Raw genomic sequence first — 144,179 nt, 5'->3', positions numbered from 1 at the left:
TTGTACAGGAATTTTAAACAAAAGATATTTTACCTACTGAGATTTCAACTCCATCTAGAACTTTAGGAGTCTTGATGAATGCTTATTTCCAGTGATAACAATTAGGGTGGCTTATTTACAATTGTAAGTTACCCTTTTCCCTATTTTCAGTCTGTTTAAACACAACTGTATCTTGATCTATATATTTTTCAAGCAAGCTATTTTAAGTTTTTAAAATAATTATGGTTCCACAGTGTTTAGAGGGTCTACAACCCTGAAGTTTTGTGGTGCTCCCAGACACAATCTATTTGTCATATACAAGAATGGTAGGGTATCTGTTAGAGCTGCATATATTTCAGCATTACCTCATATGTTACCTTAAGAATAATGACAATACAATTTCAGAATAAATGTGGGTGAAAGTACAGGGATTTTTTTAAGAAGTATTAGGGTTATATTTAATTAAAAACAAAAAACAAAACAAAACAAAGCAAAAAAAAAACCCCACACCTTCTCAGAGTTAAAAATGTGCAAAACTATTTTTAAGAGTTAAAGTTATTGCAGACTCAGCCTCAAGAGCACAAACCAAGAAAGAAACCATCAAGTGAATATTTACCAAGATTATCTCACTATGTCTTATTGTATTTAAAGTAAATGAAGCTCAAGCTTTAACTTACCACAGAACTAAAGTTCCTGTACTCTTGCAGAGCCGTTTTGCAGTCTGGTGTTGCTCCCTCACCTACCACAGTTTGTATGGTGCCCATACTGATGCCTTTGCTCTGTGAGAGATCATAAAAAAATAAGAAGTCAAAGTAAAACTGAACATGAATCTGGGGTGCACTACATATGAGTTAGTATTTATGCAGCATTTGTTAGGATGTGGGATTAGGACTGGACACGACAGCAATAACTAAGAAGAGCAATCTACCCATTGCTTTTTGCTGTCTCTCCTGAAACATGCTCTCCCTCCTGTATCATGCATTGCGTTGCCAGCAAAAATGAGGATTGCATTTATTTTTTTTGGCCCGCAGTTACTTCTTGGACACCTTCTTTGCTATAAGAAGGTCACCTCCTTTTCTTTTTCCCATTCCTTTTCTTAATCTCAAACTCCTTTCTTTACCATTTCCCACTTCTTTTTGTACACCCTGTACTAGTTCTCCTCCTTCCAAAAGGCCTAACAAATTGTGAGGTTTTCAAAACCACAAAACGTCAGCTGTTAGATGGAATTGGAAAGGAAGTTGTGCTGTGCACAAAGAAAGCATTAAAGATGTGATGGTGTACATGTATTGGATCTGTCAGTGGGAAGGCAGCAGGGCAGTTATCAGAACAGCGAGGAAAGGGGTTTGCTGGTGAGTTACGGCTTTTAATTCGAAACAGTCACATCTTTTTGGAAAGGTTAGAAAAACTAATATTGGGAAACCAGGTTTCCAAAAAGCCTTCACTTTGCATGGTTAAAAACTGCCTCCATTTCACAGCAAGAATGCTCTTCAGTGCCAAAGATGAAGATTTGAATGTTCCAACACCACAATGTTGTGGGACAGACCTAATTTGATTTTTCAAACATTTCTGAAGAAGGCAAGAAATAGCATTTTTAAGCAGTAATTTTTAGAAAGTAAATCTCAAAATCTGTCTTGCTTTTTTTTGCAAATAATTTTTAACTTTTATAAGAAAGTATTCTTGGTCAAAGTATTCACTAGCACAAGTGTCACATTTATTAAATTAATTGTAACAGCTGTTGGTTTTTTTTTTTTTTTTGCTTCCTAGGCTGACTCCAATTGCATCTGTTCTTAGATGCAAATCTTCTGAGCAGAGAAAATGTTGTTTTATTCAAATGAAAAATTGACAGGATATGTGTAGATTTAAATATGCTTTCTAGAGACTAGATTTTTCTGTCATCATGTTGTGAAAAACTGAGCAATTGTCTCCACTTCCTTACGCTTATGTTTTCTCTGATCTGCTTGCAAGTTTTACTGCATTTCTTATTCTGTGTTTTCACCTGTTAATATGTCTGAAACAAGGACATCTAATGGTAGCTGTAGTGTTGTCAGCATTAATGTAATGCAAATAATGATGGTATGTTGTCAGAATAACATGTGAAAGTGAGCTGCCATGCTTACCCGTAGTCTTTTGTAGCCACTGCGCCTTTTGTAAAACCAGCATCCAAAGATAAGCAACATAGCCAGCACCAAAATGAAGATCCCAATTCCCAGGGCTCTGTGAAAAGAAAAAAAGATAAGAAAAAATAAGTGACAGTAGAACTGGGTGCATTCTTTTGGGAGCAAGAATGGTTAGATCAGGAACTTGTATCTCTGTTCCTTTGCCAGAGGGAGGGATGAAACAGGATATACCTCAGATAATAAAGCATCGGTAGGTTAATCCAGTCTCTGTAGATTAAGCTGCTAGATAAATTCTCTGCCCAGATCTAAAATATTCTAAAAATGAGAAATATTCGTATCTTTGAAGATAATAATCTACCAACAATCCATGCTTCTAAAATATCCTTATGTGTAAATTCAGCAAACTGCTGAATTATGAATTATGAATTATGATTTTGGAAGGGAACAAGAAGTAAAATAGGTGCCAAGCCTGCTGAAGTGTCTCATGTTTGTTAAGTTTTTCCAGGCAATAAGAATTGAGAGATGTATCCCAACTTGCATCATCATGCAATAAATTCTGGCGACATAATTTTTTAAATTATTTGTAAAACACAGCACAGTTTCAAAAACCTAGTAAGAAACTTCAGTATTTATTTTTTTCATGAACAGCTCTGTAGCTCTGTATTTATTTAGTTCTTGTTCTATGACACAGCAGGTACAGTGTTGCTGTCACTGGGTCATTTTGGGGAATATAGGTTCTGCACACTGTGCTGTAGGACATCTTTCCCACTGTTTAGGATATTAAAGAAGCAAAATGACAAAGTTACTGTAGATTCTTAGTCTCAAAAAACTTCCTGTGCTAACGTGCTTTCTGTTAAGGCACTGAGCATTCACTCCTCATTTCTGTGATCTTCGAACATTGAGGAACAGAAAAGTCTGGGAAAGCCCAGAGGGATAAGTTGGCAGGAAAAAAAGAACAAAAGATGATATGAGTGAGGATAAATCTATCCCAGCACGCAGCCGTGTGTCGGGTACCCAGCTTCTCCAAAGTAAACCCTCGGGTTTTCCCACTGGGACCGAGGAGTGGGGAACGTCACGCATCAGAGACCTTTAACATTTACCTGCTCTCTTTTTCTATGGTTCGGTGTTCCATGGAACATTCTTTCTTATGACCTGAGGACTCTGAATATGTGGTTCTTAATGGAGTTTCACTCAGAAATGATTTAGTGAGAGTCACATCGTGTGCACTGTTGTCTCCATCTGCTTTTAGGAGATTTACCTGGGGTTTCCACTGATATTATTCTTTAGGGTATTCCTTAGAGCAAAGCGTTGTTTCTTTGAGGTTCTATAGGGACATAAATCTTACCGAAAGATTGCACTGTTACAACCTCCAATACGTAATTCCAAATGAGCCTCAACAACCCTGGTAATGTTATCATAAAGGTTAATATGAATTGTGAGCATCGGACCAAGCTCTAGATTCTTGAATTCTGCAGTTCTGATTATTCTTAACCATCGACTGCTCTTTTGGATAATTCCATGACAAACATTTCAAAGAACCACGAAACAACCAAAATACATTTTTTCTTTGTACAGCCCTGATTTGTATTTATGTACTATCCTGGAAATTTCTTTTCAGTATAATTTTTCTTTCCACACACATGCTAAAATAGGTTTTGCTTTATGCTTACTCTTCTGCTGTGAAATAGGTCCGTCCTTTTCCTCTAAAGAAGTTTCCATCTTCACGGTGGCTTCCTCTGGGCATTTTGAGATCCTACCTCTGTACAAAACCACGTATTAGAGCACAATAGAAATATCTGTATATGCTGATAAGTACTATCAAATTTTTGTTTCAGTGGGGGCATTTTAGAGAGGTAGAACAATATGCTATTCTCAGAATTAAGCAGACTGTTCCGATTTAAAAACTCAGAAACGCGAAACTCAAAACTATGAGCAGTTCCACGTGAGTGCAGCAGGCTCTGATTTAAGACGATCCTTTCAGGCACTAAGCAGTGACTGATTTATGAAGCAAAATCTCACAGGAATATAGAAAAAAAAATAAAGACAATTTGCCTGGACAAGGAAAAATATTTGAAATCAAGAAAAATAATATTATGCACATACACATGTTTCTGTAGTTCTCTTACACCCTGTAAGAGTTCAAAGAGTCAGCACAAACTGTCACAGACCTGTTGGTTTTCAGATGATTACTATTGTATGTTGGCCAACAAGCACAGAGAATTTATAATCCTAATTCTCAGTTTTAAGAGAACAATCATCCAACTAACAATAGTCCGAACATTACAGAGGAAGAATCCACAAGTAATCATGTCTCTGTCATGTAAGCAGATCAAGAGATTCTACTTGATCGCATCCAATTCATCTACTATCTCATACTGGGGTAAAGTGAGTGTAAAAAGCAGTGAATTTGCCAAAGAAACTTCTATCCAAGGAATCAAAGCATTTTCAGACTTTCACTAAGAGTCTGTTAAGTCTCCACTAAAGCATAATTTTTAAGCAACATAGAACAGTTTGGGTTTAGGTAGAATAAAAAATGCAAGCCTTACCTTCTTCGGACCTGTACTCTGTTAACTAAAGGCATGTACAGCTTTCCTTTCCTTGACTTACTCTGTTTTTTTCCTTCTTTGATCTGTTCTCTTATGACTATCACGAGTTTAAATTCCTTTTAGTACAGCTTCTGAATGCATTAATTAGCATGAAAGGGGCCAGGAGACAACTTTCTTCTCACAGCCTGCATCTTTCCCTCCTAATAAGCACCTCAGAAATCAGTTATTTCTTCATGAGATTACCTACCTTGCTAGAAGGGGCTCAGCACCACTCTGCCTGCATGAACTCCTCAAGTGGGCAGCCTGATACTCAATAAAAGCATGTTTTGATTTGGGGCTGGTTGTTCTGTGGCTCCTGTCTGACAGAGTTAAGGGACTCATTTAACTAAAGCTTTGCTTATCCACATTTTATGTCATTGTAACACTGTGTAGAGGCCAAGACCGTTGGAGCAAAACTTAAAGATGACACTGGTACACCATGGTGGAAGCCTCTTAGTTTATAGCAAGTAGTTCGATTCTGTACTGGCTAGGAAATGCTGCAACAGACTGTTCTGTGTGCTGCAGAACTAATGGAGCCCGGTTCCCAGTGGATTCGTGTGAATTGTCGTCGTGCTCACACACACACAAGCTGTAATAACTGCATTTCAGAACATCAGGCAAGAAACAGCAGCCTGTAATGAATCCAGAACTCTGGGTTCTGTGGTGGGTCAGAAGTGTTAGTTACTGACAAAGGCAAAAAAGATACAAGGACCATGAAGGACCACGTTCTGTTTGATATTTCTCTCAGTGAATCATTTGGGCCTCTCTATCCTGCAAAACTTCCTGTTTTAGTTTGGAATACTCTGGTTACCTTTGAGGCTGCGACACTGGCTCCAGACTTGGTTGAGAAATGGCTGTTTTCAGAAATGAGCAGAAAAAAAGTGATAGTGTGAGAGGTCAACGCCTATTTCTTCAGGAAATCGGTTGAAAAGTCTTAACATCAATATTTCTAGTGAGCTCAGGGCTGGGAAGAGCTGGACCGTTTCATCTGTTCACAAATTACGCAGCTTTTTTCCAGCAATGTTAAAAATCTTACCTTGCCTCAATGCAATCTTTGTTTGGGCAGCTCTCCCCAGTGGTGCCCAGTGCCAGGGCAAGAGGCGGTGGGCACCAACTGGAGTGCAGGAGCCTCGCTCTGAATGCCAGGCAGTGCTCCTGTGTTGTGCAGGTGCTGCAGATGGCTCAGGCTGCCCGGGGGCTGTGGCTCTCCTCCTGGGAGATCTTCAAATGCTGCCCGGGCATGGCTCTGGGCACCCTGCTCTGGGCGTCCCTGCTTGAGCAGGGTTTGGACCAGATGGACCCAGATGTCGCTGCCACCCTCAGCCATTCTGTTACTCTGATTTTTTACTTGACAACTTAAGACCAAAATCTGAAATGACCTTTTTTCTAGAGTAAAGAAAGTCAAGGGAAGAAGAGAAACAACTGTGAAAAGCATAAATCTTCCTATTTAGGTAAATTATTCAGTGTTTCTTTTACATAATCCCAGATGAATCTAGTGGGAGTTTCAAAGGTGAATGAGATATAGAGAAACTTGCTGTAGATAGTCATGAGTGTAAAACAGTAAGCATACACAATCACAGTCCAGTAAATTCCTGAAGAAGCATGCCAGCTCTTGTGTAATGCGTTGAAAATGTCACAGAATACCTTACTGAGCCATGTGTTTTCCTGAAAAAAAGGTTTAAGTTCTGTGAGGGGATGCTCACTGAAGACTACTGTTTGTTCTTTCAGAGTTGAAGCTGATGCATACAGAAAATCCATGTGATACCAAAACCAGTGCATCTCTGCCCCTTCCTTGCCTCAAGCAGTGCAGAGGAGAAAATGTCAATTGATGGAATAGTTTGTGTTCTGAAAGAATTTCTTGTTAATAGTATAACAAAGGGATGTGGGAGAAAACTTTGTCATAGATCAGTGGTGCCATCTGTTATCTAAATACACAGTGCTGCTATTGAGAAACTGGGTGGGTGGGAAGGTGAAACACCATGTCCTGGTTCTGACCTCAGTTCTTTTACTAAACCTTGTTTCTCTGAAGTGGCATTGCTAACTCTGTGAGTGCAAAGTCAAAGGAATTTATATGTGAATTCTACAAGTATTACCTTTTTAAATACTATATTTCAGGAGAAGATGATGTAAGACCCATACCAGCCTGGCCATTTCTTTTAGCCAGCAGCCTGTGGAAACCTAGGACACTCTGATAAATCTCTATGATAGGTATGAAATGAATGCTCTAGTCTAACTGAAAATAACATGCCTGACCTTCTAAAACTAATGACTTCTTTTTTTATTCTGTTGATAAATGTGATTCCATCATTCCAGGATGACTTCATTTTTCCCTTCACAGTATCACAGAGCCCTGCTGCTCCTGCTGAGCCCACATGAAGGTCTCCAGTCCTGCCCTGCCTGGAGCATGACTCTTCATGGTCAGGCTGGGCTGCTCAGGGCCTCACACTGGAGCAACAGGGTCCTCAGGCCAAAACCAGCCCAAACTGCCTGGGCCCTGGCTCCATGGCCCAGCCATCCTGGTGGGAAGAATCTTCTTCTCACCTCCAGCTTGATCATTTCACTCGTTTTTTTCCGTTCTTCTCACCCTCCCACCATGTACCCAGTGCAGAACCCAGCTGTGTCTCCTCTGTCCCCTGTTGCTGGTGCTGGGATTTCTGCTGGGTCCCCAGAGCCACCCCACTCCACACCTGAAGTATCCCACAGCCCCCCTGTAGCCCCAGGCTGAACTCAGCCATGCTTGTCCATTTCTTTACAGTACCGGGTGCCTCCAAAATGGATGCAAGCAGTGCTGAGTGGTGCATCTTCATCTGATGGGCTCTGTACCCAGAGCCCAGGAAGCTACCAGCCTTCTGCACTGCCACGGGCAGATCTCAGGATGCACCCAAAGATGGAAATCAGTGACAGGGACTGTAATTAAAATACACGAGTTTAATAGAGAATACTGAATTGCAATAGAAAGGTAATGTCCTATATTAAGTGTCTCCCCATTATTTTTCCTCTCCCACAGTTCCCCCGTGTTTCGAATGACAAGAAATAGAAATAAAAATGAAGGGTTCTTTTGAATATCAGGATACTGAAGTAACAAAAGAAAAAAAACTCTTTCAATAGAAATCTAAGTTTTAAATTGGCACAATTGACACGTTATTTTTCTGGAAATCCCTAATCCTTGCTACAGACCTTACACTGCAGATTGTGCCCCTTCCACTGTGTGCTCTGTAATCAAGCCCTTGCAGATAGTTGGTATATGAATAGCTGAGTTAATTTCCTGCAAATTAAATTAAAATTTTGAGTTAATTTTCATGGGACGGGAAATAAATACTTCAGATGAGCAACTGATGTTAAACTCGGCTACACAGATAAAATGCTTGACTGAAAAAATATTCTGAAGTTCATAAATGAGGCAGCTATAAATGCAGAGTAGCTTGGAAGTTTCTAAGTCCTATATTTTTTCCTCTCTCACTGTTTTTTTGTTTGTTTGTTTATTTTTGTTTTCTTCTTAATGTGATCCAGTCCTAACTCTCTTTTCTTCTCTTTCCCAGGTAAAATAAAACTACAGAAAATGTGATTTGGGTATAGATTCTTCTTAATCTAACAAATCAATTGTTTTCTTTCTTCAAGAGCATTAGGATAACTGAAAGATACTACTGAACAATTCAGTATATTTAAATTCTCAAGTCTCATCTATTCTCTGATATCTCTCTGTTTCTGTAGCCTCCTATGGTCTATTTCTATGATTAGTGTCTAAAATTAGAAAGTCTTTTTCCCATGAGATATCTCTGCCTTGCTGTGAGTTATAGAATCATATCATAGAATCATAGAATGGCCTGGGTTGAAAAGAACCACCATGATCATGTTGTTTCAACCCCCTGCTCTGTGCAGGGTCTCCAACCAGCAGACCAGGCTGCCCAGAGCCACATCCAGCCTGGCCTTGAATGCCTCCAGGAATGGAGCATCCACAGCCTCCTTGGGCAACCTGTTCCAGTGCGTCACCACCCTGTGTGAAAAACTTCCTCCTAATATCTAACCTAAACCTCCCCGTATATCAATTTCTAATTGTCTATACAAGAAAATGAAATAATTGTGCCTACCATATCTCAACCTATTACAGATTTGAAGACTGTTTTCATTTTCAGTATAAGATTTTGTTTTTTAAATTGGACAGACTTTTTCTTCTGGCACTTTATTTTTAACACTTATCATTCTTGTTACACTTCAACCTCTGCATTTTATGCACCCCTTCTAGTTAAAGCCTTGCAAGCATTGTTCTCTCAGTTATCATACTATTGCACAAAGAAATATTTATTAGTTTTAATATACTGTTACATCTGAGAGTCTTGTTTTGTTTGAAGTCCACCATAATTTCAGGTGTTCTACTGTTAATTGTCAGTCCTTCTCCATTTTATGTAAGTGCACTTTTCTTACTGCTTCAGATACTTAGGACTACATTTCTCTTTGCTGAATTATATAATTGATGTCATTTTCTCCATTTACAATGTTTGTTTAGATTCCAGGCCTGCTCTGTAGGATAAGTGTAAGCTATTATCTCAAAGCTAAATTCATGTACTCCTGGTTTTATATCCAGTCTGTTCAATGATCACTCTGAACACTGCTTCTCCAGGCTAAACATCTGTGAGCTGGTGTCTTTTTCTATTTGAAAGTGATGGCTGTGGCCTGTATTTCGAGGGGAAGGTTTCTGCCTGCTGCAAAAAGCTTCGTGGTAATTTTGTTTAGATCATAGCCTCTCTATCACAGCCTTGTGGGGCTGCGTTGAAGACTTGTAAAGTCAAAACGCAGCTGCAACATCAAAATAACATTGTGGCAGTGGTTATAGGTGTTGTTTGCTTGTGAACTAGCGACTTTCTTCCTCTGTTTTACATACTCCTACTCAAAACACCCACTATTAAAAAGAATCCTAATATCCTAATATTGATTTTCAAGAAGTTGCATGATGTCCAGTGTAATCACACCACTACATCATGGTCTTGGTACCTTCTTTTCTGAAGTTTCAGAAAATGGAAGGAAGTGTAAGGTAATGATAATTTTTCTGATTTAGTACTAGCATGGTTTCCTTTTTCACTTCTTTGTTGAAATTGATCTAAAACAACTAAAAATACAGCTGCTAGGATGAGAGTGGCTCCTGCCATGTAGAAGCCTGCTCTGTAGTCTCCAGCCATGTCCACAATCAGACCTGGATAGGAAAAAAAAGAGACAGTAATGTGGCTGACAGAAAACAGGCCAATGCGAATTAGCTCATCAGTGTGAACACGTCCTCTCATAAAGGGAGCACCCTGACTACATACCTTTCTTGCAACTTTCTGCACCATGAAAGCATAAAGCGTCGCCACATTATTGCACTTGAAAATTTCACAGAAAATTCTCTGTTCATCTACCTTGCAGACACAGATTGTGAAACAAAGTGCTACTTCGTTTGAAATGCTTTCCAACTCAAAATTTATCGGGCGATAAAAACAATGGCAGAAAAATAAATTAATCATGTGGCTTTGTATCTTAGGATCTTCGCATTTAACAGCTACTGTAAGTTGGACAACAACTGTAGAGCATGGGAGTTTAAAAAAGGAAAGAAGAGGCCCCCTGGTGGCGACAGACTCTGGTGAGTCACCTACGGCGTTAATGGCTTCCCCATTCATCGTTTTTCAAAAAATCGTCGACGTTAACAAAAGAAAAGACCTCCGTTTTTACACAGCTTTTATGCACACAACACACCTGAGACATCGTGCGCTGTACTGAAGAAACAGCAGTACAGTAGTAGTGCTGTAGCAGTGCACGTGTAGCACTGGCTGCTCAGTGCTCACAGCTACAGGTTCACCTGGGGCCGGCAAAGGCTTCTTCTTTGTTCAGCCTCTATCCAGTAGCAGGACCATTGCATATACTGCCTATTCTCCAGCCCTCACTCCAATCTAACATCAGTCCTACTAGGCAAAACATCTTTGAAATAAAATCTTTTAGCTATTACTCTGAAAGTAAGAGAGAAGAGCTAGGTAAGCACCATGGTTTCTCTCCTCTTCTGCACTTTCTTTTCAGCTTGCTACGCATACACAAAGCATCACACTGATACCCAAATAATCAGTGCTGATGAGCAGGCATTATTTCTGCAAGTCTCGTTACTGTGGTACTTTATTCAGATCTTCCCTGACTAAATCTGATACCACTCTCTTTCAAATCCTCTATAAAACTTCCTAGTCCTTGTGCTTTAAAGTTGAATTAAAATATTACAGTATTCAGTTTGACCCACTTGTCTCCTATTACACACTGTCACTGCCACAGAAATCACAGTAGTCTGTGAAGTCTCTGATTTTATTCAGTGCACTTTGGATGAAGACTCAGATTCACATGTTACGTCAGTCATTTTTCTACCATACCGCTTAGTAAATTTCCTACAGCCAGCAGCTAATTTCTCTTGCATTTTCCAAGATGAACAGTGTATTGCTGCTAACAAATAAAAACCATATGCAATCTCACTGTCTGCTTTCTCTTCCCACTGCTTTTTTATACTGATTCCCCATACATTATTACACTGTTCAGCTGAAATGCTGTCTGAAAACAGCAGCATCTTTGTGAATATTTCCTTCAGGTACACATAGCTCAACATTTCAAGCCATTAAGTGTGACCTTCTGTGGAAACCTTCCCAGCAATTAGCAACATCTATGCAGAATGATTATTCTCAAATTCCAAAAACTCAGCTGCTTTTTCTATGAAAGTATGGATCTGTTGTTTGTCCCAGATATGTATTTTCAGTATTTACTTGTTTGTCCAGGCATTCCTGAGCTAATGGAGAAAGAAATCTGGCTCCAGCTCTAAATATTTCAGTTTGGGTAACCATTCCTCATTATTCTAGTAAACTGTATTTAGCAGAGTATACACTTACCAGCAAGAGGAGGCCCCAAAAATCCTCCAGTGCTTCGAATAAGCATGAAAAGCCCTAAAGCACTGTCAAAATCTGACATGCCCACAACTTCTGCTAGCACTGTAATGTGAACAGCAACTGTTGTGCCAAAGAAGAATCCATAGAAGCCAGTGAATATTGCCAAGGACAGGTAGTTGTTAGCCAGTGGCAGAAGCATCAAGGAAGTACTGATCAAGGTGATTGTCATTGTCAGTAAGTGAATAGTTTTCGTAAGGTGGAGATTGGCATACCAGCCACATAGCAGTCTGCCTGCAAAATCCACCATAGCCAGAATGGATAGGAGAGATGCAGTCCAAGATTCGTCTATTCCCAGGCTGTAGCTTAGTGGAACTAAAAATAACGGAGGAACAAAGAAACTCATTGCAGCTAGTATGCCAAACATGGCATAAAGCACAAATTCTGCTCTCCTCAGAAGCATCCAGTTGAAGGTTCTGTGTGTGATGATAGACTTCCCTTCTTTGTCTGTCTTAGATGCACCACTGCCAGGTGTTGGTTCAGGATGGCTCACCTCAGGGTGGAAGCTGCTTGTCAGGGGTCGCATCAGTATTCCACAGACACAGATGTTGAGTTGGGTGCCACCTATGATCAAGAGGGCACCTTTCCATCCATACTGACTAATCAGCCACTGGAAAAATGGCCCAAATGTAAATGCAAACACACATTCTCCAGCACTGGCAATAGCATTGGCCAGAGCTCTTTTCTTGGAAAAATAATGGCTAACAATGCTGATGGCTGGTGTCCATGAAAAGGAAATCCCAAGTCCTGAAAAACACCAATATGAATACCATCAGTTAGATAGTGCTGAAGTATTCTGTTGAGCTGGAAATTAAAATGGTCAGTGCTCCTATGTTTGTGAAGACAGTAACTGGGAAAATAAAAATATTTTCTTGCCTAGTGAAAGAATCAGCTCATTTGTATTATGTGCTACAGTGTATATTTGTGGCACTTCTTCTGTAAGAATAGGTTGTAAGATAAGAAAAGAAAAAAATAAAGAGGAGAATGATGTATACACAATTATATTCTTACCATGAAAAAAATAGCAACAGTTGTTCAGACAAATTTGAAGATGTTCCTAGATCAGATCTCTGGGTTAAGCTCAGCTGTGCTCAGTGCCAGAAAGTGAGATGAAGGAAGCTGGTAGCACACCAGCTATGGGTACTGCTCACTGTCTTGCCAGGCTGCTTGGTTTCAAACCTGCTCTCATTTACTTTAATTTTAATGGCTCTCTATAATCATTTAGCAGGCCAAAGAACTCTAATTCCACACATTTTCAAGTATCCAGCATAGAACTGGGAATGTTACTTTGTTAAAAATGCTCAAAATGCTCAACATGTAAGATCATGTAATAGAAAGTACAGTGTCTGGGAACTCTAGGCCCATGTACTTCAGTATGCTTTAGATTCCTCAGGCCTTCACAGAACTATCAGCCTCTGATAAAACAGTATTCTTTTCATTTTCTGGTTGCATATAATTTGCAGATACAAATTACTAGTATTGGTTTTCTACTTTGTCATGCAATTTTCTAGCACAGATTCTTACATCCAGAGTGGGAGAAGAGGGAAACAACCTTCAAATATGGACACTGGTTTTAGATGTTTATAAAATCAAAACAGATATCAGATTTTAAAACTCCTGCAATTAGCGTCCTTGAGTAAGGGCTCTGAGTTGCTAGTGCAAGAAACCTGTAAAGCCACAAAGATATACCTTGTAGGAAGCCAGTTGTTGCATACATCCAGATCATGTTGAGCCCAAGACATCCCAGGGCCATTCCTGAAAATGCAAGGAGTCCTCCAGTGATCACAACAGCACGGTGGGTGTATTTTACACATAGTGAGCTGGCAACAGGGGCTAAATCAACAGCAAACAGGAGCAAGAGACACGTTAGAAAGCACAATGACATATCAGAGCAATCAAGTAAAGCATGTGAAGAAGTAAGATCTTTACTGTGCATGTCTGTCACACACATATGAGGGAGAGATGGCCTACTTCTGTTGCATTCTGCTGTACAGGAGGGTAGGTCGATATCTGGGCTGATAGAGAAAAGGCAGCACAAATTTAAATAACAAAACTCCCAAATTCATTCCAACTATCACCCGTCCTTTGGCGGTGTTTCCTGCCAGCAGGATATATGCCTTTTGTGAAGCAAGAATGACCACTAGATGGAGCCCAAGTAACACAAGCACCTCTCGTTCCGTTCGCCTTCCTGGAGGATACACTTACTCTGCTTCACATAAACCACCCGTATTTTGGAAACGAGTTCCGAGATATAAAGAAATTCACTTAATGAGAGTTTTGTTCACAAAATGAAAGAAGGTGGGAGACAAAGAATAGATGGCACTCAGAAAAGGAGGTTTTATGGTAACTTGTAGGGGCAGGCTATTGTACTTTCACCTGTGTTAAGAAGTAGTGACTTTGATAAATAAAACAAGTAAAATAAACCTGGCTGAGAAGTATTAACAGCCACAGAAGCTGCAGGACATATGCTGTCTGATAGAAGAAATGCAAATAAACATTATTTCAGCATTTGCATCAAAATTACAAGGATTTGGTAAGCATGTAGAGATGTTAAGATAATTCAGTAATGTTCTGTCAGAAATAGTGGAAGGGATGAAGCAAGAAAATGTGTATACAGCTGGAGACTCATACAATGAGTAAAACTGGGAAAAGTAGTCTGAGGACAACAAGAGGTATCCGTGAAAGTTCTTAATGATGGAAGTAAAATCTGCAGCTGGAGAAGAGTCAACACACAGGGCAATTTTTTTTTTTTTTTTTTTTTTTTTTTCTTTTTAGAGAATGAGAAAAAACAGGCAGAAATTGAATGTGGGGTAGCAGGAGGAAGAAAGGAGCTAGCCACAGAACTGGAAACGAAGAAGATAACAAGGGAACAGAGTCTGGAAGGCAATACTCAGAAAACTTGTAATCACAGTGCCAGAGAGAGAGGAGATGGAAGAGGCACCTAATACCAAAAGGAGGCCTATGTGATGGGCAAAATCCTTGCACTTGGTAAATCAAACAGCTTGTTGCAGATGCAGATCCTCAGACAGAAACAAGGTCTCCTCCTATGCAAGATGCAGAGATGCTGTTGAAAATATCCAAATGGGAAAAATTAATAATTCACTGATCATCCTTTATACTGAGCCAAATGGCATTGAAGGTTTCACAGTGGAACATGTTAGGAAGAGCTAAGCAAGGCCAGGAAAGATGCTTAAGGAACTGGAGGCTCAGGTGATCTTCATCAGTAAGTCTTCTGGTCCCTATAAATGAAGCAAAGGCAGAAGGAAAATTACTGAATGATGCAATAATTCATAAACTGCTGTATGGAAGAGTTTTAGAATGTTTGATCATCAAGCTCAACTCACTGGAAGAGGATTATTTTCAAATGATTTCAAAGAATGAGGAGCAGTTTCTGCTGAAAACCATAACCATTTTCTTTGAAGTACACTAGACTAAGACCTATTCAGGCTACTGCAATTTTGCTGGTATATAAAAAACAAAAGTAAAAATAATAATTTATGAAACTATAAGATCTGGAGTTCTTTCATCCTCCTACATTGCCTTTTTTTTTCTTGCTGCTCTAAGTTCTTATGTCTGAATGACATAATAGTATCACAATTAGGTCAGCGGTAAGTCTGATTTGTAAGCCAAATAGATTTTCGTAGAAATGGATGAAAAAGCAAGGACTTTTCAAATAATTATTTCTGTCAGAATGAAAGAACACTGCAAATCAAGCTTCAATTGTAACACCTAATGGAACTAATAAAAACTTGGCAGTGCATGATTTGCTTTATCTTTTGACTCTAAATTTGAATGATAGTTTTGTTCTTAATATATTTTTTCCAAGAAAGATCAGCTCTTCAAAGTCTTTGTAAGCACTAGGCGTGGACTGAGTAGGATGTACATAATTACACAGTATCTATGCAATGAAGTGTCTCCACAAACAAAATTGTAATAAAATTTATTATGTAAGGATACCTACTTATTGCAATTACATTTCTACATGAGAATATCTGGACAGGATTTCTCAAATTCTGTGCAGTTCTTGCCTGCACATGTCTGAAAGCTTTACCACTATGGTAAAGCATGATCCAGATCACAATGGCACAAAAGGCTCTGATTAGTAAGTGAAGAGCCAAATGCAGCATATTTTATTTTCTTCACTTCTTGCTTTGGCAAATGGAGTATTTAACCTGATCCAATTGCTCACGGTATTTGGCTGATTTATAGTTCTCTCTTTCTTCCCTTATTGTCTGCTTACACTCTGTAAGGTCTTATCTTTTTCTTCTCTACAGATGAATTGATTTTTTTTTTCCTTTTAATCTCATGAGATTTTTGTTAGATAGAGAACAAGGAATTACTTTAAGGGAGGAAGGAGAGCCTGAACTGGGATTAGGCACAAGGAGAGGGAAGTTTTGTGGAGTAAAAAAGGAGAAGGAATGGGGGAATTGATGTCACCATTGTGGTAGCATACAGCTTATCTAGTAGGCAGGATCACCGTCCTTAGGTCTTAAAGCACTTGGAAAAATGGTAGTCACTGTAAAAATCAGTGAACTAGCACAAACTGGTTTAGAATTTGATCCAACAATCTCTGAAGTTCTTAGCATTATCATCCCTGAGTTTGATACAAAGTCTGTAGGAAAACTGAATTATGAGACTAGGTACATAGAGTTCTCTAAGATAACCAAATTTCAGTGCATACACACAGAGTACTCACTTTATCACTTGATGTCTGAGGCATGGATACATTTTTGTAAGAGGAAGCAAATGCCAATTTTTTGAAGAGAAGAAAGAAGCATTGTCCCTGCATGTCTTTATTTTGTAGTTAGAATTTAAAACCAAAATGCTAAAGGGAAACTTTCACCTACCTCCTAAATGAAAGGTGGCAATAGTTATCGATGTGATCCAAGAAATGGTGCTTGCAAGCTCATCAAAGTGCTCCTGGATTTCAACAAAGAAGAGACCAAAAGTCTTGAGGACAGCAGCAGTAAGGCCCATCACTATGAAGGCTGACACTACCACAACCCATCCATAGCCACCATCTGGTGGACTGATGTCTTTGGTCTGCATTTTTCTGCTTCTCAAATCTTCTCTCAGTTGTGATTTGGTTTTGTTTTGTTTTGTTTTAGTAGCAGTTGTGACAAGGATCTTTAAAAGATCTGCAAATTAGTAGAAGGCCAATAATTAAACAAGTGAATTTGAATAGTCTTGGAATTTTTTATACAAATAATTATCAAGTGAAAATAAATTATGCATTGCAGTAGTTAGATTGAAAATACTAACTGGCAAACAGGTGTCATAGGACACAGAAAGAGGAGTAGAAAGTACAAGGAAGAAAGTTTAGAAGTTACAAAAAATATTCAGGCTAGAAATGTTACAAAGATAGAATCATGACAAAATTGAAGTGGGTCAGAAGACCATGACAGGCTGTGCTGAATGGCACATTGGTTGGCACTATGGCACTATGACTGAGCAATGTGGTCCCGCAGAAAGCATTCCTGCACATAGCAGGTGGGTTAGAACTGGATGATCTTATGGTCCTCTCCAGCCCAAACTACTCTGTGACTCTGTGATGACAGATGTAAGTTCCAGGAATATAGCAAATCCTTTTCCTTTTTTTTTTTAAAAGTTGTGCTTTGGTTCTAAAATTCCATGTGATGTGGCAACTTTGACTGAGGATTGTAAACGTATAAACCTAACACAAACTCATTAAGATTATTTAGAATTATGCTTTTGAATTTTTATATTACTCTCTGTGTTTCAAATTCAAAGCCATTGCACAATTTCTCAGTAATTCCAGGGGCAGTACATCTTCTGTCTACATAAACAAGACGTATGCAATCTCAAAAAATTGTATGAACATGAAACTGCATGTTATTCAGGTCTCTAAGCCACACCTTAAAGAACCAGGACTAGATGTGGCAGTGGAACTCTAAATGCTAACTGTACGTCTTCAGATTTTAGAGAACCTCTTCACAGCATGCAAAGGGTACTAAAATTTTTCCTGGATACCACAGATAAAACTGTGTGGCAGAAACCTTTGGAGGAATATTTTAAAAAGGTCTTTGTCTCAGGAAATCTCTAAGCTGCAAGTTGTCAGAAACTTTATGCTTATGCTGTTCTTTTACAAAAACACCTTATTTAGACCTGAACCAGACATTTTCATAGTGCGTGTAAAATTGCAAGGAGTAATGCGTAAGAATTTTGGAGTGATCTTTGTAATACTTGCACATTTATAAATATGGATGGTTCCAGAACTGCTAAGATTTTGAATAAAAATATGGGGCATTTGTCTACTTGAGAAAACTTCCTAATTGGCAGGTACATCTTAATTAATACAAAACTGAAAAAAGCACTGTTAAATTTTTGTTACATACTTGGAGAAACCATGCAGTACACAGAAGATGTAGGATCTGTCTGTGAGGATTCTTTGTGGATATTAAAAACAACCACAAGTGTGTATCTTATACTAAATGCATGAAACCAAAAAAAAAACAAAGGGACACTGCACAAGAAACAGCTTTATTCTAAGAGGGAGAATGAGAGTTAAAAACGTTCGTTAAGTACTTACCTTTATCTTTGTTGTGTGCAGCAAGAGTTTAGGGAATCCATCCCACTAAAAGCCATCCAGCACAAAGCAAAAGCCACCATTCCAGGAGAACCTAAATAACGGCAAAAAGGTTGGGGTGAACAGGCTGTCAGATCTTTGTAGGAATCAGGAGCAAAAACATCCTGCTGCCTGGTGTCTGGCTCAAGCTTCTGGCTAACACATGGCACTGGCTGCATGACAGACATAGCCAGACACATTCATCAGTTGTGGAAGGCCTCAGAAACATCCTGAAAAATCTTAAAACTCAGACACAAGAGAGGAAAGAATGTCTTGTGCTTGGGCCCACGTGAAGGAATCTGGTTTTAATTCCCAGTTTCTGGGTGACCTTGAGCAAAACATTTGCTCTTGCTATATTCTCTCAGTTGTCAAATGCAGATGATACTCTCTACGGTCATGGATTTTGCAACACTAAAAACGTTAACACTTGTATTAATGCTCAGGTGCTCCAAGAAAATACAGGAACTTTATCAAGCTGTAGCCACGTCCTATACGGCTGTGCTGAAGTGTCCAGGTCATGATTTGTTCTAAGGTACTGGAAAAACACACACAAAAATGCTGCAGCAACACTCGGGCGAAAGAAGCTTCTTGTGCAGAGTAGTCACGATACTGCTGCACTCCGCATGGACATTCCAGGGAAAGGATTATGACTTGTGCCTCAAGACAGATATAAGAAATCCTGCTATTTACCTGGCAGCACCTTGAACTAAAACAAGCATAATAAATCTACTACTTCCTGACACCACCCAAAGCTCTTCACCTTCATTAGGCAAACTCTGCCCTAGGAGGAGTATAAATCAGGCTTTGCTGCTCATAAGACTTAAAAGAAAAGCTTTTTTTCGTATTACAAACATATCTTCTATGTCACTGTTCAGAATTCAGTCTCCAGTCTGTTTCAATGATCACGGTCTTACATGTAACTCCAAAATGAAATTGCTATTCTGGTCACTTGATTAATTGACATTTTTGTCTCCTAGGTGCCCTACATATTTGGAAGTAGTGCAGGTACATAAGTAGGGAATTGCTGAAGTGCCTGAGCTGAGTAAAAGAAGGCTTAGATGTTGCAACGGGTGGACACATTCCTGAGCACCATATTCTGCTTTCTTCATTCTTTCAGTTGAAAGTTGGCCAGAAGCATGTAAGAAAAACACCCTGGATTTCTTTTTACTCTAGACTATTCAGCAATGTTAAGCAGTAAGTTTTTAATATTTTCACTTTTTCCCCTTGCCCCTGAAAAAGACTTATGCAGGAAAGACCTGGAGGTAAAACTGCACTTGTTCATACAGGATATCACTCATGACTGTAAAGCTCTGTGTGGAAGAACTAGTACACTCCCTAGCATCTCATTGCCTCTGACCTCCAAGCTTTCTCATGGCTGTTAGAATGCTTGCCCTGTGAGACAGGAGCTACGGCTGTTTTGATGACAGTGGAGTGTACATGCCAGAAGTAGCAGCCACCTGATGGTGAAATTTGTCAGCAAGGATGCACTGGCAAAACGTAACCTATTTGCAGTCAAATGTCTACAAAAGTGCTCACAGTGCATGAGTAGAGGAGTTATCTATTCACATTCTTTCAGTTCTCTGAGATGCTTCTGCTTTTATTTGTGTTTGCTTGATAATAATATTGATAATAGAAGATTGATAATAATAAATATGAATATTGTTTGTTTGCATTTTAGTGCCATATAACGTTGTGAAGACTGATTATTGATTATTTAGTTGAGTTCTGTGGTCTAATTTGCATACTACAGAATAACACAACAGTTCGATGTCAGAGAACACGTATATCGCAGAACAACCTGATAGTGGAACCACAGAAAGACTATTGTTGCCAGGAACTTCTGGTCTTCTTGTTTAAGCAATGCGTAAACCCCCAAAATAATTGTACAATTTCAGTCTTTCTTAGAGGCTGGATGGACTCCCTAAGAGAACAGCACTTTGCAGAAGAGCACTAGTAAGGCAAGTATTACCTTTTTGCATGCTCAGATGAAGAAACATCACTTGCAACTTGTTTTTTTGGCTTTATCTTTCAGTACAAATGTGGTACTTTACAATGGATTTGGACTTAAAAATTAAAAATAAGAGAAAAGAAAAAGGAAAAATAAAATAAAAATGATACTAAGCTATGTAAACAAAGGCTAAACTATTTCCACTAAAGGCTAGCACTGAGATACAGCTACTACTAGAATGAATTAGATGTTGCCCTTCCTAATACTATTTAGTACATTTTAGCTTTAGGAGAAAAACAATATTGATAATATACCAATGTTTTAGTGCTGTGCAGAGCCAAGGATATTTCAGTTTTGATCTTCTCATATTGTCCTGACAGCAAAAGGAGCTAGGGAGCACACGGAGGAGACAGAACTGAGACAAATGACCCAAGCTGTCAAAAGGGATATTCCATGCCATACGGCATCATGTGAACTGGCTGGGCATCAGCTCGCAGGTGATGAGCAATTGCATTGTGCATCACTTGTTTTGTAAATATATACATATATATCATGATCATTACTATTATTTCTATATATATATATTTATTTTTTTTTTGGTTTATTAATAGTTTTCATCTCAACCCACAAGCTCTACTTCTTTATTTCTGACTTTCTTCCTCATCCCATTGGGCAGGGGTGTGAGGGAAAGGTTGTGTGGTGCTTTCTGGGTTAAACTCCAGCAGATCTTCAAAATATGTTAAGAACAGACTAAAATCATAATTTTTAAAAATATTATATTAAAAGAAAGATTGAAAGAATTAAGGAGATAAATGGTAATTTATACTGAAACTTGATGTATGTGCCTTCGTACAGAATGATGAAACAGGTACTTATTATGTTTGCCAAAATCAGATACCTTCTGTTCTTCATCTAAAGCTCATACTGATCTGCTGATGCACACACACCACTGCAATTCCAAATACATCAGAGCTGTGCTAGTTACTGCTCTTCAAATAGAAAATCAAGAGAACCTCTCCACAAAAATATCCTCTCTAGCGTCATTAGCATCATCTTGGTAAGAGCATAATGAATATGATCTGTAACACAATTTACTGTCATATCACATCAGGATGGAACGAATGCTCTAGCAGCCAGTTTGAAGTAACAAAAATTAAGTACTGCATAAAGAAATTACCTTACTCAGATAACCCAGAATTGTGCAGGAAAAGTTCTTCTTTTATCTTGTAGTTGCATGTGTGCTCTTGGGTGGTGCTGCAAACCACCGGGTCATCTTATGCACTGTTCCTTGTGTGCAGAATCTAGATGAACAAGCCAATCCATCTCAGTCAGGATGGGTAAGTTGTTTGACTTTTTAAGAGGAGCCCATGACCACTCCCCAGAATACATTTGGCTCCACCTACACTCAGAAAAGCCAAGTTCTGTCACGAACCGGAGATTAGAGAAATTAAAATCAGGAAGGGGTGAAGGGAATGGTGTGAAAAGCCAAACTTCATTGTATATCTATACTGTATTGTTACTAGACTTGAACTGCTGTCCTAAGTTTTTATCAAACTCAGTTATGCAGCCAATCAAACCATTCAGATTTGTCATCCAGCTCACTCTCCCTAGTATTTTGGGGCAGTTACTGCTAGTATTTGTTCAAATATGAAATTAATTTGTCATTTCTCTCCTGTTGTGCTCTTGGGCAGATCTCGGTTACAGTCGAGCATCATACAGCCTGCATCAGCTACAGATTCCAAGCCTGCAACATGCATGATCAGAACATTCTGCTGCATTCTTCAGGCATATTTGCCTTTGTTGTCTGATATTTCAGTGATCTTCTTTTTTTTTTTTTTCGTATGAATCCCAGTTCCTGAAATACTGTACTGCTCTTATGGATTTCAGAAAGCTTTTAGATCTCAGCTATTTTATGGAGATTACTTTTGTATTTTCTAACAATCTGCCTTGTACTGTACTCCTGCCTGTATTATAGGCTACTACTGTAATAGTTTGGGGGTGGGAGTGAAGAGAGGTTTGTTGCAGTAGTTGGTCACTTTGTGTCATCCTTTTGTTTATGTGTTATTCCGTTTATCTTATGACTTGACAAGTTATCTCTGTGCTTTGTGTGAAGTAAGGAGGAGGGTGAATGTACAAATTGGCCAGTTGAATTACATACTTAAAACAGATAAATATTCTTAGATTCATGTTTTTTTATCCTGTGATGTACAGCATGAGAGACAAAGAGCTCCATAACTTCGGGGCTTACATTTGAGATGCTAAACAGGAAAGGAAAGGCATTTGTAGTTTTCAGTCTGAGGACTGATAAAACGTACCAGCTGCCATCAGACTGAATGTTTCGTAAGGCTGGAGAAGTCAAAGAAGGAGCAAAGAAAGATTGCATAATTTTATAGTTTTTAAGTTTGTTAAAATGTCCAGTGCTGACAGAATATTTGCTGCCATCCCACTCTCACCTTGCTGCTGCCATGTGGACTTTTAAACAGTGAACCAGATGAGTGAACAGATCTATCTGGGGAAAACACACATAGGAGTAGTTCTTCAATTTGGAGAAATTCATTCTGTGCCTTCACAAGGCAGAAGGCAGAGAATAGTGGCCATGAAGTAAACCTAGTGGATAAGGTTGTTTAATCCAGCGCAGAGAATCACTTGGGAAATGTAGGACTGTTGGTGTATTAATGCATTCTGTGAATCTATGAAACTGTTAGTCTAAGAAAGTAGTCGACTCTGGAGGTACAGATTTAGATTATTAACTGAACTGTGAACATACTTTAAGACAAAGTTTCAAAGTAATCTGTCAGCACCAACACTTCACATGCCTCCTCTCACCTTCCTTACTCCTCGTGTTAGAGAAAAATAGGTGTAATGCTGCAACACTTCTATCTGCAAGCCTGAGAGGCCTTCAGTTGAAGATATCTCTATGCTAGATAGCCATATATATATGTGCATATATATATGCATACATGTATCTACTGGATTGGTAGGTCTTTCTTTTGCAGAGAAGATTCTTTCCCTCCTAACCATGTTGACCAGCATTACCTTTTGGAGTCCCACTGTGATAAAATTTATCATCCAGCAACTGTATGCACATAGGTGTGTGAAGCCATAGACCATTATGCATGTGAGGACTGTGATAAACAAAGCTGCATCTCACTTAGAGCTAGAAGCCAGATGGAAACAAACAACAATACAACTGTTTATTATTCTTCATAGCAGAGATGGACATTCTATAGTCTCCCTGGACAGTCTGTGCTAGTGTTCTACCACTTTCATAGTGATTTTACTTTTCCCAACATCTGGTTCGAATTTTTCTTGTTGCAGCTCATGACTTAAGCTTGTAGACCTTTTGCTGTGCCACCAAATGGAAAGCAAAAAACAATTCTTTATATAACCACTGCAGGACAACTGGGGTTTTGAGGGACTATTTTACCCTAATCATCTGTTTTCTTCACATTTTAAATTTCAAAATTAAATCTGGATGGTCTACCAAATGAAGATCTCAATTAAAAAAAAATATATATATATGTGGTAAAATATTTGGAACAAGAACAGGATTCTTTGTGGCAAAGTGTTGGAAAGACATGCATGCTGAGTTTTTTATTCATGCAGATCTATTCATAACTCCACCACTTTTACACACTTTAATCATGGAATTTCAAGTCTATACACAAAACTGTAATCACAGGAATGGTGCACCAGTCAGTCCATGTGGTTACTTCCAATGTTCTGTTCATTGAAATTATAGGAGGTTCTGTGTGTGAGGGAAAATTCCCGTGATTGTGGCTTAAAACCAGAATATTCCTATTGATAATGCATTGAATACTCACTTGCTATGGTCCATCTTATTACATACATTTCATTTTTAGTTATAGCACATAATATGAGTAATCCAGAACTACTTTCATATCACTATCATGTTACTATTACTATCAGAACAGATTTTTGCTCAGTTTATCAAAAAATAAACTAAACTATCATTTACACAATTTTCTGTCAGTATAGTTTATATTATGTGTGCAGCTCTGTATGATACTTCTCCCTAATCATCTGTTTTCTTCACATTTTGAATTTCAAAATTAAACCTAAGACTCCTTCATTACACCCCAAGAAATAAGAAAAAAAATCACTTCTATAAATGCAGCTTACGTTTTTTCTGTTTAGAAAATGGTTGTCTGAGGGCTTTCAGTTTTCAGTTCATACGCTGAAGAAAGCAGTTTATTCCAGGTGGCAAGAAGTTTATTTTCTATTTAGATTTAGTTTGTCAGTTTAGCTCACACTAAGCCAGAGTGTTAGTTTCCACTTTAAGTGCTTGAGTAAGCACAAAATGTGTTCATAGGTGGACTGCTACGTTGAATACGTATTTGGTGTGAATTGAAATGAGAAACTGCCTGGAACACCTGCACTTCAGAGAACAGTGATGATTCAGAGGTGATTATACTTAAACTTTGCCCAGTGATGTCACAAAAAATTATTTAACCATTCAGGAGTCATCCGGCACCTTGGATTTTACCAGCAGGTTTGTAGAAAACAAACAAACAAACTGTAAAGAGTTTAAACATAAGCTGGCTTAGATGTTCTTTTTGAGATGCTTTCTATTGCTAGTCTGAAAACTGCAATTGATGAATCAGTTATCTGTTGCCATAATTGGTTGCATTTCCACCAGTTTCAAAGGTGCTTCACCATTTTCACCCCCCAGAAATTGTCTTCATTGATTTCTCTATGGGAACAGGGATGCCTTCATGGAAGATACAATCTATCTATTTATTGGCTTTTTGCTATTTTCATAGAATATGAGAGATGTAGTATACAAGTCTGTAAAGTACAGTTTTTATTTAAATTAACTTCACTAACACAAAAGGCCAGCCTGCTATAAATACTCACACAATCTAGAAAAGTCAGCTTTACTCAGGTGAAAGAACAGAGATCTAAGGAAACGTGACTCCTATGTTCAGCAGTCATTGATAGTGATCGTTCTCATCTCTCCATATGGAACTATTGGCTCTGATTGTCCTTTTTTTTTTTTTTACTAAAACCCTACAGAGAGTATTGTACAAACAGATAGTAAGCCAAGATAAAAGGTAGTGATGCCACATGATTTCTTAATTAAAGAGCATATTTATCAAAACAACTGAATCAAAATGACTTTACCTTTGGTATGCGATGAATTGTCTGTGGAAAGATACTAGCATGCAGAAGAATTAGAAGAATACACAGAAGAGATCAACAGGCTGACAAAAGAGCTAGCAGAATGCAAATCCAAATTGGGTAAAAAACATGAGTGCGGTGTGGCTTGCAGCCTTGAAGGAAAACAAAAGAAAGAGTTTAATCTTGATGTGAATGAAGAAGGCACCAGGGAGGTGATTCGGTTGCATAAAGTCACAAAGTTGATGGATGAAGGTGGTAATTTCCATGCTTGTTTATTTTTTAATGTATTTATTATTTTTTGGGGTAGATAGGACAGCTGGCAGTTAAAATACTGAAGCAGAAAGGTAGCAATCCATTTATTGAGTGATTAAGGTTTGGCAGAAGCTGTCAGATTGCACAAGAAAGTGAGATATTTAATAGATAATAGAAGAAAATATTGTTTGCATTTGGGCTGGGTTCAGATTATCATATTTGCTTCACAGAATCACAGAAAGGTTGATGTTGGAAGGGACCTTCAAATCATCTAGACCAACCTTCTTGCTCAAGCAGATACTTAGAGGAGGTTACTCAGCTTAACCAACTATCATTACTTTAAAATTGACTGAACATTTCCAGGCTGAGGTCAAACAAAAAAGCCTTCTGTCATGGGATCACAGCAGATATGCTACCTCTACTTCTCTGCCCCTTCCTCTTCTTCACTGACCATTCTCCAGCAAGACCTTGCCTCCCATTAATATCAAAAGGAATGGTGAGACTGAATGAAAGTGTATCCTATCCACAGAGAGATGAGTGACATAAAGGTTGAGATGAAAGGATATATCTACCTGAAGAAAAGTGGTTTGGGTTTCTGACAAGCAACAGTGATTTTTTCTGATTATAGGCTATGATTACAGCTCCCATTACACAATGAGCAAGTAAGGGACAGAGTACAGAAAATATGTATCATTAAACAAGAGTGAAAAGCACTGTTTAAGCTTAATGGCTAAGCACAGTGTCAAAGCAAACTACCACCTACCTGTGCCCTATCAGTCTAAAAGCTGTGACTTTTTCCCCCCACTTCCAGTTCCTGAACGAGTGATCATGATATTACCATTCTGCTTTAATTACAGGATGAAGATAGTAATGTCCAATTCTTGGGGATGTGCGGAAGGCTGATGAGACATTTGCTGCTGTTGCATCTTGAGAAAGAGCTGAACTTGTTTAGCTAAATGGACTCTAAATGTCCTCTGGTTGATGCTTGGGTAAGATTTTACAAGGATTCAGTTGAAAGTACAGACATCAAGGGAAACCAGCTTGTTAAATTCCCTGTGCTGTCTTCTTAAACGACACTGTCATACTCAGTGCCATCCATGGGCTTGATGCTGTACTGTAGGGTTGTGTAATATAGTGAGGCAGCAAAGACAAGAAGAAATGTAAACTTTCTTGGTAACATGAAGTGTGCCTGTGTAGAATAGTTTTCAAAGAGAACACCTGGTTATACTTGAACTGAATAAATTACCAGCAGTCCCAGATAAGTGGAGAGGTCCCTAGAGGCTGGTTCATGCAGCTCCAATTTACAAGAAGGGTAGGAAGAATGGTCCAGGAATTAAAGGCCTGTCAGCACGTAGAGGACAGTTGAGTGATTAGAAGCAGCTAGCATGCGTTTATGAAGTGCAAGATCTGCCTTACTAACATGACCTCCTTCTATGACAAGATGACCTGCTTAATAGCTGAGGGAAAAGCTTTGGATGTCATTTATCTGGATTTCTATAAAATATTTCACACTGTTTCTGACTGCATTCAGCTAGAGAAACTAGCTTCTCGTGCTTTGGACAACTGTACAGTTCACAAAGTGAAGAACTGCCTGGATGGCCAGGCTGAAAGAGTTGTTGTGAATGGAGTTGAAGTTTAGATTGATGGCCTGAGTCCAATCACCTAACATTCAACAAGGGTTAATGGTTGCAACTTGGGACACAACAGCCCTGTGCAGCCGTGTAGCTTTGGGAAGGAAGAACTGGAATGTTTCTGGCAGAAAAGGAGCTGGGGATGCCAGCTGACAGTTGAACATGAACCAGTAGTGTGCCCAGGTGGCCAAGAAGGCCAACAGCATCCTGGCCTGCATCAGCAGCAGTGTGGCCAGCAGAAATAGGGAAGCTATTTTTTCCTTGTATGCAACACTGGTGAGAATAGTACCTTAATATTTCATCCCCTTACCATAGGGATTTGCTCTGTACTGTGCGGAGAAGAGCAGTGAAGCTGGTGTAGGGACTAGAAAACAAGACACATGAGAAGCGGCTGAGAGAACTGGGGTTGTTTAGTCTGGAGAAGAGGAGGCTGAGGGGAGACTTTATCACTCCCTACAGCTACCTGAAAGGAAGCTGCAGTGAGCAGGTGTTGATCTCTCTTCTCAGGTGACAATAATATGCAAAGAAATGGTTTCAAGTTGCACTACAGGGAGCTTATAGTGGACATCAGAAAGAATTTTTTCATGAAGAGGATGGCCAAGTGTAGGAACTATCTGCCCAGGCGAGTGGTGGAGTTGCCTCTCCTGGACGTATTTAAGATGCATGTGGGTGTGGTGCTGCTCAGGGACGTGGTTTAGTGATAAGACTTGTTAGATTGGGTTGACTGTTGGATTGGGTGATCTTGAAGGCCTTTTCCAACCTAGATAACTCTACAACTTAGGATTCAATACAGGTTATACAGGACTGCCCTGTACTATTGGTAAGGTAGATATTAGTAATGAGTTCTTACAGTGTACTTTCTGCTTCTAAGACCAGGATAGATACAGAATATGATCAGCTGTTGATTCAGAGCAATGTTGAATGTTTACAGTTTGCAAGAAGAATACTATAAAGATTACAGCATGTATAATCAGAGGCAGATTACAGTTAATGCAAGGAAATTAAACCTTGGGAAGTAATGACCAAAAAAACTTGAAGAAATGATGGATGCTGAACTTCTATTTATTTCCATGGGAATTACAACAGATACAAAGTACACAATAATGCTATTTTATAGAGCACATTTGCAGCTACAAAAATACTATTGCCATGCAAATAGTATTTTCACCAGTGATTAATAACAGCCTGAATGTCGTGCTCATAAAAATTTGCACCAGCAGAGGTGACTCACTGTCACTGTTGCCACTGCTAAAATGCAACACCCACTGCCTAACTATGCTTCACATCCACTCTTCTGTCTTCAGAAATGTTCAGCAAGTGTCAGTGAATATCAGTGGGCACCATTTTTTCCACATGGAGGAATTCAATGACATAACTTTGCTTTGTTTGCACTTCCATGTCAGACACCATTTTGCCAGACCGCCCCTTTGCTGCCATCTGTCACACAGCAACAAATGACAGAATATTGGTGGGAATGCTCAACCCCCACTGCCATTTGTTCATTTCTTAAGCAAGAAGAAAGTGTCCTACTGTCCAGCTTGGTTTTGCAAGTAAATCAGAAAGCAAAGCTTGAGTCCCTCTAGATGAGATGAGGTGCTGGATTTTTAATTCTTCTTCTTTTAAGGAGAAAGAAAACTGTTTCTTAGCTTGCCCAGTGACCAGGGGATTTTCCCATTTTGACATAAGATTTAAGAACTAGGTCAAGTATCAGTCTTCTAAACACAAAATCAAACAGAATATATGCTGAATCGTTTGCTTGGAAATTGGATCCAATTATCTTAAATTGGTCATTCCAGACTAACAGAGCAATAGAGGACACTATATTTGTTAAGAAGTTTGACGTATCATTCATGTCAAAACCTGTACACACTATACTTCCAGCTGAATTCACAGGGCACAGTGCCCTACCAAATGCTGTGCTCAGAACAGATCAAACAAGGGCTGTCAGTACTCCATATCAGAAGACTTTCTGACCTAAATAAGAAAATTACTTCTGCATTTTGGATTGACAGAACATTAAAAGACGTTTTCACCTGTACATCATCATTTTCACCAAAGTTGGTAGAATCAGATCTCTCTCTTAACCAAGGGTTCTTAATATCCAAATGTTGTCCAAAGAATGAAGGGAAAATGACCACTAGAGAAAGGATGAATGTCTTTTACTTACTTGAGTTCTAATCAGCAAGTAAGCATAGAAGCAAAGTAAATGAATAATGTGTAGCTCTTGTTTTCTCATATTGTGCATCACCTCTGAGACCAATAATGTAGAGCCTGTTCTAATGTAGTCAAATTTGAGACTTGTAGTCAAATTTCAGCAGCATGTATTACTGGAGAGGTGCAGTCCCTGCGTAGAAGTGCATAATTGAGTGTTTCAGGAGTGGTGGCCCCCAGTGCTTTAGCACTGATGGTATTACACATGAAATGGAAATAGAAAATGAGAAAAATCCATACCTAGTTCCTTGTTTGATTTCTCCACACAGATGTAGGACCTACTTAAGAATTTCAAATGTGAAATGCAAATCTATTCTGAATACCTGGCCACATATTTTTAAAACCACAACTTCTTTGCCTTATTACCAGTATGCAGATTATTAAGATGACATTTTCAAAGAGAGGCTTGAATATTTGTATTACAAGCATTACATCAGACTGATTATGCACTTATATGCTTAAGAAAACATTTGCATTGGAACATTTTAGAGTAGAGCTATTTCTAGTGTAAAATCTTCTGTTAAGCACCAAGCCTGGGTGTCTGTTTGTCCTGATAACACCGAGTCATTAAGACAGAGGTAACAACGTAAGTGAAAGAAATGAAGCAGGAATTAAAAGTAAACGAAGGAGAAATGGAACCTCTCAGCCTACAAGGGCTGCCTGAAAGTAATCCTCCTATGTGTTACGTTGTCCCACAACGTCAAAGGTGGATGTTGGTAGTATGGCAGCAGAGGCTGAACCTTCCCACCAATGTTCTGTTAGCTGTGCAACACAATGCATCAGAGGGGCAGTCTGACAGCATGGTGTCTGACATGCAAGTGCGTATGAAGCAAAGATGTGGAAACGAATTCCGCCACATGGAAAAATAAAGGCACCCATTGGCATTCACTGATGCTTGCTGGGCGCTACTGGAAAACAGGGAGGTGGGTGCTGCGTTTCAGCAGCGATGACAGCGGGTCACCTCCACTTGTGCAGAGCAAGGCATGCAGGCTCTTGTCCGTTGCCAGCAAAAATGCACAGCGAACGCGCATCTCAACGTACCGCGTTTCGGCGGCGACAACGCCGAGCAGCCCTGAGGGAGGGCGGGGTGAGCAGACCTGGGCGAGAAGAGACGCCCCGCCCTCTCTGACGTGAGCGAAGGCAGGGGAAGGCGGGGCGCCTCCTCCCGCCCCCTCGCCCCCGCCCACTCCGGGGCGCTTTTCCTTTCTCTTTTCTGCCTTTTGACTCTTGGCCCTTTCCGTATCGCGTGTCAGCGCGGCGCAGCGAGGGCGCCGGCGATGGAGCGTGGCGCGGCGGCGGCCGTGAGGCGCCTACGCGCGCCCGGCGGCGGCGAGCGGGATGGCGACCGCCGCTCCCCGCCCTCTCGGCGAGAGGACGGAGAGGCCGACCTGCAGAGGAAGAAGCGGGGCGGGCCGCGGCGACGGCTGCTGGGCGAGGCGCGGGGGGCGCCGCTGGTGTTGCTCTACCTGTTGGTGCTGCGGGTGCTGGTGCAGGTCTCGCACCGGCAGCTGCTCAGTCCGCCCGCCGGACGCGGGGAGCGCGAGTTCAGCGCGCAGCGCGCCAGGTAGACCGGGGTGGGGGGGGGCCGGGAGGCACTGCCCGCGCTCCTGTGGCTCCCGCTTGCAGTGGCACGCCGTGTTGGTTTTGGGGTTGGCGTTGTGGAGAGCTGTGTGTCGGTTGAGTGTCGTGGTTGGCGGGGCGAGGAGTCCTGGAGAGAGAGCGGTGCTACATGGCCTCGTAGGTGGGAGGCCACAGAGGTGATCGGAGGGCTGCAGCTCTTCTCCTGTGAGGGAGCTGGGCTGGTGCAGCTTGGAGAAAGAAGGATTCCAGAGACCTCGTTGTGGCCTTCCAGTACTTAAAGGGTGCTAACAAGCAGGAGGATGCAGCTTTTCACGCAGGTAGATAGTGAGGGGGCATTTAAGTTAGATGTTAGGAAGAAATTCTTTACTGAGCGGGCACTGATGCCTTGGCACAGCTGCCCAGAGAAGCTGTGGTGCCCCATTCCTAAAGGATGGGCCCTGAGCAGCCTGAATTGGTGGGGGACGGCCCTGTCCACAGCAGGGCATTGGAACTGGATGAGCTTTCAGTTCCCTTCCAACCTAAGCCATCCTGTGATTCTCTGGTTCTGTTATGATCTTTACTGTTACCATCTTGGATGTCTTGAGTAAAGTTACCAGTGTTATTCTCTTACTGCGAACTTTGAATTTAAAAGATGTACAAAAATGTTAAAGCTAATCTTAAAAATGCTAAAACTTATCTGAAATTAAGGTGTATACAAATACTGAATGTGTCGATGTTGACTGTACAATTTGTCTTTCAGGGGATACCTTGACAACATAACAGCAATCGGGCCCAGAACAGTTGGAAGTCCAGAAAATGAAGTTCTTACAGTTAACTACCTCTTACAACAAATTAAGGCAATAGAAACTGAAAGCACAGATGCTCATAAGATATTTGTAGACATACAGAGACCCACAGGCTCCTTCAGCATTGACTTTTTAGGAGGCTTTACTAGCTACTACGCAAACATAACCAATGTTGTAGTGAAACTGGAACCTCGAGGTGGAGCTGAGCATGCTGTCTTATCCAACTGTCACTTTGACTCTGTACCGAATACCCCAGGTAGGCCCACTTGTTGCTCCTGTATTTCTCTGTAGTTCACAATCTACAGAGCTTGTCTCACTGTCTTCTCCTAGCTAAAACCCTTATAGCCATGTGCTAAAACACTGCATGTGTCAACTAACTTGTTTGATTTCAGTGAAATTCACTATGTATAGAGTGACAGGTTAGTCCTGTTTTAGTCATCGTGTTTTAGGATATAACTTGTTTTCTGGCAGGCAGCAAATTATGGATGTCAGATTTGGATTTCTGAGTTTTGTTATGTCTGCCTTTCTTTTAATTCATTCCTCAGGCATGTCACTTGTGCTGCTTTTACCTGTAATTCAGCTCTTTCCATACTTCTGTACTGATTTTAACTTGGTTTTCCTGTAATGGAAAATGCTTTGTGCTGGAGTCTGTTCCCAACTCCCACTAAGCAGTTTTTCTTCCCATGCCATCTGGTATGTTTTATCTCAAATTTTTAGTACTGTGTCCTTATGCTATACCTTTTTTTTTTTTTTTTTTTTTTTTTCCTTCCCCCCACTGTTAAAGTTTCTCACTCAAAAGACTATGGTGATCAGAGATTTAAGGTACTGTTGCTTTGGCGGTATGTATGTCTCTCACTGCTACTTTCACCTCTGTGTGTTTCCTAGTTCTTGACCTTCAGTGTTTTTATAAATCTAATCGTCTTAAACAATTATTGCAACATGTTTGTAATCACCTTTGCCAGTTTGTGGTATGTCATTGCCAGGAAGGTATGGAACTAGAACTCATTCAAATACATTTGTTGTAACACATAGCCACAGGTGTATGCCACTTATTACAGCTGGACAGTACTACACATTTCAGTCACTAACAGTAGTTTTACTTAGAATTTTTCATTTACAGCCTGCACTACATTTTATTTTGGGGAGTAAACTTTCTGCTCTTTAGCACACACAAATAATCCTCATTACTGAGGAAACAGTTGAGTCTTAGCTAGAGAAACAAGACATTTGCTATACTCTTTGTGCTTCTGTCAACAAAGAGAATACAGGACTTCACTTTAACCTCTGGTCATATTTAGGCAAGATGGATTTCCAATTATATTTAATAACTGTGATTATTGTACAATATCTGATTTAGGAACTGCAGAGGTTATTATTACTGCATTTATAGTCCGACTAGTCCTTGACCTAAAGAATGCTTCACAAGTATAATGTAATGATGACTGTTTTTAGATGTGTAAGTGGTGTGCCTGTTTCTGTGGGTTGTTGCACAGGGTTATGTATCCATCAGTTACTTTCTTTACAGTTATTCAGTCAGTAGACTGAATCAGAAGTATTTCACCAATCTTGCACAGAGGTGGGAGTATCATAGAATGGCTTAGGTCAGAAGGGACCGTAAGGAATATTTGGTCCCACTATCTGTTTTATGGGCAGTATTGCCACCCCCCAGATCAGGCTGCCTGTGTGAAAAGCTCTTCCTTCTTTTTATAAGCTCTCTTTACGTACTGGAAAATCACAGTGAGGTCAGTGTGGAGAAGAGGGGGCTCCAGAAGAGCATGTGCAGCTCCTCAGCCTGTTCTCGTAGGAGATGTGTTCCAACCCTCTGATAGTCTTTGTGGCCCTTCTTTGGGCCCACTCTGGCAGCTCCACATCCTTGTGCTGGGGGCCCAAGGCCTGACCTCAGTTCTCCAAATGAGGCTTCATGAATTATTAGTGAGAATCATGAAGAAGTTTATAATGGAACTAGAAATTAACCTATATGCTTGCCATTAATCACAGTGCATCCTTTTATCACAGCAGTGAGGAACTGCTCTTTCATTTTCCTGCTGTGAAATTTGCACGTAACCTAAGCAAGAGCCTTTTGTTTTCTATTCTTCTGTCTTTCTATAACTAAGCTGATTTGAGAAAAATGTTTTGTTTAAGCAGAATCAGCATGACTTCATGTTTCAATGAATGGTATATTTGCAAATTAAAATAATAGTATGTGATGTGCTGTTAATGCTCATAGAGTTTTCCTGGCACAATTAATGATCAATGCATCTATTTGCATGCTGTTGGAATAGGTGTCGGCTTGGTATGAAGTTTTTAATTTGTTTCCTTTAGATGTTGGTATTACTCAAACATTGTAAAGCAGTTCTGATATTGAAATATTTAAAGTTTTCTTTAAGTTGCCACTTATACTGCTGTGTACTCTTTTCTTGAAGTGCTTTTCACTGTTGCTAATGGTGTAGCACAGTGCTCTGTTGGAGTAAAGAAAAACTCAACAAACCATTCAAGCTTCAGTGTTAGAAAGCTTTAGCACCTTTTTAGCTAGAGAAGAGTGTACAAAAAAGGCTAATGAAGGAAATGCATAAGCTTTAAACTCTTAACCTATTTCTATTGTTTTAGTGGTACTAATTTTCAGTTTACACATCCTATTGGTTATTTTCTAATAAACTTGAAGGTGGAAATATTCTCGAAATTATTTCTATAGGTGTAGCTGACAGCAGGGTTTCTTTGTGTAACTGATGTTTGTCTTAAGATCTGCTTTAACTTGCTTAGTGTTTTGTTGTATACAAAGTGTTTGGGAATATTTTTCCTCTGAGCTTGTGCATGTGTTTTGAACCTTTGTTTTTCCTTGATTCACATAGAGACCATAAGTCTTTAGTTTTCAGCAAGATTTGTTGCTTCCTTGTCCAGTTCTCAGCACAGTATCACACAAAAAGAACTCAGCAAACTCAGCATGACTAAGAGTAGACTACTGGTAAATTCAGGCAGCAGTATAATCAGAGTTTTAAATCACATATTTGTTGGAAAGCATTTTGCAAAATGAAGTATTGTTGAGAATTAGATTAAAGAACAATGTATGGGAAAGGTTCTCCTTGTATATGCATTTATATTTATTAGTTTATTTTAAAGTGCCTGCATACAATAGACTAAAGTTTTCAGTGAGATGCACCCTTTTTGTGGAAGGGGGAGATGTGTCTAAATTCTGCCAAGTTGCAAGCTTTGGAAAAGCTACATTTTATATATGAACTAAGAAGTTTCAGCAGCTAATGACTCTGCCTTAGTATCATTCTGATGCGGCTTGTGGCAAGTAATGCTTTACAAACTGCTGTCATCATCTCAGTGCAAGTAGGCATCATTGGAGTGATACGACATTTCTCCCTTCAGTTCCAAAGTTCTGTTGATTAGAGTGGATAGAAAGGTGCTACAGCTGTACCAAAGTGAGAGAAGTGGGGCAAGGGACACCTAGAATATGGTTACTTAATCAAGATGAAGAATTGATAGGGCGTGGGAGGAAGTTTGAAGAAGTGGATGTAAGTCTGGAATAGTATTGGATCAGAATTGTAAACAGATCATTGAGGCCAAAATGAAAAAGGATTTCTCCTCTAATGAAACTGGAAGGGTGTTAGAAAGCATTCTGCCACAAAACCAGTACATTGCAACATATACTATTTTAGGGTGCTTTAAAGGAGTTCTGGTATTTGTTTATTTTGCCATATTGTCCTTAATGTTACTTTCAGAATGTGTTCAGTTACTTACTTGTAAGAGGGTGGAATTCCTTATGGTCTCTTGTATGGGAAAGTTTAGTTTTGTTAATTGTAGTAGGCTGTGAGCACTTCGCTTGTTTAGCACCTAGTTTGTCTAGTTCTCTTGAAGAATATTATTGGATCTGGTATTCTGTACATCACTTGTTTGACTTTTGAACATTAGTTTTCTTTCTGCTATTGCTTATAACTAATGGATTTGGGGTACAATCTATAGCAGAAAATATACTAAAGCTTGGCATAACCATGGCTAGATTAAATGATTGAGAGGATGTAAAACTTTTTTTGTCTCAGCTCTTTGTTGCAATTTTGTGCATTTCTTATAAGTCATGCTGGTCTGCTTTTATTATTTTAAGGTGCCAGTGATGATGCTGTTAGCTGCTCAGTGATGCTTGAAATACTTTATACTCTCTCAAAATCATCAGAGCCCCTTCAGCATGCTGTCATATTCCTATTTAATGGAGCAGAAGAAAATATTTTGCAGGTAAGAGTGTGCCAGGATGATAAAATGTACATCAAAGTTGTGAATTAAAAGCCTGGTATAAGAGTGACTGCAGCTGTCACTTTTGTTTCATCTGTTGAAATATTAAATGCTAGTCTTAACATTCTGAGGAAAACGTATTTGCTGTCGAAAAATATACTTAAATTAAGGCTATTGTTCATATTAACTTAATTGGAAGACTTTGATCTTCTGTTCTGTTTGTGTTACGAATGATCTGAATGCCTTGTCAGAGTTTGATCTGTGATCATACGTGATGGAAAATAACTCTTAGGCTGGTATGGAAGAGTATGGTATGACCTGTATTTTCTTTGTTTCTCACCAAGGCTAGTCACGGCTTCATTACACAACATGAGTGGGCCAAGTCAATTAGAGCTTTTATTAACCTGGAGGCAGCAGGTGTAGGAGGGAAAGAACTTGTTTTTCAAACAGGTAGGAGCACGTATTGTGTCCGGGGGTAGTTCTGGTAATAAGCAGTGTAGACTTGAAAGAGTATTGAAAGTGTCTCGTAACTAGAAGACGGGAGAACTACCGTGCCTCTTTCTCAACCCTTTGTCGTAAGTGAATTGCTCTGCATCTTCAAGAACACACAGGCTGAAGCAGTGTGGCAGAAGTTCCCTCATAGATTGGAAACCTGTGTAGAGCAGTGCTATAGTTGTGTTTCTCTTATACATCAAGGTAGTAAGGAGACAAACAGATCAGTGTCTTACTTGTATGTATACTCATAAATCATGTGCTTTATTTAATCTCCAGTCCACCCTTTCAAAATCTTTGCAGAGAGATTTAGGCATTAGAACTCAAGCTGCTGCTCAGAAAGCAGCAAAACTTCTCTGTTAAGCTTCAGCTCCATTGTAATTGAACTGCGTACTTCTAGTATTTTTGTTCTTCATCTAAATCATACTTCCTGCTACTGTGGCTGCCTCATTGTTTACTTGCATTGAATGCTTTAGCAGAGAGACTTTTCAGCAAATAATTTTGATATGTGATAATAAATTGGAGATTCTAGTAAAGGCTGTGGTTTATGCATTAGTCCTGTGTCTTCTTTAGGAGAATGGCGTATCTATCTTGCCACTGAACATCAAGACATTTATGTATTTTTCCACCTGTGACTAATTCTCTAAATTGTATGAGACATTCAGCTTAAATAAATGAACTTAGTATACTTTGTGGGGCGACACAGTTTCTTTGTGTGTTGTTGTTTGTTACAATATAGGTACCTGTCTTAACTGAGATTCAGAAAGTAGTTGTGAGCTTTCTGTTCATCTTCTGTTAGGGCCTGAAAATCCTTGGTTGGTACAGGCGTATGTATTTGCAGCCAAACATCCCTTTGCATCTGTGGTGGCACAGGAAATATTTCAGAGTGGTATTATCCCAGCCGATACAGACTTCCGGATCTATAGGGACTTTGGAAATGTTCCAGGTATGTTATCAGAAAACATCAGTGGACACTATGCAACCATTCCTTTGTCTAAGCTTACAACAAGCAGGCTGTTCTGTTGCTCAGAATGAAGGGGGATGTGCTGAGTGTTTCATTCATCCTGTAGAAAGATTCTCTTCGATAATTTTTTGTTTGCTTACATTGCAAATTATTTGGACATTGGAAGCGTTTTCAGACAGGCCTTTTGCAAAGTTTTTTTTTTTTTTAATCAGTAATAAAAAGGATACACTTGACATTTCGAAAAAGCGTTCCTGTGGTTCCACTGACACTGACAGTATTGCTGTCAGAATGGATCTGTTTCTATTGATGTATTTTTACTAAATATTTGGAAAGCAGTAAGTATACTTTTTTTTTCTGATGCTGATATGATTAACAATTTTCATGTTTTTCTCCATTAGACATCTGTAGAGATTTGTCTGCAGGTGTCGTGTAATCAATATGTTAGTAACAACAAGTATCTTAAAATACATCAACTTGTCCTTTTTAAATACAGGTGGAATCTTAGTCTTCCTTATATAAAGCAAACTTGTTCGTTTTGGCAGAAAGTAACCAGGCTGCAAAGTAGAGCAGTGTTTTCTGTGAAAGTTATTTGAGGCTTTCATATTTATTTTGATATATTTTTAGATTTACACAACTTATCATGTTTTTTTCTCTCTGTAGGAATAGACCTGGCATTTATTGAAAATGGCTACATTTATCATACAAAATATGACACATCAGACAGAATTTTAACAGACTCCATTCAGAGAGCAGGTTAGTTTCAAGAATTAAATAACAGCTATGAAATCCTCAAGTGTGACTACATAGCTGGTTCTTCATTTTGATGTAAGACTACTAACCCAAGAAATGCACTATGTGAAAAACTGCTTGTTGATGAGAAAAGAGTTAACTGAAAATATGCCTTTAAAATACAGAGGGAACGTGTTGGAGCAACTTGGGAAAATAAACTATCACCATAACTAATGTTGGTTTGAAATTTTGGCATCTAATTGAAGTTACAAGCCAGCCATTTGAATGGTTCCATTAATTTATAGTTGATTGTTCAACATTTGGCTTTCTTTTTTTTCTCAGTAAGGCCTGTTATTGATTAACATTGAACTTAGGTATTATGTGAGATGAAAAAGTGGTTGGCACACGTAGGCTATGAAGGAAAAGAGCCTCTATGTCTCTACCTAATAGTCCCTGAGGGAAGGGAAAGCAGGTAATTCATAGCTGGTGAAACATGGAGCTGGGTGCTAGAGGCAGAGAAAGAGGAAGAAGTTTAACAGAAAGTTTAACTCCTCTGTTGACGCTTGGGATATACTGCTTTAATATGAGACTTGAAAGGCTTTTAGGCTGAAAGATAGATTAGTTCATTGACTGAAAAAGTACTGAAGTGTAGAAAGCTTTTGAAGCTTATTTAAAGAATAACTATAGATTATCTGATGAAAATACATAGTCTATACCTTCAAGTAGGAATTCAAAATAATCAGCTGTGTATTAGCTTCTTTTGTTATGGATATTTCAATGCAGTTTTAAATGCACAAAATAATGCAGTGTATTAATTCATTAATTCTGATACAGTTTTGTTGTGTATTTGCTCTTTTTAATAGGTGACAATATTCTAGCGATGCTAAAATACCTAGCTACATCAGATATGCTGGCAAAATCTTTTGAGTATAGACATGGAAATGTTGTGTTCTTTGATGTACTTGGTTTATTTGTCCTGGCTTATCCTGCTCGTGTTGGCACCATCATGAACTACGTAATAGCAGCAATTGCTTTTCTTTACTTAGGCAAAAAAGTATTACAGCCCAAAAACAGAGGTAAATCTATTTTTTTTTTCTTAATCTGCTATAATGTTACGAAGAGTAAGAAGTACTCAGGAGATAAAGAAAAACTGTTTCCTTATATCCCTTTGAATCATAACCATTCTGAAACGCTTCTCTGATTTGATAAACTTAAGAAGAAAATTTCAGGTGTGCAGGAATTGCTTTGTGTTTAAGTTACTCAACTACGAATATTTATGATGGGCTGTGATTGCCCAGATGTCTACCATTCATGAACTGCTATTATAGCTTTTATCCTTTCACGAAGATTTAGTTTAAACATTTCAAAAATCTTAAAAAAAGAAAAAAAAAAAAACCCGACTGCCTACTATTTGTATGAACTCTGTTTATAATGTGGGTGGAGCTTCAGAAACATGTTTCTTGAAGAGCTGGCCATAGGAAGGAGGAGATTGCAAAACAGAAAACAGGGGAAAAGATTGCTATCACCCGTAATGAAGAGCATAAAGTCAAACTCTCTAATCAGACACTTTCATTTGAGGCATGGAACTGTATCTATTAAAAAAACAACACAAAACAAAAAAAACCCCACATAGTATCAAGAAAACTTTTTTTTTCCGGAGTAAGAAAAAAATTATAAGTAAAGCAACTCTGATGTTTTCTGAGATTTTTCAGGTGGTTGGCTTCACCAGTTCCCTAGAAAAGCCGCTGTCGTCAGTAGTGTGGTGACCAAGGAGGTAGACTTTCCTCTGGGGACTAATCCTCCAGTGAGAAGTGCTGCAGAATGATTTGCAAGAAAATAAATAGGCTAAGTGATTTAGACCGTACAGTTAAGAACTCTTCAGAGTGAACTCCTTATTTGGTCATTACCACAATTATACTGTGATTTTAATGTTGATGATAGTCTGCAGTAGAATTTATGACTGTTGGGTGAAACGTTTTTTCTTCTTTGTAGCAATTAATAACCTGAAGAAATTCTTTACTGCGTTTGGATTAATACTGTTAAGTTGGATCTCCACGCTTGTAACTGTCCTTATTGTGGCGGTGTTCATCTCTCTCGTTGGACGGTCTCTTTCCTGGTATACCCATTTCTATGTTTCTGTGTTTCTGTATGGCACTGCAGCTGTAGTTAAGCTCATTCTCGTTCACTCACTAGCCAAGAAGTTCTACTACAAGGTAAGACTGACTTCGCTGCCATTGTTAAAGAGCGTGAGTGTAGTGTTTAATCTCATTTGAGCATTGGGTTGTTGTGTTAAATGAGAGTTAGCAGCCCCTTGATTTAGGGCTTCGTCCTCACTAATGATTGGTAGCAGTTGATTCAGGGGAAAAAAATCAAAAGCCTTTTAGTAGACAATGTATTGTTTCTTCCCTGTGGCACGCTCTTGTTCTCCCATCACTTGTTGATAAGAGATCAAAGCAACAGCTGGAGAATTGAGTATCTTGATCTTATCGTATCTTTAAATGTTCTTGAAGCTCAGAAAATCTGCATCTATACTCAAATGGTCTTTTGAGTCTTTCCAAACTCTTTCTTATGAACATACTTATAAGACTTCCCTCAATGTAACCATATGTTGGTACTTTTAATGCATCTTTTAGTATTTCTATTCTTTAATTCATCTAAATCATAACATAAACTTTGTCATGGAACTTGGTATTCCTCGTCTTTCTTTCCCATTCTGTCCTGTTACAAAACAGAAGGGAAGTTTCTGTTTTCTAGTGGCTCTCACAGACAGGAGATAATTATTTGGTTTCAGGTGCTGGATCTAGTTCTTACCTGATGATTGTCTGAAGAACAGATCACTTGACTAGATATTATTCATCTCTCAGTTTTCTTGGCATGCTTTAGGTTATAGTATACCTCTGTAACTTATCTTATACCTAAGAAGATCTGCATAAAAATTTTGGAAGCTGATCTCTCATTTGGCTACGACAGGCAATGCTTAAGTGTTGATGAAGTAATGTGTTTGCTGTTAACAGTCCAGGAACAAGTGGATCAATAAAGTTTTTGTTTCGAGAAGAAACGTTTGGGTTACCAAATGTATTTCCTCACTGCCCCCATTTTTTCACATCCTGAAATGGAATTAGGTACCTCCTTAAAACCATCCAGGAAGGTGGTCCTTCTTGCTACTAGCAAAAAAAAACAACAAAACAAAGAACAAAATCCATCATGAGTAAGTGTGAATGTCAGAGCAGATGCCTTTTAAATTTGAGTTGTCCAAGACAAACAATTCCATATGAGAAATTAGAGTTTGTTTATGAATTCTTACGACATTTGATACATGAAATGTTTTTTTGCTCAGTGGTGATTGATTCCCTTTTTGTTGCAGAACATGAATGACCAGTACTTGGGAGATGTGTTTTTTGATGCCTCATTGATGATTTGGTCTGTATTATTGGCAGTGATTACTCAAATTGGTCTTTGTTCAGCATTCATTTGTACGTTGTGGGTAGCATTTCCTTTAATCACAAAGCTGATGATCCATGAAGAATTCAGACAAAAAGGTATGAGTTTTTGGTGGGGAAGGCTACATTCAAAAACCTCTGCCCTCTGCTAGTATGTATTAAGGTGTTTTCTTCCAGTCTGTATTGTTTAAGCAAAGTAACTCAATTCAGGAGCAGAGAATTTTTGAAGTACATACGATGTTTTTGTCACAAGAATGTGTTCTTCAACCAAAGGCAGTCTGAAACTGTGGAGAATCTTTTTAGAAAAGCATATTGAGAAGCATACTATATTTCAAGCTAAAAAGAACAGTATTATTTGGGATTACTAACTGATCAAATATTTTTTATGGTAAACATTGTTATAAAAATGGAACATTTAGAAAGTCTTTGGAACAAAACGTCTGGTATACATTTTTTGGTAACATGAGAGTTGTTTTGCAGTATTCCTAGAAGAGTCATATTGACATTGGCTGGGTAAAATGAAGTCTCTGCCAAGGTCTTCATATTGTACGTGGACTTGCACATTGGCCTTGCAGCAGTGGATGGATATATTAGTAATGTTCTGCATTTTGTGTCCTGCAGGTGCCACAATGAAATTTGTTGTGATGTACATGCTAGGAATGTTTGTTCCCTATCTATATATGATGTATCTCAACTGGACTGTATTTGAAATGTTTACTCCTATTATGGGACGAAGTGGTTCAGAAATTCCACCAGACGTAGTGTTGGCAGGATTTATTGTGGCCAGCACTATGATTCTGTCATCCTATTTTGTAAGTAGAATTTTAGAGGGTTTAAAACTTTTTAAGCTTTCTCTAGACTTGAAAATCAGTGTTTTTTTCTGAGCTACTGTTTGAAGTTAGTGATATTATTCAATATCTCAAATGGTAATACAAGAAAATTCTAGGAAATGGGGAAGATCCTGTTTTTCAGAAAGAGAAAATTGAGAAATTGAAAAGGATTTCAAAATTCTTTTGCTCTATATTGATATAATAAAATGAGTAATTTAATACTGGAGTTTGAGCAGACATTCATGTTAGATGAAGTACAGTATGTACTAAACGAAATCTATGCAACACTTCAAAAACATTTTAGACTTTTTTGTGGCACCGTTGCTGCATAAAGTCTAGGTTTTTCTTGACATATGTCTTACAAAAATGAGAAGTTTTTTTTTAAACCTCTAGAATGTACTTTTTTTGTTTTCAAATATTGAGATTGCAAGAAAGTTTACTGTGTTAAATAGTATTCTTTCTAATGTACTTGCAGTTCCATAATTGGATTTTAGAGTTATGCAGTGTATTTTATTTCTTAGCCTTGTAGTTTTATAACTGAGCTGTCTTTTTGTTCTCTAGATTAACTTCATTTACCTTGTCAAAAGTACAAAAACGACGCTAATAACTTTAACTGCTGTGTTTCTAGTCACTCTGATTCTCGTTTGTAGTGGAATCTTCTTTCCTTACAGTTCTGATGCAGCTAATCCAAAGCCTAAGCGAGTCTTTCTTCAGGTAAGAAGAGTCTTGCATATAATACTGCCTTTATGCTACGTGCAGGAGAGTTTTTGTTGTTATTTTTAAATGCTTAAACCTTTATGAAGTAGCTTTTCTGGTGCTTGCTTGATTTAAGGTGTAACAATTATTCTTGGATTTGAAAGAGCTGGTACTGTTTCTTATGTTCAGCTCCTGTGTTTGGTTCGTTTTTGTCAGGAGAAGAGGTTGTTTTGTGATCTATGTAATTGTATTCAGAAATATTTAAGTATATGTTGCATACTGAAAATACAGTAGACATTAAGGGTTGATGTAGAGGATATTTGGGAATTACTTGTAAGTCTTGCAAGTTTCACAAACTGCCAGCATCTAACTGTTTTTTGTTTGTTTGTTTTTGCTTTTTAAAATCTTCCAGCATATGAACAGAAGATTTCATGATCTAGATGGAAACCTGTTTAAAAGTGACTCTGGTATATGGATTAATGGATTTGATTATAATGGAATATCTCACATAACTCCTCATGTACCTGAAATCAATGACACCATTAGAACTCCGTGTGAGGAGTGGGCTCCATTTTGTGGCCTTCCTTGGATTCTGCCTGTGCATTTCATGTTCCGGTTGGTGTGAACACAGCTTAATTTGAGCCACTTGGTTTGTGCAGTGTCCCTTTTGGAAGGGAAGAAAGATAAGGGTAAACTTGGCCAAAAAGTAAATTATCCTTCCGCGTGAAAGGTGCTTTAACTTCTGTCTGGATACACTGCCTGCTGCCACAAACTGTGCTAGAGATCACTGGGTCTGCTGGAGGAGATTTGGAAGTTGATGTGTGGGAAAATTGATGTCAGCACCAGTGGAGAGGAAAGTGAGGGGCCTTCTGAAGGGCACTTCAAAGCAGCAGTATGTGTGCTTCTTCCTTTCTTTCCTCTCCTCTACTCAGGTGAAGAAGGTTAAAGTAGATAGTTTCACCAGATGAATAGTAGCTGCTGTAACTGTTCTTTTACACCTGAGAAGTCTTGTGACCAAAAATAAACAATTTTGGAGATCCCAGTATTTTTACTTACTTTATTGGTTTGTAAATTCAGACAGGTCCAGATAACAAATAAGAACAGTGATCTTGACTGCTGTTCTGTTATTGTGTCTTTTAAGTGTTTCTCTGTAAGCTGTTAATTTTAAACCATCTTCTTCTAGCTTTAATAGCTTCTGAATATTTTATGTGTTGACAGAGCAGTCAGCTAAGTTGTACAAAAACTTACTCTTTTCATGTTTTAGTACCTCTAACTGCTGCACTGAGATAAAATTAAAATCTTATTTGTTCGTTCAGGAAAAACTGGTATCTTCCTGCTTCAGAAATTTTTCCAGCAAGCCCCATTCACTTTGAAGTTCTCACCAAAGAGCTAACGCCCTGGAACTCGGTGAGGTTAAGCTTTGAATTATCTGGTGAGTGACTGAAGCTCCTAATGTGTGATTTGTTTTTATTTTTATGCTCATAATAGATCAGATTTAATTCCAATACTGCAGTGTACAGTGCCACTCCTAAAATGAGTTTATTTGTGCCAGTCACACAAAGCTCACCAGTTTCAGAACACTGTGGTTGTCACCTTTCAGTTGTTATTTGATTGATACCTTGTCTATTTTGAGTAAGCCTTGATCTTCTTCTAGCAAGTCTCTTCTTAAAGTCCATTTACATCTAATTTATCCTACTGCTTAGAAATACTTGAATACTCTTCTACAGAGAACGCAGTTTAGCTCTGTCTTGATTTCAAGGTATATATATAGTAATGCAAATTTTACTAGTTACTGTTTAGGAAAATACGTTGTTGGAATGAAAGAAAGAGGGGCTGATGTTCTTTCTCCTTTCAGCTGTTTTTACTTGCCTGCAGGTCCAAGTCACATGTCTCTGTATATCCGGCCACACGAAGGGTCAGCTTTGTCCACCTGGTCTCTTGGAGATGGAACGCCTGTTGCTAGTGTAGGAGGAGACTACTTTGTGTTTTACTCCCATGGGCTGCAGGCTACACCGTGGCACTTCTGGATAGAGCTGACAGTAAGTATGCTGCTGTTGGAAACCTGGTGATTTCATGGGTTTTTAAGTTGGTTCCCTACTTTGTAAATCAGTTCACACTGATTTTGATGCTTTGTCCTCCAGCTTGCTGAACAGTCAAAGGGAGAATCTCTTCCTTGTTTTCACATATTAGGTCTTAAGCTTGCATTTTTCTCATCTTAACCTCATAGTTTTTAAAGTTCTGTCTTCATTATTTCACAGCTTTTTTTCCTGTTGTAAATAGTTCCCTTTTCACATACTTTGCTTACTTGGGAAAGTTTTTTTTTGTAAACTTATCTGCCTGAAGAGACTCATAAAAATTTTGTGTTCCATACTTTATTTTTTGGTTGGAAATAAGGCTTCTGTTAAGTACCAATGCAACAGCTTCCAGAATTCCTATTCCAGTAGGATTATGATCCCTCATGCCCACTGTTAAATTGCCAATGAATAGCTTTTTCTAGACTTGTAAGTTACCACTTTACTACTTTACCACATTACCACTTTAACAGTGAGATTTACTATAGGTTTAACATCAAGGAAATATTACCAGAACACATGAAAGCTCATTATTCCTTCCTGGATTCTATTATATAAACAACCAAATAATCCTTATGAGGATACGTGATAAAGGCAGACAGGAATCTACAGTGTAACAAGCTTTGCAAGACCGAGAAAGCAAAGCTAGGCATAAAATACTTGTCATGCTAAAGGTTCAAAGTGGAAAGATCAGAATAAATACCGTGTTGGAGTTCTGTCTTGATTTATTGGCAAAATGTATACCTACAAATGAGTTTAGAGCATGTGCTCTAACATGTCAGAGCAATTTCAATTAAAATTGAGCTCATGATGATACTGGTTCAGTTGAAGATATGAAATGCTTTAACTTACAGAACCTGTGGGCTGTAGTTTGTTACATGGGTGTTAGATCTGTGGAAAAGTACATCTGGATTAATTTTATGTTTAAAACCCGTGAGCAGTCATAAATACTGTATTGTCCTTTCTCACTTACAGGCCCCAGAAAACCATTCTGATGGAATAGTCTCCCTTGCCATAGCAGCACACTATTTTTTTGGGGAAGATCAGAAATCACCTCAACTTCATGCCTTACAGGAGAGATTTCCAAATTGGACGTTTTCTTCTGGATGGTCCTGCACTTATGACCTTTTCGTTTTTTAATGTTACTAGTAGTGCAGTGCTAATAGGGTAACATCTCTAACATTGGATACTGTAATAAACATCCTACCAAGATACTGGAGACTTCTGCAAGAGTTTTAAATATGTTGGATACCAATAGTGTTTCTTTGGCAGTTTGGCTGTTCACTGGGGATAAGGTGATATTCCGTGTCGATGCAAATACAGTTCAGCTGGTTCTTCCACTGAAATGGCAGTTTGACTGGTGTGTTTCTGAATATGACAACTGCATTTGAGGAAGTGAAGTTAGCATGATACAGTAGTAATTGTAATGAAAGGGCCTTGTCAAATTATTTTGAAATAGCATAAAATGTGACTGTACTTCATGCATATTCCGCCTACATTTAATGGAAATTCAGACTGGACATCAGGAAACATTTCTGTACTGCAAAGGCAGTCAAACACTAGAACAAGCTTCCTAGTGAGATGGTTGATGCCCCATGTCTGTCAGTGCTTAGAAGGCAATTGGACAGTGCCCTCATAGACTTTAACCTCTGATCAGCCCTGTCATGGGCAGGCAGTTGGACTCTGTGATCTTCGTAGATCCCTTCCAACTGAACCGAACTGTTCTGCAGGCTGTTGTCATGTACCGTCCTATTAAAGTAGAATATTCAACTAAGAGATGCTTGTTTACATGGTGGGGGAAGGGATAGCAAAGTCCTAGATGGTGCTTTTGTTGCTGGACAAAGTTACTGAAAGCGGGTGCCTGTGTAGGTTGCACAGTGCAGAAAAGCTGGTATTCTGGAATGTGGTAGTTATTTATTTGAGTGAAACCATGACAATCCGTGTTATCATTTCCATTTAATGTCTTTCTGTTAAAAACATAGCTTCTATCTTTTGCCTGTCTTTTCAGTGCAGGAATTTGTGTGGGTAGGTTTCACCTGTCACCTTGTGCTTCTATTCCTGTTATGACTTTTTAGTATCAACATACAAGCATGTACTCACTCTCTTGTATGTAAGAGTGCCAAGTCACCACTTCTTTGAGTGGATGTCTTGTAATTAATCCACTCTAAATTTCAAGTTATCTTCTAATTTGTTAGAATTGGCTAAATTTTGGTATCTCCTTTGGAGAGACTTGTAGTAGTGTGACAGTATTGCACTTTGCTAATACATTTGTTTCTTCAAATATGGGTTGCTTTCAGTAAGGAAAAATACCAAGAAGCATCCTTAAAAGAATGTCTCCTGACATTTCTGAGTCGCTGTTCTTGTTTTTATTCCTACGGGATGGGGCTTGTAAATGACTGTGATTTTTAGAATAACTTTCAGTTTGGACAGGCTTTGAATTGTGAAGCCATTGACCTGTTGTTGTTCAGGTTTTGTTTCTTCTTCTTTACAGCCAAACTCAATATAAAACTTTCTGTGACATCAACACCATGCCATGATTAACACAGATTCACCTTCTCTTTGTCCCATGAATATTGCCAAATAGCATGTAAAGCAGATTTTGTGCATGCATCATAATTTCAAGTAAAAACAAGCTAGTACATGCTAGAAGTTTTACAGGGCATGTGGAAGAAAACAGTTTAATTTGTGTGAGCTGTGATAGAAAGCAGTTCCCAGTTCGGGTATTTTTGCTTCAGATTGATCTGTAGCTGTGTAGGTAAGTGTCAGGAAACAGTTTTATTTCTTGCAAGGTCTATTTGCAAGCATTGTTGACTGACTCTTGGACTGCGACAGAAGTTTAATTACTGTAGTTATACTTAACTGGACATCATTATCTTAAATACTCTACAGAACATGAATCAATCATCACTCACTTGTATCAGATTGTATCTGATTCAAAAGAACAGTCAGTGTGTGATGCATTCATTATTTTAAAAACAAACTTGTGCTATTAGTGACTGGGGAAAGAAAACCTTAGTTCTGATTGTCTTGAATCTCAGCATTTGCTGTGTATTGCACTCTAGTTGGTGCACAGCAAGTTAACAAAAGCTGCACTGATATTCACCGTCCTCTCAGATTTGGTTTTTATGTTTTGCCTCTGATTTATAGCTTTTTAAAAAGTACTATGTGAAGAATTCATACCAAGAGCCAATAATGTAAAAATGCCTGTTAGTAATTTCTGGAACTTCCATGAAGCAATAACTTTTGCTAACTCAGGATTTAACCTTTATTAAATTATATAATTATAAGGAATGCCTAATTTGTTGTAGATTTCTGGCTTTATAAATAAAAGTGAAACTCAATCATTAAAACTGTGTGTTCAGTATGTTTGTTAGAGGCGTGCTTGAATTGTCTTCATTTGTTGTGCCAGTGCTGTATTTACGCTTTGAGTGCAACGAGTGCTGAGTGATGTTGGGAACATCTTGAGTTAGAGCTACGTGGATTATGTGCACTGTCAAGAAATATTAAAAAAATTGTGTGAGATGAAAAATGTTGAAATTAAAATCTCTGGCTAGTTGCCTGGACAGGAAGATTCTCCTTGAAACAAGATGTGATGTGAGGAAGGAGCTGGTAGCAGAGTTGCTTATACTTTTCAGAACTAATAGTTGAGAGCAGATTTGCTGCTGTTGGTCACGGCAGCAAAACACAGTAGAAATTTCTGCCGTTTCAGTGTCCATCTATTTTTGCATTCAATAAAAGCAGGTTCATATTCTGCTACTGTGGTATCTTATTTCTTGTGAAAAGTATCACATGTGTTACTCCACAAAATGAACACAAAGCAGCTGGTAATTTTAAGGGCTGCAGTGCCTAAGAACAGTCTTTGTTCTTAATGAGCCAGTGAGCAGCTAGTTGTTTGGAAAGAATTCATTTTACTTGCACTTCTCAGGAGCCTTTTTGCTTTGCTTTTGTGCTGGAGTTCTTCCCTAAATTTTGATGGATTTAAGAATCTATTATTTATTAACATACATCATTCTGGTACATACCTAGAGGGAAAATAAATAAGCAGTGTACCACTTTAAGCGGATGCTTTCACAGGAGCCCTTTGTGTGTTATGATTATGCTTTGTGTGCTGTGGTTATGCAAAATAATGCAGCACCAGAGTATATCACTACTTTCACATTGTGTGTCTAGAAAATATGCAGGAAAAATAGGGGGATAAGTTCAGTGAACAGAAGAGTTTCAGGTACCATACACAACAGAACAGACTTGAACTAGGTGGAGTTGTTCTGTGTTGGCAAAACATGTCTCTTGATGTCTGTTCAATTTAGGCTGGATTGTAGGCCTGCTGGAAAACACTAATCAGGGAGACAAGATCTAACAAGCCTCTACAGACCTAATTGTAGCATAAGGGACAGAGCTTGTGAAGAGTTTGCATGCATGGTAATATTGTTCAGTACTTTTTTTCCTTGGGGTCCAAGTGTGATCTGATGCTCAGTACTGGGCTGGAAGAAGCTGGCAGGATGACCCAACTTAGGACCTGATAGGCAGCACGGAAAGCACCGTGGGAAATGAATAGCCCTAAATTCTACCACAAAAATATGGTCAGAGAATATAAAATTGCATTGCAAGTAAGTGTGACTTGTATTTTGTACACAGAATGTACTCAGCTCATGATACAAGGCTCTGGGGGTGGAAGAAAGGGAGGGTGCAGATAGCAGACTAAATGTGGGAAACAAGCATGTTAAGCAACTGAAGAACTACATCAGAACTACAGCCACCAAAGAGGTGTAGAGTCTTGGCAACTGGGGACTGCCTCCTGTGAGGCACTGAGGCCCCCGTTTATCACCCAGGTAATCTCTCCAGGAAGGTTCTCTCTCTGCCATGGGCGCCAAGAAGAGGCTAATGTATCTGACAGAGCAGGATGATTACTATCCACTCCTCCACACTCAAATTGGGAATCAGACGACTGTGACAAAGAAAAAGCAGAACATTAAAAGGGACTTCACATCCCTCAGAAGGACATAGAAGAGCTCAGAGTACAAGTTGTGTTCTCCTCTGTTCTCTCAGTTGGTGGCTGGCAGCTGGAGAGGAATAAGTCAGGTGAATGATTGCCAGCATGGATGGTGTCATGATGAAGGCTTTGTGCTCTATGATCTTGGATAGGCCTTGAAAGTGTGGGGATCAGAAGGAATGCAACTGAGCAGGTGAGGCAAGAGTTCGGGGAAGCAAGCTGGCTGGATCAATTGCCAGAGCTTAAGCTAGGTTTGATGGCGGAAGGGGATGGAGTTCTATGTCACTAAGAAGGGACAGGGAATACTGCCATTTTAGAAAACAGAGGGGAAAACCTCTGAATTGTCCTAGAGGATCTCAAGAGGGCTCCTCACAGGTGGTAACACTGCTGATAGCCCAACTGAAGGGCCTCTACACCAGTGGATGCAACGTGAGTGATAAGGAGGAACTGGAAGCCATGGTGCAATTTGAAGACTAGAACTTAACTGTGAACACAGAGACATGGTGGGATGACTCATATGGCTGAAGCTTGATAGTGAGGGCTGGAAGTTTCACAGACGATATAAGCAAGGAAAGTGGGGCAGGGAAGTTGCCCCAAGTTATGGAGGAGCTAGAGTTCAAAGAGCTGCCTCTGAGAAACAGCCACAATAAATTTGAGAGCTTGTGAGTGATAATCAGGGACCAGACCACTAAAGGATATCTGGTGGTTGGAGTCTGCTACAGGCCTTGGGGATCATCAGTTTTCTGCAGTTTAACGTCTCTTTTGAAAATGTAGATAATAGTATACAAACACAGCATCACAATTTGTCAACGCAGCCTTTCAGTACCTAAATGGAGCCTATAAACAGGGGGGGAATTGGCTCTTTTGAAAGAGTTGATAACAGCACGGCACAGGGAAATGTTTTTAAATTGAGGAAGATTTAGGTTGGATGTCAAGGGGAAGTTCTTCACAGTGAGAGTGGTGAGGTGCTGGAACAGGCTGCCCAGAGAGGTGTGGTTTCCCCGTCCCTGGAGGTGTTCAAGGCAAGGTTGGACGGGGCCCTGGGCAGCCTGGTCTGGTATTAAATGGGGAGGTTGTGGCCCTGCATGTAGCAGGGAGGTTGGAGATTCATGATCCTTGAGGTCCCTTCCAACCCTGGCCATTCTGTGGCATAACATCAGAAGGTCTATACGTGGCCCTTTTTCCCAGTTCAGTGTTCAAGCATTGGGATTATTTTTTGTCACTATAGCTAGAGTTCATCTTACTAAGCGCTAGTGTCTTCCAGAAGTCTTAACTCTGAGCCGTAGGATGGAGAAAAGTTATGAGATGGTTAAGAGTATCTCTGTGCTCTTTTTTCCTAAGTGCCTCGGCCACTTAGAGCGGAGGCCACTTATATGTAGGTCACTCTGAAAGTAATGCCTCTTATTTATTCCCATGGAAACTACAGCAGATATAAAGAGCACAATTAGCACTGTTAGAGAAAATTCTCAGCTACAGAACACTACTTTTCAACAGAGTCATCGCCATCAGTTGTGCATTTTCTCCAGCAGTGAACAAGATTTCACAGGCTGCACTCATCAAAATCTGTACCAGCAGAGGTGACCCAGTGTCACTGTCACCATGATGAAACACACCACACCACACTGTGCTCACGTCTGCTGTTTATCTCCAGAAACGTTCAGCAAGCATCAGTGAATGTCAGTAGGTGCCATTTTCTCCATATGGAGGAATTCAGTGACACAACTTTGCTCCATCTACTCTTCCATGTCAGACACTGGTCTGCCAGGGTGCCCCTCGGCTGCCATCTATCACATGGCAACAACACGGAATGGAATATTGGTGAGAAGGTTCCACCTCTACTGCCTACTACCACCACAATCTGGCTCTGACACTGTTGGCCAGCAGTCCTTGCAAAATATATAACAACATAGTTGATGTACATAAGCAATAAAACTTTTTTCTTTTTTAAATTAAAACTTAAGAAAGAGTAACAAAATAATAAAACTAGTGGGATACATAGCCTTGTTTTCATGAAACTAACGCATCAGTCTTGTTCAGTGGCAGTGGCGAGGGTTCTGAGTGAGCTCTCAAGGTGCTCCTCAGAGATTTTTGATGACATTTTACTCTTCCTGTGCTCCACCCTTGAAAACAGTTGTTCACAAATGTAAGTACTGCCAAAAAGCAATGATATGAATAAGGCATGATTGTGAAGCAAGGGATACCTCTCTGAAGTAAGAAAAAGCTTAATAGAAGACAGGCGAAGAGCCATGATGACATTTTTGAGTTGTGTATCTGATTGCAACCCATACATTCTGTTGGAAAATTTGCAGGTCACATATTTGTGTTAACTGTGCCCTCCCCATCTCAGATGCAGCTCACATGGCACACTTGCACACTGACTTTTGTTGTTGAAAGTGATGAGTGTGTGCCCAGGGCTGGGCTTGGCAGCTTGGCAGGGCAGAGCCACTGCCTTTACAGTATGGGGCAGGGACTAGCTAGAGAATGGGTTGGGCCAGGCTGCATGCAGCCCATGTGCATGGCATGGCTGTGTTATCTGGGTAAACAAGGTGAGACTCAACCTGCTAAAATGGCTGCTTCCTCCTGTTTAAGCTGAGGTAATAGCTCTCACTTGCATATGACTAAACCTCTGGTGGTGGGTTAACCTCATCTGGCTGCCAAACTGTGCTTGCACTCCCTCTTCTCAAATAGGACAGGGAGAGAACACATGAAGAAATTACTTCAGGATTGCGATGAGGACAGGGAGATATCTATCATTACAGGCAAGAAACAGACTTGACCTGGGGAAAACATTTAATTTATGGCCAATCTAAAATAAAAGTAGATTGATGAGAAAGGGATAGGACTAAAAATACCTTTCTTCCACCCCCACCTTCTTCCCAGGCTCTGCTTTACACCTGCACATTCCTAAGTTTTCTACTTCCTTCTCTCTTGGCAGTGAACACTTGGCAGGGCTGGGGAAGTCTCTGCTGCACCTTCCTCACTGTGGTTTTCTCCTTTTTCAGTGTGAGGTCACTCCCACAGGGTTTCGCTCTTCATGGACCCCTTCAACGCAGTCGTCTTCTTCACAGGTCCTCCAGGAAAAGACTGCTCCACAGTACATGACCTACTCCACTACACCTGTGCTGTCCCAGCCTTTTGGGAGCTTGCACCCAGCATGGGCTCAGCACATCCTGCAGTAAGCAGCCAAGCCTATCCCCTTGCTCTGGCACAGGCTGCAGCATGGATCTTGACTCTGAAACAGTCATCACTGGCCTGCACAGAGCCTGCTCCATCACGCGTATCTCTGGGGCTGCAAGCAACTTCTGCTCCATGCCTGGAGCACCTCCTGCCCCTCCTCTGAACAGCCTCTTAGGGCTGCAGAGCCATTTCTGTCTCATTTTCCCTCACTGTTTTATCTCTCTCAGCTGCTGCACACTACTTTTAACTTTCTGACATGCTATCAGAGGCACTAACACCATCAGCGATGGGCTCCGCTTTGGCCAGCGGAGGGTACGGTGGAGCTAGAAGGAATTGGCTGTTCGACAGGAGGGGAGCACCTTATTTCCACTCACAGAAGCCACTCCTGCAACCCCTCTCTGCTATCACAGTCCAGCCAAATACAAGTTACTACATCTGTTATCAAAACAGTAGATTTACTTAACTTGAAAGATGCACCAACAAAGCAATGTTTAACTTAGAAGCCTGACATTGTTCTGTAAAACAATTCTGCAAGATAGGTATGAGGCAGCACACTACCACAGTTTTCGTCAGGCGTTTTCTGTTAGAGTTTACTTTCTCCAGGACAACATGCTGGAAATCGAGTAAGGATCACTACCATCAGCTTGAAGTGTGATTTTCCACAGGAGTACTTCAGGTAAAGTTGAATGCATTTGTCTTTTAATTACAGTATAACAGCAGTGGAATTGAAATACAAAATTAGCACATGATTTGCATAGAGATAATTACTACTAGAGAAGTACAAACTTCTAAAATTTCACAACTAAAAAGATTTAACTGCTAAACAACAGTAGCACAGTAGTAAGATTTAATATCAAAAACTGTAGTATATCAGTTAATGTGTTTGTTCACTTGTACAGATCCAAACCTGAACTGCAGAAAAATGATCAGATTGAGCTTGACCTACAGCATCACCACAGACTCACAGAAAAATATTAACTTGAAGCACAGTTTTTATTTGTTTAACACGAAAACTCATAGATTAAATAGTTTTTTTTTTTCCATAAACAAAAAAGCCTTCTAAATATCCCCTTAAAACAACAATGGATTCTGATGTCAGATCACAACAGGTAGGCCCTAATTTGGAAGGAAGTATGACAGATACTACCTATAACCAATAGCTATAATGCAGACTAAACTTAATGCTGGGACTCCTGAACTGGACTTGTTTGCTGTAACTTTGATATTAGTTTCAACTCTTAGGTGAAGATTCAAGCTCCATTCACTAAACCTCCAGCTTTCCAGGTAATACTATTATTGCACTTGTACTGGTTGTACTGGCTTACTAAAGCCACTGTAAAGCAACCATTTATAATTTTTTACATTTTAAAGCACTTGATCTTATCTGCAAAGGAAACAGAGAAATAAAACCACAATTTATTTCAACTTAAATGTGAATGTTGTTAGTTTTCAGGGCTTAAATGGATGTGTAACTACACTATGAAAGCAACAGATGCTGCAACTACCCTATGATGGCTTGTTTGGTCCATGTCAGTAATCAAGTGATGTTATAAAAAATAAACTAGTTTATTTTGTATAAAATGACCAATGTTGCATTTTTGTTCAGATTGCACAGTACAAAGAAGCTAATACCTAAATTAATACTGTTACAGGTAGTTATTACATAGGGACAGCAGCTAGAAAAAATAAGTACCTCAAAGCAACAGACTTCTGCAGCCAGCTTTTCATAACGTTGTATGAAAGTTAAATAAGTCTTAGTTACAAGAATGCATATTATAAAATGTTTGAAAAAATGTTTAAGTATGAGCTTTTAAACTAATTTTTCATAGCTAGAGTATATGATGAATATTTACATTTAAAAAATCCATTTTTCAGAAAAGAATTTACAATAAAATAAATAACCTTCAGCAATCCCTTAAACCCAAGTATAAGATCTGTAAGTGGCAGTAAAACAAAAAAAAAAGCCACCTTGTGTCTCTGCTAGTTCAGTAAAGTATGCTTCATCCAGAAAGAAGTGCAACTCTGCTTTAACTTTACTAACAATCTAGAAACATGCACAATACATATGGGTACCTTCAAATATGGTACAACCTTGAATATTTGTACAAGAGTATTCACAAAAAACATACAATATATTTTACACTCCTTTCATACAAAATATCGATATCAAACCAATTTGCATTGATCAGACATTTCTTAGGCAGGCGAGGTGAGAAGGAGAATAACTTTCAGATTTAACCTCCTCTTTACCTTATAAACTCAAGCAAAAAACACTGTAGTAACTTCTCCAGAATATGTTTGTGATGTAGAGGGCCTTATGAACATCAGCTGAACCTGACTATGTGTGTGTTCACTGTCTCTCAGTACTATTAAGTATCAAAACCAAAAGCTTCAGTCTGAAGATTGCATTAAAAAAAAAATCTACCTTCTTTTGACGTTAGCAGATGAAACTGCTTCTTAGTTATATTATCCCCATTTTAGATTTGAAAGATTAAAATATAAAAAAGAAATCCTACTCCAAATCATGGAAGCAATGTCTAGAGCTGGTTTGCTTCCTCTCACACCTGATGTTTGGGAAGTAGTTTATTTTCCACTTAAGACACAATGCAGTCATAACTGCCCTCTTGAAATGATTCCTCATCCTCAGTCTTGGACTTGTCCTCTTCATGTCTGCTAGCACTGCTATTGCTGGCATCACTCTGAGGATTAGTGCCATGGCTAGATGAAGTCCTGCTCTCCTCAGCTCTGATATTTGCTTGTTCTGTAACCTTAGAGGGATTCACGGGCTGAAAAGCTTCAGGCTGTACTTGCTCTTCTGCTATTTCACTTAGCTTCTGGATCTGTGGTTTGATGATATTTAGAAATGGTTTGTACCCAGGGCTAGAAAAATAATGGTATGAGAAACCTTTAGTGAGTTGATTATACTACTTTTCTGTTGAATGCCTAGTAAGCATTTGTTGGGAGATGTTTTGTATAGAAGATCATCTTCTAGCATTCTTCCTGTACAGAACCTGAGTTGTTTTTTTTTGAAGAGCAAAAAGGTTGACCCCAACTCAATAGTCACTCAAGCAAGTGACTATCCATAAATTTCTTGCAAAAGTGTTTTTAAATAATTGTTTGTCTATGGCTGAGATAATTCCAACTTGTTTTTTTAGGCAACTTACTGAGCAACCAAACCTCCATAAATGGAATGAAAATCAAGATGGAAAATAACACTTACCAATCTGTAGATGCCCATTTGTCAACAGCATACAGCCCAGTCTTGATATTTTGACAGATTTCTCCATCAATGTCAGAGGACTGCATTACACTGAAAACCTGGTTGATTACTGAAGATTCTCTGAGGATAAGACCTATGATAATACACCAATCCAAACATCCTGCTTCCATGAAGATATGTAGCAAGTACCTATATAGAGAAAAGCAACCTACTGAATTACCAAGATTGGGAAAGATCTCCAAGATCATCTAGTCCAACCATCCGTCTACCACCAATATTTTCCCATTAAACTATTTCCCTCAGTACAACACTTAATTGTTTCTTCAACACCTCCAGGGATAGTGCCTCAACTGCCTCCCTGGGCAGCCCATTCCAATGCATAACTACTCTTCCTGTGAATAAATTTTTCCAAGTAGCTAACCTCAACATGTGACTTGAGGCCATTCCCTTTAGTCCCATTACTAGTTATGTGGGAGAAAAGGAGGACTCCCAGCTCACCACAACCTCCTTTCAGTTAGTTGTAGAGAGCAATAAGGTCTCCCCTAAGCCTCCTCTACTCTGGACTGAACAGTCAGTTCCCTCAGGCACTCATAAGACTTAGACTCTCAACAGCTTCACAGCCCTTCTCTGGACACATTGCAGAGACTCAGTGTCTTTCCTACAGTGAGGAACCCAAGTACTTGAGGTTTGGTCTCACCAGCGTTGAGTACAGGGAGATGATCACCTCCCTGCTCCTGCTGGCAACACTACTTCTGATACAAGCCAGCATGAGATTGGTCTTCTTGATTACCAGGACACACTGCTGGATTACATTTAGCCGAGCATCAATTAGCACCCCTACATCCATTTCTTTCACAGTCTTCCAGTCACTCTGCTTCAAGCCTGTAGCACTGCTTGGGGTTGCTGTGGCCAATGTGCAGGACTTCACATTTGGTCTTGTTGAACTTTTTACCCCTTCAAAAACAAAATCCTGGCATCCAAGTCTGTAGACATTTGTTTCTTTCTTGTAATGCTGAATACTATTCATTTATAGTTTCAAATGCAATGAGTATTTAACTTACCTCAGCTGAACTTGTGACTTGTGTGGCCCTTTACTAGCCAGTTCTAGTGAAAGATGTTCAAGCTCTGATTGTGTCAGACTTGGACTGGACAAGTTTTCATCCACCATGGTCCAATCACCATCCACCATAGAACTTGTTTCAGTCAGGTCTGTTGCTGAACCAATGCTGCATTCATCACCTACCAAAAACATTCAGAAACAAAAAAAAAAACACTTGCTTTGTATTTCTGAAATGCTCCCTATAGAAATTGTTGAGTAACTGCAAAACATTGTATTGGTTATTTATGAAATTACTACTAGAATTCACCCATCAATATTTAAGGATTTAATTTCAGTTTAAAACAAAATGCTTCAAAATGCTTATCAAAGTCCTTTGAATGCAAAGATCTTCATCCAGAGCAGTAGCAGACAGCAGTACAAGATGATGCAATGAAAAAATAATTTTTCTTCTCATTTAAACTCTTTTTTTTTTTTTTAGTTACGCAACTTTTACTGTACTTTTCTAAAAGTCATGGGAAAAAAAACAAATGATATGAGACTAATTTTCTTAATTTTTCACTGTGTTTTCTTCCTCCCCCCACAGCCCAACATTATTTCACCAGCTGTGAGAAGCAACAATACAGCAATCACATGCAAATACTAGAATGTAGGTGCAATACTTTCAGGTGCATTTTTCCAGTGAGCAAACAGAAGGAAGTGTGACCAATTGACCAACCTTTACTGAGCAAAGGAGAAAGGAATGCATCTTGCATGTGTGGTCCATGGGATGAAGCTGTGTCCATCTCTCTCTGAGAGGAGCTGATGGTGCCAAGCCAGCTGCGACTGCGAGGTGTATTTGAAACCCCTGTGTCCATTTCCATACTTACAAAGGTGTCTGCTGACTGAGACTTTAGCAGCTGTTCCCCCATGGCTGAAAGAAAAGAAAAATAATGTAATGATCAAAAAGAAAATGTGTAAAGTTCCCTTCAGGTATTCCAGGAATCTGTAACTCGCAACTAAGTCAATACTCAATTTGTTGAGCTCAACAAAATCAAAGGAATATAGCAAGTTCAGGTATTTCAAGAATTTCTAATCAGTTTTTTACACCCACACTGGCATAAAAGAACCATCAGGTAATACAGTATTAGCAACAACAGAACTAAACTGGTGCTACTACCAGGAAGAAGAATACTTGGTAGTGAATATCAGCTCTGCTGTGAGAAGGTAAACCAGTGTACTGAGAGAGTAATAATGCAGAGAGGTTTACAGCAAGATTTCAAACTTCTAGTCCTCTACAACATAGAAAATTTTAAAGATGAGGAATGTTATTTTTTTTTTAATACAAAATAATTAAATTCTCATATAAAAACTATGTAAAAATGCTGCTTTTTATAATGTTATGTAGCAGTTACACTTCAGCAAGCAACATCTCAGTCCAACTAACTATCTGCACAAGTTATATCCATTCCAGTACACCCAAGAAGGTAAGAAACCTCAGTAGATCAGACTGAGCAAATCAAGTAGATTAACCTCACTAAATCAAATAGAAGGGATGAGGTCTATGCTAAACAAATTCCCTTCAGAAAATATACTCTATGTGAGAAGGCTACGCAGGTGATAAACCTCAGCCTGTATGCTTGGCTGAACTGAAGGAGACATTCAGGATGAGGGAAGTAAGACTGCAAAAGGGAAACCTAATTCAAATCAACACATATGTTACAGCACCTGTCTTGTACTTTCCATTCTTGAACGGTGAATTAATAGATGAAGCTGGCATGACTGGAAATGGCCAGAGGAAATCCTTGTGTAGTTTTTTCAAAGCAAAAACAAAGTCTTCCACACGGGCAGCTCTGGCTCGCTCCTTGCATAGCCAGCCAATGAGCTCAAAGCCCAGCTGTGCTGCAAAACAACCCAGGTCTTTCAGCTTGATCTCTTCTAGCAGGCGCCGAGCATGTCGCCAGAGCATCATGTCAATGTACATATTCTCAGCACAGTCACTATCTTTACTCCACCTATGGACAAACCAGACAATAGTCATGTGAAGCACTGAACTGAGTTGTACGGACTGCTGGCCACTGCCACAGTACAAGTGGAGTAATTTTCCATACATGAAGAAAAACAGCTTCCACCATTCCTTCCTGCCATATATTCTCTGAAATATCCCAGTGCCACAATAGGAAAAGTGAAATAATCAAAGGAAATTACTGCAGCAGCATCCATGGAACACCAACCAAATCATGAGTAATACAATATAATAAATAAACACAGCAGATGACATTGCAAAGTAACTTCTGAGAAACAATTTTAGAGAAAATTCAAGCATTAGTAATAAAATCATAGAATGTCCTGGGTTGAAAAGGAATTTAAAGATCATTCAGTTTTATCTCTTGCCATGAACACCTTCAGGGCATGGCGCATCCACAGCTTCTCTGGGCAGCTTATGCCAATGCCTCACCACCCTCTGAGTAAAGAATTTCCTCCTAACATCTAATCTTAAATTTCATGTCTTTTAGTTTAAAGCCATTCTTCCTTGTCCTTTTACCATCTGCCTGTGTGAAAAGTTGGCCTCCCTCCTCCAAGCCCTCTTAAAGTACTTGAAGGCCACAATGAGGCCCAGATCTTCCTTCACAGGAGATGTGACTCCAGCCCTCTACAAAAGATGATCTCTTCAGGGTGTGTGCCAACAGCTCCATGCCTTCCTTGTGTTGGTGGCCCAAGACCTGGATGCAATACTCCACGTGGGGCTTCACAGGGAAACAGCAGTGTAGCTCAGCAACACATTGCAAGACCCAGACATCCACCTCCCCTGCCCTATTGTCAACTCTTCTTTTGATAAAGCCAGGGATAGAGTTTCTTTTTCTGACCTGTGAATGCACACTGCTTGTTCATGTCATGCAGTTAATCCGCAAGGACCAACCACCCCAAGTCCATCCTTCTCCACAGGGCGTCTCTCAATGAGTTCTCCCAGTGTTTATACATATGTGGCTTGTATTTACCCAAGTGCAACATCATGCACTTAGCCGTGCTGAATCTCATTAGGCTCATTTTTCAAGCTTGTTCAGGTCCTTCTGGATGGCAATCCTTCTTTCTCTAATATTAGCTTCTCCACTCAGCTTAGTGTCATCCACAAACTTGTTGAAGGCACACTCAATCCCAATGTCTATTTCATTGATAAAGATGTTGAAAAGCATCAGTCCCAATGTGGATCTCTGGGGGACATCACTCATGAGTAGCTTCTACCTGGACAGAGATTCACCACTCGCTGCAGCCATCCAAACAAATCTTTATCCATCAAAAAGCAACACCATTTTTCTCCAATGTAGCGACAAGGATCTGATGCAATGTGGGCCTATGCCAAAAGCCATGCGCAAGTCCAGGTAGATGACCTCAGGTGCGCTTCTTTTGTCTACTCATGCCACTGTTCCATCATAGAAGGCCACCAGATTGGTCAGGCATGATCTCCCTTTGGTGAAGCTGTGCTGGCTGTCTTAGATCACCTGCTCATCTCTCATGCGTTCTAATACATCTTCTAGGAGGATCCACTCCATTGTCTTCCCAGACACAGACATGAAGCTCACTGGCCTGTAGTTCCCCAAGTCTTCCTTTCTTAAAAATGGGAGTGATGTTTCCCTTTTTTTCAGTCATCAAGGATTTCACTTGTCAGTCCTGACTTTTCGTATATATGGAAAGTGGCTTAGCAATCACATCCGACAGCTCCCTTACGACTCTGGGATGCAACCCCAATGGAGTTGTACGTGTTCAGTTTCATGAGGTGGTCTCTGACTTGCTCTGCTCTTACAGTGGGGGATTTTGCTTCTCTGACCTCCAGCTAGAGGTTTAGGGATGTGAGAGGTTTAGGGAAGTGTGACTGCCAGTGAAGCCCGAGACTAAACTTGTGGAGGACCTCAGCCTTCTCCATATTTGTTTTTGTGTATTCTGTCTTCTTATTTATCAAAGGGGTTACAGTCTCCTAGGTCTTTCTCTTCTGACCACTGTACCTGTAGAATCCTCTCTTGTTCTTTTTCACCTCTCTTGCCAAGTTCAGTTTCATCAGTGCTGTGGCTTTCCTGATACCATCTCTACATATGTGGAAATGCACACCCTTTCGAAACTCTTCAGATGGTGCAGTTTATGGAAAATTACTCAATAAAAGGATTTAAGTTGGTACAAAGATTATTTTGAAAGCCTTATATGGGAAAAAACAAATCCAAGATAATAATGAGTCCTATCTCGCTGTTTCTTCTGAATATTAACAGTGGGTCAATAAGAACTCAGTACTGCAGCTTGAGAGGGATCCAAACAAAGGTATGAAATTTTCTGTGGGCCAGCAACACAGCAAGATCCAGATATGCACAGTATCACTGTGCAATGCATTTCATGACACTGCAGTACTGTCAGTGGTTCATGGTATTTTTTAGCAAAACAGATTTTTCAAATAGAAGACATAAAATCTCACTAGCTATTTAAATTACTAAAAATGCATCCAGTTGATTCAGTTTTCTGGTGGTCAGTAACATCCATTTGTTTCCATTTAAGTACACATATACAGACACACATACATTTACACGTGTGAATGCACCTCCATCTGAGAACATAAGAAAGGCACGAGCATTACAAGAGTCTAGAAATGACAAATACAGAAGGCTATGGAGAGAGATAGCGATAAATTTAACTCTAGCACACAATACTTTAGCTTAAACTGGGAAGAGGGCTAGTACATTACCTAACAAAATAGAGAAGGAGAAGATATTACCTTTTTCCTGACGGGCCAGAGGGCATACTCAGTGTTTTTGTCAAGTTAAATTTGCTATGGAGATTCTCTGCGGATTGGGATAAACTAATGCTGCGATGTCTGAAGAATTCAAAGCCACTACTTGAACTAGGCTCCTAAAACCAAGAAAACCCAAACTTGCTATCAGTTGAGTAAACACGCTGTATAACAGCAAGATAGACCATAGAAAGTTTAATGCACAGTATTTGCTGTTTTCACCACAAACCTGAGTTGTTGGTGTAGCTGGAGGTGTCTCTGTTTCTCCAGAACCAATGGCTTTAAGGAATCTGATCATATGACGACAAAGATCCCACTTTCCCTGCTCTAAGGCAGTGTTAAATAGGAGAGTAGCATGCTGCCTACTAACTGCTGGAACTTCCATATTCTGCAAATAAAAAAGAACAATTAAGTCATTTGTGTTTGCCACTGAGAAAGTCAAACCTTATGTCACATTCAAAATTAACAGAATTAACTTTTTTCTGTAAAAGTAAGCTAGCTATTCACATTGCCCGATATTCCAGTATTAATTACCACCGAACTTAAAATTTGTTCAACATAAGTAATTCTGGTATGAAGAATTTCTTTTTAAATAATACAGCTGCAACATAAAGCATACCAGTACCTGTAGGATAATGAGATAAGAGGCAGCTGTGTCCAAGTCCTGGGCCATTAAGCACTCTTCAAATAAGTCCTTTGGGTTTCCTACAGCAGCAAAAAGATAATTCCACAGGGCATACTCTGTCTTCCTAGCACAATGAACAACTGTCTGCAGGAAGAGGGGGAATTCCGTAATGAATTTTGCCACAGTGGGAAGCAGAGGGTCGGGAATGGGTTCCCGCGAGGTAGCTTCTTCTTCCAGCACTTCATGAAGCATCAGTTCTAGTACATGAGGAAAGTATGGTAACGTGGCACAGGAGTGAGCCAAAAGCAAGGCTTGTTCACCAAGGTTCCTAACCAAGAGCTGGCGTAAAATGTGATGGAGGTAGATCTGAGAGGTTCTCTCAACAATAGAGAACGGAAAGAGAACCTCCAAGTGTTCTCTAGCACTGGTTTGAGTGTACAAACAGTCATAGAGCACAGTGTCATTAACAGCACCAAGAACCAAGGCATCTTCAAACAAAACAGCCAGTGGGTATATGTTGATGTGGAAAGGCAGCATGATCCGTCTTGACAGAAAGGAATGCGGCTTTCGATGATCTCTGGGAAAGAGGGGAAGCCAGACTTTCATACCTGCCCCACCACAGCTGAGCCAAAGAGCTTCCAATAAGTGGCGTTTGTGTTTGTTGATCCTGCAGGTAGTCCATACATTTTCAACAGACTGGGCTAGTACAACTGGAGCACAAAAAGGCAGCTAAAAAAAAAAAAAAGGAAAAATCAACAAAAAAAACCTGTGTGTCAAATAAATTATTCCTTGCTTTTAAACCTTCAGCAGAACACTTTTTTGAGCCAAGAATTTCTCTCTCTGCAAGGCACCTGAGAAAACACTACTTATATTTACTTAGAAGATATCCTGTTCGTTTTTCTATTAAACTCATATTAATCAGGAAGCTAGAAGGATCAGAATAAGGGAGGAAAACAAAACCTGTTTTCTACTTCTTTGGTTAGCCCTAAAGTTCAAATGATAAAATCACTGTGAAGACAAGATTTGCTTGTGTTTGAGTGGACTGTAAACAATCCTTCACCTAAACTTTTCAGATTTCACTTTCCTGAAGTCTTTGTTTCATGTAGTGAAGAGGTTTTTTTCACCACCTCAGCAAACACTAATGCTTGAAGGTTCTGCTTTTAGGAACTTTGTAAATATATTCTGCAAAAATGGTAACATTCCATAAATATATAGAACAGTTTTAGATAGACTGGAGACCTTCTGTTACATATTTTGCACAGGTCTTTTATGTTAAAACTTGTATGTTTCATACAATGCAAGCAGTAAATGCTTTGGTTAGACAGTACCGCAATTAAGAAGCAACTTTCACAAATTCTTAAGGGGAAAAAAATAATAATCAGGAAAGCAGTTATTTATTTCCAGCTAATAATTCATCCTGGAAAATTATATGTTACCTTTCATAAACATCTACCCTCCATTTTAAATTCCTGAACCACTCTCACCCAGAATTTCTCCAGTCACTGCCATCTTTGAAGCCATCACAACATTTCATACGTTTACTCACATGCTTCCTTTGATTAGGATTACTATCCTTATCACGTATCTGAGGACCAGATCGATCCCTTTGCAACATAATGAGTTGTCCTGCTAAGTTTAGCATAATACTTTCAGCTTCACAAGCCTAAGGATAAATCAGCGTTATGGAAATTACATTAGGAAAAAAAAAAACAACAGAAAACCACAGGATTTTTGCATACACAACCACAACATAATACCAGAATAAAAACAATAAATTGACTGCACTGTCTCTGCAAGAAAAGCTCACTATAAATAGCCATAAATTGTAAGATGCTACATTTTCTGTTACCCTCTAAGACAAGTTCTGCCCAGAAAGGGGAGCAGTACAGAGTCCTCAGCTTCTGCTTATCTGGTAAAAATAAACAAACAAAACAACCAACCAAAAAAAAAAACCCAACACAAAAAAGCAAAAAGCCAACAAACCCAAACCTATCCAACTTGTTCTGAGGAGTTTTGCCTGCCTGAAGTAACATGTATAAACAGGGCATGCCTGAACTCCACACATCGCCTTCCTTAGCAATTTTACAAGAGTTGACAAGCTACAAGATAAGATGCTGTGTAAACTTGCAAGAAATTAGTTACATAGCTGTAACTATGTTAAATGAACTGCCAGCTCCTGGTAAACTTAGCGCCTTGTTCACACGCCCACAACTGATCAGAAGCTTCATGATGCAGGTGTATTTACATAATTCTTAATCTGAATTGCATAATGCTCTAATTTAAATAATGTTCCACATTAAAAACTGCAAATATGTGCATTATTTTTGTAAATATATACATACAGATGTTGGCTTCTTCACAACCATTAGCCATGAGATTGTATTTATGAGAGTGTGATACCTCATTCATAATGACATATCGTGCTAGGCTCTTTTCAGCAGTGTGCAACAATAGAACAAGGGACAATAGGCAAAAATGAGAACATGGAAAGTTCCATATACACATGTGATAGAAATTCTTTACTACGAGGATGCAGAGAACTGGAGCAGCCTGCCCAGAAAGGTTGTGCAGTCTCCTTTGGAGATACTCAAGCCCCTCTTGGATGCTTTTCTGCTCAACCTACTGCAAAGAAACTACCTTAACAAGGAGAGGTTGGATTGGACGACCTTCAGAGGTCCCTTCTAACTCCTGTGGTTCTATACAGTAAATTGCAAAATTGGAATTGAAATAACAATTGTATATATATGATGTTAATTTATCATTCCAAAAGGAATAAAAAACCTGAATATTTTAATTTATGTTTTTTATATCCCTTATTTTAGCTTCAGACATGTGTCTAGGCACACAATCTTTCAAATAACCGTTTTATCTGTTGTTTATTTGTTTAACTTCCCTTTCAGACCAAATGAATTCAGTTGATCCATACAGAGATGATAAAGTCCAACTCAGTGCAGAAGGAATCAGAAGACTGAAGCAGAACTGAGCACCTACAAACAGACTCAATTATACAGTTTTTGAGCAAAAGAGTAAATTATTGGATGCTTTGTTTACTAGATTCATTCCATGTATTTGTTATTGTCTAAAAGTAAGATGGTCTTTTTCCAGCTAAGTCCATGGACACGGACAAGCCATTAGTACTTCAAGAAATTTGAAGCATGAAGAATTAAGGTCACTAATGAGTGACAACACCGAAAAGTCTGACATGTTACATCAGGCTTACTGCTTTGTTAAAAGGGCAGTATAATATCATATTCAGCACTAACGTTAATGGTTATCTTTCAATCACTACCAACATATCATATTTATATGAGTAGATAGTGTTGTGTAACTACTGGCTTGACAGCTTCTGTTTACCAGTCTGGGCTGTTTAAATCTGACCATTTGACTACGAGAGCTATTATGTCCTTCCAGGTCTTACTAGAAGAGAGGTAAAGATAAAAGTGAGACATCATTTTGGAACACAAACACACCAGAGTAAGCAAGCATCTGTAACATCTGCCTACTAGGAAAGCATGCAGTTGCAGGATTGACAGTTTGAAGATTATGAGCTTTTAGGAAGAAATGGTATAAAGTCAGTGTAAAGTTAAATTTAAAATAGTAGCAGTGCTCTAAAAAAATACCAATTCCTTTTCCTCAAAATCAAGAAATACTAGAGGTCAGGTATTTCACATGTAAGGACACATCTCTCAGCAAAACAGACTAGGAAATGACAAGCACACTGCCCCTTATGCTTTTGAAGAACACATGGAAGTCTCAGCTTGTAAGTTCTGCTTTATGGGACACTAAATTAGAGTAAGATGAAGTAAACAAAACCTTCAGATTTTACACCTATAGCAGAATTTCAGTGCCTGCCAGTGGCTCTGGTAAGTGAAGAAAAAAACAAATTTTCATATATCTAGAGGCCTATCTAACAGCTAGTCCAACTTTACAACTATCTTAAGGTAACTGCTGTAAGATTACAGGACTTTATACTCCAGCTACTCAAATAACTGAGCTTATATCAGACAAAAAAAAGAAACAGTTTTTCTTTACGCTGCACTTTTCAGAGGCCATAATTATTTCGTACAGGAAGACACAGCATCAACCTTACATCTTAGTCATAGTTTATCAGCTCCAGTTTTCAGTATTTAATATATAACAGGGAAACATACCCCTGGCTTTATAGCTAAGTTTAATTTTTCCTCCAAAATTCAGCCCCAAACTTTACAACATGACAAGTGAAGATATGAAAAAGTAGTAAGAGTTTACTTCTTTTTTCTTTCAGTTCTCAAAATCTACACAATAAGCAAAATAGAAAAAATACACAAGTTTTTTTTTACTATACAGAACTGATTTATCATTTATTCATCAGTCAATTTAACTTTCGAGACTTAAGCTAACAAATCCATGCAACAAATTCTTTGTACCTGCTGAGGCATCTTCAAGCTGATGCCAGTCTCTGTCCTCACAGATGTCAATGTAACAGACACTACAAGGAAGGGGTGGGGTATGTATCGAGACATGGACACTTCTTGAAGAATCTGGACACTGGCAGTAGCGTTAAGACTGAAATAAATATAACTATTTAGCAATTATTTAGCAGTATTTTGCACAAAATTAGTATCCTGTAAATAAACCTAACGAAAATAAGCAATTTAACCTCGCAAACAATTTTCTCTACAGATTGAAAATGATGCCTCCTCCTCCTTTCCCCTTTAACCAGGTATCCATAGGCTTGACTATTTGTACTACACTGCATTATAAAATAAGCTTACTAAGCAAGGCTCTTGACCATTTTGGGTAACAGAACTGTGTGAGTGGATAGAATACATTATTATATACTTTAGAATAAGACTCCAGTCACCCTTCAGGTAATTAGATCTAAGCTAATTAGGGTTTTGTGGAAAAACAACATTGAAAATATTTTCCTCTGCAGAGGAATAGCTTATTTTCTGCTAAAAGAGCTCCCTAACTTCTGAAATCAAATATATAATGCGGAAGAAAAATCACCCACTCAGATACTAAAAGCCTATCTGGGAACCTCTCTCTTCTCCAGGGTCACTAGTCTTATTCTCTGAAAATACGTCTCTTCGTTGCTGCTGCTTTTGCATCAGAAGAGTTCCCCACAACACCACAACCCAAACTTTTTTCCTTCTTTGCTTTTCCTCTTCCACCCTCACAAATTACTACCTCTAAGTTAGAAACAGTTCGTATTCAAAATACTCAGATAAGTGGGTCTTATTCAGTATCTTCCTCTTCTGTCTATACTCAATTTTCAAGTTATTATCAGATAGAACATAGAACACATTTGTATAGGCATAGCTTGTGCACCTCAGTCATTAACTCCGCATCTGCATCTGTGTATCTGAATATAGCCATGTGACAAAACTCATGAATTATCAGTTGTGTACACAGATAACACTTATCCCTCTAACAATACATTTAAAAATGTGACTTAGCAAGTTTATTTTGCTCTAAGAATTCACTCAGACTGAGAACAGGTTTACAAGTACATTACCCCAAGAAGCATTTACATACTAATACTCACCCTTCATGCCTTCTCTCGATACTGTAAAGGCAAATGGAACAATCTGCTCTGAACAATATTACAATGTCTCGGAAGACACTCAGTAGTAACGTGTTTGCTTGCACTTTGGTGATGTGCGCAAATGCGTTGTCAAGGTTAGATGTTCGCAGGTAGATTCTCAGCTACAAGGAAAACCAGTAGCTTAAGTACAGGTACTGTTTACTAGTAAACTGATAGTACTTCAAAATTCAATTATATTCATTTTGCTTTATGCTACTGCATCTAAACTAAAGAACAATAGAGCCAAATCTGAAGTACTGAACAAACTTCAGGAATTCCATTCCTTGGTTTGGAAAAAAAGAATTAATTGAAGTTTATCACATTTATACTACAGATTTGGAATCTGATATACTAAGCAAGAGCTATTAACTTTGAAGAAAAATATCTCACCTCTTCCTGGTGATCATTTAAATTATAACATGCAAGAACAATGAAGTCATTCCACCAAGCCAAGCCACCTGTTACCATCATATTTTGCTCCTGAAAAGGAAAGAAAAGGCAGGCAAATAACAGATGCATGTATACCTATATGAGGACAACTCTGAAAGTAATGCCTTCTATTTTATTATGTTGGCCTGCAACATGAGGCTGATGTTGATGGGATGGCAGCATAGCTTGAACTTTTCCACCAATATTTCATTATATTTGGCTGCCAAGTGACAGTCTGACAAAATGGCATCTAACGTGGAAGTGTGGATGGAGCAAATGTATGGCACCCACTGGCATTCACTGACACTTGCTAAACATTTCTGGAGACCAACCAGTGGATGTGAGCAGTGAGGTGGTAGATGGTATGCCCAGAGCAGTGACAGTGGAATCTCTGCAGGTGCATATTTTCATGAATGCAATATTCAGGCTCTTCTTCATTGCTGACAAAAATGCAGAGCTAGTGGTGGTGTTTATGTTGAAAACCAGTGTTTTGCAGCTGAGAATTTGCTCTACCAAGTAGTTTTTTATGCTCTCTGTATCTGTTGTAGTTTCTATGGAAATTAACAGGAGAAACTGCTTTCAGAGGAAACTACATAGATACACAAAATACATATGCACATACACACATGTACATTCTGCAGATAATCTCAAAGCCTGACACAATCTACACAAACTTTACTGATAGTGGAAACAAAATCTACAAAAGCAAAGTTTTTGCTGTTTGAAAATAATGAAAGTACTGAAGAACTGCACATGAAGGATGAAAACCATTCTACAAAACACAGCTTTCCCTAGTTTACTGGCAACACCCAACTTTCTCAAATCAGCTTTCTTTTGTACAGAACTTATTAGCTTCACATTCAAAGCAGAGTTGCACTCAAACTCTCAGACAAGACATAAGGTAGCACCAGACCAAATGCAGTCATATTTGAACAGTTAATAATCAGGTACGAACAATTACACTAAAACTACAAGATGCTTCAGGCATTTCATTGAAAAGATACAAAAAAATAGTGCATCTACAGACTGATAATCTTAAAAAGTACTTTCAATTTTCTCTGAGAATCACATTCCAACAAACACAACCTCCCTAGTATTCCCTAATAAGGTTGTACATCCTCTCACCTGGGTAATGTTTCCAAACAGCTTCCATTTTTTGGTGAGTAAGGAATAATGTGCAAAACCAAACTTGCCAACAACAGCTACATTCTGCCCAAGCTTGTCAATAGCTGAAAACTGGTCAAAAGAAAACAAAACAAACTCATCTACATCACCATGAAGTAATGAAGCAATGCAAAGTCTGTGAAGTATCTTTATGTTTTCTACTTTTAATATCCAACATAGTCTTCTTTCTGTAACTTAAAACAATGATTTCATCTTTAAGAACTCATCTAATCAGGAAGAATGATTGTAAGAACCCAATACTTCCAAAGAAGAAAGAATACGTTCTTAAAAATCACTCACCCTTATTGGCCAGTTGCTTTCTAGATAAGTACTATGAATCTAAAAGAAAAAAAACATCAAAACAAACAAACAAAAAAATTACCATACCAAGCTTCAATACAGTAGTGATTAATTATAATACCTTTGATGTTGAGACTCCTTTTTAACCATAATTACTTTTTCCCCCAATAATACTACTGAATCATAAATGTTAGACTGTTAATACAAGAAATATAGAAGTGCATTAACAACAAACAACACAACTTTATAGATGAATAACTAACTTCTCTCCCTTGAGGCACTTCTCTTCCACGAGAAACTTTCATAGGAAGTACAAATTTTGATAAATGCAGCAGTCAGGAAGGACTTCCAGTGTTGAGATGAAATTTCTAATCCAATCAGAAACACAAACCAGCATGCTCAAAAGCCTTGTTATGAAACCACTTCCCTGGGATGCATCAAATTACACCTTTGCCCTGGATTCCTCATGTCACAAGAGATGACAAAGAGATGATCCAGAATCAAACTCCAGTCCTTGGTCTAACACAAAGTAAGTGCCTTCAGTATGAACTGTTAGCTCTCAGAGGTATGTTGCTCTCCACAAAAATTCCCAGTTGTCCTAGTTTTCTTTCCACAGAGAATGAGGATTTTGCCCTCCTACCTCACTTTCAGAGTGCAGAACTGCTTTCTAGTCAGCTAAACTGGAAATTCAATTGTATTCAGAATCTTACATATATGCTTAATGTCACATGCTGCAATTATTGCTCTATGTGAAAAATAACATACTGGTACATAATTTTCCAAATAATTTTTTTAAAAGATCTCAAATTCTAGTATGGAAGATGTTGGATTAGAAAATATTTAATTTTTCTTCTACGGCAGAGAAAGAAGAATCTCTTCTATTAATGATCTTGGGAAGTAATTTCTTCTTCCCAAGCTTTGTTTTGTGTGGTTTGAATTACATAGACAGATGCCATTTAAGACTACTTGAAATACAGCCAACATCATAGACTGTATTCATCAGTTTCATATGCTTAAAGAAATCTGCATAAACATACAAAGAACAAAACTAATCCCTAAGGATTTCTTGCACGTCACACTTACTCTCCCTTTCAAAGCACAGAGAAAGAATTAAGTTACTTCTTCCATCAGAATATCAAAAAGATATTCTGATTCTCTCATTGATTAGACCACTAATTCATAACCACAAAGCAGAGATGGTCAATATTCCTTTATCATTTGTCAAGAAGCCAAAAGAAAGTAAAATGGCAACAATTTTGTCTAGAGACAAGAAGTATGGCAAAGAGTGATGAGACTAACTGCAAATTCTAGTAAGCACAGAACACACAGGCAACCAGTAAGAAGTACCTGTACAACATGCCAATGTCGGTGTCCTAGTAAAGTGCTTAAACCCTGAGAATCTAAACTGCCATCTGAAAATGGACCTCTTTCCCTGGTAGGCTTATGTTCAGAGTATGCTGAAGTATTTCTTGGATTCTGAGCCTGTGTTGCATCCCCACAGTTCAAATACAAACGATCTTCTCCTTGCAGAAGGACTTGTTCCTGGTTACTCTATATTAAAACAGAACAAAATAAAATAAAATTAACCTTTCGCTCTGTGTACAGGAAAAAAAGGAAAAACATTTGATCACTGTATTAACAGATTAAGCAACATGAAAACCAGGCACTATAGCAGTTCTCAATCTTCGCATCTTTTTATACTGGTAGGTTTTACGTTACATTATTTCAAAGCCATATTTTTAAACAATCATTCCACAGACTTTACAGTGACCAATTTAACAAAGAATAACTCAATAAACAAACAAAACTCCTTACCATACATGGGTTGACAGTGAGTGCACTCTTGATGAAATGAAACTGCAGAATACCACTTTGGTGAGCTTCACTTTTTGTATCTCTGTCAGACTTGACGTTTTGAGAAGAATTTCCACAAATCACCCACAGATGATACCCTTCTGAACCCCAGGTCTAAATGTAAACAATAATAATTAAAAAAAAAAAAAAAAGAAGAAAAAACAACAGAAGCATTTATTCTTACAAGCAACATTAAAAATAACGCTTTCCACACATACTTCATTATCAGACATAATAGATGAAAAAAATCATCAGCTGTTCCTTCTTCTCTCAAAGAAACATTTGAGTTAGGAAGAACATTATACACACATTAATAATTAAGTGTAATAAATCCAAAGAAAGCCAGTTTGGTTTTCTGAAAGCTGTTTTACTACAAATAATTAAAAAAAAAAAAACAAAAAAACAGGCACCCCCCTGTGACAGTATTTTTATATTCATACTTACCATAGAACTGATCTTTAGAGGGTCCTTTTTAGTACCATCAGACTGATACCTTAAAAACAGAACAAAAAGAGTTTGAGTTTGGAATTACTTAATCAAAATAAAAAATTAACCTATCTTTGTATTGTCCTATGATTCTGTATTTACACTCATCTTCAACTATAAAGCCTAAAAGGTAAAGTGATGTTAACTGATGTTAAGTGTCTACAGTAAATGTAATTGTTATTCCTGGAACGTATATGTATGTATGTATATATATATGAATATATATACATACACACACACACATACACACACATATATATATATATATATACATATACATGGGCACCAAGCAAATTTTAACAATGGTTTTCTGCCAAAGTCTACCTTCAGCGGAATTAGCTTTTATAGGCAGAAAGATCACTACAAAACTCCTATTCAATAACATTCAATGATCTCCATAGGTAAGGAATTATAAAAGAAAAAGATAAAAAACTAAGATAATGTATTAGTTTCCAATTATCTTAATTAGATAAATGAAGTGTTCTAATATATTATTTTATAATTTAGTGAAAGAAAGATACTCACGCAAAATCACCTCCTAAAGTACAAATAAGCTGAGCACCAAAAACACTCCACAAGGACAAGCCTCCACATTCCCAGGTCACCATAACAACACAGCTATCAGGTGACCATCTGATTAGCTTAACAGGCCCTGTTTTATTCCAAATATCTGTTAAAAAACAGACAGTAAAATATCATGTGAAAAAATGTCATGTTCTCCAACTGCTCTCATCTTAACAGTAGAAATCAATTATTTGCTGCTGTCGCCCACTTGAATAAAAAACAAATTAACAATCAATTTTCTTTCAAATAAATTTTGGGTTTAATGGAAAACTAAAACCACATGAAAACAGGCCAGAAACACATCATACTATGACAATCATATAATTGCAATTCTGGTAAGATGGTTTTCAGGGAAAAAAAAAGATTTTACAGCCACTCATGAAACTTCTTCCTCTGGCACATCACATGACTATGAAACTCTTATTTACCTTTTTTTTTTTGTTGTTGTTGTTGTTGCTGTTGAAATTTACAGGCATGCACACTTCCAGTTCAAGACATAACTCATCCCTTTTTATGTTCTTCACTGATAAGTCTACATTAACAACTGGGACTGCTGGATTATTCAAAAAAATATTTTCTGTAATCTTAGGACTCTGCGTGTCACTTATTTCAAGTTATTTCAAGTGCCTCTTTTATTACATTTGATATCAGTTTTGATAATAATTTCTGATTTTCTTCATAAGTAATGGAAAAGTGATATAAAGATGACGTGTGAACTACTGAGACCTGCAGCACTTCAAAAGGCACAACATGACAGCAGCACATGATCTGTCAGCTATCTGTCAGATCCGCTCAAAATAAAAAACCTCACATACGGAACACCCAAAACTCAGAAGCAAGCAGCAAAAAGAGCAAATACAATAAGAGTAATTCAGTATACACGTGCAAGAGTAGTAACTAATGCTATCAGTGGTAACAGAAGAGAACAGTTTTTAACTAGTTAAAAATATGGGGGATTTTTTAGTGCCCAAAAAGCAGCTGGAAAATTCAAGCAATAAAATTAGCTCACCAGGATATTGTTTTGGTGTTAGCTCCAATTTATGAGAAAACTGCATGGCTCCAGTGGTGGTATCTATTGTATAAACCTGCACAGAGCCACTGGAAGAGATTACAAACACTTTAGACTACAATCCATTTGAACTTCTCCTCAATTTCAAGATGTTAACAAAAGGGTTACATCTTAATTTTCATACTCTGTTTTATCACTAACTCAACTTGTTCAGATGCAACAGAACAACTTCTTTACAAACTTGTTGTACAGTACATAGAACAGATATACCACGTCATGTTACATTTACATACATATTTTGAGGATCAGAAAAAAAAAAAAAGTTTCACAATAATTAATACACCAAGACTTTTTAATTCTCTGTAAACATATGTGTAGATATGATCCACACATTTTTATGGCTTCCAACTGCATTACAAGCTGTACGAGCAAATTCCATTTTTACTAGGTGCTAAGGGGTCATCAGGAGTGCAGCAGTGCAAACTAAGATCTATGTATTACAGTAAATGTTCTTCAAAGGCAATTGCCAACATACTGTATCATTACTACTAGAAGAACACTACTTCATAAGACAACCGAAGACCTGTACGATCACAGTCTTATGAAATACTCTGAAAATCCAATACACTTTTAAAACTGTAGTTCCTCCTATATTAAAGAAAAAAGTAGTAAATAAATACCACAGCTACTTTTTTTTTTTTTTTTTTTTAAGTTTAAATTCTAAATAGTCCTATATTTAAACAGGCAACATTCTTCCCAATCAAAACATACCATTCTGTCAGTTGGCTACAAAACACTACTTCCATTCATTATAATTAACTGCTTAAAATTGACTTCCTAATGCTCCTTTGAAACTAACAGGGACAGTAGCACATTTCCAATCCTTGCTACTGGTGTAGACACTTAATTTCTCCTCAAAGCTGAAAAAAAAAGCATCAATTGCAATTTCGGTTCACGTAGGCCTTCCCTTCTGGTTTCCTGACACAACATAATATGCTAGGAAGACTGACCATTTTCATTCTTAAACTTCTGCAACAGAAGTTGGTGAAAATAATCAAGTACTTGTGTTACACAAGGAAATACATGTTTTTCCCCAACGAACCACCCCTACAAAACTTACTTGGCACATCCAAACGCCATTAGTCTGTATTTGTTATTCACTGCCACGCATGTTCCATCAACCACATCTTGTGCCCAAACACCATGGAGTTGCTGTAAATAAAGGAAGTCATAAAATGTTGAGTTAAACAGTGCTTTCATTCATAAAACCCACTTTCTATCCGTGTGCTACCTATGCATTCCATATAACTGATTTGCTACTTGACTGTCATGACCTCAGCAAATTTCTATCACAAATACTGAAGTTAATGACATGGCTCAGGTAAACAGCTTCCCTGTACACTGGCATCCTTCTCTATTTTTTTAAATAAGTAATTATGAAACCAGGTTATATATACAGTGGACTTTATTTCAAAGTTCTGAATAACCAAAGCAAGTCATTACCTACAAGGTAAGTATATCCCTGCTACTACATAAAAACCAGTAGGTAGTACCAAGGATAGAAACAAAACACAAAGCAGGAGAATAAAACCCTCATCTGCAATCACTGAAACTGTAAATATTGTAAGACTGTGAAGGAGTCTAGGCCCAAGTAAATAAATTCTTTTGATTGTTTTTTTTTTTTTGTAATAGAATAAAATAGTTCAGCCAGAGAGGACCCTTCAGATCATCTAGTCCTTCTGCCTGATTAGAAGAAACTGAATGATAAAATGTAAGGTTTGTAGGCTGAGCTACAGAAAGAAAGTACATAGCTTAGAAGAGCTCCCAAGAAACAAATCCAGAAATATGCTTGTCACTATGAGAAGAATTATACTTAATTTCAGCAGAAAGCTAGAAATAGCTACAATACTTTGCCACAGGAGAAACCTCTTTTTATCACTTAAAACTAGTAAACAAACTGTCACAGACAGTAGTAAGACCTCAGAACTATGATGGCATTCCAAAACAAACAAAACTAGAAATTTTACCTGCTACTAATTACTCTCTCCCAGTCAGGTATGGCCACCGAAACAATCTAGTTCAAATATTCAATTAGAAATATTAAGTACTAATATAAGTACTGCTCTTATGCCAACTCTTAAGGTTTTTTTTGTTTTGTTTTTTTTTTTTAAGATTATTTCTTTGTATCTGAACAGAAGTTAAAATAGAAAGCTAACTGGAAGATGGAGACCAGGGAATGGGTATCTATTGCAGAATGTGTGCTATAAATACTAAAGAGAATATACCTCAGCAGTGAATCTACTTGACACTGGCGTAATGAAACCAACTCTGCCATCATTAAAAACAACTGCAAAACCATCAAGCGTGGCACAGTACTCCATATCTCTGATATAAACATCTTCAAATCCCAAAAATGAACCTGCTGATTTAAAAACACGTCAACATAGTGACAATGCAAACCAACAACTTCTCAGTTACTTACTACTTCACAGCAAAAGCTGATTTAAACAGGCTATTTTGTCCACATTTTAAAAAGGCAAATTTTTCTAATCTCCATTTCAAAGCACACTGTATTTTAGATTAGACAATATTTCTTCATCAAAAAGACCCCACAAAATATATATATACCTCGAGAAGATTGCAAGTCCACGGAAAAAGGAACCGTACACAGGTTGATGGCCTTTCTTCCATTGGTCATACCATCCCAGTGAACAAGATGGAGAAATCCATCAGCAGTGGCAACAAGTAGGTCATCTAACGTGGACTGCAAACTAACAAATGTATTTGTAATTGTCTTTAAAATTTGTAACTCAAATCAATGTCACAGAATTATCAATTAGTGTATCAAACATCACATTACTGCCTTTTGCATAAGTAAGTTCCGAAATTATACCAATTAAGTTATAATTGTATAAGCCTTTTAGACAGTAGGAAACCAAACTTATAAAATACAGTACCTCTTGGTCTTATTTCAGGAATCAGAAATTATTAACAGGTCTGTATCATTAGAGTAGTTGTTCAAATGGTACACGAAGATCTGTAGATCATACTCATACTATTTTTATATAGTAAACATATAAACATATAATAGAATAAACATAAGATATTGCAGACAATCAACTATTTATACGTAGCAGAAAATTATCAATATCACCAAGGCTGTACACAATACTTCCCATGCTCTCATTAAGCTCATTAATTCAGCAGACGCTGGACTTCTCCTAAGTAATTCCCAAAAGATCTCTAAAATTCTGAAAACTTGTTAATCATATGTATGTAAATAACAACCTGAAGCCTTCTAGGAAAGCTCTTCCCAACATTTGTTACATGTATTTCAATATCCATTTTCTCCTTTGAAGACTATTTCCAATTTGCACTTTGTTGTTCTTCCATCCCACCCCAATACTATGCAGTTTCACCAATTTCTTACGTTAAGTAGGGACAGAAAAGGCAATCACCACAGAAAAGTTGAGGTAAACAAAATCTTGCAGATGAAACATCTGCAGACGACTGGAGGAAATGTTGAAGTTCTGCCTACATACTTGCCTACGTACCTATGTCTCCATTAAATATCTAATCCATACTTTGAGCCCACACGCAAACACATTTTATAGTACCGTAATATGGAATATAAATGTATTTTGTACTTTTTTATATAGTGAAAATACATTAGCAAGCACAGAAGGAAAGAATTCCTGATTTCCTGAATTCTTTTTTCACCTTCTCAAGCTTTCTAAAGCTTCCTATCCAGTTTCCTCTTCTCTTTTTAACAAGTAACTGCAATAAACAGAAAAGTTCCAATGCAATTAATGAACATACCTTGTGATAGAAGCTTGTAGGTCCAACACTTTCTTCATTTCAACATTTAAAGAAGGAGCACATTGTTCTTCTTTATAATGTGGGGTTCCCTTTATATGTGGGCTTCCTCTAAAACAGAAAGAAATACAAACATTGAAACAAGGTGCCAGTCAAAAGAGGTAAGAGTTATTTTTAGAGTTCTTACTGATTTTTTCTTATGTATATCAGACATCTACTACCTACGAGCAACACAAGTTGCTCCAAAAATAATGCCTCCTATTTATTTCCACAGAAACTACAAGAGACAAAGATCACAATAACACTATTTGATAGAGAAAATTCTCAGCTACCAAGCACTAGTTTTCAACAGTTACCACTATTAGCTATGCATTTATGACTGTGACACTCAAGAGGCTGCCCATCTGCACCAGTATAGGCAGTCCATTGTTGCTGTTACCACTGCTGAAACGCAACACCTACCACCTCACTATGCTCACATTCATTGTTTGGCCAAGGAATGTCAGTGGGTGCCTTTTTTTTCACAAGGAGGAATTCAATGACACACCTTTGATCCATCCATGCTTCCATTTCAGATACCATTCTGTCAGGCTGCCCCTCTGCTGCCATCTGTCATATGGCAACATGTAAAGGAATACTCTTGGGAAGGTTCAACCTCTACTGCTGTACCACCAACACCCACTTCTGACACCAACATAATAAAATAGGGAGTTACTTTCAGAACAGCCCTTGTACAACAAAATTTTAAAGCAAAAATTGTGATTGGTAGTATCATCCTATGTGTCTATAAGGAGTACACAAGCAAACTAATACAACGAGCAGACAATGAATGTTACAACAATTGCACATTCAATCTTTGTCAAGAAGCATCGCAGGTTTAGACTGTAAAACTCTCATGATTCTTCACCTCCTTTTAGCAGACGAATGTTTCCATCTTTAATGTCTCACAACTCAATAGGCAGACATTTATTACAATAATTCATATGACTATTACACTACAGTAAATTATCAGTAAGCCTTTGACCTACCAAGAAAAGGGATAAAACAGATGACTGCGAACTTCCTTAAAACAGACCATTAAACTTTATGTTTCCACATAGTGAAAGATTCTAGTGTATATTTTCCCCATTTTAAATTTCACACTCAATTCTCAAACTAAATATAACATACTTATTTGTTTAGTTTAGTTTGTTCAATGTGCCATATGTTCACTTAATTAAAAAAAAAAAAAACTAAAAAAACTTGACCTCTGCAAGCATTGTGACTTGACATCATCCTGTGCTGAAATAAGCATCACTCTGGCTAACAAATCCAATTATGCACTTCAAAGACATTGTAAACAAGTTAGAGTTTTGCCTAACATCATTAGTCAGAAACAAATTTATACACAAATCTATGTCATCTTGGGTCTTAGCTAAGAGAATACTTCACCCTACAGCAAGGCAGCCAGTGAAACTACACAATACATACCTGCATAATAACAACTACATAATAACAAAGCAGCTGCAGTTTTTGAGACGTTTGATATCACAGTGACACTTTAACCTCTTTCCTGACTTTCTTGATCTCAGTTGGCTTTACGTACCTTAATTTCATTACCATTTTATAGCAAAACACTGCATTCAGATAAACTATTCTTTGATGTATACTACACATATTCTTAAGCAAAGCTAAAGATTTATGCTAGCTGAGGTAAGAGAAAAGCAACCTTTAACAAGGTAAAGTTTACAGACTTAAATATTAACATGTTTTAAGAACAACACCATGGGGGTCACAGAAAAAGAAATATCAGTAAGGCTAGTTAATTTAATGTCCCCAGACTGCACACCTTGTCTAAACAAGTGTACATAAAAAGCATAAAAAATTACAAAACACAGCTGACTTGGAAAAAAACGAACCTCATAGTAGCCAGCTATTCTTTAATCACTATGCATTTCTTGGAAGTTCCATCTGATTTGTCCTTACATCTTCTAGAATCAGGTATTTAAAAGATTACAAAAAAAAAAAAAAAAAAAAAAAAAGCTTAGCTCCTTCAAATCTCTGCTACTACCTGCAATGTATAATCCTGGGGATTGGAGAAGGGGACAGAAAACAACTAGAAATGACCAGATGTTTGAGCCTTTCTTTCAGTCCATGTGGACACAAACTCAGACAGACTGTTCCCAAGCAATATGACAGGACTGTTGCTCATCTAGAATCAGTGGTATAACTCAATCTTCTAATCAAACAAAAAAAAAATAGACAGAAAAAGATTGTGTAACATATAAGTGTTATTGTAACACACCATACAATGTAACTAACTGACAGGTACATAACCAAGTATAAATAGCAGTTTTGTGAAGGACAAAATACAAGCCAGAATGGGAACACCACAGCTGGAAAGATAGTTTTTTTTTTCAGGAAGATAATATTTCATTAGGGCAGACTTTGTTTTTCTTTAAACACCTCTGATAAAAATAGTTTGTGAGAGTATTTAGGATTTCAGTTTTCTGATATTTTTTATCAACATATTTGTTTCAAACTGCAGAGTACATCTTCTTCCAGACAGCTATTATCATGCTGATGAAACTCAAAAACTTCAGTATTTTAATTTACTGCCTATAGCTAACAATCCAAAGTAAAGCCTGACCATGGGTGCAGGGAGAACACGGTACACTGTGTTCACACAGTCCACATCTGCATGAGTCAGCCTTACTAGTTCAGCTACTTTGACCTTTAAACAAAGAATTTGCTCTGCTGACAGAAGCAGGAAAGAATGTTTGGCCTGCATTGCCATATCAGCATCTGCTACTGTTGTATCCAAATTCCAAGTAAGTCTCTGCTGTGCAAGAATTGAGAGGAATGGAGATTCCAGTAACCAACTAGCTACACGCATTTCACCTCTATTCTAAGCTCATTAAGGAGACAACCAAAATCACCTTCATGAAGTTAAAGAACCTGTGCTTGAAATAATAGAGAAGAAACTGTAAGTGAAAAAGTGAGTGAGCGGCAAATGAAACAGTGGAAAATCCTGATTATATTTTTCAGAGTTCAGTCTTAATTCCTGTATAGATGACGCATCAAAGCATGTTTTTCTAGGCCTCCAATCATTAACTTTAAAGATACTGACCATATCTGTTAACATAACTAAACTTCTGCATAAGTCTCTTAGCACTCAGAATGAGGAAAAACTTCCCACTTCATTAGTGATCCAAGAAAAACCCAGATACAGAATCATTTGAGTTGGAAGGGACCCTTAAGGGTCATCTAGTCCAACTCCTTTGCAATGAGCAGACACCTACAGCTGCATCACACTGTGCAGAGCCCCGCACAACCTGAATGCCTCCAGGGACAGGACATCCACCAACTCTCTGACCAGCATGTTCCAGGGCCTCACCAACATTACTGTAAAAAACTTTCTCATATCCAATATAACTTCTCCCTCTTTTTGTTTGGAACCATTTCCCCCTGTCCTATCACAACAGACCCAGCTAAAGAGTCTGTCCCCGTCTTTCTTACAGAGCCCCTATAGACATTGGAAAACCACTCCCAGTTCTCCCTACACCCTTCTCTTCTCCAGACTGAACAGTCCCACTCTCTCAGCCTGTCCTCACAGGGACAGTGTTTAATCCCTTGGATAGTTTTCGTGGCTCTCCTCTGGACAGGCTCCAACAGGTCCATATCTCTCCCGTACTGATGACTCCACATCTGGACACAACACTCTAGGTCAGGCCTCATCAGTGCAGAGAAGAGGGGCAGGATCACCTCCCTCACACTGTTGGCCACGCTTCTTAGGATATGGCTAGCTCAGGCTATAGTTAGCTTTTTGGGCTGGGAGTGGACACTGCTGGCTCTTGTCCAGCTGCCTATCCATCAGTACTTCTAAGTCCTTTTCAGCAGAGCTGTGCCTTATCCTTACATTCCCCAGCTTATACTGAAGCAGCAGTTGCCAAATGCAGTGACATGGAATGTGTAGAGTACTGCGTTATTTATTTTTTTGAAGGTAGAATAAAAGCCTTTTAGAGATGTTTCAGATCTTGAAGATCAAAATGTATTTTTTTTTTATGACCATATTCATTCCCTGTTCCATATTTTACATTACACTCCAGATGTTTATTCACAAAAAATTAGCATTATACATTTAAACAAAGACTCTGTAAGATGCTGAGGATCTAAACAACTAAGTCTCATGAATGACTTTTAAAATAAGGGTATAGAAATATGGTAAACATAATTTCTCCTTTTCCAAAATTCATTCACTAAGCATTTCATTCACTAAGCCCTGGAGAAGACGAGGCTCAGGGGAGACCTCATTGCTCTCTATAACTTCCTGAAGGGAGGTTGTAGTGAGCTGGGGGTCGGCCTCTTCTCTCGTGTCATTAGTGATAGGACCAGGGGGAATGGCTTCAAGCTACGGCAGGGGAGATTCAGGCTGGACATGAGGAAGTATTACTTTTCAGAAAGGGTGGTCAGGCACTGGAATGGACTGCCCAGGGAGGTGGTGGAGTCACCGAGCCTGGGGGTGTTCAAGGAAAGGCTGGATGTTGTGTTGAGGGACATGGTTTAGTGGGAGCTACTGGGAATAGGTGAATGGTTGGACTGGATGACCTTTTAGGTCTTTTCCAACCTTGGTGATTCTATGATTCTTTTCCCACGTTAATCTGATGTAGATTTCTAACCTGACTTTCCCCAAACTAAAGAGAAGCATATACCTAAGTGAAATGCTAAAATTCTTATTGTGAAGTCACGTTCTGTTGCATTTATTTGATCCTGCAGAGAGAATTGGCTCTAATAATAAGTAATAAGTAAGTAAATAATAAAGTAATACTTTAAATCTATTAGAATGCTATGTTGAAAATAAAAGATACAAGAACCAACACTGATAAAATGGAAAAAGGAACTAAAAAGCAAAACAAAACAAACAAAAACAAACCATCCAACCCAACAGTATCATCAGTTCCCACAACTCACAGCTGCTTGGGAAGTAGTGGAGACACTTCTGAAAAGCACATTAAAAACTCTAGACTGGTTCATTAGGACATATATTTAGAACAAATAACTGAAACACAGGAAGTAACATATTTTTATACATATTTTGGACTACCTCCACAGTTGCTGCTAAAGCGGTTCCTTCAGTAGTATGCTTTGAATTTTTATATATATATATATTTGTTTATATTTTTTATATATATATATATATATATGTTTAATGTTTCAGCTAATAAAAACAATAAGTAGACCTAGGGAAAAACAATAGAACAAAGCAATCAATATTTGCAGATGAATTTATACCACCATCATCACCTTTAAATACAAGTTTTTAATAACAAGCCACTGTCTACCATGCTTTTACGATCAGTTCTGAAATAAGTAAAACAAAATTGCACTATGAGCTTTGATTTCCACGTAATCTTAATTTTCTGACCTCTAAACTTCTTTATCTCCACTAGATACTGCAGCCAGCCATCAGCATATAAAAAATGTCTGGTTTAGTCCACATCTATATGCAAGCAGACAGAAAAAGCCAGACAATCAATGATTTAAAGAGAGCAAATGAAATAACTATGAAGAGTGAGGAAGGATTTTAAAAAGTAATTCTCCATACAGTCTTTTCTACCACAGTGAATAATAGGTTTCTGTGGTTTGAGAAGTACCGCAGTGTGGTTGATACAGCAGAAGGAAGGGATGCCATCCAGAGGAACCCTGATAAACCCAAAAGGTGGGCCTTGTGAACCTAATGAGGTTCAACATAGAAAAATACAAGCTTTTGCACTTTGGTCAAAGTAATCCCAGGTATGTATACAAAATGGGAGAAGAAATCCTTGGGAGCAGCCCTGTGGAGAAGGACTTTGGCGCTCTGGATGATGAAAAACTTAAAATGAGCCAAGAGAGTATGCTTGCAGCCTGGAAGGCCAATGATATCCTGAGTTCCAACAGAAGAGGTGTTGCCAGCACAGCAAGGGAAGTGATTGCTTCCCTCTATTTTGCCCTCATAAGGCTACACCTGGAGTACTGCATTCAGGCCACAAGGACCATGAGGACATCAGCACAAGAAAGAATTGGAGCTGTCTGTGGTCCGAAGGAGGCCCATACAGATAATCCAAGGGCTGGAACACCACTTCTGTTAAGACAAGTTGAAGGAACCAGGCTTGTTCAAACTGGAAAAGAGAAAGCTCTGGAGAGACCTCATTGCAGCATTCCAATATTTAAAGGAAGTTTATAAACATGACTGAAATCAACTTTTTACATGGTTAGTTAGTGATAGGACAAGGGGGAATGTTTTAAGCTAAAGGATGGAAGATTTAGATTAGATATCAGATGGAAGGTTTTTTTTTTTTACTGAGAGAGTGGTGAGGTGCTGGGACAGGCTGACCAGAAAGGTTGTGGATGCCCCATCACTGGAAGTGTTTAAGGCCAGGTCGGACAAGCCCATGGGCAATATGATCTTAGTATTTGATCTACTGGCTGGCAACCCTCCCCGTGGCAGGGGGGTTGGAACTTGATGATCCTTCAAGTCCCTCCAACCCAAGCCATTCTGTGCTTCTAACTGACACACTAATCAACTATTACTTTTAAAAGTAAAGTGGTGTCACAAGTTATTTCAGTTTCAAAGAGTTCTTAGTTGCTTCTGAACCATGTCCTGGGCTAGCAAATGCCACAATGTTTAATAAAATTTTACACCTAATCTAGTTTTAAGTATACATTGTCCAATCAATGCCAAAACCAACTTTGTTGTTTTAACAAGGAAAAAAATCACACACAAAATTTAGTGCAAGTTTAATCCCAAGAACAATTATTTAGTAAGTTAATTAACTGTGTATCTCAACAATTATCCATGCAGAATTTAAAGTTCAAAACATATCTGCACACTAATCTTCAGTGTACTGAATCAGGGGAAAAAATCCCAACTGGTGAGGTAATTTATGGCACCTATAAACAGTCTTGCTAAGGAAAGGAAAAAGTTTTGAAAAATATCAAAAATAGTAGGGCACAAATACTCTAACCAGATATGTACACATTAATACAGTAATATGAACTGGAATATAAGCATTAGCTTGTTAATGTGCTCGTGACGGCTGACATGACATTCAGACCTGATTCTAAATTTATGGCCCTTAACTCCCATGTGGGCTCCACTTGAGGATATGAGGAAATACGAGACGAAAATATCCTCAGTATTAAATTACCACACAATGTCTTTTCAAGTCTTAACATCACTATTTTTGCTGAAATTCTGACCTGAAATAATTAACAATCCAATAGAGAAAAGTCTCTACTGTGGTGGTGTTGCACGCCTCACCCCTGTGAAACAATCTGTACAATATCTGTACAAATTCATTTGGAAATTCCTCAAAAAACATTGTCACTTATGTGACACTACTTACGTGCACTACCACTTTTAAGCAGACTACATGCAGAGATTAATCATATTTTGCCATCCTATTATCACACATTCTTTTGTTTTACTTTGTTGCACCTTTAGTAATATGGTGATAAAATTAGACTGAACTAACTGAAGCGGGACTTTGTACTTGTGTTCACTTCTGGGAAATATCACAGAATGTGGGCTAATGGCCAACACTGACCTCTTCCAAGCCAGCTACGAACTGGAGAGAGGTTTTTAAGAGCTGGAACAGTGAAATAGTCTGAGGCAGTCTATTTTACTTTTTTTTTTAAATGTGTTTTTAGTCAAATGGATTAAGCAGGACTCAGCATTTATTCCACAGACTAGAAAGCTCCAGCAAAGTATTAACAGAGACAAAAATATTTCTTCTTTAGAACAATTTCATCTCATAACATTCCTAAAATATTAAGACAGGCAAACAATAAAATAAAAAATAACAAATGAACAGCACTATCAAGGGACTCCAGATAAAGTATAAAAACCTTTTTTCCTTTGGAAAAAAAATCAGAATTCTGAACAGAATGCTGCTATTACACTGTAAGCATTAACTTTACACTTTAAACTAATTTTGGGGCTTGCATATAAAAATGCATAACACTGAACAGTCTCTAAACCCTCACCATATCTATTCAGTATATCTGAAACCAAATAAGCCTCAAAAAGTACAACAAACTAAAATTTAAAACAGTACATTGCAATGCAGATTGAAGAACAAGCAGCTAGTGTTTCCCTCTCTTCCCATGCACAAACTCCTCTACAGATGTTTTTTCGCTTGTTTGTTTTTTGTTTATTTGTCTGGTTACATTTTGTTGGAACAGTTCTACTATGAGTAAATATGAACAAGCACTTCAGGATCATCTTGCTTCATCACATATAAGAAAAATTTCATGTGAAAGATAAAAAAGCAATGGGTTTTATTTTCAGCAGCTTTTTTGGTCCATTTCTTTAAGAGGCAAAACAATTATTTAAGGCATTTCAATTATCAACCAAACTCTATAGTTTGAAACTAGTTTTGAAACAAGTATTTGTTTCAAAAATAGTAATGCCTTATATGGCGTAACTTACTGCATCTACCAATTGCCTAAAGCACAGGAATGTGAAAGAAACCCTGATGCCAAGAAAGTATCTTCTAATCTGCTTTTCTGACTCTTTTTATTTACTGACAATAAAGCATGCACATTGTATTTAAATGAGAGCTAAGGTGACAGGAGAACTTAAACACAATATTTATTAGTTTTTTTCCATCTTTATAGGAGGAAATACAATTGCAAGTTCAATTACTCATTAAACTAGAAAGTCTTGCTCCAGGATTCAGGTGCAGCTGAGCAAGTCTCTGGCATGTACTGTCAGTGCACCGTGATCTCATGATGTTTACCTGCAGTGCTTAAGAACTCTTTTCAAGCTGAAGTTACACTAACAAAGTTTTCTTTTTATTTTATCTTTTTTGTCAAGATGTACGCCATTTATAACTCAGTTAGAACTGGTTATTTAAAGAAAGGATACTGGAGGACTGGCCTCATTCTGCTTACAGAAAGTACATTTGGCCAGATCATAAACACCAAGCAGAACCTTATTCCGAATTTTAAGAATAGGACCAAGTCCAAACTTTAAAGAACACATTAGGATCTAATGTGTCTATCAGCTGATAATATTCTGCAAAATCTGTTAACTTCCTGGTATGTCATGGAAGTGGCCAAAGAGAAGAATGGTAGAGAGGGAAAAAACCTTACCTCAGATATACTGCAGACCTACGTTTGACCTATTTTCCTTTCATTTTTGTTTCCAGCAGCTAATTCTACTCAAATAAAAGGACAGTCTTCAATCTTCTTAATGTTCTGCAAAGCTCACATACTTCCACTCACAGGTAACTTAGATACATAACTACATAAGTCAGAGCTGGACAAGTCAGAATTAACGTTTGCATGAGTGCTAAAATATCACAAGCAACTGCTTTATCGTGAACTGAAGAGAATCACTGCACAAGTATCACTGGCCAGTCGCTCCATGCTCCTGAACTTCACAATCCTGCTAATGAACAGGAAATTCTAACAACTAGTCCTTGGATTCAGAGCTACTTCAAGGTCACCACTTCCTAACACCAGCCCTTCTGTTACAACATAAGCTGAGCTACTAGAACCTCAGGGATGGTGGGCAAGGAGTTAAAGAAGGGAAAGAGATAGGTTTAGTTTCTCCATCAGGTCAGTAAACTAGCTTGCCTTAAAACATGGCTGTGTTATCACTAATCACTACTGCCAGCACTCAGGAAGGAGCCAAGAACGCACTGCTACAGTGGGAGAAAATAGTAAGGTGATCCCTTCCAGGCACAATGCAAGAAGTATATGAGTCCTTACAATGATTTTTTAATTGCTTCATAGTTAACAGAACAGATTTGCTAAATTGTTCAGTCCTGCAGAAATAAAACACAAGTATTTCAGTGAAATAGTTTCATCTTTGGCAAACAAAACCATGCCCCCAAAAAGTTAAAGTTTTAGTTCTTAGTTTTTTTGTTCAGTTTGTCTGCTGCTTAATTTTGGCTTGGGTTTGGTTTGGGAGATGGATTGTTTTTTGTTTGTTTAATATCTGGTCAACACAGGAGAAACTATAAAGCAGAACTAGCGAAACTACCAACTGACAAAGCATTGCACCTGCACAGGAAAAGTAGTTCATAATAGCTTACAGAACAATCCACAGTTAATCCCAGCATACTCAGTTTACACACAAACACTACTGGCTGTCTTTCTTTTGATCTAATATAACCAGTAGTAATTTTAAGAAGTTTTCAAAATTGAGATCTAAATACAGATAGACTAGTAATCCCAGTAAGTTCAGTGAGATCTTAAGTCCATGCACTAGATTTAGGAGATTGTGAGCAACCCAACAAAAACACTGTAGTGACAAGCACCTTGTCTTTTTCATCCACAGAAAAAGCACTGTATTATCCTTTTGACTTGATAAATAAACCCTGAAGTCTTCATTCAAGAGACAACTCAGCTAACAAATACTTTCTAAAAAAACATGCACTTTTACGTTAGTCACTTTCCTATACTTATATACGAAAATTAGTCTGATATAGCTTGATAGCTATTTTCAAATCCCTCCTTAACATGGCAAATACAAAGTTCCAAAATTTCTTTCACTCTTACTGCATAATTTATACACATTTCCATACAGTTTCAGATTTTACTAGTTAAAAATATATGCCCATTAGAAGAAGAGCACGCGATCAGTTATCATTTACTTTGTTTGCATTGTGTGCAGCAATAGACATGCTAATTCCTTTATTTATTTTAACAGTTTCTTTACCAGGTTAGGCTTCTCTAATTTTTCCCCTCTCCTTTTTTTCTGATGACAATACATGATAAATCAAGACCATTTTATTATTTCTGTGAACAAACATCAACAACTACACAGTCTGCCTATGTAAACATGCAAATACACAAATACACCATTAGGGTTTTAATCTCTTCTACATAGTTTCATATAGTGTCAAAGCACACTAGAAGTCAGTGAGGTAAACCACAAATGCATCGTGTACAGTCACATTACATTTTAACAAAGGAAATGTACTACATGTTTCACAAGGGAAATAAGATGATAACGACAACACAAAACTAAAACATTTGTCCATCTTACAACAGCTCATTTATGTATAAGGTACAGGAAATTTGTTTCAAAAATATCTCAATTATTCTAAAGTTGGAGAGAAGAGAGGAATTTATAAAAATTTTAACCCTAATAATTCCTAAGAAACATGATATATTTAACTGAATTATTACTAAGAAAATATTAAAGCCTGTAAAAGATCAGGAATCCAAAAGAAGTGTCTTATATCAATTACAAAATTAGACATTATTGAATCTGCTCTTCAGAATTTTGAGACCTCATGAATTGCCAGTAAGTGCCAGGAATCCTGCCAGTGTATAGCAAGCCAATTAGATCAGCTTCTCCTCTGAACTGACTCTAAATCTAAAGAAAGATACTCTATGTAATCATCAAGGTTTAAAACACAAACAAGAAATAAAAATGTGTTTGATCATATAATCTGCCCAGGACTTGTCTGGTCATATTTTCCTACACTGCGAGGATGCAAAGAAAGTTTACAATACTTACTTGGGATACATTGGCTCATAAAGATACTTGTCTCTCGCCGGAGGGATTTCAAAAAATAAGATGTATCCATTCGCAGTCTGAAAGAGAAATACTGATAAAATGCACATCTGGACATCTACACAGATTCCTGTCATTTATACGTCTTACACAGAGTGAGCACACCTATGCACTTTTCAGACATACTAAAAAATAGTGCTTTGAAATTCATTCCATGTAAAATCCATACCATTTCTCAAAACCCACTGAACATATCACTCATCTGGGAGAAAACATGAAAATATGCTGTTGATGTAGGCATCCCACAGAAGTTTGTTTGACTCATACAGATCTAAATACATGAAAATAGACAGGTATGTGGAACTTAATCACCTCATTCCCGAAAGAAATGAATTGCTAACAGCATCATCTTGAGTATCGAATAGGAGAGAATTAGCTGTGCTTTCACAGAGAGTTAATGCAGAAAGCAGAATGCAGCAGGCCTTCAAAGCAAGACCTCCAGGTGCTTCAACACAAATATACACCAAAGAAGCCAGGCATCGCCTGTCAGTACTAGTCATCCAGGTAGTTTTGAAAAAATCTTAATTGATCCATCTTTTGATAACACAATATATTTTTAAACTCTTTCAGTCTGAAAAAAAAAAAATCTACTATAATTCAAAACCCAGTTATATTTTGCTATTCTGGAAGACTGATCTAAAACCACAACACTATTCAAAGACAGACAGAAATCATTTAGTTATCAGATGTTCCAATCATGAGTAGAAGCTAATACAGTGCAAGATGGGCAAATAATCAGAAAAGCTTATTGTTCAAAATTAAGAAATATGATTTGTTGAAAGCACAAACTTAACCTTTAGGCAAACTGGCAAATGAACTTCAGTTAAACAGTATTTTCATACAAGCATTTCAATATTGGCTGAATATGTACCTAAAGCATCATTACTAAAGTTAAGTAGCACTGAAATAAATGATTTCAAGTTGCTTTGCAAGGTGGTTTCCTTTTCTGTGAACAAAGGAAAAAGTAACATCTGTTAGCTTCGTTCATCAGTTCACAGAAATCATGTTTTCTGAAATGAATTTGTGCTTCAAAAAAGTCCAAAAAACAAAAGAAGAGCACAATTCTTGCATTCAAAGCAAAAACCTTTCCTATGTAAAAGTATCGAAGCCATAAAGGTGATACTGAGACGGCCCAAAAATAACTGGAAGATTTTCCATCAGCAGTAATACATTCCAGCATTATATAGGAAATAAAAAACAAAACCCCAACCCACCAAAGATGCTCATTTTTAGTATCTTTACAGTTTCTTTCCATTACATCATTAAATATTTAATCTCTAAGTTACCTTATACTGGAAGGAAAAGTAAAACAATACTGTGAAGTAATCTTTATACTGATACTGTACAAAGGGCCTAGATGAATCCCATTCAAAACACAAGTTACTATTGTTACAGGTTCATTTCTAGACAGAACGTCAAATTCTGTGAACAGCTGGCTGAAATGCAGAAAATTCAACCAGATACTTGCTGGAAATTGATCCCATTTGTTTCTACATTGCTTTATAAACACCTGTGCTGCAACAAAATTTAGTGAAGTTTCATCACTGTCCTCTATTCCCTAATCATTCTCACCTCTGACAGTCAAAACAAACATTCAGTGCCTTACAAGGGATTTCACTACATGTTTTCTCATCTGTTGCAGTGTTTCATAAAGTTGTGCTTTAGTTTTGGGAATAGACCCTGAAAAACAACCTGTACTGGAGGACTGCCCAAATCAGACAGAAGTCTAAAATGCCAATATTTTTCTCTGCATTGAACCGTACTGATGCAAGTTCATTTATTGGCTAGGTTCAGTTGTCATGGTAGTACATACTAATCTAAGCTCAGCAATACTGGAAAAAAAATTATTAGCACAGTAATATAAGAAAAGAACCTGCAAAATACTAGGGGATAAAAAAAAAGAAGCAAGAACAAACTCTACCAAAAATGAACAGCAATGGTGAATATGATAGCCCAAAGCAGGACAGTAGTTTACAAATGTACCAACAGTTTAACACAAGAAGATAGTAGTAGTATAAATGCTAGAATTTCCAGAGAACAACAAGCGTGAGAACTTAATATAGCAGAAGGTGGTTTAAGCCTACCAGAGATATTATAAAGCCTTACGTGCCAGATCTAAATTTGCCTTCAGTGCGAACAGTAATTACCCCACACAGATGCTACAAATTGATTCCCCCCTCCCTGTTTGGCCATTTTAAATTCTACTTTGTGAAACCTAAGTTTGCAATATGTGCATATACAATCTGACATTATCCCCAAAATTGAAAATTATGCATTTAACTGCAAAAAATAACTTGGAAGTCCAGTAACCAAATAGAAAAAAATAAAAATAGCCTCAACGTTTGTTGAACCATAAGGTCTTGAGTAAATGGATCTCAACATCATAGAAATAACAGACAAATTAATTCAATATAACAAACTACATCGCTTATGAATTCCTACATTGTAACATGCTTAAGTAGTTTACTTGTGATTATATTCTGGGTTATAAAATCAAAGAATTATTAGTTCATGATAAAATTTACATTTTAAATTTTAAAATGTAAAAAATTTTAAATTTTTTGCTACTGTAGATAAATACGATCATTTATAACCTGAAAATATAATCTGATGCAAACAGAAATATTAGAGTAACATATTACTGCATTGATTTCAATTGATCTTTTTAAATGGTTTAAACATTGTAAGGTAACTTATCAAGAAAAGAATATCCCAGTGTTACATACAAAAATGGGATCTTAGGAATTTTATTAGAGGCAAGAACAATTTTATCAACCATCTAGTATTTTCCACTATGACAGAATGTGTGACTGGTTTAAAAGATGCTACAAGGCCCACTTTAAGTATAGAAGATGGTTTATATTAGGAGGTGAAATCACCATACCAAACAAGACAAATTACTACACAATTTGAGATTCCATATTCCCACCTTCTGATGGGTAATTTTAATGACTTCAATCTTTCGCAGTTTTTCACAAGGAAATCCAACAAACTTGACTTTAAAAGCTATGAAAAAATATACAACTAATTTTAAACCAGTTTGTAATATAAGATCTGGCCCAAAGCTGCAAGAATCACATACTGTATTCCGAATCACTGTATTACTGCATCACATACTGACATTCAAAATGTCTGTTTTTACTGTGTCTTACACCTCCATCTTTTTTCTAAATATTGGAGCTCAAACACTCCAGTGAACTGCTGTGAGCATAGCACCAGCTATGAAACACCACTAAATACATTTTTCCCCACATGCAAAACATGAGTTCAACTTTTCATCCATTTAAGACTCACCTTTCTGAAAAATCCATAAATACTATTTATAAAGCCAGACGTGCTTATGTTGCCTAACTCCTTAATTATTTCCTTCACTCACATCTTTATTCTTCAGATCACAAAAATATTGAGGTACTGCACAACCTCTAGCAAATACATCTAAACATTTTAATAACGAACTATAACTCATTCTTCAGAGAAAAAAAGCACTAGAACTACTAAAGAAAGTTTCTAGTATCCCCCTTGTTACCACTATCCCTTACTACTCATGCAAGATAAATAATTTGTTGTGTATATAAATTCCAGATTTCTGCAAGGAAATTGGTAATACAAAACTCTTCTTACAAATGATTTAACGACAATAAGAATATAAAAACTCTACTTACTGAAACAGCTATCATGGAGCTGTCAGGCCGCCATTCTGCTTGCTTATAAGGTCCAAACTGAGAAGCTGCTTTTGATAGTTCCTTGTAGCTCACAATTAATACACTGGGCTGAAGGAAAAAAAAAGGAACACAATAACAATTACATTGTTTGTCTAGAAGAACTGGGAATGTAAAAAATTACCTTTCCTTACAACATGTTTCTCTCAAAAAGAAAAGTTTAAAAAATGAGTATTTGACAATGCATGATACAATGGTGCTTTTGAAAAAAACTTAAACTGAAGCCATACCACATTAATGTTCTTCATCTCACTTTCAAATAAAAGACAATAATATAGGTTGGTTCGTTTAGGGATCAGTATATTAGTTTAAGGACCAATACATTAGTTTAGCAAAAGGAATCAATCAGTGCTAATTCTAAAACTTTTAATTTCAACTTTACTTGGTGTCAGCAGCCTTGTTTTCTTCTAATTCTGCTTCATATGAAGCACTGGAGTCATAACAGACTACTTATCTTTGCATTTCACAAGGTGCAAGGAAGCCTTCCTCAGATTTTCACATATATTGTTTTGGAAGTTGCTCATGATGGCATGAAACAGAAATTTGCCAAACTGGGGAAAAACAGCTAAAGGTCAACCAAAAGGTCACTGGAACAGGCTGCCCAGGGAGGTGGTGGAGTCTCCTTCTCTGGAGATGTTCAAGACCTGCCTGGATGCCGACCTGTGCGACCTGTAGGGAACCTGCTTTGGCAGGGGGGTTGGACTCGATGATCTCTGGAGGTCCCTTCCAACCCCTACAATTCTGTGATTCTGTGAAAAGTTTAAGTAATTAAGTCAATGGTGGAAAAATGGGTATAAAGTGGGCATAGGACTACCCCCAATGCAACCACGCATGCCCAGAGGGACATTAGCATATACTAATGAGTTCTTGAAAAAGAATATGCATGCTAACGTATGCAGATGTATGCCTTCACGGTTTTTACGTAGAACCTGAACTCTGAGAGAATGTTCCTGTTTGTCAAGTCTTCCGGTACCATGAGGAATAAAGGAATGCTGCTTTCTAACACCACACTGCAGTTAGAGACTTTTCTTCCTGGATTTCAGATGAAAGCAAGCAAGCAAAAAAAGTTATTTCCGAGAACAGAAGACAAGGGACTGAAATTAAAATGAGAAAAGAAAAAAAATGAAACACTTCTAATAGGCTCATATAATGAAACGGACTGTCAAATTAGCCAGAATGAAAAATTTTTCATAAAAGATTTGGTGCCGTCTACTAATACTGTTTCTGCTAAACAGATGGACCACTGTACTAAATAGATGATATCCAGAAAATTTTTTTCACATCTCTTCAAGAAAAGGTCACAAGAAACGATGCAGACAAACAACTTCTGTAGTTTGTTGAAGTGATTTTGCATACGAAGGGAAGTGCCCATTTCTACCTTTATTCCTGGGTACCAGATCATGACTTCCAGTGTCATGAGGCTCAGACAAAGCTACCAAAAGCACAGTCTTCATTCCTTTTCTTGAAAACAGTTTAGAGCTGACATAAAATCCTAATGAAAGACTACCTCTTTTTGCTTCCAGGCTTAGAAACAGTCTTCCTCTCTAAACTTAAGACCTGTTTTCACTTTTCTAATTCTTGGACTAATAGTAGCTTTCAGCTTAGACAGGTATTCCCTTGTTTGCTGCCCTCCAAAGAAAGAAGACAGAGAAATACGTGCATATACATTCGTTTGAGCACGACCATGCTCAGTTCTTAAGAAAAGAAGAACTGAAGATTTCCTGTGAAACTAGTAATGATTCTTTCACACAAACTGCAACTTAAAGCTAGCAGAAGCTTCCCTGAATAGATGAGAAGCCATTTCTCAATCCATAACAAAGAAAGTCTAGCATTTTAGTACAGTATATTTTGCTCTCAGTAAAGAATATCAAGTCAAGCAAAAGCAGAATCCCTAAGTCAGCACTTGCTTTTGAATTGAACAGTGAGGGAGGATGCTCAAAAGATACAAAAATAGATAAAACGGAAAAAGTGAGGGGAATCATTAAAAAATGCACAGTAATATTATCCACCAAAGATTAAGTTAATTCTCTAGCGTTCCTGTAATAAAAAAGAGATAAATAAAATACAACTTCCTGTTCCCACAGTTAAATATACCACATCTCCTTCCTTTCTTATCCACCACTCAGTTACTTTGCCTATCTCACAAGAACCCTTTCCACAGGTCTCAAACTCTGAATCTTCTGTGCTCAATACTTTCTAACATTAAAAAAAAATTTTTTTAATTAAAAAAGAAATGAAACATTTTGGATGACTAGTACAGAAACAGAAAAACTGCACTACCTATAAAACCCTTACTGTATAAAGCCAGCTCCACAGACGAAGACATTCAATTCAACTACCTGCTTTAAAACTGACTTCAATTTCATTACTAGTTGTAACATTGTTTAGTAAGAGCTCCCTTGGACTTCTAACTGAGAAAGATGGACACCACAACAAACACTCAGTGAAAGTTATTTGAAATCAATAGTTTTATTTAACTTTAACAAAGAGTTTTACCATCTTTCCCACTTCCTTTCTTTTTGCAAACAACCTCATAACATTGGATCATATGAATTAATTTTTAATGAAGAGGTCTATCAAAATATACTGGCCGTACATAAAAATCTCTCAGCAAACTAGACATGAGACATTATAGGTTTACTTCTCCAAACACAGGCATTCCACCATGTGAAGTGAAGACACACTGAACAGACTCTTAAATGTGAACTGGCCACCTTTAAATAGCACAAGTCATACAGACTTGAACAGCAACTCTCAGAGGATCAAGTACCTGCTTTTATTGAGGTGTTCAAAGGCTTCAAAATAATATGATACATTAGCTAACTGGAGAGAGGTAGAGTCACTGGCTGTTTGACAGAATGTAATGTAATGAAAGCATAAGTTTTCCTTAATTTGGATACTGTGGTTTGACTGCTGCGGGTTAGCGGCAAACCACGTGTAAAGCACATTCAACATGTTAAATAGGCCAGCAAATACAACATAAAACTACTGGACTAAGCTTGAGAATTAAAAACCTAACAGCATGCGTAGATTCAAATACTGAAACCTGTTAACGATCCTTCATCTTCAGTTGCTCTCTCACTGAGAACTGACTTGAACAAAGGCAGAAAGAACAAAACAGGAACATTGCCATTTATAGGCACCCAAAAAATTAACAAAATTGAGAAGTAACACTCTCTGAGGATTGCAGACGTTCCAGTAAGGCGCCAGCAGAGTCACGATTTTTACACAGAGCAATGAATTAGGTAGGACAGCTGAGTTAAAAGCCAATAGCAACACTGTATCCTAAGCAAGGGTAACAACTTCACTGTCAAGCATTTATGCCCGAATGCTTGCCTACGACAAGAAGTTAAAGGAACTCTTTAAAAACAGTGATGAAGTTGCATAGAAAGAGATCATTTCTGCCCAAATGCCTAAAGGCTTTGCAGAGTTCCGGATATTTTACTTATCCTACACACAACCAAGAAGTTCAGCTGTGATCCACATCTTTTTGCTCTCTGGCCACAGTTAACTGTTGAAACTCTTACATTCCCCTCCTCTAACATCTTATTATCTTAGACATAAAAATTTTACATCACTCAGAATTAGGAGGCCATTACTTTCAGAAACACAAATGTTTGTTTTGTCTCAAAATAAAATTTTCAATTCTGTATTAGGATGTAGGCACAAGATGGAAACCAAATTAACTATTCTGATGTGCTTAAAATTTAAGCGGCAGGCTGAAAGAAACAGAACGAAGGGCTGGTGACACTGAGCAGTGTATGCTGTCAGACAGCTTCCACTCCGCTTTGAAGGTTGAATCTTAGCAGGTTTATTAAGTAATAGATGCTTAAATAGAGGGGGGAGAAAGAGATGTAAACACAGACCGTGAAAAGCTATTTTGTAAGTAATGTAAGTATAAGATGGTTGCAGAAGGATCTCAAAGTAATGCTGACTATCACAATATTGTTCTTAAAAAAGAAAGTTTAAAATCAGCAGCGTATCCGTCCAAGAAATAATGCAACATGAACAACTCCAAATACTTTCTTTCTACTTCACAGAAGCTGCTGTGGAAGTAGAAAAATCAAAGTGCTGCGGAACTGCCTAGCTGCTGGCAATCACTGCCTCTCCCAAGCAGAAGTTTTCAGTCAGTGTACTGCCCAAAAACACTGCCAGTAAAAAAGGCTGTGCTCTTTGCTGTTTCCCAGTCCCCTCAATTATCAAGTGCTTGAGTATCAATTATGAAAAAACGGGTCTCTGGGATGAAAAGCAAGTTTACAAAACCTCTAACATAATACCTGATCATAGGTAGACAAACAATTTTACGTGCAACTGCTTGGAAACTCAGAGCTCAAAACAAAGATGCTATTTTCTTCAGGTAAATAATTTTGCAATGATTTGAGGGGTCATCTATTTGATATTAATAGAGGACAAACCAAAAAGGCATGTTAATATTAACATGAGAACTTTACATTTCATATGACGAGTTCATCAGTCCCGAAGGTATTTCTGTTTGTTTTTTTTTTTATTTAACGTAAGTAATAAATAACCTTATAATGGAAACAACGAACAGCTGTCACTCAATAAAATGCAAAAAATAAATGGCCTTTTCAGAGCAGTCCCCAATAGGTATCTCTGAGAAGTCAGAATCCCAGAGAATAAACCACTATGTATAAATAAAAAAAAAAAAAAAAAAAAAAAAAAAAAGAAAAAAAAGAAAAAAGAAACAAAAGAAAAAAGAAAAAACAACCGAAAAAACCCCACAAACCACAAGAGAAGAAGCAAGATATTCAGCTTGCACTGATGCCATTTGTGCCACATTGTTTACAATGTGTAACCACATGTCGTTATCAACATATCTGACCTCCATATTCCAACAAAATTTCAAATAAAAATGCAAGAGACGTTGTATCTAATCCTACCTAGAAAAAGAAGCATACTACAGTACTCAGCAAGCTATTCTCCTTAGAGTTCTGAGATAATACATCACTATGAAAGCCTAATCCTAGAAGCACAGTGGAAACAATCAGTTGTTTTTTTTTCTTTTAACAGTCACCTATAATAATTAAAAAAAATAATACAGTAACAATGGCATTTTACACACACACATCTTTTCACACATCACAGTTCCTATAAGCACTGGTGTCACAAGCAACTCCTTCTATAGCATGCCAAAACTCCAGGTTACAAAGATCACTTCTAACAGAGAACCAATGAGAGACTGAAAAGTGCATGAAGAATGTCTTGAATATAGAGAAAGTTAGCATTTAGAATAGAGATAGATTACTCAGCAATCTAGGATTCTGACATGCATGCTATCCCATAAGCTTGCAGTTCAGTGATCTTATTCAACATCAGAATATCACAAAAAGAAAAGTTTAAAAACATGGGTAGACATAAACTGTAAGCTGGTAAACATCTAGGCAATTATAGTATTTTCCCAAACATGAATAGACTCCAGAGAGCTTGTCAAACTGGTAAAGAAAGGCAGAGTCATACCAGACAGTATGACAACGTGCAAAGGTTTTCATTAAATATTTAAGGCTGGTATTTATTTCTGTCATTGCCATCAGTCTGTTAAGATCAAAGAAAGGAAACACAAGACTATATTTATACGTGCAACTACGTCACCAGACTCTATTCTTGTTTTACTCTTCAACGTTCGCAGCGGAAAAATCCATGCCTTTGTCACATATTCTCCACCTGCACACATCTTCACTCAATATCTGGAGAATAACTGAATTTGCTAAACTGCCTCGAGTTCTTGTTTTATGAGATAACCAAACTGATCTAAAATAAAAAGTTACTAAAGGAGTAACACTCTCAATGAGCTAAGAACAATGCTCCTCTCACCCCTCCATGAGCAGGGAAAAGCAAGTTTCCACTTGTTGAAGTTGCCTGGCCCCATAAATCCAACAGTAGCCACAAAAATACAAGTCTAAGCAGTGAAGATGACAACTCTCCAAATTGCACAGCAGCCTCAGGAAAGCACACTTTCAGTTCCCTGGTTAATAAATTACCTCTTTTTAGTACTTCAGACAGTTTCTTTCTAGAACTGCAGTTTCGTGTTTTAAACATCCAAATACCTAACATTAGCAGAATAGTCAAACAAGCTTTCCAATGCTGTCAATGAAAACAGGTTCACTGGCTTTCAATGACAGTGAATGTACTGTGACCATAAATTTCTTATTAAATATTCAAGAAAAACACTTAGATCAGCTGTCTTCAAACTAGGGCACATGCAAGAGAATCCACTGGGTAACAAGAAGAAAACTTTTTTTTTTTTTTTTTTTTTAAACTTTTAATAAAAATTAAAATAAAGAATTAAAAGAAAGAAACTATCCTTTTAGTTTATCTTTACATTCCTTAATTTCTATTTTGTGTATGTTTTATAACATACAAATAAGTACAGTAACACACACATACAATTTATAAACAAATATACATACATGGGGTGAGCGCGCTCAGCAAGTAATGAAATAAATTCATCACTTATTAGTGGTCTTTGTATCTACAACCTAAACTCTCTCTACAAGACAAGTTAAGCAGGTCTAGGAATTTTTTTACTCAAAGGCATCAAGATAATTTGGCACATTTTTACCCATGTCATTTAACTCAGTTTCTAACCTTAATATCTATATGGTTTCCAACCCCAGAACCAATCCACAGTTTCAGACAGATTTTCCCTATTGTTAGGTCCTAATACACAGTAGATAAAAAGGACCTTTAAACATTACCACTACACTTGAAAAAAAACACATCACTCAATGTAAGTTCACAAGCCTGGAAGTATTTAAAAGGGCCTCTCATTCTTGAAAATCTCAGAACAGTTTCACCAGCCTCATCACCTCATTCTCACACAAAGCCTTCCATATATATTTGAGATAGTGTTAAGCTTTAACAAGTACATCAGCCTGAAGGCTTTTCCACTCCATAAAACTGAATTAGTCCAATCTGACTAAAAAGTAGCTTTGTTCTAAAGAAGATACTTCTGCCTAATGATAACATTTTCTAGAATGCTAAAATTTTAGCTTATTTCAGAACAGCTAAACATACGACTTCTTCCCTTAAAAAAACAAACAAACAAAAAAAAAACACTTGCAATAAATACGCTTCACAATGCAATGAAGTCTCTTAAAAAAATGCTCAACATTCATCTCTGTCTTACAGGTGACAATGTAATTTTTTTGTAGTCTAAAATCAAGTCTGGCAAAATCAGCATCAAAATAAACCATTACATACAGGAACTTAATGCACTAATAAATTTTTCATGATCTGTAAGTTTGCTCAAACTTTCCTGCAACAAGTACATTCCTCTACCCTTCCGTCTTTCTTTCTGTCAGCTACACACTGTTCAGCATTCCAACACAAGTCCAAACTTGTCAGGTAACGAACACAGGTAATTTACGCAGCCCCTGTGAACAGACCGTAAAATAAACTGCCTTCTGGACAATAGGATATAACCTGTGAAGCATTCTACACACCTGTTCTCATTTACCTATGTTCCCAGAAAAGGCCACCAATTATGTTTTGTTGACAGCTATAGCAAGACATTTAACAACCAGCAAAAGCTAGCAGACTGCATACTTCTTCTACACTACACAGCACAAATCAAAGGGACCACAGGCCACATGATGAAGTTCACATGGCACAGGTACTGGGTTGATACTCCCTGATGCAATACATATGAAAGTTAAAATACAGCATGGGCACCCTGCCCAGGAACTAATTAATAGACAGGCAGAGCACAACACGGAGTGATGAAATCTCAGCATAACTTCAAGCAAGATTTTAAGACTATGACTTGTTGTTTGACGCGGCTCTAAAACAGCTTTCTAAAATTGGATTTTTACTTTTCTCTGAAATCTGAAATGAACTCAGAAAATTACCTGGAATCAGACATACTTATGGACAGGCAGAGATCTTACTTAGGCAGAATTTTAAAATATCCAGCATCAAAATTTAAAGTCAATATCACAACTGCTTTGTAATGCTGCACCAAATCAAACTGGCATGCAGCATTTTTTGCTAACAACATTATCAAAGCTAATTTAAAGCGAAGTATTTAATACCAATCATGTGCAGTTTCAAACGACACTGCTAAAGCAGCAACTTCCAACTAAAAGCCATTGCAATTCCTGTTCTCAGGGTCACAAAACAGTTAAACTCTCATCAAGCAAAGTTTGTGGAGTTCTGGATTACATAAATAGTCGTCACAGACAGTTTTGCTTTGTGAAAAAAACCCACATCCTTCGTTGCTGGTTTTCTTAATGCTTACAGGCTCTTTTATATAGAACATGTAACATATGCACACAAAAGACACGAAGGACTGTTTGCAGTAACAGTCCCACAAGCAGCCTCTATGTCACACCTGTGAGCCAAAATAAAAAATGAGAAACAAAAGAAAGTTGGTTCCGAGTCTCATCTCGGGGAATATGCGGAGCAGTCCAAGCAGACGGATTTCGTGTTTTCCTGACACTGCTCTGCCAGCAGCAAACAAACAAGCTGCACAACACCGGCCCACAGTAGCGACTCACAAGTAGCTCAAGGCTTCGCGAGCTCCGATCCCAATCGCAACGGCCCCTCTGGAGCAGGACGGATCGCACACAGCCGGGACACTCACCCTACAGTACCAGATGCTGAGCTGCGAGGACGACAGCACTACGAAGAAGGCCCTCCGGGGGTCCGTCTGGATGTGCAGAGGCGGCTCCAGGCGCTCCAGCGGGCACAGCAGCCGCTTCGGCCAGCCGCTGAGGAAGTACATGGCTGCGGCTTCCCGGCCGCCCGCTCGCTGGGCCTAGGCGGGGAGCGCTCCCCGCCCGCGCGACGGCCTCGGGACCAGGGGCTCGGAGCGCCGCAGGGCCCGGGGCAGCCAGCGCATAATCCCCACCGCCGCCCAGGAGAAGGGCAGCCGAGGGCTCCCGGCCGACCTCGAGCCGGCGTCGTTGCCGCGCGGAGGCGGTGGGAATAGGATCGGCGCCGCGGCGGAGGCGGAGAGCGCGAGGAGGGGACGTGCGTCCGGCGGGCCGCGGCCTGAGAGAGGCGAGCGGTCACAGCTGAGCGCGCGCCGGCGGCAGCCGCGGCGGCTCCTCCCACCCGCGAGTGCCTCTCCCGCCCGCTCTGGATGTCTCTGTGGTGGCCGCCGCTCGGGCCTCCGCCGCCATCTCCCCGCCCCCGCTCCGGTCCCACCACCACAGCCCCGAGCGCAACGGCGGCCCCGCGGCGGAGGAAGGGGGAAGAGGCGAGGGCGGGGCCGGCCGCGGAAGCCCCCATTGGCCGCGGCCACGGGGCCGCGCGGAAATGACGTCAGAGGCGGAGGCGGCTCCGCCCCCACAGCTCCGGGGGCGCCGTGTCGAGGCTCTCCGCCGTAGGTGCGGGGAGGGGAGTGTGCCGGGTGAAGGGTATGGGGCGGGCGTTGTACGCATGCGCGGCGGTGCGTGGCGCTCTTCCCCGGATGGGTGGTGGACAACGCATGCGCATGTGACGGGTGTCAGTGGCAGGGCCGCGGGGGGTGGCGGGGTGTTGTGTTCGAGGTGGGGCTTAAGCAGGGGCTCTTCGCCAGAGGGCGATGGGCATAGGGCGTGCTTTCTAGTGGTCGCGTGGCAGAACTGCCGGAGTTCAAGGAGTGTTTGGACAGTGCTCTCAGGCGTAGGGTTTGAATTTCGAGTATTCTGTATGGAGCCAGAAGCTGGACTCCATCGTTGGGTGTCCTCTCCAGTTCGGGTTTTCCTATGATGCTGTGAACCATCAGACCCAAAAACGGTGCCTTAGTTTCATCTTCCTTACCTGCCACGTGGAGACACGGCTGCATACTTGAACTGTAGTTCTTTGCAGCCTGGCTGTGTGTCGGGATGCTGTCCCACTAGAGATTTCACTCAAAATGGGCCTCTTTGCAACAAGCCTGCCATACAGGAAATGAATAGATTTACTAGCAGCAAAGCACCAGAGAAGGCTTTTTTATCTTGATTAAGAGATCTGGGTGAGTTACTAGTACAGATAGTGGCATTGAAGCTCTTTTGGACACAAGGAATGCAGGTGCAAGAAGAATCACACTTGCGGTGTGTGCAACAGTGTGCTTTTGGCACCAAGTTTCTGTCAGATGCTAGTACTAGCATTTCTTCCATCAGGCGATGAACGATGGATAAAAAAAAAATGCATTCATCCCAAAAAACCCTAAACTTTTTAGGCTATTTTTCCCCCCAATGCCTATTCTCTAGACTTGTTTCCAAAATTGTTGAAGTGCTTTTTTCACAGACAGAGATGAGAAGCATTTAGTGAGAAGGGAAAATTGTCTAAGCCTCAGGTACACTGTTGGATGTAGTGAGTGAGACTGATCTCTTGAGGGCAGGGGATGGAAAAGATAAAAGAATTTTCAGCATGTGTCTGTGCCATTCCAAGGCCAGCACATGAGTTGAAAAGACACGGCTTCAAATATTTTAAACTCAGGGAAACTTAATAAATAGTTTTCTCTGTCCTTGTTACAGGAATTAATTTGAACTGTGGTGTCTGCAGAAAAATCAAGTTGTATGTGTATTACCTAGTTCCATTCAAAGAACGTGGCCTCTTCCTACAGTTAAAGTCTGTTCTATCCTAACACCTCTTCTGGTAATAAACATGTTTTGTTCCTATACAAGTACCATATTTCAGCTGAAATCAGTTTTATGTTCTAAAACATAGAAATATATCTTGGAAATATACCTATATATATGGCAGCAGAACATCAAGATATTTTTACCTTAGTTTTCTGAACATGCATCTTGGAAAAGCCTTACCATCAGATACCCTACCATCAGACAGATGCCAGTCAGCACATCTGCTACATGCATTGTCTTTGCTATAGGCTCTTCTCTGAACCTGTTTTGGCCTGCTTTACTGATAACGAGTGTTCTAAATTAGTAAATTAATTTTTGGGAGTATAGTAGTATCCTGATTATTAAAACACTTTCTAATCCTCATATAGGAAATAAATACCATGAAATATATCCTGAAGTAGAAATATGACTTTTAGAATAATGTTTCTTCTGGATTATTCACATTTGTTCAGCCTTACTTAATAGAAGTGCTGATAAATTTATCAAAATCCATGGGGAAAAAAAATCATAAAAGATGTTTTCAGTTCCATGTGGCTCCCTTAACTATGGTGTTACAACACATGTATGCATAACAAGCAAACGTGCTTCCAGGTCATACTGTTTCAGGTGAGTAATGCTGGGTAGTATGCTGAGAGTAATGTTAATGAGGGAAAACTACTGCTATCAAAGTGACTGCAGTGGAACAGTGGCAGTGTGCAGAAAGGAAGACTAATGCTTTGTCATATTTACATTGTTACTGTTGTTGCTTTAACTGTGGAAAGACATGAGGTGCCGCAGAGACAGAAATAATGATGGGAAGCTCTCCAACACAAATCATATGATATTTTACCTAGAATTGTTATTATCAAAATGAGAAAGATATGATCCAAACTGTGTCATTTTTTGTATACAGTTATGGTCTGAATCAAGAGCATATTTAAATGCCTAGTGCAGTAACTTCGTAGCAAGATAGTAGACTTTTTTGATTCATACGCTGTTTGAGTACAACAACATAAACCTATTTCTTGGTATTGTGGTATAGAAACGTAAGTCAGACTACCCTGAGAGGCAAAAGATGTGTGGTAATGACAAGCATGCCGATGATCAAGCTGAGAGATCCTTCAACAGATCTGGCAGTGGCTTCCAGTCACAGGGACAGAATGTAGCGAAGAGACTATGATAACAAGGCTGGATACAATTGTGAAAGCCCTTCATACACAGAGTTCCAGTTGTCAATCGTCATCAAGTTCATACAGCTGAAGATAAGACTTGCTTTCACCTGCCTACACAATGGTAGTCATGAAGTTTTGCAAACTGAACTCTTGAGATAACTGTTTCCTGAAAGAGAAGTGCTCACACAGAGCTGTGGAAGCATGCAGAGACTTTGAAATAACCTAAGCCTAGATACATAGGTCTTACTGCAAGCAGGCTATTGAAAAAGAGGAGACAGATGCTGCTGCATAAACAATAGAAGATACGTAAGGATGAATGAGTATCTCTGTCATGTACATCAGAAAATAGTTATTAAGTTATCTTGGCTTCTTAAAACTATGGAACAAACTTGTCATTCACCTCATAGGTTCCTGGTACAGAAATGAGAGGCCTATAGTTTAAATTGCCTGTTTTCTTAGTCATCTCTTGACCCAGCAGTAATGATGGTTTTCATTAAGTGCAGATTGATACAAAATAGAATGAGATAAGGCAAGCATTCAACTTACTTTCCTGTGAAACACCTACAGGGATGATTTCAATAAGGAAGTTAAAATGAAAAGCTATCTAAAAAAAAAAAACAAACAAAACAAAAAAAACCCCAGAAACAACCACCAACAATAATGGAAGGGAAGTTATTTGCTACATCATATAAAAAATATTAATGTATTTTTAAAAGAAAAAGTAAAGAAGCTGTGAACTAAATGTTAAGACTAGTGGTCTGCAAAGCCACATGTGAAAATATACTTAGGAACTGAAGATTGACTTTCAGACTTTATTATCTTGGGTTCAGTGAATAAGGAATGTGCTGTTAGTTTCTTAAGTAGCCAGTCATTGAAGAATTTGTTTGTGCACACAATTACTTTGCTAAGCACCATGGTGGTTTCTGAATATGCCTAGAGAATTGCATTCATTAAAGAATTTTGATGCTTGACACCATTGAAAATAAAATGTCTGGAGTCACAGGTTATTTTAATATTTGCAGCATTAAGTTTGTTCTTTTAGACTGTGCAGATTCTAAGAAAAATACCACTGTTCTGAAGGTCAGTGAATTTCATTCAGTCTCCTCTGATCAATGAAAAGACAATAGACAAACTCTGTATAGTTTCCCAGCAGGAAAAAACAGACACAGAAGGAGCTAAGTGGCTGTAGTATGTGACTCCTAGCATATTTTCTATATAAGAGCACCAAAAAAGCATTTTCTATTTACTGTAAACAAATTGACCAAAGAGCTGTATAATCAATGAGTATACAGATGTTATAATTAAGAAATATACAAGAAAGTTAGGCTAAAGATGTTATCATATTAACGAAGAATAGATAGAAAGCTTACCCTTGTCCTGGGCTCACTGAGAAGACTCCAAGAGGAACAATTTGCAAAAGAGATCCTTCCTAGTGGTAGTCACCTCTCAAATGGGGTCTAGAAAGCTTCCAGTAGCACAGGAGAATTGTCTTCACCTGTGCTCCCAGGGCTGACTTATTGCTTACCTCAGGTGGTCAATCAGAGCTTCAGGCCGTGATTAAGCAATTCCCATACAAGAACCTTGCAAGAACCTGCCATCTGTGGAAAGAAGGAAATAAATTAATCAAGCTTTTTAGGGGTGGTGACTGCATGGTTCTTTTTTTTTTTTTTTTTTTTTTTTTACTAAGTAACACCTACTGCGTGAGGTACTGAGAATACAGTATGGTTACAGTATGTGATGTGGATACTGAATTGCAGACAAGATGTTTGGAGAGATAGGAGCTCTGGTATAGGGAAGTGTTGGTAGATAGGGTGGCCTAGACTTAATGTTTGTTATACATTTTAATTACTGTCTTTACTATGTGTTCCTGGAATGTTGCAAATATTTGCTATATTGTATCCGTTATCATCTGTAACTCACAAAAGTGCATTTATTTAATAATTTAGTTATAAATTAGTGTAATTTAATACACTAGTTTATATGTGTTATTGATAACACCTGAAAAGTGTTATCTGCAACAAGTAATGCCCTGACTCTGTTGTTGGATTTTAAGAACATCTGAATAGTCTGAAAGTGAAAAGTAAAGGAAGTAAAGGAAGATTCATAGAAGACAGAAATCTGGTTTTAAACATTACCCAGAACATGAGACTCCATGCCCAAGATACAGGATCCTGATTTGTAGATTTTGAGATGAAAATCATTTGCACTCTCTTCTTTAGTAGATGAATGTGAAAGATAAAAAGGAACAAAGCAAAAGCAGAAAATGCAGCTATCAAAAATAGAGGACCTTTTTTGTGTACAATTAGTAGCTATTAACATTAATTCTGTTTCCAAAGTCTCTTCATTGTAAGCATTTGTGTAGACTGAGAAGTACACTAAATTATCTCTGACAGAAAATTGATATGCACATGGCATTGGCAGTGCCCTCTGCAGGCTTTTATCTGGTAAGCAATGGGAGCTGTAGCAACCACACTCTATTTTGATTAGGTATTTTTTCTGGCTGAGCTAGTTCTTTCTAAAAATTTTGCTAGTACAGCATTATCTGAACTTTGGAATTTTCTTGATGAGGCTGCCAGAAACACTGTTTTAAGTGAACAGCCATAAAACACTAAGCAAACAAATTACAGTCTTTTTCAAGAGCTTGGTTTGTTATCAGTTTGCATCTTAACAATCTCATTGCCCTTAGGTTGACATTTATTCTAGATCCCATCTCTCTTCCCCTTGGGAGATTCTTTCTGTCTATATTGAATTGGATGCACCTGAAATAAATGAGTATCAATTCAGTTTTAGTTCTTTGCAGTCAGAGGCTACATAGAAAAAAATAATCAGCTTTTCTATAAGTGCCTTGCATCAGACTCAGCTAAGTTGTTTCTGAGGGAGAGCTGTTCTAACACTGCTAGGATACAGCTGCAAGTAAAACTGACATTGTTTTTCATCACTATAGAATCAGGATTAGCTGATGATATACTGTAAGAGATTGTTCTTTTACATGGTTGTCTCAAAGCTTGCTGGGGACACAGATGAAAAAGTCCAAGCAAGTCCTGGGCAAGAATTGAGAAATCCTTCATCTGGGGAACACTGATGGACAAGGCCAGGGGCAAAGAGAAAGAGATAAGCTGCAGCTTAATGGCCGTGAAGCCATTTGTGTGGCTTATGTCGAGGAAGATGGCCATCTCAGGGGGTACTCACATGACTCTTTCTGAAGCACCCAGGGATGTCATGTAGGCAGAAAAAGAAGAATAAAACGGGGACCTACAATCATGAGGTTTAGGTTTTTCTGGCAACAGATTCCTCACAAAGAGGAAGAGGTTTCCACCAAGAGAAGCCTCCTGTCCTGCCCTTCTCCCTCCAGGACCTGCTCTATGCTCTCTTCCTCCTGGACTTGCTCTGCACTCTACATGATGCTGAAGAAGAACAAAGGTGTCTGCCATCAGATTCCTCACTACGGAATTTGTGCATGCTGACATACTCTCCTGGGCCTGCTACCTGAGTCCTGCTGCTTCCTCCCGAACTGGCTCTGCAACTGTTTCCTGCTACCTGCTTGCTGCCTAAGGCCAGCCACACTGCTGCTGCTCTCCCCCCTTCTGCTTTTGCCTCTGACCTTCGAAACTTCATGCAACGGGACGCTGCTGGGTCCTGGTGGTGATCATCCCCATTTTATGCTATTCTTGCTTTTTTTCTATCTTTTCTATCACCGTCCTTCCCTTCCCCGTCTCCCTGATTAGGACTTATAATAAACTGGTTGGATTAACATTTGAACCGTTGTTTCTTAATCTCATGCTGGGTATGTTATATTAAAAGAACCTCATCTCCCTCCTATAAATTGGAGTGAGACATACACAGCATATGTATAAAAGGTGTAGATACTGTCAGGTATAGTGTTAGATGGAGGTGCTGAAGGCCAGGTCGGGTGGGACTCTGGGCAACAAGGAGCAGTGGGTGGCAACTGGCAACCTTTTCCCACGGCAGGGAGTTTGAAACTAGATGATCTTTAAAGTCATTTCCAACTCTAGCAGTTCTCTGATTTAGTGATTCTGTGAGAGAAAAATACATTAGAAAAGTTTTAGAGAGTTTGTTATCTTCATCCACATCTGGAAACATCTCTAACAAACTATCTCATGGCCTACATAGAGTTTTGAAGTTTGAAAATAAACACTGGGTGGAGCTATAGAGCTTGTTCTGCTGCAGTAAATTAGCAGAAAAAAACAGCAAAACAGAGGAGAAAGAGCTATTTGAACGTCTGCTTTTAGGCTATACACTAATAGTCACATTTTTAAAAATCACTGAACCATGCCAACCTTTCAATAGTTCCTTGACAGAGTTAAATATACATTTTTTCTAAATGTAATCAGTGGCAAACCTTGCTTTTTCAACTGCAAAAATAGTGCAAGCTTGCAAGGCTTGTAAACTCAGATCATATAGAACTGAAGAAAGTAGAATATATCTGGTCATTGAAATTATTCATTTTTTTTCTACTTTCTTTAAACAAAAAGAGGCTCGTAAGTTCTCAGATCCCTCTCAATATTCAGATCTCTGTGTACAAGAAAAACAAATATGCAATTACTCAGCAAAATCTGGAAGAAAGAGAGATTAAAAAAAAAAAAAAAAGTGGTTGGTCCTGTGCAAATGCTGTCTGTCTTCATGTGACATTCTTGGCCTTGTGAGATTTGTCTTGTGATCCTCTTCCCTAAATTTTATTATGGTCTTCAAAATATTGACATTTCATACTGCCTCCTTTCATATTCCCACAAAGAATCTGGTTTCGAAATAATATAGCTTTTACTGAGACAGCAAAATAAAATGTTCATGTTATGCTCAGAGTCATGAATTATGTTGCAAATGTGGCTGTAAATATCTGAGAAGATGTTTCCAGATGCGGTATGAAAATCTTACAGAGCTAAAAACTGAGCCTAAACCAGCAGAAAAATACAAGATGTGCAGAAATAAAGGACTTTTGAACAACAACAACAAAAAGTTATAATTTTGTTATGGATGAAACATGAGAAATTTGTTGAAATTTGAATGTTTCAGTACATAAGTGACAGATAAAAAGCAAGCCTCTCTAATTTCAATGGAAATTACCACTGCTATCTCTGGTAATGACACCAGGTCTAGGTGTCATTAAAACTGTAAAATGCTAGAGCTGGATTCACAAGTCTGTATGCAGCAGAATGCTTACACGTGGCTTATGCACAGCAAATAAAAGAAGGAAGAGCATCAGCTTTCTCAGCTGTATAATGGTGTTTCTTCAGAGCCTTCTATGAGAAAGAAGCATTGACTTGTTGACATTCAGAAACAGCACTCACACTTTTGAGAGTTATTAATAACTAACATCCAACATCCCTGGGCAGAGTACAGTAGTTTGTTGCCTTTTATTATATTTATAGAGGCTGACTTGCTCAAAAAACACAAAATATTCAGATCTGTTTATTTGTAAAATAAGGCTTTCTGAGACTTACCAGCGAAAAGGAAAATATTGGAGACACAATGTGGACAGTGGTACTCTGAGTTGATGTTAGCATTGTAAGTAAAAGTGTTACAAAATATGTTGTGGTTTTATTTCTGCTTGTGGCTATTGGCATATTTTGCTCAATATAAATTTAAGTCTGAAACACTCAGAGAAGAGCAGGGAAGAGGAACCTGACAGAAATTGGGACAGAAAACCATAAATCTAGCATGCAAAGAAACTTTCATCAGTTTTAAATTTCTAGCAACTGCTGTTGGGTTTGAAATATGGCAGGGTTATTTGTACCACAGCCAGGGAGGTGTTAAGAAACCAAAAAGCAATTTAATGTGCAATTTAATGTAAAATTAAAGTATTTGTTTTTCACATCCTCAAGGCTTATATGTAAAAGATGCTGGAAATATTCATCAGCATATTTCATGGTTTGGGGAGAATTAGTATTACAGTTATCCTCTGTCATTGTGGCATTGCCTTTATTTTTATTTTTATTTTTTTTAAATACTTCTTACTTTGTTTTTGCATGTTGCCACATTTTATCCTGTAAACAATGAGATCTTGTTATAGGGTCTTCCTTAAAAATTCTCCATTGCTACGTTAACTTTTAGATCTTTCTGTAGCACTTAAGCTGGTGATTTGTTCTGCTGACAATCACTGGACTCCATAGCGTGATACCTGCACAAACTTTAAGTTAAAAGAGCTTCACTGGCTATGGTTGTTCAGCAGTGGCAGAATTAGAGCACGAAAGGTCTCTTCCATCCACTAACGTGTTATCAGCCCATATGATGTTCTGGTTGGTAGTGTTGTGGGAAGTTGCAAAGCTGCAAAGTCATGCCGTGTAACTGTCAGAAGCTACTGTAAGATTGCATCTTGTCACTTTGAAAAAAAAGAAGTATGTCCTTAAAACATATAACCAATCTGCCTAGCGTGGACCTCTTGACAGCTTTTGATTCTTGATGACTTTAATATTTTCAGGGAGAAAATTCCATGCAAGTGGGTAGAGGGATCAAATCTACTGTACTTCTGCTCAGAGTTTTACAAATCTCTACAGACCTCTTTTCATAAATGTAAACAAATTTTTAAAAGATGCTGGATCCTGATAAAACAATAATGCAAAGCAAACAAAAGCAAACAAACAAGTCTACTCAAATGGAGAAATTCAAATAATTAAACTGGAAACACAAGCAAGATTCCCTAATTTATTGTTTATTTTACTCCTTGTGTCTTTCTTAATTAATTAAAAATTTTAAACAGAAAATTTTTTACCTTCTACGTAGTGTTACTGCAGACTGAATAGCATGATTTGTTTCAAATGCTTTTGTATCTGCCCTTTTCAGAGCTAATAGTCACGGCCCAACACTTAATTCTGAGGATGCCAAACTTTATGAAATCTGTGAATTTCATGGAAGACATTCAGATGTTCACTGAATCAAATCCTGCTCCTGGCTTTGAGCATTTTAGCCAGTTTGGGAGCAGGCTCTATGCCTAACGCTTCTCTTTAAAAGCAGTGATTTGCTTTCCAGAGCCTAGAAATAGGAGCCTTCAGGAAGCCAATTAAATATCTCTGACATTTTCCCCCGTATCTCAGCAAAGCTCTATGCTTTATGGTTTACATTTCATGAGTCTTCAGGGACATGAGGTATGTGTACTGTAAACATATAGAAATTAAAAGGGGGCCTAAATATGTTGTTTTTCCTCTAATAAACTTCCAGGTATCTTACTGCCTTATTTTTCTAATCAATTGAATACAGCTCCATGGGTTAGGATAGCAATATTTTGGGGATGTACAGAAACAATTCTCAGTGGTTCAAGGCTTACAATGTGAAAACATTCTTTGAGCTCAGAGTTCATGATAAAACTTCTGTAGTTCTCACAAAAATTCTGTGTCCCTCTTGAAATAAAAATTGTTGACCTCCTTTTCCCTCTTACACCTGAAGTTTCCACTTTCTCACTGATCACTGACATTTTGAAGTGTGTGAATCTTTTTACTGATATCTGACTTCCTTATTGTACCAGGTTTTACTTTACTAATCCATGAAGACAAGGTGGAAGAAGTTATTTCTCTTTTCTTTCAGCTTTGCATGCTGGTATAGTTGTTACCAAGTTTGGCTAATACTGGCAACTGTCTGTTTTAGGTCTTGGAAAAATGTCTTTATCTTCTTGCCTCAAGAAGGTGCATTTCGTAAACAAATGCAGCCATTCAGCAGCACAGGGATCTTTTTGCTAGCAACGCTTCTATTGCAATTGGAATATTTACGAGTAAATTGATTCCCACATCATCATAGGAAGCTCTGTCTTCACTAGCTGAAACCCATATGGTCATCTTGTCTTTCTTCCTGAAAAACACGTGCATAAGGAATGCACTTAAACCCACTGTTCAGTTTATTAAATTTCTACTGCATATGGGTTGTTTATTTATTTATTTATGTGATTTCCTCAAGTAACGTAGTTTGTGACACAGACTTTACATAAAAGACATTTCACTTCCCATTTGGAAAAGCCCATTAAAGAAAGTGAGTTGTGAGTAAACAAATTTCAGCTGCAGAAAACAGGTAGTCAACATAAAACCCACAAGCACATCTGAACTTGATTAACGTTTCTTTCAAGTTAGCTTTTGTCAGTGTTTGTACAGTGCACTTACCTGTGTCAGCTACTTTTTGCCATATGGCTACACATTCAGGTTGTGTAAGTACTGCGGCACACTGGCTTTAACTCTATTTCAGGGCACGCTTGACAACATGCTGAGGAAAACTAGGATGTCCTGTCAAACCAGATGGCAGTCCTTGACCTGAGGCTATTCTCCTAGGCTGCTCTCTCATTAAGGTGTAAGTCAGCTAATTGCCAAATATGCTGAAGCTAATTTGAACTACAAATTTATGAGGAAATATGATGTTAGGTTAGAAGGATCTTCTGGAGGTCATGCAGTTCAATCCCTCCACTACACAAAGAAAAGCCAAACTTCAGATTAGATTTGTTCCAGTGGCTGTGATTCTTTGCAGTATAGGGATGGCTTGCCATTTTTTGAAGTAGGAGGGTATTGGTTTCGGTGGCAAGATGCATGTTTCTGTCTGGTGAAAGAAGAAAGTCTGTGAGAAATGATAACTACTCAATTTAAGAAAGATATGAATGTTTTGTTCATTGATGATCCAAATATCTGAAAGGCATTTCCAACTGCTCCCAGTTGGCCACGTTCAGAATCATTTGATAGAATTTTCTGGTATGTAAACATCTTTTAAGTGACTATCAGAAATCCCTGTCTACCCACAGCCTTATTTCAAAGAAACTAATATTCTTAATGTAAGATGTTGCCTGCAGACTTGTCTGCTAGTGGGGCTGTTCATTCTGGAGAAGAGAAGGCTGCATGGTGACCTGATAGCAGTTGTTCAGTATCTAAAGGGGAGCTACAGAAAAGAGAGGGACATACTCTTCAGAAGAGTCTGTTGTGGTAGGACAAGAAGAAATGATTTCAAACTGAAAGAAAGTGGATTTAAATTAGATATAAGTAAAAAGTCTTTTACAGTGAGGCTGTTGAGGCACTGGAACAGGTTGCCCAGAGATGTGTTGGATGCCCTGTCAATGGAGACTTTCAAGGCCAGGCTGGATCAGGCTCTGAGCAACCTGATCTAGCTGTGCATGATCCTGTGCATTGCAGGGACTAGATGACCTTTAAAGGTCCTTTCCAACTCTGAGTTTTCTATGATTCTATGAAATCAACTAGTTCAGTGTTTTTATGTGCTGACATGCAAAAGTGTATGTTGCAAAAAAACAGAACAGTAGTCCTATTCTCCTTTATGCTCTTAGTCACAGAACAAACTGCAGCTTGCAGATGCTAAAAATGCTGTTACGAATCTTCTGCAAGCCTCTGGAAGCCAAGATAAATAGCAGGTGAAGAATGAACAGGAAGACCAATCAACCTGTGCTAAAATGGCAAACATCTCACTGTGAAATAGGCCAGAAACAAAAGTAGTGTCTTCCTTTACTGGACAACACGAATTAGATAATTAAAAATGTATTTTTTACATATATGTTTGTGGAAAGGGATCATCATTAAAATCTGGTGAGCTATCAAAGGTTTTTAAGGAATTTAAACCAGTGAGTAGTTTAAATTTTCCACAAACTATAACCAAATCTATACCTTGCTACAGTATATTAACACGGTATTTTTTATGACACCCTTGTAGGTGAGATAAAGTTGTTCAGGGTAATAAAGGAGATCTGTATCATAAATCATGAGTGGTGTCCCCCAGAGATGTGTCTTGGGACTGGTGCTCTTCAACATCTTTATCAGTGCATAGACAAGTGGGATTGAGTGTATCCTCAGTTTGCTGATAACTCCAAGCTGAGTGCAGCTGACAGTAGAAGGAAGGGATGCCATCCAAAGGGACTGGGCACACTCGTAAAGCAGGCACACGAAAATATAACGAGATTTAACAAGGCTCAGTGCAAGGTGTTGCATTTGGGTCAAGGTTATCCCAGATATGAATACAGACTGGGAGAACTCATTGTGAACAGACCTTTGAAGAAGGACCTGGGGGTTCTGACGGATGAAAAGCTGGATATGAACCAGCTGTTTACTCTTGCAGCCCCAAAAACCAACAGTATTCTAGTCTGTATTAACAGGGATGGCCAACAGAGAGAAGGAGGTGATTGTCCCCCTCTATTCTGCCCTTGTGAGGTCCCATCTGGAGTCCTTTTTCCATGTCTGGGGCCCCCAGAACGGGAAGGATGTGAAGCTTTTGGAGCAAGACTAGAGGAGGCCCATGAAGATGATCAGAGGTCTGGAGCACCTCTCCTATGAAGAAAGACTGAGGGAGCTGAATTTGTTCAGCTTAGAAAAGACTCCAAGGAGGTCTCGTTTTATCTTTCCAGTATTTGAAGGAAATTTGTAAGTGTGAGGGGACTCACTTTATACATGTTCTGACTGTGGAAGAATTTTTTCGCTTGGAGGGGGGCATGAGTCTCTGAAACAGGTTTCCTGGAGAGGTTGTAAATGCCCCATCTGTGGAGACATTCAAGGCCAGGCTGGATGGGATTCTAGGCAGCCTGATCTAGTGGCTGGCAACCCTGCCCATGGTAGGGGAGTTGGAACTAGATTATCTTTAAGATCCCTTTTAAATTTATCCATTCTATGATTCTATGATTCTATGATATCAGGAAAGGCCATGGAAATATCCTACGCTGGGTGTTCCCTAGTTGAGAGTAAGCTTTAAAGTCTGTCCCTATAGACTAATTATTATAGTATCTAGAAACTTTACAGTCTTGGTCTAAAAATATCAGCTATTTTCATCTCACTGTAATCTTAAAAACTGTGGGAAAAACAAACAAACAAAAAAAACAAAAAAAACCCACCACCACCAACAAAAAACCCCTCTTCCAATATGCTGTGGGCAATTTACCCAAAACTTACTTCATCTTTTTCAAGATAACTTCAACAGTAGCTGAAGTAGAAAGAACAGAGGCTCATCACACCACACACATATCATATGCTTTCATATGGTGTAGCTTTCAGTAAAAAGCAACTCATGCATGAATTTGTATACACATATAGACATATCAGGCAGATGACAAGCTGTCACTTACTGATCTGTGAGAATCATCCTGATTTATTTTTACTGTAGTTCATAGGTATCTATTGAGAGTTGGTAAAAAAATACATACATGCAAACCAAGACACATTTTTGGATATTTTTATGGTTCTTAACAATAAGTAGTAAAACTGCTCCTTCCATATCAGATGGAGTGGATAGGACACAGAATTGTAGTAAAAAGCTGTACTGCCTCTATCTAGGAATGCCAGTATATATGTAATTGGTTCCTATGAAAAGTAAAACCAGGGACTGTTTGTTATGTAAAAACATGCAAGAAGTGCAATAGTCCCTACCCACATCAAGGCAAAATTTACTTAGAAGAGTAATATAGTAACAGGATGACTTTCATTCAGTAAGGAACAATAATCCATAATCAAATTTCAAATTCTGTGGCACATGCTTTATGTTCATCCACATAAATTCAGCTTAAATTACTTCCATTTTATGGATATGAGAAAGGAATGGAAAAAAGCCAAACAAAGAAATAAAAAAAGCCAAAGTCCTTACAGGGGCTAGAGTTTGCACAGTGACTAACAGAAGGGTCTTATGATTCCCAGTGGAGTACGAATCTGTCATGGAGAGAAATCTCTTTACTGTATGCACTGACCCTTAACTATTGCTAAATACTGCAAGCTAGGGCAGTTCCCAAGCTGCTAAACACTGCAAGCTAAGCACTACTTTGAGAAGCTGCCTCTGATTCACTGACATCTATCCGATTTCTCATATCAGCAAGGATGTGGCAAGCCTTGTGTGCATTCTGCTCAGCTGAATCCAGTGGTGACAACTGAGTATTTAAAGATACAATACACAGATATCCCAGATATCCAAGCTGAGGTAATGATAAGGAGATACATTTTTCCTCTTTCCCATGTAAAATCAACATCAGTCCTCCTTTTTTTAAAATCAACTATCATGGAGAGGAAATAAATGCTGTCTTTCAGATCCTTTGCTGCAGTAGGTCAGCTGTGTGCTAGTGTGAATAACTGCAAGTGTCACTGGAGAAGCAGCTTCTGTCCACATCCAAAGAACTATAAAAAAAATCTTGATTTTACTGATACAGTGGGTTTTTTTGGTGAAGCAGACAGTGCTCTTCAGAATAATGTCAGAAATAGTTTCCGTGTAAGCACTTCTTTTTAATCTTGTTATGTTATACTCTGGTATATAGTATATAATGTGTTGGAACCTGCTTTGGCAGGGGAGTTGGACTTGATGATCTCTGGAGGTCCCTTCCAACCCCTACAATTCTGTGATTCTGTGATATGTGATGTTACTGTCTTGTTATATTTCCCACACCACACCCTTATCTCTAAATTGGAGAGATATGGATTTGAAGGGTGGACTATTTGGTGGATAAATAACTGGTGAGATGGTCACAAGCAGAGGGTTGTGGCCAACAGCTCTGTGTCCAGGGGAAATGTAGATTAGATATTGGGGGGAAATTTTTCATTCAGATGGTGGTGAGGCACTAGAACAAGCTGCCCAGAGAAGTTGTGGAGGTATTCAATGTTTGTTGAGACTCAGGGCAGCCTGATCTAGTTGGAGGCTAATCCCTCCTACTGCAGGAATTTGGAACTAGATTATGTTTAAGGTCACTTGCAATCCAAGTCATTCTCTGATTCTATGATTCTGCATCTGTCTTCGGAGAAAAGGCAATTCACTAGAGCCAGTGCTCTTTGAAAATAACATGCCAAATCCAACTCAGTGCCTGTGATTCACTGTTTGATGACTATTTAAGAAGCAAAACATTGTTTCCTGCTGTGCGGTTTTTCAGAACTGGTACTGTGCAAACTGTGCCCAAGATGCAGGATGTTCAGAGTTAAGTAAAGTTTTTTTAGGCATTACTACAAATGGGAAATAAACAATTATGTGCCTAGAATATAGAAAATTCATGTCTTCCTCTGAAAATAAAATTACCATTTAAACATTATCTGAAAAATCTGGCTGAACAACATTTTCACTTTTGCTTCTACATTCCTCTCCCCAAAAATTATTTTGAGTGATAATCTCAAATGAAAAATTCCTTATTTTTATGTTGCTGCAGCATCACAGTTCATAGATTTTCATCTGGCTTATCTATACGGAGACTGTGCATTAAGATTGTCGTCTCTGATATAGCGCTGTTTTACTGTGGGTTTGGGTTTTTTTTGTTTGTTTGTTTTTTGTTTTTTTTTTGTTGCTGTTATTTGGTTGGTTTTGGTTTTAGTTCTGGCTGTACTTTGATCTGTCATTAGTTGAGTGAAATACTGATGGGTACTTGTGGTAATTTCCAGTTTAGTATGTTGGAAAGTTTGGAAATGAGATACCAGCATGTAACACTCTCTACATGAAAGGTGTTTATATATAGGGCAGCATATATAGCTTTTATTCAAATTCCTTCAAGATGTTTGAATTCAAGCAACATTCTTGAGTCCGTACCACTTAATAAAAGTACTCACTGAACTACATTTCATTGAGCCACAGTAAGTTCTAGAATAAAGGGAATAAAAAGAACTGGAGAAAACCTTCTCCTAGTGGCAAACCACATTGAATGACAGCATAATTCTTTGTAACTTCAGATACGCACTGTATCTGTAGATGTCCATTGCTCTAGTGCCAACAAATCCATGAGTTCATCTGTTCATCTGAAATTGGTGTGGTAGCTTTTCCCTCAAGTCCTCAAAAACAGATAAAAAAATGCAAATTGCTGCATGTGAGATGATGAATTTTCACAGATTCACATTCCTGCTTTCTCCAGAATACATGACAGTTGACAAGTATGAAGTCTCTGTTTGAGAGTTATAGTAGCCTCCTTAGAGAAAGGAAAAGGAAGAACATTATTTTAAAAATATACAATAATGACTTGATTTTAACAGCCTAAGGGCAAACACTGAGGGTGATGTCTTTGTTACATGTGAGTTCTTCTGGGTATGCTGAAGTACAGTGGGTCCTTAAAGCTGAAGTTAACTTCGTGACATCCTGCTGCAACCTTCTCAGAGGAAAGAGTACTCTCTTATCTATGATGCAAATCCTGAATTTTCTATTAGCAGCTATCAATGGCAATCCCATGAAAATGAAATAACAAAACTGAAATCAGATTAGGTAGCACCCATGGGAATGCTTGTTAGTAAAATTTGGGCAGCTGCAGAGAAGTTTGCAGAACTGGGACTTCAGTGATGAGGTAGAATGTTCTGCATCCTCAGTAATAGAGCAGCTCAAGCTGCAGTTTAAAATGATCACATGAACAATCCTTGTTCCTGTAACCAGGGCCATGTGGGTCATTTCCAAGGCTCTTCGGTAAAGTATCTGTGGCTTCAACTACATACTTATCATGGAATAAAGGTTCTTTCCAGTGTTTCTTAAAAATACATGGTGCTGAGAAATAGAAATGTTTGTGCAACATGCAGTAAGTCATATGGCAAAGATTTTTGGTCATTAAAATGAAGAAGTAAAACAAAACCACAAAAAGCAGCTACATCTCATTTAATTTCTTCATTTCAGTAAATGCAAAGAGGAGGCTACTGCCTACACAGCAAAAAAATCCTACAACAGTAATACAAAAAGCCAGGGGAAGCCTGACTGTGTTCAGACAACGTGCACTGGAATTATGTTCAGACATGCACCAGAACTGCTTGCCTTCAGCTTTCATTCATTTGCATGTGGCATAGCTCCAAAGAAGTTTCACACCACCACACATAAAATGAGAAAGGGCTCTTAACTCCAGTAAGTTATGATTTGTGAAAAGTGAAAGTAATTTTCTGAAAGTGTCATCTTACAAGTGGTATCTAGCGATGCTGGTGAGGTAAGAGGCACACACTGCTATCTGAGGTGAAGTAAGAGTCAGTGAAGATTTCATGCCCCTCTCCCCAATCCCCAGGTTTTATTTCTGCTATGGAAGTGACTTTTCGATGCTTTTTATTTTTATTTTTTATTTTTTTTTTTCCTTCTTCTCTAGTAATGGGAAACAAAGGTGACTTCTCCAGTAAATCTTGTCCTTGGAAATGCCCAAAGTTGTCTATGAGTCTAGAAACTGCTCTGCGTTATTTCCTCAGGCCCTCCACCACTTGTGTCACAGTTCTGCTCTACGCAGCGGGGGAGTCAGTCATCTTCCTTGAGTACACTGGGCACCTCAAGGTTGGCCTCAATAGGCTATTTGAGCACCAAGGAATGGCACTTCTACCCAGTATCATCGTACCTGGCGTTGGCCCAGCCTCTTTGCTAACAATGCATTAATCTGTAAGACTTCTATTTATAGGTAACAAAAGTGATTTATGTATGTAGGTGTTTTAAGAGCTTTCTTACATCACTTTAGAGTTCACTATGGTGGTTTTTTTTTTTTTTTTTTTTTTTTTTTTGTTGGTTTTTTTTTTTTTTTTTTTTTTTTTTTTTTTTTTTTTTTGCCAGTTCAATTTTGGTACAGGACAGTCACATGCATCCTAATGTCTTTAGGCATTGCATTCGTTTCTCAATGTAACAATTTCTAGATATCTAGGGATGCTGTATACTCATTAGATGAGAAGAATCATGGTGGACCATCTAATGCTCCAGAGAAATCAAGTGTCATTTTTTTTACTGCCAAAATATGTGGACTGAATCAAAAGCACAACAAATAATTGTGACAAAAAGCTGCATGCCTTCCAAAGCAGCCAGCTTTCTCTTTGTAACCTACCCAGATGAGGCCAGTAGGACTGTAGTCAGTGTACGCGGGTGTAGACATAGACATACATGCAAGCGCCCTGTATCTCAGTGAAAGGGAATAAATATTCACCAATTTTTATATAGCATGTGAGGAAGTTGTAAGGTTGGATTTGCATTTTTTAGGGATTATTACAGATATTTAGAAGATTTAAGAAAAGTTCAAATTAAATTCAAAGTAGAATTCATTTTGATATAGCAATATTTACGTTGCTGTCTGCAGATTTACAAAGCTCTTACCTTAGAGGAGGGAAAAGCTATAAACATCAACATTAAAAAATAATAACTTACTGTTCTCATCTGTCACAGTAGAGCTCAATTTTCCTTTCCTGTCTGTTAAAACAAAATTAAACAAATTTAACTTAAACATTTCAAATATTGGAAGAAACAAATTCGAAAAACTTTTGCCTTAAGCAGAGCTTTAAACACATGTAAGATTTTATTATTAATTCATACCAAGTAGATAGACTTCTCTACAGTTCTTTTCATTTATGAATTTTGAATCAAATTATAAAGACCTATAACCAAACTTGATTCAGTCTTATTTTGTTACAATTCTATTTGTCTGAGTTTATTGGAGTCTTCTCATATTCAGGAAAAGACTAGAATAACAGCCCATTTGCATTTTTGAGTATTGCATTTACAAGCCAGGAAATAAACACTATACATGTAGTAGTCCAACAAAGTAGTAGAGGAGCATGCCATTTCAGCTAGACTGCCTTTAGTTCATTGTTGTAAATGAAAGTTTTATGTCAAATCTTGTAGATGCAATGACTTTGTAGCCAATAAGAGTGACAGCAAGACATGGGCTCCAAGGTGACTAAATTTGTTAATCTGTTGCTACGAATGGAAACAAGTACCAACAAGCTATGCTTTTACAGCTCTCCTGTAAAGAAACAAAGACTTGCTTATGTCCTTTAGTGAACAATTGATGGTATGATATAATGTACACTTAAACACCTGCTCACCTAAGTAAAAGGTGAGAAGAACAAAGTCCAACTCAAATACAGCAAGATTTCATTTTAAATAGTATTCCTCTAGAAAGAAAATGTGACCAAAATCATGTGAACATGCCTAGGGTTATTAAACCTTCAAATACATTGTTCACAGGAAAAATTAATAAGAGAAAAATCCACTATCTGAAGTAAAATGTACCTTTTTTAGCACGGCAATTCTTGAACAATTTTCTCTTTTGAAAGATTATTAATGCAGGGAGAAGGACCAGTACTATCACACACGTGGCGACAACAAATAAGATCAGGGACTTTCGTCCGCCAGACTGTGTACTCATTAAAGCTGTCAAAGAAAAACAAAACAGAACACACAAAAAAGAAAAAAAAAAAAAAATCAGGAAAAGTAAATCTGTAATTTAGAAAGCAGAAGAGTTTATGAACTTCCAGTTCTGATTCTCCAAAGCCTGGCTCTGACTGAACTTAAGATTCTTAACATTTATCAGGGTTATCTTACACTCTATGAATTTTTCATTCTGCAATATTACTTCAAGAATCTTTACATGTGTCAGCTTTCCTGTTTTCATGCCATTTGAGCAACCAATACTGCAATTTATCTGTATTCCATAAGAACAATTCATTAGAATTTTATGTCAGGGAACATATGCATGATGATTAAAGAATTTCTACCATACTGACAGCAAAACATTGGGAGCTACGCTAAAATTAAAATACTCTATAATAGACTAGAAAATGACTAGACTGGCTTTCTGGGGTGTGAGCTAGCCTTGGCTTCAAAGACATTAATAGCACTGACTTGATTCTTTCCAGAGCATCGCTATTACATTGCTTTCTGGAGTGAAGTTCTGGTGATGGATAATAGAACAAAATATATGCACTATCATTTTCTCCTTTCTAACTCTCTTTCTCTGTCATCTCTCTCTCATACAAGTTCAAGGTGATATGAACCTAAAGAGTAAACGTAAGCTGAAGTATTTTCATTCAGTTCTTTATTCCAGAATATGCAGCTGTAATTCTCATTCATGTTTTGATTGATTATCAGGATGCTGGTGACATTGTAGAGGCCATCTGCAGTCAGTGTGTAGGTAGTATTTGCAGACCCGCTGAGACTGAAGTTCTTTTCATTTTGCCAGAATACCTCTGCCAGAGGAAAGCCTTCTGACTGGCATATAAAAGCAAACTTGTCTTCATTCCGTTTTCTTGTTTTCTGTGTGTTTATTATCTTGTAGGATGCTGCATAAGAACAGGTGAAGTTAAGTCATTTTCAGTCATTATCCCATTTCCCTCCTTCTCCTTATTGTCTGTGACTTTATCTGAAACAATCTTATTTGAAATGATGAAGTTTTGTAGAACAACTCAGTAGTATTTGTTCAATCCTTCTGAGGCCTACAGTATCAGAGTTTACTTCATTACTCTGTCCAAGACAGTAGTTAACATTGAATTCATCAATACAGAGGAAACTAGTGAAATCCCATGGGGTCCCATCCCAAAACACAAAATAGTAGCTATATTGCAAGAGAAATAATGAAATAATGCAGGCTGCATCAAGGTTTTTTTTTTTTTTTTGTTTTTTTGTTTTTTTTTTTTTTTAAATTTGTGTTACCATACTTTATAAACAGGCATGGCATTTTCATAGTATTTAGAAGGAAAAGAGCCTAGAATCTTCACAAGATCAGGTCAGAGGTACCAAAGTAGTCTTTAAAATTGACTGTGACCATTTTTGCATTCGACAAAGTTCATTATTCAAATGCCTAAGTGCGAAATGAATGCCATCTTGAATCACACAGACATGCAGCAATTAATGGGAAACACCAGAGGTCTTTCTAAGGACTGTTCTGCCATGCTATCCAGTCATGTATCCATTTATTACTGATGCTCACTTGGCTTTGACTGAGAAAACTGAGAAAATCATATGTCTGTGCTCACCGAGCTGCAGTCACCAGGGAAATCCCCAGTGGGGATGTGCAGGAGGGCTCATTAGTAAATTAAAACACATCAGAGAAATGCTTGGGAATGGCCAGAAGTGGATCAACAGGGGAGTTGATGGGGAAGGGGGAGTTCCACAGATGAGGATGCTGGGAAAAGATGGAGTGCACCCCAGAGAAACTCAGCTGCCATTGAACTGGAACAGATGGCAGTGAGACTGCTTCAGTACTCCTGGGGGCTTAAGCATGAGGGCTTGGTAAGAGATTTATACATTAATTCCTACCAATTCATAGATTCCTACCTGTCTGTAGGATTTTATTTAAGACATCTCAATTAATAAATACTCATGTTCCTTCAGCCACTGACCTTTTACTTCCAAAGTAATGTACTTGTAGTCAGCACCTTGGTAGTCAATGAGACAAAGGTAAGATCCCACATCTGTGATCTTGACGCTGGTAATTTGAAGGATTGCTCGTCCCGATTTCAATTCGTTGTGTAACAGCACTGCTCTTCCCATGTAATCGTGGTGTTGGGATGAAAGAAGTGCTTTCCCATTGCGGAGTGTGTACACATCTCTTGATTCCAGCTGACCTTGCCTCTTCTGCTCCCAGACAACACTCAGGAGTCCCAGGTTCAATGAGCCATTCACAGGGAATCTACATTCCATGGTCACATTGCTCCCGTACTCCACAACATATAGCTGTTGAGGAACTTCAACTGTGAATAAAGCTAAGGGAGGAAAAGAAAACAGCTGTTGTTTGCTGTGCTGAAATACTTTCTGATTTTATTCGAGCTTGGTCAAACAGCTTTCATATTGTCAGGTATACAGTTATTAGCTTGACTTCAGGTTCTAAGCGTTTTTTTCCTATTCACATTAGCATTTTTACAACGTCAGCAGTACCTATAGAAAATGAACTCTATTTTGTATTGCTTGCAGAATCTGAATAATAAGGACAAGACGAACAATTTTTTTTTCACTTTAAAAAATAGCTTAAGTTTGAGTAGTGATTACCCAGGCAGTACTGCTCTAAAATCACTGCTGTAACTTGTGTGTCCTAAGGTTCTTATAAAAGCACAAATAAATACGGAAATACTAAAGCTAATTTTGTTGTTTTTTAAAAAGTGAAAATCCAGTTTAAGTCCTGTGAAACACATGTATTGGCACTAAGTAAGTAAGAATATCTGGCAAGAATTGCTGTGTAGCAGCTGCAGTCTTCCACACATGTGAACCATGTGAGTATCTTTGATCCATGTAAATTCAGAAATACACAAAATTATTACAGAAAGCATTCACCAACTTTGAAAGTCACAAAGCCCTTTGAGCACAGTGGCCACCCAAGGGCCACAGACTTACTGCAGTGTTGTATGCCATGCTCCTCACTCAGTTTTCTGCTCCTATGACCCCCTTTAGCCAAACTGCTCCTTCTAGGAGATGGATAGAAGGATACAAGTGGCTTTACTTCAGTATGTCTTGCACTGAGATTGTTTACTTTACAGCTGTCTTGTGGTTATTCTCTCTCTCATAGTCATGCCTGGTAATTCAGGTCACCTCTACTGTCAACACACACACAATGCTTTCAAGAAGAACAATGGTAGAGAGTGATGTACACCTGTCCTTATCCTCAGTGCTTAGACAATGCCTTCTGTAAGACATTTTAGGGCAGAGGCTCCAGACACCAGCAGCTGTTCATGGAAGTAAGTATTCATTGTGAGATGCTGCAACCCACATCATTAGGACATAGCAGTGTTGTTACATTGGTCCTAATGATGGGAATGAAAGGCAGTCCACTCCCTCTCACCTGAAACCATGCAGAGCTGCATTTCCAGCAACAGCATTGTCAGGATTTGGAACATTTTCTCAGGTTGATCTGAAACAAAAGAATTGCAACTTAACTTACAACAGCTATCTTCTGCTTGAGTGGTGTTCTAGAATACTATCACTAAAAGCCTTTCAAACCTTGGGAATCTATCACAGCTAAGAAACACCAATAAATGCAAAGCAATACTAGAATATCTCTAGAAACAAGGGAAACCCTGGATCAAACTACATGTGTTCATACTGCTGAACTCTGGCAGTGAAAGGAAAGAAAATATTTCTACAACTTTGTCCTTGAAGCTTTCAAGATCTGTAGCTTGCAATCTTAAGAAATCTGACAGGACAGCATTTTTACAGCAGCTCTATACCCACAAATAACAAAAGCAATTTCAGTTGGTTTCTTGCATGCCAGAGAGATTTATAAAAATGCAGAACCAGATTGTTTTTGTTGCTGTCTGTGCTAACACCTGATCTAGCTTACAAAGATCACTAACACCTGACCCTTATTTTGTTTCAACTCCATTTTCCGTAATTTTTTTTATATACCTATTATCTGAGTTTATTATCAGAGCCCTTTAACGTCACAACCAGCAGGTACTTGGCACTAAAAAATGAGGTACTGGAAATATCAGAGTGAGGTAAAATAACCTTGCTTCAGATTTTAGGGCTGGGTGCTAATTTCACTTTACACATAGCAGTTCCTGTCATTTACAAAGTACCTTGCATTACTGGCAATAAACCATCAGCCCTTAAGTAATGCAGGACAAAGTCCAATTTAAGATTTAGCATCTTCCTGTTTCAGTAACATGGAAAGTATTATTTATACTTCTGTATATGGATCAGCATAACTAAGCAAAAAACAAACAAACAAACAAACAATATAACCAGAGAATAACATGGGATAGCAGACCAGCTCTGCAGGAATTAGCAAGCTCACTAGATACAGCTTTAAGCTGGATTTGAAGAGCAGGTGCCACATTATGGGATGGGACTCTTCTGGATATAAGTACAGGCTGGGTAACTGAAGAGCAGCCCTGTAGAAAAGAATGTTTTGTGGTGGTGTTGTCAGTGTCGAGAGGAACATGAGTCAGCAGTGTGCTCTGGGGGCCAGAAGGGCCAACTGCACCCCGGGGTGCCCAGTAATGCTTCAGGACAAGAGGAGGAGTTGTCCTGCTCTGCTCTGTGCTGTGTGGCCTCACCATGAGCACTGTGTTCGATGGTCACCACAGTATAAGAAGGATACAATACAACTATTGACTAAGAAGATGTTGAAGAGTCTGGAGAGCAAAGTGTATGAGGAGTGGCTGAGGTCCCCGGGTTTGTTCAGCTCAAAGCACAGCAGGCTGGGGGGAGGCCTCATGGAGACTGCAGCTCCTCATGGGGGGAGCAGAAGGGCAGTACTGAGTTCTGTTCTCTGGTCATAGTGACAGGGCCCAAGGGGATGGCATGGAGCTGTCAGGGGAGTGTCAGATGTGTTTGGTAAAAGTTCTTCACCAAAGGGTGATGGGCATAGAACAGGCTCCCTAGGATAGTGGTTATGTTCCCAAGCTGCTGGAGCTCAAGAAGTATTTGTTCAATGCTCTCAGACACAGAGTTTGGATTTTGGGTGATTCTACAGGGAGAGAGGAGCTGAACTCAATGATCCTCAAGGGTACATTTCAAGCCAGGATATTCTGTGATTCCATGATTATGTGATGTAAGAGTGTATTTGAACAAATCAAGCTCACTATCATAGTCTGAAAGAAATCAGTGAAAGAGATCCAGAAATAAGTATAAGGAAGAAAAGCAAAGAAGGAACAATTTTAGACTTCCCCAAAGTAGACTTACTGCAGAGAGTTTTAGATTTTACTTCCCTGTTCGTTTGTGACTCAGTCAGAAACATTTTGGCTCTGATTCTTTCAGGTGCTTCATTTTTCTGAGTGCTCACATCTTTGGGCTCTTGGTGCCTCAGAAAGTCAGGCTCAAGATTTTATCAAGGTTAGCAGCCCAAAATAAGGAGACATTTCTTGGAAAATTAGGCCTTAATGTTTTGATATCACAAAGGCGATATTATTGCAACTATAGTATGCAAGTTTATTAAATATAAATGAAGGCTAATTACTTTTAGCGGAGAACTGATGAAGATGTTATTGCATATGAGAAATCCTGATTATTTTAGCGATGTGAAAAAGGAGCTGATAAATAATATTGGCAATAGTATCTTCATTTCTTGAATGCAGAAACAAAGATCCTGCACTGCTCATATGGCTGGGCTGAATTTCACTCATTATGAAGCCACTACGTTTAGTACTACAAGGAAACAAACCATCCTCAGTTGCCTGCTCACTAATCCATCCACATACCAAGAAGCGGGTGAACATAGGAGGAAGAAGTGAATGAAGAACGGAATAGTGTCTTATTCCTATATATAAATCCTTGTGGGATACTTGAGGTGAATCTACTCTCTTTCATATATTGAAAATGAAGAGCACATATCTGGTGCTTAAAATGAACTTTTTTTTAAAAAAATATACCTATTACAGAGAGTAAAAGATAGATAGAGCAAAAATAAGGAAATACATAATTCATGGCCCAGAAGATATAAATCGTAATTATTAAATATAAAAAAAAAAATTGCCAGATGAGATGCATTAGTGTAAGAGCATGGTACTTAACTATCAATGTCTGAAAAAGCTCAAACAGAAATATGTTTTTGTTTGTGACACTGAAAGCAAAGCCATGTGGATAGCTGTGCCAGCCATCCTGAAACATTCCCATAAACAGATGTCTACCAGCAACTGGTAGGTGCTTTTATCTGGACTGACTGTTACCAACTATTCATTCTGCTAGAATGGATGCATTTGGCACCAGTCTAGCCAGAAGTCCACTCCTGGATAGTGGGAATTCCCACATTGTTGCCAACATTGAAGTATTTGCAAGAAGCTTGGTAAGCAAGGAGTATTTTGAAGTATCACAGATTGTTTGAGTTGGAAGGTATATCTGAAGGACATATGGTGCATCCCCTACCCAAGCAAGGCCATCCAAAGAAGGTTGCCCAGAGATCTTTGCAATGTGCTCCTTAGTAATAAAGATTGAAACTTACCTCTTCACAGCATGAACTCTGAATTCAATTTTGTTCCCTTTTCTTAGCTGAAAGGATCATCTTAGTATAAGACTTTAGTACAAGGCTTCCTGGAACTGCTGATGCCTGGAAAAATCAAGCTGTGTTAACATGACATTTTCTGGACTCTATTTAGCAAAAGGAAGCTCAGTATGAGCAGTACCTGGCTCAAATGATTGTAGCACTCCTCATAATTGCTATCCTTGCTGCCATAAAGAGGATAATAAAAGACCCTGGGAAGGACAGAACGTCCTTTATGCTATCCAGTAAACAGATACAACCAGGAATATAGTCACTGATTTAGTGCCCTTACAGTCTAAAGAAAATCATACGCTACCCTTTCCTGGAAATATCATTTCAGGTTCTTTTTTGGGGGGGAGGGGGGGGGGGGGGGGTAGGGGGGGGGGGAGTGGAAGGCTATTCCAGAGAATAGAGTTAGAAGGCATACTAAGCATTTGTGTAAATGCTGCTTACCATCACTAAGGAATAGAAGTGTTATAGACCATGAGCATAATTTTCACTAGAATACCCAGAACTCCTCAAAAAGTTTAACAAGTTTCCAAGCTCTCTTCAGGACTTAAGAAGTAAAAAATACATGGCAGTTCAGAGTAACAGCTCAGAATAATAGTTTCTGTCTGAAAAATGAAAGGAGTAAGGTTACTTGCTACTTCTGAAGTCAAGCAGGTATCACTATCTGCAGACAGGTATTTCCTGGCAGGCCAATCTAGCTCATTGGTAGTGCTTGCAGTGCTTTTGTTGTAGAGGGAACAGCACAGGCACTCTCTGCTGGAGCTCTAGAGGGAAACAGGGATGTTGTACTCCACAGCGAGGAGCAGGAAGGGCCACCCACACAGCCCATTCCTCTCCACACAGAATGCCAGCAAATAAGCTCCAGCAAATAAGGTACAACAGGTGGTCTGAAAAGCAATGCAAAATTCTGAGCATGTGGGCTTTGTTATAGTGTTGAAGCAGAAATCATGGCATAGAGGTGTTCACTCTTACGTTCAAAACTTTTGCTCTGCTGCTGATATACTTTATAATATTGCAGAGATCAACTCAGTTTACCCTATTCTTTCTCATTTTACATCCTTCGTATTTTTGTTCTGGAAAGGTATGGCTTGCACAAAGCACAATACAATGTTCTCTATAAATACCACAGAAAGGCAAATAAGTCTGAGTACAAGAAGAATCAAGTGGCGTTAATGTTTCACCCCCTTAGTCTGCATTCAGACAGAAGGAAGCTCTGAATGAGCAACACCAGGCTCATGTGACTGTACTTTACATGACTGCACTAGTTTATTTTGAGGTAATTCAGAGCTTCCTACTTGAAAAAGTTGATAATTAATTTTGTTGGAAAACAGAATATATTTTTACACAGATGATAGGTAACACTGTATAAGTCTGCTGAGGCCCAAACACTGTTTGTTTTGTATTTCTTCATCACTGAAACTCTTTTGTGTACTGTACCCCTTCCTAGAAGCATCAAAATCTTCCAGCCTTCCAAAATCTGAAAAAAGGCACAACCTTTTCAACCTAGTCATGAAATGCTGCTCTTTTTTTCCCCATTAAGTGAAGAATCCAGTGTTTGTGGGTGCTGTTTGTTAATTAGTTCATTTGTTTTCTCAAAAGATCTAAAAATCCATGTGAAAAAATAAGCTAAAAACTAAGCTCGTATCAACTGCGTCTACATTTTTCAAGCAGAAAGAATGTACTTCATTTTCATTTCAGGGATTTTAAAAAAGAAGATTAGATCTTAATTTAATAAAAGCTAACATTTGCTCAGTCATTTTCTCAGTACTATCTCAGCAGGTCCTGAGGACACAGACTTCTGCTGTCCTTGTCTGTAGCAGTGCCCACACACACTCTCACCTGTTGTCTGTTCTCTCCTGCTGCACTCACTGTCCACCTTGTTCACCTCAGTGTGCTACTGCTGAGCCCATTGCTTCACCTCTGATGTTCACATCACCTATGACAGCCTATTTCTGTCACTTCAATCTGCTCTCCATCTCACTTCAGCTTCCAGGTGAAATGATAATATTTCTCATTTCCTTTTTATATCTCCCTCACTTTTAGTTTTCACTACCCCTGCATTGTTTAAAATGCACCTATAGCCAACTACAATTACAACAACAATTGCTATACAAGTGATAACCATTACTTCTTGTATCTGCCCTTTCTTTTCATTTAATATCAAATATGATTATATACTAATAAAACCTCATTTTTCCCCCATATATTCTAGAATAAGATTGAGTTGAAATCTTTGTTATAGAGAATGTCATTAACAACATTAAAACTAATGCTGCTGTGCATTTTGTACCTCTCAGTTATTAGCAGCAGCGTTGAAGAGTACAAGCTAACAGTTCAGTGTGATCTCTAGCATCTACAGACTTTTCTTGGAAATGCACAAGGTGGAATTCTGTGCTTGCTATACAATCAAAGCAGCCATGCATTGAATAGCTTAATACCAGTAAAAATAAAGTAACCAGAAATATGTGGACAGAAATACATGCAGAGCTAGATTTTCTTTTTACAGCTTTTCCCTGAATTTCAGAAAGAAAGATTTACAAACAGCAAGGTCCCAGTCAGCAAGCTGTAGAGGATTGCCAGCACTCCTATTCTGCCTTCCCCTATGTCAGAAGATTGAGTTAGAGACTCAGGCTCAGTTCCTGAAATTTTCCTTCCCCAGAGTCTGAAGTTATATGATCTATTTTAGGATCTGAGACTCAGTGTCTGATTCAAAATTCACTCTCTGCAAATCATTTGAAAATAAAATCAATTTAAGTTAATATTGATAACATTAAGCAAAATGTGCAGTCCATCAGCTAGAAATGGAGTAAATTTAGATTGGTATTTTAACAGCATTATACTTACATAGGATCTTTATGCAACCACTGGGAGAACAAGGTTCAAATAACAGCTAAGATTTTCAGAATGTAGAACAGCTGTATCCTGTTTGCATAGCAGCAGCTATCCATCTGGTTCTCATGACCAGTTTAAAACTGTTGTTGAACAAAGCAGCTCATGTTCCTATTCAAGCTATGTCAGAAAAAAAGTGACTGTGCTAAAAGGAAACCACCAAGTTTCTTAGGAATTTATGAGCAGTTCCAGTTTCGTTTTGTATTCAGAATTGTTTCATACTGAAAGCACTTTGTACTCAGATCTGACAATAAGCATCCAAACAGGTTTGTTCAAAGCATTATACAGTATTATTCTTTTAATTGCGCACTAATTTTGGATTTATGCCTCCTTAGGGCATTATCCAGCCTTGGATTCTAAACTTGCATCTACTAGAACTATTCCACATTCATGAAACTACCAAGGTGCATTTTCTTAATTTCACCATTTTCTTAATTTTCATCAGATTCATTTTAGAAGACTTTCTCTAGGGATAATCTAACTTCTGCAGAATACATTTCTTGTTCACTTTATTCCATTTACATTTATATTCTGTTTTTTAAAAAAAACATCTGCTCACGGTGGAGGTAGTCAAAGACAAGCACCTTGAGGAATTTCCATCCTTGCAAAAACTTGACAGGATAAAGCCTGATTACATGGATTTAAGTTGGCACTGCATTGTGCCAACTGAAATGTGGGAGTAGGAGAAGACATCTTTTCCAACATAGATTATTCTATGACTCTGTTAAACCTCATCAAACTCACTGAATACGTATTTTACTATTACACTGTGTTATTTGCATCCATACTACAGTTAATCTCTTCTACGTTAACATTTATGTGTAGCCATATCACATGAAGCTATTCTGAACTTCTTCTAGAAAAACTCCAATGATCTACTTGCCATCTGTCAGAAGTCCAAAGTTTAGATAACTGACTTAGATGATCTTCAGAGATCCCTTCCAAACACAACAATTCTGTGACCCATCTGATGGCAGAGCTCCATACATCCCCACTCATTCAAAGGGCAACTCACTCTCTTTACCTTCACGGCCTGTCCTTCCTAAAGAGTCTATCACAGCACTCCAATGGTGTGAGCTATCCTACCATGTCTCTGTGATCCCACTCAGGTCATAGCCCAGTAGAACTCTGCACACAGACATCTGTAATTCCTCCTGCCTGTTCCACAACTGTGCGCATTGTGTACAGGCATTTCAGGGAGGCTTCCAAATGTCTTATTCCACAGATAGAGCATGAGTGATGTCACTTCCTTCTTAACATGCCTATGCTTGCCATTTTTCTTCTGTTCTGATCCCTGTTGTATCTTTTCTAGCCCTCTCTGACCACGGATTCCTTACTTGTTTGATGAAAAATATCTCCCTCTGCTGCATCTAGCTATCTAAATTTCCACAGGGCTCTTGAGACTTCTTCTGCAAAAAAAAACCCAAAATGTTTCCTCTTCTCTTCCCACCTGGCAGAAAAGGTATCCCACAGTAATATTATTGCCAATGCCTCCATCTCTTAGTTGTTTTGCACTAGCTCTAGCTACAATAGTGTTCCTTCTTGTGTTCCTTTTCTGGGACAGAAATCAGTGAACTGGCTTAGGCATCTCCTGGACCCAGAGACACCTGGCAGGATCTTAACAGGAACAATCATATAGAGTGCCAGACCAGGGAAATATGGGATGGGAGAGGGGGAATTAGAGAGGAGTTGCTGCACAAGCAACTTCTATGGTATTTTCCTGGTTTTCACATATTTAGATGGTACACCATTGGTATTTGTCTGTCAAGGATATTTCCAGCCAGAAGGAAAAAGGAACAGACATTAAAAACCCTGCAGGTCTAATAGTAATTATTCTATTTTTTCTTATCATTAGTTACACTTTAATACAATTGTCAGTAGCAGTAGGAATAATCATATTCTTCAAAATGAAATGTTTCATTGAAAAATTTGTCCAAGCTGGCTCATAATTACATTTTTTTTAAATGAACGGTTTCTGAACTTAAAGACCAATAAGTCAATTTGACTGTGCACACAAAGCAGGCTTTTCTTAGCTATTTTGGGCCTCTAAAGTTGTTTGTCCATTAAAAAGCAAAATGCAGGTTGCTGAAACCAAGTCTGCTCTCAAAAAAATCACAAAACACTGAAGTGTCATGCAAGAATTGTTAACCAAGGGAAAAATATTAAAGTATGGTGATTATGTTTTTATGTTAGATTCAGGAAGGATTTCCCCTTACCTAGTTCTCAGAATCCAAATGGGTCTTATTTTTGTTTAGATATTCTGCCATCATGAGCAGGCACTATTTATGCCATAATACCTCATGGCATTGTGAGGGACCACCATGGATGCCTTTTTCCCCGTACTCATGAAGTCAAGAGAATTAGTTTATACTAAAAGCCATATTTATATTACGCAACTTACAGTTCGGATGTTAAAGAACACAGTGTTATAGAATTACAGATTCAGAATCACATAATCATAGAATTACAGATTGGCTTAGTTTAGAAGGGACCTTACAGCCCATCCAGTTCCAATCCCGCCCGCCAGCTCAGACTGCCCAGGGCCCCATCAAATCTAGACGTGAACATCTGCAGGGATGGGGTATCCTCAGTTTATCTGGGCAGCCCTGTGCCAGGGCCTCACCACCCACCAAATGAAAAATGTCCTTTTAATCTAAATTTCCTGTCTTTTAGTTTAAAACCATTTTTCCTTGTACTATCACTATTTGACCATGTAAAAAGTTTGTCGTATTTCTGAAGAGAAATTCAAAGAACTTGCATGGAGACAACAGGCCTTTTCTCATCATCTGCTAGACACAGCACTTTTCTAGTGAAAGAGTAAAATCTCTGGCCTCCCATCAGCCACTAAGGAGTTCAAGCACTTGTCATTTTGTATAATAGGGGGGCTCAGCTAAGAAAATTAAAAATATACTTATATTCCCCTCATTTTCTTGTCTTACTCATCTAGCACTAGCAACAATAACAAGCAGTTCCTGTTGATTGGTGGAGTTTGATGAAGACATCTTGTGTTTTGTGATACTGAGCTCACACTAACAGTACTGCCTTGTGAAGTGTCATACTAATTTAGAAGAATTTTCTTTTCATCTTGACTTCACTATGTGGGAGACAGCTGCTGTGGTTTCAGAGAGAAATTTGAAAATAAGGAGATAGTCTGCAAAGGACATTATTTATGTGGTAATATGAAACCACAAGCATGTGTAGGGAGGCAGTGATTTTTCTACATATGGTCCTCATACTTCTAAAGCCATTCTTGCACTTAAGGAAAAACCAAGAATTGCCTTCAGTGACAAGATAAAGGCTTCAAAAAAATGTGCTGAGAAACAAGAGAGGGTGTCCAAGTTCATATAGCATTCTTCCAATGAATGAATGACTTTAGAGTTAGCTTCAGTTACACTTTAGCTTAGATGTACCAACCTTCTACTACCTAAAGCAGCTTGCTGAGACATACTAAATACCTCTTTGTATTAGCTAGATTGAATTCTGCTCACAGTGAAGACATGGGCCAGAACCTGCATTCCCACCTCTGGGACTACAAAGCACACTCATTTAAGTTAAACAGAAAAAATAAAGCAGGAGCCCAGTGAGATTCCGTGTTTTCACGGTTTATCTCTGTGGGAGACATTAGAGGCTATTTGAATATCTGAGTTTTCCAGAAACAGCATGAGCAGTCCCCACACCAGACACTGACATGTCAAAGACGGGAAAAATAACGATAATTAAAAAACAAAAACCAAAAAAACCCAAAATGTTTTTATTTAAAAATACAGTTATGAATGGCATTGTGATAAATAATTTTAATCTGTGTGACAAAAACAACCAAAGAGCAATGAACTTGCAAAATGTAACACAGCAACAGATTAAGAAATGCTATCTAGGAGCATGTTCCATCATCATTTCTTAAGTAATAACAAGAACATATATTTCACATCCTAGCAGTGAGAAGGTTCTTCTTCTGTTTCCAAAATGAACAAAAGGGCAGTCCAAACTGAGACGTGTACTTCTTGAAGGTCCAAAGAGTTGTATTATCCCCAAATACTAAATCAGAAGAATAACAATCACTTACTAATCAAGTAGTGCCAGCTGTATTACAAGGAAATTAAAACCTCAAAACAACCTTTTTTCAGAGAAAGAGATGAATAAGCTCAGCAATATATAATAATTTCCAGGAATTTTCTCATAGTCATCAAGAGGGTTACAGTATCCATTAAAAAAAAATAGCTGAAAGTGGCCTGCATTTTAAGGTCTACAACAGAGACAGAAAATGTCCTGTATTATATAACATCTTTTCTTGTTGCACTCTTATCTTCTATGTATATTGAAAAAATTCTTCACAAGCTTGAAAACAAAATCACTGCAGTGAACTGAGAGTTTCAACAGGAAGAAAGTTCAGAAAATGGACTGTTTAAGGATGAGCTGTGAAGTTTTTTATGATCCTAGACCTAAAGTGCTTTATCTTCAATACATTTTCAATAGGATGTGTCCTTGAAAGTGCATAAACGTCAGAAAGCATAAATGTGGACATTTAAATAAACCTGCCTGTACTTAGTTGTATAAAAAGAGGCCAGAATCTAGGGGCCTATTATGCTTTGATAATTGCATCTTTTCCCAATTTACAGTAATATGTAAGAAGATTTCAACAACAGAATAAAAACAAAAAATGAGTATCTACACAGACAGACAGAGCAGAGAACATCAGGGCTGTCAAATCTTCCCCGCCAATGGAAAATCTTCCCCTTCTTTCTCTAAGTCTTCTCAATTTGTATGTCTGCAAAAGGAAGAATTATATGAAAAAAAAATCAAACTTCAAAAATATAAAATAACAGAGCATTTATTCGATTTGTGTCTCTTTCTCAGAGGTACCAAGAAAAAATCCTTTCATATTCAAAACAAAAGATCAAAAATAATAAGAAGGTCAAACAGAAACAAAATGTGATCATGGTAAGAAATGGTAGTTTAAACACACTGGAGGTTAGTGTTTGTACAAATGCAGTGAAATGAATACAACCTAACAAATACAGAGAAATTGCTGTGACTTAGATCATTGCTTCTTTTAAAATCCAATACAGTGCCCCATCTGTCATTCTCTCTGGCAGGGTAACCCCAAGCCCTGGCTGTTTTGTTCAGAGATCTATACATGCTTGCCTTTCTCTAGTTCTACAGTAGTAAAGTATTGCAGGGAAGGATTTGGGAGGCAATTTAAGTTCTTTTAAAAGTTAGAGAGAAAGTAAAAGAAAAGCTTCAATAACTTCACCCTGTTTTGCTATGCCACAGTCTGTTTCATGAGCTTCGAAGACTCAGTTATTCATTTTCCTGCTTTGCTGAGACAGAATCTCATAACTTGTTAAAGTTTGAGTGGCAATGATGAGCTAAGGCCTCCCTCCCCACTATCATCATCATCATTCCTCCAGTTGTGCTGTCAAGACTTCTAATGGTCATTAAATGTGAGGATAACAGATGATTCGCTCTGTGTGAAATTTGCCACTATTTTTACCGTTATCATTTATGCTTACATTTCAGCTCTTCATCTTCAAAAGAAGAACCTCTGCAGTCATGCACGTCCTTATCTTTCGACACTCCTTAAAACAAACCACACACACAGATAACAGTCAGCACAGATAAAACCATTCATGCAACGATAAAACTTTGTTAAACTTGTCTTAGGGCTTCCAAGAAGCGTATGACTTAAATTAGGAAAGATACTAATATCAAATACTGTGTCTGTTTTGGACAAGCATTTTTAAAATAGGTTTTCTTAAGGAAAAATCTTAACTGTCTGTATGGACTAACTTGCACAGAGTAGTGTATTTTAAAGTGGTCTTTAAAGAAAGCCAAACAACATATAAATAATAATAAAAATTTTAAAAAGCCATCAGTAGAGTAAAGTATTTTAGTCTCTTTTCTCTATGTAGGTATTAACTCTATTCCTTTTCCTAAAAATAGTGTCTGAACAGGAGGGAATAAAGTGTCACTGCCATCATTAGAGAATAAATTCTCAGTTACGGATTTTTTTAAAAAATTATTTCCATAAGACACAACTGAGCTAGATTTATGCCACAGGTACATACTTGCTATATGAACTGATGATTTTGCCAGACAAGTCCACAGTCCTTATTTGCTCTAGCTAAAGAAAATAAGAGAGAAAAGTCAAAATGAAAGGAAAATACTCATTTTAGATCTAGTAAGGGCTTAAGCACGCTTGTGGGAAGGGTGCTCTTAGCATAGTATAGTCACTGGTTCTCAAAATTCTCCACCTCTTCAAGTCTTCAGTGCTCACAGTCTGTCAGTTTTCCTTTCTATTTCCTTTCTAGTCAGTTTGCAAGCCAAAACTCAATTGACACTATCCATTAACATAACTGAAATGTAATTGCTCAAATGTTTTCTCGTTATATATTTTCACCTAACATTTGAGCATGTTGGGCAACAGAGAACAAAAAGGGAATCACCTTCTTAGTGTATTCAGTGGGAAACAAGCCCATTTTCAGAAAGGCTCTGCTCTTGAAGAGTTGCCTGTCTGGTCATCTAGGTTAACTTGAGTTTTAAAAGAAAAATGTTGTCAGTACTATTTTAGCTTCTGAATCAATTCTTAGTTTATGACACTTACGTACATACAACATAATCATGTTAGTCATATATAATCGTGTATACTATCACATAGACAAACATGTGATTAATAGTACTTATGCAATGAAGGAAATTCCCAACCTTTGCTGAAATCCCCAGACAGGAATCTTCTGAGAATTCAAGGATATTGCTGTCCCCTCTTCCACTTTCATGTTCTACTCCTGTTCCTATCATGTTCCTAGGAGTTTATTCTTTGGAACTTAGGCTTATGTACAGCCTTTATGTAGCCTGCCAGTGTTACCCACAAGCCTGCTAGGCTTCACAAACACTTTTCCCAGGACGTTTCCATAGTACCTGTGCAGGAGATGAATTTGTGACCAGAAAACTGAATATCCACATTCAGTTCTCTTTTGCATTTATTTTATGGAGTTTGAAAATGAAGGCTCAGCGTAGTTGTTGTTGATACATCTTTTTGTGTCGTTTCCAGCCAGAAATGAGAGCTTTTTCTGACTTTCACCAGGGAAAAGAGAGCTGGCAGACAGGAAAATCACAGTCCTATTATACAGACTGAGAAAGCACATGTCTTTTGGTGTACAAGCTTTTGAGAAGACTCTTCAACCTGTGAATTACTCCCAGCTTAATTTTATGACAGCTACCTATTTGCATCTACTATAAGATTTGAGTGATTCAAAAGCAGCACTTAGTTCTCTTTTTGTTCAGTTTTTTGGAGCATTTCTGGTAACGTTTCACAGAGTCACGTGGGTGTGATATTATGAAGCTGAAAATACTGTACCAATGCTCCCCATACTCTGTCTATTCATACAGCTTTACAGTATATATATTTATATTTATTAAAATTACAGGATAAAATTTGCTATAATTAGAGGATAATTAGAGGAAAAATTCTGGCTAAGCAGAGAATGTTCAGCAAATCACTCTTTTCCACATTTTTAAATGAGCTCCTATGGATGTTTTGAGGTCTGCATGACTTTACAGAATGTGTTAATATGAAAAGCAAAAAGGTACCACTGATACTAAAATCCTTAAACAAACCCTTCTTCTCCCAGGGAAGCAGAAGGATGATGGTCAGGGCAGGAAAGTATCTATTTCAGGTTATACAAACACATCAAACTTAAAAAAAAAAAAAAAAAGAAGAAGAAGAAGAAGAAGAAAAAGAAATAGTGCATGAGCATGGTGTTGCTTAGATACTTTACAATTACATCTTCAGGACTTTCCTCTGGCTTGCTAGCAAATAAAAACAAATTAGCACTAACACTTAAGCTGTTTTCAACTGTGTGATGCTGATACTATCCAATCCAAGTCAGTCAAGTGAGCAGAAAATGTGAAAAACCTAACAAGGAAATGAAACAAGTGGTACCAAGCCACAGTGGGAATATCTTGTGAAAAAAAAACAACTTTCAGACTGAAGACTGGACTGATCCCTTCATATGTAATGTATCATTTTTTACAGTATTTTAACAGGAATGAGGATGTATCTAGAGTTCATAGATCAGATAATCAGATAATAGATCAGTATAGTAAAAAAATGCTAAGAAACCTGAAGTGCCCTATTTATTCTGAGCATTCAGAATAACTTTTATTTCTGGTAAGTTCATAAACCATGCTTTGATGCTTCAGTACAATTTTGCATTAGTCATATTGTTCTACCTATGAGAAGAATTAATAGAGATGCATAATCAGATGACCTGAGTGTGGTGGGCAACCCATTCCACTCTGCTGACCTAACAGGTCATATTGATTGAGTCAGATAAAGAAAAAGAAAGAAACAATGTGGTGAAAAACAAGTAGTTTCATTGTAAAGGATCTAAGGAGTGTTTTTATGATCTCATCTCACCTTTGCGAAGATGAATCAACAGGAAACATTATAACAACTTAGATACACAAAAATAAATATCTTGAATGTACCTTTCCTTATACAGACAGTAATTGACATTGATCCAACGAGGACACTCACAATGAAAACTGGCCAAAAAAAGTGCCTGCTCTCAGTCCACAGCACGTCATCAGCTGAATCTTCAAGAAATAGGAGTAGATGAAAGGCATTGCAGAATTACATAAGCTTCTCCCCTTTTCTTTCATTTTCATTATTATTTTTATGATGATAATTGATGTGATAACAGCATTTTAGATTCTATCTGAGGCTGACGTGCATTCGTACAATGCATGTACGAATGTTATATAACAAATATTAGATAAACATTATCTAACAAATTCCTATCTGTCTTTGCTTCCTGCATTCCATTGGACAGTGCCTTTCCGTCCGTCACAAATCCTGCTTATCACCAAGGTACAAAGTTTTATACCCAGCTTAGTGTCCTTCTGACAAGACTAGAGGAAACAGCTGTTTGACAAAGTAGAGAAGGCGTCATTTTGTTCTGGTAAAACTTTGAATGCAAAGGATATGCTGCTTCCTCAAGCCTGGATGCCTTTCTTATCAGTACTGAACTTGTCTTTTCTCCACCCTTTGAAAGGATGGCTTACCTTCCCTAGTCTCAGTTCCTGCTTCCACCCTGTCAGTCACAAAAAGCACAGGCATTTTTAGCAAGATGTTGAATTTGTATATGCCCACAGCCAAAGCTGTCATGGCAGGAAAAGACAAGGTTTTTCAAATGTTCAAAAAGACCAGGTTGTTGACAGAATCATTTCTGTCATATCATAATCAAGACAGAATTTTTTTTAAAGCATGCTTAATTTATATGAGTCTCCTTTCTGCTCATCAAGTGATACGCTTTTCAAATAATTGATCTTTTTTTGATAACAGTTTAACACTCAGTTTTCACATAAGATGCATAAGAATAAGTTGTATAAGAATAAGTTGTATAAGATTCCCACCTTTGAATTAATAGTTCCATCCACAGACGCATAACTACAGTGTTGGTACAGTGGAAGCATACACAGTTAGCAAAACTCAACAGCACAGGTATTCCTTTTCAGTCTTTCCAAAATTGGATAGGAATGTGAAAGAAATAACGGCTGATTCAACTCAGATAAAATTACATAATATCTTGAAATAAATTACCATAAATGAAATTTAGAGTAGTTACCTAGTATGTACAAAGTCGCAGATGTATTTTCTTGAATCTCTTTATTCCAGAAGATGCAACGAAAATTTTCATGAGTTCTGTTTTTGATTGTGAGAGTACTCGTCACACGATACAGCTGATCACTTCCAGTTTCATAACTTGTATTTGCCTTATCAGTCAAATCCTGACACCCTCCATTTTGCCACATCACCTCAGCTTTTGGGTATCCTTCTGATTGACAAGTTAACTTCCACTCTTTGTCTCCCGTGCTTATCACTTCTTGGGTTATAGCTCTGTAAGGAGCTAAAGAGATGGAAGAAGATCTTTACCCGGAGAAAGCCAGAAGAACACCATGTATTAGCAAGATACCCTTTTCTTATCCCCAGCTTCCTGGCCACAATTTCGTGCATTGGTTTGGTTTTTGTAAATAATGCTACTGCTAGGGAAAGTAAATATTACTATTGTGTGTCTTTCTGTAATTGGGGGTACAGGGTGTATTACAGTGTTGACACAACGTTGACACAGCTATCTAAATGGCATTTACCAGACTGTTCCTCATATGCTAGAGAAATTAAGGTGAGCATATGGATTCCACCTAGACAACACAAGGTCATACAGTGATGCAATGGTCACGAGTCTGCTGCTGTCTCTGGGGAGCTTTCTTGAAATGCTAATGCAAACAAGCACTTCTGTCAGGACTGCCCCCAAATCTTCCCACAGTATCTTAGAACAGTGAACCTCCTGCAGTAGAACTCTCACCCTGAACTTTCAGATTGATGGTCTTGTAGTCAGCTCCCCCGTACTCAACAAGGCAATGGTAAAGCCCCGCATCTTTCAGCTTCACGTTGCTGATCTGAAGGAGAGACCGCCCAAAATCCAGATTCTCTTTCAACAGCTTTATCCGTCCCTGAAAATCACTGTGCTGACTTCCAGAGTCTTCCTTTCCTTTGAGGAGTACATAAACATCCTTTCTAACTTCATCTTTTTTTTCCCAGATGATGCTTAAATCCCTGAAATTCAGTTTTCCATTCACTGGAAATATACATTCCATTGTCACATTGCTGCCAAGTTCCGCAGTATAGAGCGATTTGGGAGCTTCAACTGTGAATAAAGCTGAGAAAGAATATTTGAAAAAAAACTTAATTTTCTGTTATAAGCCTTATTTTGAAAGCCGTGCTTAATCAATATCTATGATATATGTTTATATGACATTTTGAGGACCAAAAGTATCTGCCATGTTCTTGTTGAGTTTTCTTGCATGCCTTTTTGCAATAACAATCAGGGCTGTTTATGCCTGCAGACACCTGCTTTGTGCAGGTACTCAGTATGTACTAAGAACAGTAGCATGTGTGCATCCACCCCCTCAGCTTTCAGAACATCACTAAAGTAACAGGCAACTGTTAATCAACTGTTAATGCCTCCTGTGAGAATGTTCTGTTTATAGAAGTGCCAGTTCCTTTCTCCAGGGATGTTCAAGAACATGTAACAAATCCCAGACCTAACAGTGCCAATTTTGCTGAAGGCAGATAGTATCTTGCCTCCATGATGTCTATATTGAGATGCTGGCAGGGATTTCAAGCCTACATCAAAGCACTCATACTAAGCACACAGATCTTGTGTAGAGTGGAAGCCTACAGTGACCTTTTTATTTAAAAATGTTCAGATAAGTAAATAAATAAATAAACAAATAAGCACCTGCAGGAAAACAGAAATTACAATTTCCATGCTTACACATAGAAGGAAACAAATGGTTCTGTTACTTCTTAAAATTCAGCTTCTTACCATTTAGGGAGTGCCAGCAGAATAGAAACATGTGCAAAAGCAAAAGCTTTTCCATCACGTCAGTAGAACCTAAAACGATAATGGATGAACATAAATATTTGCTTATTTTCTAACTTGCACTATAAAATACAATTCACAGCCACCGTGCACAAAGAAGTGGACACAAGACACTGAATTCCACTCTAGCAAAGGCATGACAGAGTTGCATGTGTGACTGCCAAGTGAGGCAGAAACTTCCATTGGCAGGTTCAGAGAGAGCACCTGATTTTATTTCCTGTAAACACATTTGTTAATTATGGCAAAACATGAACCTTATCACTATCTGTCAAATAGTAAATGAATACTCACAAGTACCCAGTTGTTCCTACAACCCACAGCAGGGATAGTTTCTCCTGATGGGAAAAGAAGGGAGCAGTTCTCTATTCACATTCTCTGCACACATAGTGGGTGCAGTGACCTCAGTTCCCTGAAAGCTGCCCTTATTTTACTGCATTGAGCTTTGTCGCACCTGGGACTTCACAGCACTGAAACAGCAATGCCCTTGTAAAACAGTATTTAAACAGCCTACAAACAAAACCTTGAAATTCTGCCGCTTTAGTTCTGAACATGCAAATGTGTCAATTTTCCCTCAGCAATTTTCCCCTCTTTACTAACATGACTTTTATACTCCTACACAACATTTCAAAAATACAAAACACTGATTAATGTCAATTCAGACACTTGCCTTCACACACCCACTGCTCTTGCTTAAATGTGAAACTTAAGTCAGAGCAGTACTGGGATCAAACAGTAGTATATCTTCAAAGTGCACTTAACAAAAGCTTAAGCTGATTTCAATGGAAGTCTTTTGTGAGTACAGAGAACTCCACAATTTTGTCTAAATAAAACTCTCATTTGGCACATACAAAGGAAAGATTGCATTCAACTGTTCTCTAGTGGTAACAGAAATTTGCATAAGAAATTAGGAACTAAGGTAACCATCAGACCTCCTAACTCATGAAATTCTCTCAGAATTGCAAAATTTACCCAACAGTTTGGTATTTCTCTGGTTTTCAACACTAAGGTGATAAATGAGCAATATTGCTCTGAGCCATTAAGACATTTATGCCTTTACAGTACTGTGGCTTAAG

At 38.3% G+C, this 144,179-nt stretch overlaps 6 protein-coding genes across 9 annotated transcripts in view; 1 reads left to right on the top strand and 5 right to left on the bottom strand.

Annotated features, from left to right (window-relative positions):
• MLANA (melan-A) overlaps nt 1-3,840 on the bottom strand; it is a 4,132-nt gene extending 292 nt beyond the window's left edge. The window contains exons 1-3 of the mRNA XM_042826975.1: nt 3,767-3,840; nt 2,097-2,193; nt 657-758 (exon numbers count right to left, since the gene is read on the bottom strand). Of these exons, the coding sequence (XP_042682909.1) occupies nt 657-758; nt 2,097-2,193; nt 3,767-3,840 (273 nt within the window). The remainder of the gene's footprint in view (nt 1-656; nt 759-2,096; nt 2,194-3,766) is intronic.
• Nucleotides 3,841-9,281: 5,441 nt separating this feature from the next.
• On the bottom strand, nt 9,282-16,671 carry LOC122164601 (monocarboxylate transporter 13-like). The gene is made up of 4 exons (XM_042826726.1): nt 16,470-16,671; nt 13,312-13,455; nt 11,569-12,369; nt 9,282-9,869 (listed from the first exon to the last, which is right to left on the bottom strand). The coding sequence occupies exons 1-4, from the start codon at nt 16,669-16,671 to the stop codon at nt 9,643-9,645; spliced, it is 1,374 nt and encodes a 457-aa protein (XP_042682660.1). The 3' UTR covers nt 9,282-9,642.
• Nucleotides 16,672-30,669: 13,998 nt separating this feature from the next.
• ERMP1 (endoplasmic reticulum metallopeptidase 1) lies at nt 30,670-48,561 on the top strand. The gene is made up of 15 exons (XM_042826852.1): nt 30,670-30,956; nt 31,713-32,014; nt 35,864-35,991; nt 36,333-36,438; nt 37,280-37,426; nt 38,105-38,197; nt 39,037-39,249; nt 40,166-40,386; nt 41,538-41,712; nt 42,235-42,425; nt 43,005-43,157; nt 43,552-43,754; nt 44,456-44,571; nt 45,015-45,178; nt 46,187-48,561. The coding sequence occupies exons 1-15, from the start codon at nt 30,670-30,672 to the stop codon at nt 46,349-46,351; spliced, it is 2,664 nt and encodes an 887-aa protein (XP_042682786.1). The 3' UTR covers nt 46,352-48,561.
• Nucleotides 48,562-54,055: 5,494 nt separating this feature from the next.
• On the bottom strand, nt 54,056-102,244 carry RIC1 (RIC1 homolog, RAB6A GEF complex partner 1). 2 transcript variants are annotated; one of them, XM_042826784.1, is made up of 26 exons: nt 102,091-102,244; nt 93,432-93,539; nt 89,713-89,789; nt 78,222-78,329; nt 77,031-77,173; nt 76,688-76,824; nt 75,523-75,614; nt 74,403-74,491; nt 73,355-73,499; nt 72,788-72,836; nt 72,305-72,457; nt 71,837-72,040; nt 70,490-70,528; nt 70,151-70,261; nt 68,987-69,076; nt 68,558-68,718; nt 67,437-67,575; nt 64,577-64,693; nt 63,031-63,759; nt 62,635-62,793; nt 62,391-62,524; nt 59,363-59,649; nt 58,374-58,568; nt 57,660-57,837; nt 56,599-56,787; nt 54,056-56,258 (listed from the first exon to the last, which is right to left on the bottom strand). In XM_042826784.1, the coding sequence occupies exons 1-26, from the start codon at nt 102,229-102,231 to the stop codon at nt 55,973-55,975; spliced, it is 4,260 nt and encodes a 1,419-aa protein (XP_042682718.1). In that variant the 5' UTR covers nt 102,232-102,244; the 3' UTR covers nt 54,056-55,972. The 2 variants fall into 2 exon arrangements, with proteins under 2 accessions (XP_042682718.1, XP_042682719.1); XM_042826785.1 differs by having other exon boundaries at nt 76,688-76,821.
• A 16,039-nt stretch (nt 102,245-118,283) lies between these two features.
• PDCD1LG2 (programmed cell death 1 ligand 2) lies at nt 118,284-131,792 on the bottom strand. Of its 3 annotated transcripts, none has more exons than XM_042826944.1 (8): nt 131,618-131,792; nt 128,726-128,830; nt 125,627-125,695; nt 124,194-124,556; nt 122,850-123,134; nt 122,086-122,226; nt 121,222-121,263; nt 118,284-119,047 (listed from the first exon to the last, which is right to left on the bottom strand). In XM_042826944.1, exons 3-8 carry the CDS (start codon nt 125,679-125,681, stop codon nt 118,965-118,967), a joined length of 969 nt encoding a protein of 322 aa, XP_042682878.1. In that variant the 5' UTR covers nt 125,682-125,695; nt 128,726-128,830; nt 131,618-131,792; the 3' UTR covers nt 118,284-118,964. The 3 variants fall into 3 exon arrangements, with proteins under 3 accessions (XP_042682878.1, XP_042682881.1, XP_042682880.1); XM_042826947.1 differs by lacking the exon at nt 131,618-131,792 and adding an exon at nt 129,405-129,537; XM_042826946.1 differs by lacking the exon at nt 131,618-131,792 and adding an exon at nt 129,218-129,361.
• A 3,640-nt stretch (nt 131,793-135,432) lies between these two features.
• LOC122164724 (programmed cell death 1 ligand 1-like) overlaps nt 135,433-144,179 on the bottom strand; it is a 12,253-nt gene continuing 3,506 nt past the window's right edge. Inside the window, 8 exon segments of the mRNA XM_042826959.1 lie at nt 135,433-136,427; nt 137,173-137,238; nt 137,728-137,763; nt 137,766-137,783; nt 140,150-140,257; nt 141,289-141,570; nt 142,027-142,380; nt 143,050-143,118. Coding sequence (XP_042682893.1) covers nt 136,405-136,427; nt 137,173-137,238; nt 137,728-137,763; nt 137,766-137,783; nt 140,150-140,257; nt 141,289-141,570; nt 142,027-142,380; nt 143,050-143,104 — 942 coding nt within the window. The 5' untranslated portion in view covers nt 143,105-143,118 and the 3' untranslated portion in view covers nt 135,433-136,404.

This window comes from Centrocercus urophasianus, unplaced genomic scaffold (assembly GCF_019232065.1).
Source record: "Centrocercus urophasianus isolate 14NV4802_14NV808 unplaced genomic scaffold, USGS_Curo_1.0 seq_27, whole genome shotgun sequence".
Taxonomy (NCBI): domain Eukaryota; kingdom Metazoa; phylum Chordata; class Aves; order Galliformes; family Phasianidae; genus Centrocercus; species Centrocercus urophasianus.
The sequence above is the reverse complement of the archived record's forward strand: the minus strand, read 5'-3'. Positions and strand labels throughout refer to the sequence as shown.

Coding starts and splice junctions, on each gene's coding strand:
- PDCD1LG2 (XM_042826944.1), bottom strand. CDS start 125,681: ATGTTCCAAATCCTGACAATGCTGTTGCTGGAAATGCAGCTCTGCATG. Junction 122,227..122,849: donor AGCTTACGTTTACTCTTTAG/GTTCATATCACC, acceptor TTTCTTTGACAG/CTTTAATGAGTACACAGTCT. Junction 119,048..121,221: donor TACTGTGACAGATGAGAACA/GTAAGTTATTAT, acceptor CCTTTCTCTAAG/GAGGCTACTATAACTCTCAA.
- ERMP1 (XM_042826852.1), top strand. CDS start 30,670: ATGGAGCGTGGCGCGGCGGCGGCCGTGAGGCGCCTACGCGCGCCCGGC. Junction 30,957..31,712: donor TTCAGCGCGCAGCGCGCCAG/GTAGACCGGGGT, acceptor TTTGTCTTTCAG/GGGATACCTTGACAACATAA. Junction 36,439..37,279: donor AGAACTTGTTTTTCAAACAG/GTAGGAGCACGT, acceptor ATCTTCTGTTAG/GGCCTGAAAATCCTTGGTTG.
- RIC1 (XM_042826784.1), bottom strand. CDS start 102,231: ATGTACTTCCTCAGCGGCTGGCCGAAGCGGCTGCTGTGCCCGCTGGAG. Junction 77,174..78,221: donor CTACAAGCTTCTATCACAAG/GTATGTTCATTA, acceptor TACATTTGTTAG/TTTGCAGTCCACGTTAGATG. Junction 67,576..68,557: donor ATCGAGAGAAGGCATGAAGG/GTGAGTATTAGT, acceptor TATTTATTTCAG/TCTTAACGCTACTGCCAGTG.
- LOC122164601 (XM_042826726.1), bottom strand. CDS start 16,671: ATGCAGACCAAAGACATCAGTCCACCAGATGGTGGCTATGGATGGGTT. Junction 13,456..16,469: donor TGCCACCTTTCATTTAGGAG/GTAGGTGAAAGT, acceptor CTGTTGATTTAG/CCCCTGTTGCCAGCTCACTA. Junction 12,370..13,311: donor AACAACTGGCTTCCTACAAG/GTATATCTTTGT, acceptor GGTGTTTTTCAG/GACTTGGGATTTCCTTTTCA.